This window comes from Melanerpes formicivorus, unplaced genomic scaffold (genome assembly GCF_026170545.1).
Source record: "Melanerpes formicivorus ecotype bairdi unplaced genomic scaffold, bMelFor1.0.p_v2 SCAF_24, whole genome shotgun sequence".
In the NCBI taxonomy this organism is placed as follows: Eukaryota; Metazoa; Chordata; class Aves; order Piciformes; family Picidae; genus Melanerpes; species Melanerpes formicivorus.
This window is the reverse complement of record NW_027142376.1, coordinates 5674525-5818703: the sequence shown is the minus strand read 5'-3', so window position 1 is coordinate 5818703 and position 144179 is coordinate 5674525. Positions and strand designations below refer to the sequence as shown.

Sequence of the window (144179 nt, the reverse complement as noted above, 5' to 3'; positions counted from 1 at the left end):
CAAGATCATCGAGTCCAACCTATCACCCAACACCATCTAATCAACTAAACCATGGCACCAAATGCCTCATCCAGTCTCTTCCTGAACACCTCACACTACAGCAGCTTGCTCACAGCCACAGCCAGCCTGGCCTTCAAAACCTCCAGGCATGAGGCTTCCACCACCTCCCTGGGCAACCTGTGCCAGTCTCTCACCACCCTCATGGGGAACAACTTCTTCCTAACATCCAAACTCAATCTACCCTTTTCTAGTTTTGTTCCATTCCCCCCAGTCCTATCACTCCCTGACACCCCCAAAAGTCCCTCCCCCCTTTCTTGTAGCCCCCTTCAGATCCTGGAAGGCCACAATTAGGTCTCCTTGGAGCCTTCTCTTCTCCAGACTGAACAGCCCCAACTCCCTCAGTCTGTCTCCAGAGCAGAGCAGCTCCAGCCCTCTGCTCATCCTTGTGGCCCTTCTCTGGACACCTTCCAGCACCTCCAGATCCTTCCTGTAATAGAGGCTCCAGAACTGGACACAGTGCTCCAGGTGGGGTTTCAGCAGCATGGAATAGAGGGGGAGAATCACCTCCCTTGACCTGCTGGCTATGTTTCTCTGGGCTGCATCAAGAGAAGCACAGCCAGCAGGTTGAGGGAAGTGATTCTTCTCCCCCACCTTTGGTCACAAAACATCAGTGTGTGTTGACTGTCATAGTTCTTTTCTTGTACTTACCTCATTTTTTCCCCCCCAGTGATGCTGACTTGTCCCAGACACCACTTTGCTCATAGTGCAAAGCACTTGAGAGGATTTTTCTAATAACTCAAACGGGAAGGGTTTACAGCACTGCTGTGTCTTGAAGTGTCTCTTGAAGTGAAGAGCCTGTTAGGTAATTCACTTTTTACTAGAGCACTTTTGATGCTTTAGCAAACAAAAAAAACCAACCCCAAACCCCCACCTCTCATGGTGTGGCTGTGTTTAGGTGAAGTGACATTCAGAGGATAAAGAGAAGTACCTGCTGGATGTATTTGTCACCTCTTTGTAGTCTTTATTAGACCAGGGCTGTGTGACCTGCCAGCTGGGCTGCTTAGGGACAACAGAAACCATCCTTTCAAAATTCCAAGGAAAATGGAAGTGGTAAGGAGAGGAGAGGAAATGAGATGAGAGAAAGAAGTGAAGGACTACCTAAGCTGAGTGGATGCTTTTGTCATGGTTCCCACACCCAGGGTGCTAAAGGTGTGTTGAGTGACCCAAACTCACAGGTTCAGGATGAGCTTGGAGGGGTTTGGTAGAGACTGCTTGCTCCTACATTAGCCCTGCCTGGCACTTTCCTCCTTTGTGGTCACACTGCTGTGATATCTTCTTATTTATTGGTGTGGTGGGTTGGAGATACCAGGCCAATGGTAGTCTATTTAGACCTTATCATTATTTTCCCTTTTACATCCAGTGGTGATTTATTTACATTCTACCACTTTCTGTTCAAGATCTATGGAAAATTTTCTAGGCACAGCCTGAAACTGCCACAATTAGAATCATAGAATCACCAAATTGTCAGGGTTGGAAAGGACCTCAAGGATCATCCAGTTCCAACCCCCCTGCCATGGGCAGGGACACCTCACACTACAGCAGGTTGCTCACAGCCACAGCCAGCCTGGCTGCAAAAACCTGCAGGCATGAGGCTTCCACCACCTCCCTGGGCAACCTGTGCCAGTCTCACCAACCTGTTCCAGAGTCTCACCACTGTGTTTAGTCTTAGTGTTAGTACTTAGTCTTTATTTATTAGCACTCAGTAGCTGGTGAGTTTGCTTGTCTGCCTGAGGGGGTGTCCCATGCCAGGCAGGGCATTACTGTCTTACACACACTTCAGTTTTCCCTCAGACCCATCCATCTCCTCAGGGCAGTAGAGAGAAAAGCCCTGGGCTTCCTTACCACATGGGTCTTGTGGTATGGCTGTTGGGAGCTACTTGTTGGATGGACACTCTCCTTTTTCACCTTAATAGAAGTGTGCATTTTCTTCTGCTTCTTCCTGAAGATTTCTCTGAACAGCCAACACCACCTGCAGGAATTATTTCCCACAGGACTGTCTCCCTTGCCAAGCCTGAGTTGTTTGATGTATTCCTGCGTCAGGCAACTGGAGAATACATAGAGAAACCCCACTGCACTCAGGAAGGACTTCTCTGGTTTAAGAAGTGAAGTTTATTTAATGTCTGTCTCAACCTGGTTTGTCCTGAGGTGTTCCTACACCACTGTCCCAGGATGACAGCTGCTTATCTGCAAGTAGCAGCTGATAACCAGACAAGGCCATGGGCTCCATGTCTGAGAGTGTTGTAAATGCAAGCTGGGGCTCGCTGTGATAGCTTTCTGTGGGCCTTTTGCTGGGGAGGACCCCCACAGGTGACTGATGCAGACGTTTAGAGCCCAAAGAGCACACAGCTAACTGTGGGACCTGGGCTGACACACTCAACTTAACCTGGGAGCAGGGCTGGCACACCTAACCAGCCATGGGAGTGCTGCTGACACCAGACCAATGTGCAACCATGGCAACTGAATGAGGAGCTGTGAGCATGGATGAGATTGGAAAAGGTATAAAATCTTGAAGGTAACAGGGAAGTTTGAAGCTTCCCCACTGATCAAGGCCTTCAGGACCAGTGAGACCATCTGGGTCCATGGTGGTAACTAGCTCTGCTTTTGCTGTCTCCTGCTCTTCTGTATTTCTAACTTTTCCCTCTGCCCATGGCAGTGAAATCACCTGCAAGTGCTTTTCCCAATCAGTTGTGTGGTTCCATTCAGAGGCTCCATAAAAGAACCATCTCTTGCATGACAGTGGATCGAGATCCCTGGCAAGCATGCCCTAGGGACACCAATAAATGCACAGCTCCAGCCCAAGCCTGGTGAGCTGTACACAAAAATTACTGATGAGCACCTGTTAAATGTTCAGGTTTCAGCTGGGGTTCAGCTGGGGTTCAGCTGGAGTCTCTAGCCTGGAGAAGAAGAGGCTCAGGGGAGACCTTATTGCTCTCTACAACTACCTGAAGGGAGGTTGTAGGCAGGTGGGGGTTGGTTTCTCCTCCAAGGCAACCAGCACCAGAACGAGAGGACACAGTCTCAAGCTGTGCAGTGGGAAGTTTAGACTTGATCTTAGAAGTTCTTCACAGACAGAGATTGCCCCTTGGAATGGGCTGTCCAGGGAGGTGGTGGAGTCACCATAACTGGAGATATTTAAGAAGAGCCTAGATGAAGTACTTAGTGCCATGGTGTGGTTGATTAGTTAGGGTTGAGCGATCAGTTTGACTTAACGATCTTGGAGGTCCCTTCCAAGCTGGTTGATTCAGTGAGAAACATGCAGTGAGCCTATGACACAGCTTTGCAGAGGTGAACTGATAGTGATGGAAGAGCAAAAATGAGGAGGTAGGTGCTGCCTAGCACAGTGCTATCAGATCTGCCTGGGCTTGCTGAAAGACAATGAAGCTGTGCACAGAGCATGGCCAAGCTGCTGTGCGCTGCTGCACTTTTGGGATAATGATACTTGGCTCCTACGAGGAGCAGAGCTGCTCTCCCTGCAGCTGAGGGGCCAGAGGAGTAGGCAAGTGCCTGCCGTGAGTGAGACCACCCTGCTCTCTTAAAGCCTCTGCAGCCCTGCACAATTCATCAGAACCCCCCAGCCTGTGACTCTTCCCTCCTCCACAAGAAGTTTAGAATGCAGCATTTTGCTCATTGCTCATTTCCCAGCTGAGGTTTATGTAATGAATACCCAGGGGTTTGCCCAGCTTATCCACACAGCTCTTGACACAGCCCTAGCTGCTCTGTTTTTCCGTTTCCCCTTCAAATACTTCATTTTTGTTAGCTTCTGAGGGAGAGAGCCCTGGCTGGGGAAGCCACGGGGTGGTGCTCTTGGCACAGAGATGTTGGCACTCTTGGCACAGAGATGTTGGCACTCAGGCTCTGCAGCGTTCTGCTCTGGGCATGGGAATTAGCTCCACATACAGGTTTGGGTTTGGCTGCAGCAGTAATTAGCAAATAACCTTTGACACAAAGGGTTGTTTCTCTCCTGGATGCACAAAAGTCCCCTGGCTTTCAAATGAGTCCAGTAAAAAAAATAGCACATTAATCGTGGACACCTTCTCACAGTGTCTCTGGAGTGGGGAAAAGAAAAGAAAAACAAACCCAACCCAAACACTCATTTTAAACTGGGGAATTTTCCTGGCATCCCTTGTCAGGGAGTGTGATCCAGAAGATGGCTCTGATGGTGTCTCTGCTTCTTCATGAGAGAGAGAGGACTGGGTGCCTGGGGGTGCTGGTATAGCTTTTGGGTCACGAGCCATCCCACTGCCCCTGCCATCCATGCCTGCACTGAGGCAGCACTGAGACACTGACCACAGGTCCCTGTCCCACTCTGATCACAGTCAGAGCACACCCGAAGCTAGTCTGAGCCTGAGGAAGAGAGGCCCATACATGGAATAGAATGGAATAGAATGGAATAAACCAGGTTGGAAAAGACCTCTGAGACATGGGCTTGGTGCAGGGGGGTGTGCTTTGCAAAGCCTGCTGAGTTAGCTTTTCATGATGTAAAAGCTTTCTGTTGAGGAAGGTTATGTTGACAATTAGAGCTGAGTTTGGGTGCAGAAGCCCTTTAAGCACTGCTCTGCAGACAGCTCACCTGTTGCGCTCAGAGCAGCCTGTTTACCAAGGGCTGTGTGTAGAGGTCCCTCATGGAAACCAGATCTGCAGACATACTTGCACCCTGTTACTGTGCAACACACCTGGCTCTGAAACCTACCAGATGGAGCTGAAGCTCCATAAGATGCAGGAAGACTTCTCACTTCAGAGAATAGAAGTTTTCCATACCTTGTCTTTGGCTTTTTCTGGTGTCTGTTGCTTGTCTTGGTTTCTTCCACCGGCTCTGCCTTGCTTATATTCTTATGTTCTTTCTTCTTTAAAAGCCAAAAGTTGTAAAACATGAACTTCTAGCTGTTTGTAAAGCAGTTGGAGAATGTATATGGGTATGATTTCAAGTGTGTTGAAATAACTGGAGATGTTTGTGATGGATGAAAGTTAATTTTCCTTCTTGGCTGACACTCCTCTGGGACTGTCCTACTGAATGGACAGGACAGGGAAGAGTCAGTCCTCTGAAGGTGTTTTCTTCTTTGAATATGTAACATTAGTCAGACCCTTCTGGGTCTTCCAGTGGTGCAGGGGGTCTGTGGATCCTGTCAGCTGTGGGACCTGGATATTTCTGCCCCCCCAGCATGATGCTGCTGGCTGAGAAGAAATCAGTGGGGAAGAGGAAATTGCTGTATTCACTGAAGGGTCTATTGGTATGGAAGCAGGAAAAGACAAAGGAAGGTACTAAGAAAATACCCTGGCAGAAAAAGACCTGGGGGTCTTTGTTGGTAGCTGGATGAATATGAAACAGCAGTGTTGTGGTGGGTTGAGAGAGAAGGCCCAGCTTTCTCTCCCCCACAAAGGGAAAAAACCCCACAGCTAACTGAGCCGGAGAAGCAGAAGGGATGCTATATTTTACAAGCAATGTGGAAAATGCAAGATATGCACACAATATACAGTATTTACAATACATATGCAGAAATATACTGCAAAGTAAAAGAACAAGAATACTGGAACGAAATTCCCTCCTCTGGACAGAGGAGGGTTCCCCCCCTGCATCCCCTTCTCTCCCCCTACCTCCCTTTTTTCCCAAAGAGGGTTAGAAAGAGAGAAAAAGGCAGTTATTAATAAAGCAGAATTCTAGTAGGCCTATTAGTAGGATTAGTTGCTTATCTGTTCAAGGTTGCTCTGGCAAGGAGCCCAGAAGCCTTCAAGCTGGAAGGGAGAAGGAAAGGAGTGAACTGAGGAAAAACTCCAGCTGCTCTAAACTTAAAACTGCATTCTACCAATGAAATTCGTTTAGAACATCGATGTTTTCATTGCCTTCACCAAAACATTCAGCCAGAGTGTCCCAGCACTGTCCCTTTCTTAAAGGCACAGCCTCAAAAGGTCACAGGTGTGCTCAAGTGACCAAGAAAGTCAACAGCATCCTGAGCTATATCAGCAACAGTATGGGCAGCAGGACAGGGGAAAGGATCATCCTCCTGTACTAAGCAGAGGTGAGGCTGCAGCTTGAGTACTGTGTTCAGTTTTGGGTGCTGTATTATGAGAGACATTGAGGTGCCTGGAGCATATCCAGAGAAGGGTAACAAGGCTGCTGAAGGGTCTGGAGAAGAAGACTGATGAGATATGGCTCAGGGAACTTGGGTTGTTTAGTCTGGAGAAAAGGAGGTTGAGTGAAGACCATCTCTCTACAACCACCTGAAAGGAGGCAGCAGTAAGGTGGGGGCCAGCCTATTGTCCCAGGTAACAAGTGACAGAACAAAAGGAAATGGCCTCAAGTTACATCAGGGGAGGTTTGGATTGGATCTTAGGAAAAGATCACTGAAAGAGTTGTTAAGTCCTGAAACAAGTTGCCCAGGGAAGTGGTGGAGTCCCCATGTCTGGAGGTAACTGAAGAAATGTAGGTGTGGTGCTGAGGGACATGGTTTGGTGGTGACCTGGGTTAACCGTTGCACCTGATGATCTTAAAACCCCCTCTTTCAACCCGAATGGTTCTCGCTAGCTGTGGTGGTGTGGTCGGCGTGGCTGCAGTACATCCTTCTTCCACAAGAGGGCTCTCTGTTGCTTGCCGAAGCTGCGGGGAGCTCAGTTTGCCGATCAAAAGGTCAGCCCATAGGGAGCTCCTCCGCAGGGTGTGCATTCAGGTGCTGAAAAGAATCATGATTGCACCGAGTCCCCAGCCTGGAAACTAAATGGCATGGTTTGAGCCTTTGGTAACTAGTTTGCCTTAAAAGAAGTTTCCTCTCTAGAGCATACTTTTAATGAGAAATATTCTGCTGCTGCTGCTCTGGAAAGAGTGACAGGTGCTGGTCACATGCATAGTTCAAGGGGAGAAAAACCAAAACACAGCCAAAATGTGATTTTCCTTTGCACACCTGGAGCAAAAAAAAACAGCAAAAAAAAGTGGCCAGAACTTTATGAAACCGCAAAGAAAACATCTAAGTTGGTGCTACAGGCAATTGCTACATGGTGTGGATGTTCAGGCCACAGGAATGGTGAGGGAGAATTTCCTACAGCTGCTGTGCAGATTTTATTCCCAAGTAGGTTACTGCAGCACCTGAAAGTTCATTAGTAGCTGCCAAACATCAGGCAGATCCCTGTGTCCAAGGGCTGATGAAGAAGGGGCAGGGTTTTGATTGTGTATAGGAAGCAGGAGCTTGTTGAGCATCTGTGTGCACACCTTATCTATGAGCAGGCAGATGATCTTCTCATTCTGTGGGCTGCTGGAAGGTGGACTTAATAGCTTGCTGTATAGCCGATGTGCAGCACTGAGTTGCTTGCAAAGAGTGCATTTTGGAGGGAAGCCTTCTGGAGAGGCACTTTCCTCATCCAAGACTGAGGAGCTCCTTAGCCTAAGAAAGAATCCTGGGAATAAACAAATTTTGCTGCGCTCCATCACCTGGAGCCTGGCTGCATCCTTGTGGGACACAGAGAAGCTTCAGAAAACAAACCAGAGGCTCCTCTGCTTCCTCAACCTCTCCCTGTGTTACAGGCACTGCTTGGAGTTAGATCTCTCCTGCAGTTTGTTTCCTACGTAGGGGAAAAAAAAAAACCCCAACAAATCTCATTGATTGCCATCATATTCCAAATCTTGGTTGATACACTGCCCCAATGTGTACAAACTTTTCTCTTCCTGGGCTATTTGTTTATTTATTAAAATAAATTCTCTGAACAAACAGCAAACAACAGAGGGTGTAAGAAACTTACTGAAGGGAAAAAAATCCTCTCAACACATAATTGTGAGGGTTGAGATCAGCCATACTTAACAACCCCACAAGAACAAAAGCTTCAGGAGTGGGTCCTTCAATCTGAATCTATCTGCGGCTGTTGTAGAGGGTGGGGGTTGGAAGTAAGCCTGCCAAGTAGCTTTGGGGAAAGGATCAGCTGACAGCACAAGGTTAGGTTAGGAAATGACTTATGACTGCCTTTGTTATCCAGGCATATTTGTGTTGGGGGCTGTGTCTGCCTTGCCTTGAATGGAGCCCAAGTGGCAACATGGTTCTGCTTGAAGCTAGAGAAAGCCCTTAGGTTTACAAAGGCTTTAGGTGTAGAGCTCTGAGTTATTTGGAAATGCACCTGAGTGTAGATAGTTGATCTGACTCCTCTCAGCTCCTTTAAAAAAATAATAAAACAAAACGGCCTTGAGAGGGAATCAAATATAACATTTTAAAGAAACAATCCTCTGGGTCCCTTCTGGTTTTGCTCTGTTTGATTTGCTGGATAAGCACAAGCTCTGCTGGGCTGATTCGTAAGATAAGGCTGTAATGTCTTATCCCCTCTATAAATTTGATTATCCTTTATGAGATGGAATGTCACAGCTGCCAAAATGTTAAACATAACACATTTTTAGAGGGCATCTTTTACCTCAAAGCACTGCACGAGACACTGAAGTGGTGCTCTAAGCTTCCAGCAGGTGGGGACCATTACTTGCGGGCGAGTTGTGTTTTCAGAGGCAGGTGAAAGGTTCGGGAGTTGCAAGCCTGATTGCCCTCATGTTCTGCCCTGAAGTCAGGGAAAGTTCTGGTGTGTCACAGAGGAAAAGTGCTTGACTTGCATGGTTTGAATCAGATCAGGATCAAAGCATGCTGTTCATTCATGATGGGTATCTAATGAGCTGGCAATAGGTGAACTGATGTTCAGCATCAGATTTAGCTAAACTGTGGGATGCTTATAAATGCCTAAATTCCCTCTCTTAACTAACTCTTCTAATGTGGGCAGAGGTTTACCTGCTGCTGTTACCACTTTTCTCCCCACTGCTTTCAATTTCCAAGCATCTTTCACATGTATTTCCAAGCTGATGCCTTCCCCCAAGCCTCTGGGGAACTCCCCACCTGTTTCTGTTTAATCCATCTGATTGTTATCTCAGGCAAAACTTGTCATTGTTAATTTCTTTCTGGCACAGTGAATTTTGGGACAGGCACCCTCTCAGCACAGGTGTCTCAGGTCTTTGTCTGCAAGCACTGTTGACTTGTGGATCCCTCTATCACTGTCCTGTGTTACCCAGGAGCAGGTACACCCCCCACCCCCCCTGTAATTTCTGCTTCTTCCTAGAGGTGGAAGTAGGATGTTGATGGAGTGTTTTAAAGGACTAAGTGGCTTAGACCCACTGAATTGTCACGTTGTGACACTGGTACTCAGGTTCCCAAGGTGCTATTGAAAAAGCAGCACCAACCCTTGGAGTAAAGTGCACCCTGAGTGTGTTGTAGGTTAGAACAGAGTGAAAAGTGCTGTGGCCTCTTCAGTGTACAAGCAGAGATATTACAGTCTCAGCTGTAGACCTTTGATTCTGCACATGGGATCCCAGAGCATCCTACAGCAGAGTTTAAAGAGCTGCACTCGCCTCAGAAGACAAACAACTCAGCATGGCTCAAGTGTTGTTTCTGCTGCTGGTGGTTTGGGGTTGGCTCTCCCTCTGCAGTGTCCTGTGGCTGGAGCTAAAGTAGATCTTGGAGGGAAGTTGCAGGGGGTGAAATACCTCCCTGGTCTCAACATTTATCATCCTACCTTGGACCCATGGACCCTTCTATGCTGGAAGGTCACAGTATCACAGTATCACCAAGGTTGGAAGAGACCTCAAAGATCATCAAGTCCAACCTGTCACCACAGACCTCATGACTAGACCACGGTGCCAAGTGCCACATCCAGTCCCCACTTGAACACCTCCAGGGATGGTGACTCCACCACCTCCCTGGGCAGCACATTCCAATGGCAAACGATTCTCTCAGTGAAGAACTTTCTCCTCATCTCGAGGCTAAACTTCCCCTGGTGCAGCTTGAGACTGTGTCCTCTTGTTCTGGAGCTGGTTGCTTGAGAGAAGAGACCAACTACCTCCTGGCTACAACCACCCTTCAGGTAGTTCTAGAAGCAATGAGGTCTCCCCTGAGCTTTATCTTCTACCAAGGCAAATACATAGCTCCATTTCCCCCTTAGGTAAAATAACAATTGAGATCCTAGTGACTGGCAAAGGAGCTGGTTTTTGCCAGCCCCAACAGCGCAGCGGTGCCAAGCCCTCCTCCATTTCTTCCCCTCAGGCCTTTTGCAAATATAGAGTTTAATATAATATTGGTACTTGCATACAAGTAACTCTCTTCTCTAGCAGCACCCCATGGGGAGTGCACATGCATGTGGAGAAGGAACACTGATCCACGTGAGAGACAGAACAATGCCAAAGAAAAAGCAGACAACCTGTTTTCTCTAGATTAGGTGAATGAGACCCTCTGTGTCCAGCCCAAACCTAAGCTGAGCTGCAGCATGTCTCTTGGCTGAGTGACTGAGCAGGTGAGGTGTTTGCCAGCCTTCTTGCTGCTAGGTTGCTTTGCAATCTCCAGCCTAAATGAACAGTAATTAAGGTCCTAATCTAAAAGTCAATGGAAATCAATGAACATTTTCTGTGAGTAACAGAGAGGTCCTTCCAGAAGTCTCTATCTGTGATGGTTTTTTTCACTCCTCAATAGCTCAGATGAAGTAGGGTGTGTGTTTCCATGTGCTGCTGCAGGATGGACACCTCATCTCCAGGATGCTTTGTATCTTCTCTGACCGCAACAGGGTGATCTCTGCCCATCCCTCTGCTTTCAGGACCTAAACTAATTTGCCTGATGACTTTGTCCCATGAATGCAGGCTGGGGAGTTTTGCAGAGCAGTGATGTCCCAGTTTGAGCTGGTTGCCCTTAAGAAAGCCATAAAGCTGCAGTCCTCCAGAAGGCACAGAGTGTCCAGGAGGTGGTTCTGGAATGTGTAATCTTTGTATTTCCTCCCATTGAATCCTGCATCTCTATAAAACTGGCTGCAAGGTGATTCTCTCTTTCTTCCCTTTCTCCTCCCTGGATGCAGTGAACTCCCTTATCTGTTGTGGGGGGAGGATGGGTCCAGTCTTATCTATGTCTTTCAAGGCCTGACTAAGTTTTACTGAGCACTCTTAGCCTGTTCAAGTCTAATGCCAGGGACCAAGGCGAAGCAGTTTCAGGCCTGGCCAGCCTGAATCCAGCCTAACAATGGGGGAGGGGGAAGAAAGAGCCTTGGGGCATATGTTAAACCTTCAGGTGGGGAGAAAAGGAGCAACTGGGGATTTGTGGCTTAGACTGGTTGGGGGAAGGTCTTTTTGGTGTGGTTTTTTTTCATGTATCCTGTCTATATATTGGATGTTAAGGATTCATGCAGTCTGTATTTTCATGTATATTGTTGAATACAATGTCTTCATTTCTCTCCAATGAGAGCCTCTTCATTTTGCTTCCTTTGGGATTAAAATCCTTTCTGCCTGCTCTTTAAACCAAGACAAGTGGGAAGATGCTTTCCTTGTGGCTGAAGTAAGGATGTGCCATTGGCCCTGACTCAGTACATCCTTCTGGGGCTTTCAGAGGATTTTAAGCTGACCTGACCATTTTGGCTGTGCTGTAGGGCAAAAAGTGGGTCTGAGAGCAGGCTGGAGCAGACGATTTGCTGGTTGTAGTTACTGTTCAAAGCTTACACTCTGTGAATAGAGAGTCAGATGAAAAGTTAGGTTGCTCTTATATTTGGTGAGCTTTAGACACTTTGACCAATTTTTCTTCTCATTGGGACTGTTTTGCCTGTGGGTGAAAGCAGTATGACCTCTTTTTCTCACCAGGGAAGACGTGAGAAGAACTCAAAGTCCTCAGTGAGGAGAGTGGTAGAGTCAGAGAATAAAGCCTTGGAATGGGACCAGCAGGAGCAGCAGAGCATCCCTGCCTTGGCACACTGCCCTAAATCAGCCCCGTGTCTGTCCCCTGGGAAGTTCAGCCGTCACTAAGGTGTCATGAGTGCTTCTTCCTACAGGGAGACCAATTTGCTACCCATTGAAACCATTAAGGATATCTGTGTTTGATGGGCAGCCTGTCTGTTCAAAGGAGTGCTTGCAGCACATACAATGGCTGAATGTTGGCTGTGCTGTAAAGGACAATTGATTACAATGTGTGGGGATGCTCCTTCATGATCACCCCTCCAGGGATACAGGCATTTTCAGTGTATCCTTTTCAAGGCAGTCAATACCCTATTAAGGTGATGACAAACCTTAGTGACTGTAATTTAACACCGAGTCTGCACTGAGGTTACTAATTTGCTTACCTAATGATCTAATCGATAGGCAGAAAAATGGAGCAAGGGCAAGCCTGTGTTTTCCTGCTTGCTGCTGGCAAGGAAAGCGGCAGTGTAGCTGAATGAAGTATGTGAACTGCCTGTGGTGTGACTTGGAAGTCATTAAAGATTAAAAAATATGCATCATGCCTCTCTTGGGAGAGCTGCCAAAGTGTTTTGGAGGGCAGAGTGACGTTTCTAATCAATCCATTGGCAAAACACGGGGTTGCATTTCTTATGTTCGTCAGACAGGTACAGATATATTTATGTGTTGGGGTTGGCTTTGGTTGGTTGGTTTGTTTTGTTGGTGCTGTGGTCTTTTCCTATCAGTTTTGTTTTCAGTGAGAGACCCGAAGGGAACTCTTAGATGGCTTTCTCAACGCTGAGGACCTTCCCTGTAGCAGCAAAACAAACACTCAGGGCTTTTATTACATTTCAGGGACGTTCCTGTTCATTTGGAAGCATTAACAGCATTGTTCACAAGGAGCTACTGAAAGACATAAAAAGCCTTTTAATCCTTTTCCCTGCTAAATGGGCAGGAGCAAGCGATGTTTCCTCCCTGTCCAAAGCAGCCTAGTCATAGCCATTACCATTTGAAAGGACCTTGCTCCCCTCAGTGGCAAGTGTTACTATTGCTATCGAGTTTTTCAGGCCCATCGTTTGTCACTCATTTTATCAAACCTTTCTTTCCAATCTCCACTCTCCTCTGGTGCCACACCTGTGCCCAGGGAAGCAGTTAAGCTTGGTCTACCTGCGACTCCTGCAATGCTGCACCACCATTGCTACACTCTCTGACCCCTGTAGAACAAAAGGCAGCCTTCTGTGTTTGCCTTTGAATGAAGTCAGCGAACAAGCTGCCAGCAAAAGCCCAGCTTTTGACACTCGAGTTCCTCTGAGCTCTTCATCCTGGGAGTTACAGCCGTGCAGTTAGCCAGAGCAGAACTGGATCTGGGCATATCGGTGCAGGCTCTCTGGGGCAGACTGTGACCAAGTTTCTCTGCCTGTTGTCTCAGTTCAAAGGAGAAATATGCTGGTGAAACACTGCTCTTGCCTGTCCTTTCCAGGGTCATCACAAGCCTTCAGGTAACGTTTTGGAGACGTGGGTTACAATTGCCTTCATCCAACTGGGGTTGAAAGTCTGCTGCAGCATCAGCTGTGCTGACACTCCAGTCTTCCTAAAGCCAACCGGTATCAACCAGCTGATCTTCCCGAGATGGTGACTACAGAGTGAGACTCTCTGGCTGAAAACTAGCAGCAGAGAAAGAGTCGTGTCACAAACTTGTGCAAATTAGCCAGAAGCAGCAGTATTGCTGCAGTGCCAGAGCTCCACAAAAGATGTGGTGGAAGTACTTTGTCCCTTGCAGGCAGACTCAGGGGACTTCACAATGAATGGAGCAAAATACTTGTCTGGGGGGCAAGCAGTCACCTGCAATCTTCTTTGCGTCTCTTCCTAATCTCCTTTGTGGTTGCCTGTTAGCTGTTGTGCTGGTCTTCACTCCTGTCAAGCTAAACTGGGTTGAGCCTGCAGCTATTTTTACAACACTCCCTTGAGGTACACAGTTGGAAGCTGCCTCTTTGCCTTGTGTTAATAGAAGTCAGGCTCAATTATATGCATGTGGGGGATGAGTTGTTTCCTCTCACTCATAATGAATCCTGACCTTTCCCAGGATCTGGCTTGTCTGTTTATTCAATAACACACTACCCATCACACTGAGGAGAGTAATGGAAAAAAATCCCTCAACCTGCCCAGGGGCAGCCACCTGCCTGGTGTTTAAGCAGCTCGGAGAAGAGCCCAGCCTCGTAGGGAGCACACCCAGGTGCCAGGGGGCTGTGGATGCTCACCAACAGGTGAAGTGGATTTCTGCATCGTGGTTCTGCAAGAGGAGACTTGTCATGGAAACACAGAACTAGTGCTCTAGGGTGGGATGTGACTGCATAAATCACCCTGGATCTTTTGAAAGTGTTACCCTCTAGCCTTTGGCCGTGGCAGCTCAAGCCCAGTTTTTCTCTTGCTGTTTCAGTCCCCATGCGTGTGTGCATGAAGATGAGGCAGCTGCCAGCTGCTGAATTACTGCAACAAAGGCAAGTTTTCTATAGCATTTTATATAACACTTGTTCCCTTTCATTTGATGAATGATTCATTAATGCCTCTGAGATAATTATTACGAGGGCTATAACCTTTTTCATTATTTGAAAGGAACACAAAACATTACAAAGAAAAAGCTCTGGAAGGACCTAATTCACACCCAGCAAAAGAGGTGCTGTCTCCAGCAAGTTTTCTAGGCATATGTTGAACAGCAAGATCATGTTTGCATCATGGGTTGCAGGGCAACAGAGTTTAAGAATTGTAGTCATGGAATCACAGAGTGTTTTGGATTGGGCAGAACCTTTCAAGGTCATCCAGTCCAACCCCACCCTGCAGTAAGAAGGGACATCTAAGGTTGCTCAGAGACCCAACCAGCAGGGCCTGGAATGTTTCTAAGGACGAGGCATGCACCATCCTTCTGGACAACCTGGGCCAGGGCTTCACCACCCTCATTGTAAAAAATGTCTTCCCTCTGCCTAGTCTAAATCACCTCTCCTTTGGTTTAAAGCCATCCCCCCCTTGTTGTGTTACAGGAGACCCTGCTAAATAGCCTGTCCCCATCTTTCTGAGGGAGGTTTGGGTGTTTTTTTTCATGTTACCAGTTTTGGTGTTTTTTTCTGCTTGTATACATCACACAAGCATGGATGTGAGCAAAATTAAGGAAATAGAAAACATGTCTTGGACCTAGAGAGTTTCTTCTCTCCACTGTTGACCAAGTGTGATTGAACCTGAGGAACTCAAAACTATTTTCTTGATGCTAGACTAAGCAATTTGTATCCTTCTTCTGTCTTTTCATGTGAGATAGATAGGAAGGAACAAAGGAATCTTTCAGTAGACTCCTCACATGCAGGTAAGGATTCATTCTGACCTGGTGTAATGCAAGGTGATTAACCCTATGTTGTAATCTGGTTCCAAAAATCTTTCCATGTGGCACAAGGATGGGGCTGAGAATTGGAATAGCCTAAGTTTGTTCTTAGCTCTTTCAGAAGTCAGGAAAGCTCATCTGATGTCTTCATGCCTCTGCAAAATGAGGAAAGATGCATTATTTAGGATGAATAAAAATAGTGCATTAATATCTGAAAAGCAGCTGCAGTTCTCTAGGCACAAAGTAGTGTAGGCAGTGTTAGCAGTGTAGAAAAGAGACAGTCTTACACTTCAGACATATCTTTCTTTTTCCCCCATCAACTGACATAGTTTGCTCTGAAATGTCAATGAAATGTGCAGCTTTGTCGTAGCTTTAAGCCTGAGTCACATTTTTAGCTGAGCTAAGTCACCCTTGCAGCTGCCTGTGCTCTCTGGAATGGAGCGGCCAGTGAGAGACAGTGATGTATGGTGTGGATTATTGTATGGCTGGTGGCCCTGGGGACAGGAAGCCTTGTTTCAGAATAGGTTTAAAGTTTTCTGGCTCACTATTTCTTATCTGGAAAAATACCTGGAAGTGACACTTTAGTGGCAGGACTCATACAGAGCAACCCCACATGCAGTCAAGCAAAAGCAGTTCTGCCTCCTGACATCAGCCCTGGTCACTTTTCACAGACTTTGCCAAAGACTGAAAGTTCCTGAAGAAAAGAAGGAAAGTACTAAGAGTCTAACTTCTCTCACTGGCTTGCTACAAGTGCTGAACACAGCTCTGTGCATTGCAGAAGGATGTCAGAGACTTTGCTGATCCTGCACTGACAAGTGTAATGTGTGTGTGTAGACACTCTGCCAACAGCTTGGTAAATCACGCACAGGAGCATCATCCAGGGGGCTGTGAGCTGGGTCAGTGCTACTGGAGGAAGCAGCCTGAAACAGCACACAGACAGTGCCCTGATTTACAAACCTTTCCTCTGTCTAGGTCAAGGACACCTCTACAAGGAGCTGGTTTCTCTTCTGATTACTATCTCTTGCCTGTAAAAGTGCCAGTCCTTAGCAGCTCCTATTGTTCAGCTCCTGGTCTTTGTTAGTGTCACGGTGATGCAGCAAACCTTTTCCCCGCAGGTTCATGCCCTGAGCAGACAGAATGCTCATGCTAGAGCTACGTCTGTGTGTGCTCACAGCATTGGCTGTGGCTCCTCAGGCAGACCTACCCAAAGCTAACAGGAGTCAGTGTGAAGTTGTCCTTCAATGAAGGGAAATACTACCTCTGTTTTCTCCATCTTGTTTTACACAAACCTGTGTGAAGTAGATGCCCAAATCTGCCAGGCTGTGGTTTTAAGGGCCCCTTCTAGGAGTGAGAAATCCAATGAAGGCACTAGGTTTACAGAAAATGGTCCTACTCAAAGTCACAAAGCCCTGCCTTAGCCCTATTACTTCCCAATTGGAAGCTGAGATTCACTTTGAACGACTTGGGTTTTGGTTTTGCTCCCTTTAATAGGTGAGCTCTGGCGCAGGAGCCATCCCCTCCAAGTCCACATTTTCTCCAAACCAAGGTCCACTGCAGGTTAGTTACATTTTCAGTCTTGGTCTCCCATTTTCACACTGCTGCTTGAGATGGTGCTGCTGCCCAGTGAGTCTGGAGTACAGGCTGCCTTTATAACCTCTGCTTTGTGGCAGGACATGGAGCTGAATAAAAATCCTGCTCCATAAGGGCCTTTAGGAATACCTGCACCTCCACATAGAGCTGCACTGAGGCTCTGGTGCAGGCTACATGTACTGCCTGCTGTTGCTGGACTAGATGCACAGAAAACCTGCACAGGCTTGGGTTAAAACGTCACTGGTTTGATTCTGGTGACACCAAGGGTATGTGGAGAGGTAAGACTGGGCTGAGGATACAATGATGCTTGGTGCTGAGTAGAAAATCAAGGAGCTATCAGACTCAGTCCTGTTTTTTTTCCACCTCCCCATCTCCTGGGGGCACTGATAGATTGAAGTGATTGTGCTCACTAGGTTTTTGGTCTGACCCACTGCCTTTCTTCTTTCAATAGCTTCAGCATAGTGGTTTGCAGTTCATGTTTGAAGAGTTTCCTAGAGTGGATAGTCTCTGGCTAACAAAGTATGTCTGTTGCTCAGCTGCATGGTGAGGTTAAGTCACCTCAAACACCCAGGGTGATTTTGTTTTTTCATCCCCAGGGATAAAAAGGCAGTGTCTTTAAAGAACATTCTGAGACAGATGTCTAAAACAGGTGACATGAACTGCTACCTGGAGCCAGCAATGGAGAATGACCATGCAGCTGCCTTCAAGTAAGTGCCTCAACTTTAGCTGTTGCAATAGCAGCTGTGCTCTTCCAGTGAGTGGTCCAAGATCTAAGCTATAGCAACACTTATACTAAGTAAAGAATATGCCACTCAGGTCATGGTTATCCTGGCTGCATCTGGGAAGTTTTTCTGGTCAGTTCTTGCATCGTGTCAAGTGCTGCTCTTGCCCCAAGGCTGAAATTTGCTGGACCAAATGAATGTGTCCTTGGGTGCATCCCTTCTGTAATGACATCAGTGAATGTTGGTGAGAGGTCGATGCTTATTTATTACACTTGGGGAAATTGCTTGGGCTAATTTATGTGGGGAGCATTGCTAGCTGGTTGAGCATGGCATTCCCATCAGGCTCAGGGCAGAGAGGGAGGATCAACAGACAGCTTCATCTGCCATGACAAAACTTCTCTCTGACATCTGGGCCATTACTGACAAGTTTTACTGCAACGTCCATCTCTTGGAGGGACATTGACAATTTGCTGCTTGAAACCCAAGTCACAGCAAAGCACTTAGCTGACAACAGAGACCTTGGCATCAGTAGCCAGTATTGATAATATACAGCACAAACACCACAGGAAGGGTAGGAACCATCACTCAGACATGCCTTGTTGGAGTAGATCAACAAATAATGCTTCTCTCCCCTGTGCTCCAGGGAAAGAACCTTTTTGCTCAGCATGTAGTAAAGGCAGAAGGTACCAACTTTGATTCTGTTTTTATTTAATCCTGACAAGCATGATTTATGAATTAAAACACTTGTTTCATTACTGAGAGAATCTATCTGCTCAGTGCCCTGACACAATGATTTCCTTCTCAGATTTTCTGCCCATGCATTTCCTAGCCCCATTTGTACACTACCTTGTCAGCCCCATAAATCACTACAGATAAGTAAATCCTTCTCTTAACCTTCTGGGGTGATAGCATTGCTAATATTTTCTGAGCATATTACTCTCAGCCTTTCTAGAAGAGAAGACTCATTGCCTTGTTGTGTGGCACACTAAATGCAGAAGCGTTGATGTTCCCAGTTTTGGTCAGACTGGTAGAGTTTTTAACCCTCCACACTGCTTGCACACGAAGTCTTTTGAGTGAGAAGTGCTCTGTCAAAGCTTTGAAGCTCATGTGTGCATCATCATATCTGAACACAGATATTGGACTTTGCACAAAGCCTCTCACAAAGCTGGGGAGGGGCTTGGAGCTGAGCCCTATGAGGAGACGCTGGAGGGATCTGGGGTTGCTTAGCCTGGAGAAGAGGAGGCTCAGGGGAGACCTTATTGCTGTCTACAACTACCTGAAGGGAGCTTGTAGCCAGGTGGGGGTTGGTCTCTTCTCCCAGGCAGCCAGCACCAGAACAAGAGGACACAGTCTCAAGCTGTGCCAGGGGAGGTTTAGGCTGGATGTTAGGAAGAAGTTCTTCATAGAAAGAGAGATTGGCCATTGGAATGTGCTGCCCAGGGAGTTGGTGGAGTCACCATCCCTGGAGGTGTTTAGGAAGAGACTTAATGGGGTGCTTGGTGCCATGGTTTAGCTGATTATTGATTAGGTTATCAGTAAGACTTAGATGGTGTTGGGTGGTAGGTTGGACTTGATGATCTCAAAGGTCTCTTCCAACCTGGTTAATTCTATTCTATTCTATTCTATTCTATTCTATTCTATTCTATTCTATTCTATTCTATTCTATTCTATTCTATTCTATTCTATTCTATTCTATGCCATTTAATGAGTTGTGAAAACCAAACCAAAACAAGAAGTCCACATTTGCACAGCCTCTGGAATCCTCTGCTGGCAAAGTGTTTTGCTTTGGCTTTATTGTGGTTCTTTTGGCATGTTGAAGAAGAGCTACACATCTGCAACGTGGTTCAGTTAGTTTGATTTGAAATAAGGAAGGTCATTTGATTTAAAACAAGAAAGTAGTTGATTTGATTTAAAATAAGAACGTGAAGTGTGGAGCTCAATGCAGATTTTTTATGGGGGGAAAAAAGTGGACTGTAGAAAAATTGCAGCAGAGATGAAAGTTTACTTTACAGGAAAAAAAATCATGGTTTCTCCAAGGACAAAAATGTGGTTAGGGGTTTCAGATATGTGGTGAGTTGGTTTTGGTTTTAGTTGGTAGGGGGTTTGTTTGTTTTGGTTTGGGTTTTTTTTTGGTGTTTGTTTGTTTGTTTTGAGGTTTGTGTGTTTGTTTTCCTTTTGAAGTGCTGGAATGTGCAAACAGCATCTTGACAGCAGGGTTCTGATTCCTTACCTCTCTCCGAGGAAGGAACAACTTTCCTCTTCTGCTTACTGAAGAGATGACTTGTTTTAATTTTATTTCCATGATCATTTAGCAAAGATGCAAGAGAAAAATCTTTTGTCCACCTTTCAGAGTGACATTTCAACTCCTCCATCTCCTTCAAAGTTTTCTGTCTCCTTTGATGCCTGTGAGTAGCCAGCCAGTCTGTGACATGAATTCACTCAGCCAGAAACACAGACATTCCTTTAAGCATTGGCAGAAACCCAGCCATGAGTGGATCCCTGACAGTAAGGTGAAGTAAACAGCATCTTGGGCTGTATCACCAAGAGTGTGCTCAGCAGGAGTAGGGATGTGATTGTACTTCTGTACTTGGCACTGGGGAGGCCACAGTTTGACTAGCTGTATTCAGTTTTCAGTGCTGTGTTACAGGAGACACATTGAGGTGCTGGACTCAGCCCAGAGAGTGGCAACAAAGCTGGTGAGGGGTCTGGAGAGCAAGTCTGATGAGGAATGGCTGAGGGAACTGGGATTGTTTAGGCTGGAGGAAAGGAAGCTGAGGGGAGACCTTACTGCTGCCTACAATTGCCTGAAAGAAGGCTGTAGTGAGGCTGGTGTTGGTTTCTTCTCCCAGATAACTAGTGACAGGATGAGAGGAAATGGGTTTAGGTCGTGCCAGGAGATGTTTAGATTCAATAGTAGGAAAAAAATTCTTCACTGAAAGCCTGGTGAGGCATTAGAACATGCTGCTCAAGGAAGTGGTGGGGTCAGCACTCCTGAAGCTGTTCAAAAAACGTGTAGATGTAGCACTTCAAGACATAGTTTAGTGGTCATGGGTTGACAGTTGGACTAAATGATCTTAAAGGTGTTTTCCAACCTCAAGGATTGTTTGGTTGTGTTTTTTTTAATAGCTTTCTAGGCTCAGCTAGGTCAAGTGTAGCCCACCCAGAGCTGTGGTGCTGCAGTGTTTTCCATTACAGCACTAAGTCCTTTCTAATGGAGTTTTTGAGGGCAGAATGGCTGCATAGCTAACTAGGGGCCAGATTCTGCTGTGCTCTGAAGGGAGTAAGGACATGTGCTGAGTGCTTTAATTAATTTCCCTGGCTTGCTCCAGTAACAAGGTACCACTCAGTGTGAGCAGAGGTCACCCATAACGAGAGCAGTGTCTATAATTAGCTGTCATCATTCTGAAGTGGCAAGCACTAGAAAAAGCTCTCCAGGTTGGATTTTTTTTTCTCCCCTCCATTTTCTCTCCTTACCCTCTCAGAATGAATAGGTCTTGCCTGAAATCTGTCAAAGGACTGTCAGGTTCACAAGGGAATGAAGCAGGTCTCTGGTTGTATTGGACTCCTGGAGCAGTGAAGCTCTCAAGCCAGTGCATTTTTGAAGGCTGTTACACACCATCTTGTCTCTTCTCTTTTGAGGCACCCCATCCATATTTAACATCCCCTGGAGCTTCATCTCTATCCAATTTCCTCTGCACATCTTGGCCTAAACAGTTGTCATGTAGTTGCTGCTCACAGGAGCTTTATTCTGTTTCCTGGATTTTCCAGTGCTTGGGTGTGGTAATTCTTACATCTAGGAGCTAAACTTTCACAGCTGTCATAGAATCATTTAGACTGGAAAAGACCTTGAAGGTCATTGAGTCCATAGAGGTCTCTGCTAGGTGGCATGATGGTCGATATACTCCTGCTCTATTAATCTAAACAGATAGTGTTGAGTGGTGAAGGTAAAATATGCAGTGCTCATATTTTAGAGAGAATTTGAAATGGAAGATGCCAGAAAAAAAAATATTAATTTCACCATTTGAACTATTAGACATTGGAATAAAATCCCAAGGGAGGGGGTAGATTCCCCCACATTAGACAGTTCAAAGGCCCAGCTTGACAGGGTGCTGGGCAATCTCATTTAAACTATATTCTTACCCTGGAAGGTTGGACTATTACAGCATTGTCAGGGTTGGAAGGGACCTCAAGGATCATCTACTTCTAACATCCCCCCTCCCCACCCCCCCCCACCCCTCTCTCCCCCTGTGCTGCTAGCCTCTGTTCACATCTTTCCTCTGGATGCAAGGAGGTTAAGGTCTGGTTTGCACTGTCAAAGAGTTGACTGAGAGGATTAGCCTGGCTGGAGAGTCTGGTACTGGTACTAAGACATAGAAAGCTAAAAATAACCACCACTTAGCTTCCAGTGGCATTTTCAGCTGGTGTATGGTTTTGACGGCAGGATCCTAGATGTCTATCAACAAGCAGAATAAACTGTTCTCCAGAAGCACCACACTCCACACCATCAGCACGGTCTGAATTGCAGCACTGGCAGCACTCTGGTTACTTGCTAGCATTACAATACTTGTGCTACAGCAGCCCTCATGCGTAATTACAAGCAGGAGAGTGTCTGCCACTGCACCTCTAGGCACACTGTGCTAATATCAGAGCCTGTTACTGAGGGCTAGAGAATATATGAGTCGTTTGGAGAGGATTTTGGAGTCCTCTGGAGTTTTGTATGAGCTGCAGAGGAATTTCTAATGAACTGTTTCCTGATGAGACTTGAAGGCTTCTGACCAACAGAACATGACACCCACGCTCTCCAGCAGCATTTCCAAACTCATCACTTCCCTTACTAAGTGGCTCACTTCCCTATTTAGGCAACAGGGAGCACTGCTGTGGGGATGTTTATGTTCTTTATTCCTCTTCTGTGGGAATCTTCTGGTGCTCATCTTGCTCCACTTCTTCACTATTTTTGATATGTGAATGGAGTGGTCCAGGAAAGCCCCAGACACAGATTTTAGGTCAGGCACGTGCTCTGACACTTTTGGACCCGTCAGCAGTGGTGTGAACTGCCTATACTTTGCCACAAATCCATCCTAATTCACCACTTGACTGACTTGAGTTTCTATTCTCCACCCTCTGCTGAAGTTATCAGTAAGACTTAGATGGTGTTGGGTGATAGGTTGGACTTGATCATCTTGAAAGTGTTTTCCAACCTGGTCTATTCTATTCTATTCTATTCTATTCTATTCTATTCTATTCTATTCTATTCTATTCTATTCTATTATATTCTTTGATACTGAATGGTTTTACTTTTATTCTCTAGCAAAGTCTACAGTTCTACAATGTTCCCTTTTGTTTTGTAATGTGAAAACCTGCTTGGGTGACTGGGCAGTGGCACCAGAACAGTACATGGCAACGTGCACAACATTGGTTGTTGCTCTAACAACATCTGAGCCTCTGTTTCAGCCTTCCAGCCTGTCTGCATGGTCTTACACAGCATTTCTACTTCCCTTATTCCTACAGAGTCTCAAAGTCAGATGTATTTCTCTTTTAGAAAGCAGCTGAAAGCCTGGGGAGACCAACCTGGGGTACAAACTGGGACACTGAACAGGGAACTTGGAGCCACCCAGAGAAACCATTAGGCCAATGTGTCCACAGCACATCCAAAGTTGAGCAGAGACGGTGGAGAAGGAATAATAAGAGATCAGGAAGTATTTTGCTTTTCTTTTGCCAGACCTAACCTGATGTCTTGGTACTTTCTGTTACCCAGTTCTGGGTTAAGACAAAAGAAGAAACAGTGATGTGAGTGCAGAGAAAACTTCAGGTTCCCTTCTGTTGCAGTGACAGAGGACTCAAGCTTGGTGAAGATGCCCTGGTTTCTACATAACATTTATTGTGTGCTCCACTAATAGAGCAAATATAGATGCATGAGCCTGGATAAAAGGTTCCTGTGAAGATTAGCTCAGGGTCATATCATTTTAATGTAAAGTATGGATTTACTGAACCTGGGGTGGAGCTCAGAGATTACCTCCATGCTGCTTCAGTGCCTTCTAAAGCCATTGCGTGGGGCTCTGGCTCCAAGCTGTAGCACCTCCAGGCTGTAATGCCTTTTCCCACCCCTGCTTGACTGAAGTTTGGCCTTGGCTTGAGCTAGGTGAGGTGCTGACGTGCATGCAGTTGCCTGTTGATGCTGATGACGTGAGTAGTTTATTCAGTAGACAGCATTCAGCGTGGTGCTGAGGTTTGGTCTGCTTCAGCGTCCCATCCATCAGCTGAGCACTGCATGAGCAACATCCTCACATTTGCTGAATTTAGTTATTGGGATTTATTTTAGACAAATGAATTTGTTTTGGAGGCTCAGAGAAAGTGTGGTTTTGCTCCTGCCAAGAACACAACCACTCCAGTGGTTTTTAGAATGGCAGAGGAGAGATTTAGGCTAGATGGGAAGAAACGTCTTCAAACTGAGGATGGTAAAATCACTTCTCAGAGGTAGCCCGGAGAAGTGGTGGATGCCTCATCCCTGGAAACATTGCAGGTCAGGTTGGACAGGACTTTGAGAAACTGGCCTGGTGGAAGATGTGCCTGCTCACTGGAGGGGTTTGGACTAGATGTTTTGGGTTGCCAAAATCCTCTGTGATTCAATGAGAAGAGGAACAGGGCATGAGAGCCTTTCCTTTTGCTTGGGAGGGAGCTGGTCTGGGTCCTCTGTCCTAGGATGAAGACACCCAGGTTACTCGGTGACTGCTTTGGACAAGGGATGTTCTTTTCTGTCTCTTTCTTTCTCCATGTTTTTGTTTGTTTGTTTGTTTTCTCAGTTAGAGATGAACAGCAGAACAGTGTGAGGCCCGTGGGAAGCAGAACTCTTTCACCAGTCTATGGACAAGACAGTACCTGCGCGCGAGTCTGCTGTGCCACCTTGGGAGCTGGCAGCTGTGCCAGCTGCTCAGCCAGCCTCTGAGAGCCTGTCTCCCTTGTCACACAGGTCCTCCTTGGTATCTGATGGCCTCACAGCTGTGCTGCACCAGTCACACTCTCACCGCTAGTCCCCCAGCAGATGTTCCCTTCCCATTTTGTTAGCTGGGGTTGGGAAAGGTCACTGGCACGGCAAAACAGGGAGGAAAAGTGTTCTCATCTCTGACAGCTGTCTGCTGCCCTTCTTCCTGTGCCAAGTCTGGACACTGAGGGCAGCAAGTAGAGCTGTGTCTGTGAGATAAGACAATGCACCTGCCTTTCTCTGCCTCGAGATGAGTGTTAGTTAGCCAAGGTCTATCAGGCACAAGCACTGTTGGTGCAGGCACTGGCAGTGCTGTGAGCAAGGAGGGTTTGTAGTTTTCCTTGCATCTACCAATGCAAACAGCCAAATCATTGCTCATTCTGCCTTTTCAGCATTTCCTTGCCCCTTTCTTACATATTTTGTAGGTACTCCGAGTGGCTAAACTTCTTTGGATATGTAGCCTGAGGGAATGGCATCACAGTATGGCTGCAAGTGCCTCCTATCTGAGGGTTTGCCTTCGTCAGTTTGATTGCTGATGAAGATGAGTCTGTGTGCTCACATTCCCAGAGCACCTGTCCCTCTCCCTGTAAACTCTTTGCCAACATCAGCCATGTCTGACAGAAGGGTATCTGTGCCAAAGATGGACATTTCTTACATGGTGTAAGAAAGTGAGTGTCTGGTGGCGGAGAGCAGCTCACCCACAGAGAAGAAAGAGAGACTGGAGAGCCTGCTCATGAGAATTGCTTTTAGAGAGGAATCATTCCCATGCAGGCAAGAAAGGGAATTTCCTGAAGACATGCTTATCTTCTTCTGCATTTATTTGTAATATTTCTAGCAGCAGTTATTTTTGTCTTGGTGTTGCAGAGTGGCAAAGGTGGAAGCAAACCCTAAAAGCAAAGTGAGCATGGGCTACAGCAACGCAGTCCTTGCACAGCTCCCAGCAAAGGTGAGTTTTCTCTCATGGAGCGTTCAGGTTGTGTTTGTGTCTCTTGTCTGAACACAGGAATGCCCTGCAAAGGAGCCCATGGACTAGGGTGTCTGTATCACTGGGATCAGCCTGAATTCAGAAGCTTGCTGGTATCACCCTTTTGCCTCTGTTATCTTCCCATTCACCAACCAGCTAATTTTACTTTGTCTGTAAGACATAAGGTGATTTATTGCACTGGCGATTAGCTTCTCTTTGACTTTTCACATCACCAGAGATTGCTGCCATCACCTTTGGATTATACAGAAGAACCAGGGAGTGTAGGAGGCTCCTGATGACTGGTGCTGCAGAGCAGTCATGCATGAAATAAGAGATTAATGTGGGTTCCCATAATCTGGATCAGCACACAGGAATGTAAAGCTGGCTTTCTCTCTGAGTGCTTTGCACATTATGAGCTGTCATTAGTTTCTCCATCTGCCTGAGCTTCTCTCATGGGACCTGCAGCTTCCCAGCCTTCCTCCCTGCTGTTCTCCTGCTCTCTGGCCAAACGCTGTTTCTCAGGCTGTGCTGTGAAAGATCATGGCTACCATGAGTGACAAGCACTGAATCCCAGCACCCAGGGTATGAAGAGCAGGGCAGGAGATTGTGCTTCCTTCCTGACACTGGTGGCAGTGTGCTGTGCCTGAAATGCCATGTTTTCTTCATTGCCTCACTGGGGCTGCATCAGTAGTCTCTCTGGGAAGGCTGATGTGGCTCCAGGGATATCTGGGGACCAGGACCTACTGGGAAAGTGAGAGCAATGAGGAAATGAACTACAATGCCAGCAGTGCTCTGTAGCAGCTTAAATTCAGCAGATTTTCCTTTTCACAGAGTCACAAAATGGAAGGGATTGGGAGGGACCTCTGGAGATCATCTAGTGCAATCCCCCTCCTAAGCAGGTTCACTTGGAGCAGGTTGCACAGGATTGTGTCCAGACAGGTTTTGAATCTCTCCAGAGAAGGAGATCCCACAACCTGTTCTGGGCAGCTTGGTACAGGGCTCTGTCACCCCCAAAGTAAAGAAGTTTTTCCTTCTGCTGTCACCAGCTGCAGACACAATGCCTGATGGTAAAATGAAGGGAGAAACTATCATTGCTGATTTTACTGTTTCCCAGCTCAACAAAACACCATTTTCTAGAGGAAGAATATGTAAGTCCTAGAATTTTCCACCAGATGTTCTTCCATCAGCTCCTTAATGCAGGTGAATGTGTGCCACAGTAAATTGCCCAGACTTTTTGCAATTTGTCTTTGTAAGAGGATCTGTAGTCTTTCTACATGTTGCCTTCAGCTGCAAAACCCTCTTAAATCTCTGTCAAATAAGTTATAATGAAGAGAATAAATTTTTATGCAGCATGGACCTTCTAACTGCAGCACACAGCAATATTTTACCCTCCAATGTTCTTGCAGTACATTGAGCTGTCAATCACCAAATGACCTGAAGAGAACTGAGTAGACAAAGAAGCTGAAGAAAAATCTGGTGCTTGAGTGAAAATAGCTACATTTCACCCAAAGGGCTCTAATGGAGCTTCATATCCTCATACAGACTGCTGCAGGATGTGCTTGGTGACAAACTACACAAGCAGTTCATTTGTTTCATTTGGATCTGGTAAAAGTGATATTTATTCACAAGATGCAGCCCTGCATTGAAAAATTCACAGGCAATGGGATCTCTCTTTCAAGCTGTGCCAATGTGTCTGTATCCATATCTATCACAGAGCCTTAGTGTCCCCTTAGCCACCCTGGCTACCATGGTACTGCCTGGCTAGCAGCCTTTGCACTGGCATTGTCTTTAGCTGAAGATGCTGGAGGTGGAAGAGACCTCAAAAGGGGTGGGCAGAAGGGGAACAGCCATGAGGATCTTCATTGGTGTTACTTAGTAGGTGGCTACTGAAGACTGCAAGCTGTCCAAATCACCTGAGGGTTGCTAAGTGTTGGTGGGCACTGGGACTTTGTCAGAACCATGAACCAGCCAGTAGCTTACAGTCAGATGATGAGAGCTGGCAGGGATATGCCTCTCTCTGACAGAGGACAGTTTTGCAGAGCAGTTGTAAGTGGGCTTTATTTCCAAGCACCAAACTAAAGACATCTCTGAGCTGTCCAAGATGGTCTTCTGCAGCACTGATTTTGACCAGTGGCAGAGGCAAGCACTGAAACATCACTAAGTAACTTGCTGGTCTTGGTTCAAGTAACAGTCAAGGTGTCCTACTGCTGTCATGAAGGGTCATCCCACAACCTTCACATTCTTTTGGGAGCTATATTGAAGCAGCCACATTTCTGTGAAACCAGAGAGCACTCCAGATCCCAGTTTGTGGTAGAGACAAAATTTCCTGAGCATTTGCAGGAGGAAAAGGACCTCTGCACCCCACACACAGGTCCTGTGTTGAAACAAATCACCCTCTGTCATCTAAATAAAGCCTGATGCCCTCTTGATGGGCTCTAGAGACAACCTGCAAGCCATATTGCAGATCTGGTCAATAAAAAGGAAGATTGGTAGCCTCAGACTCCAGCTCTGTCAGTAAGGCACTCCAGTGTGACTTCATCTTTGTCTTCTTGAGGTGTCATGTAAAATGTTTCTTACGTGTGTGCAATATTTAATAGCTGACTCACTCTTTGTACATCTATCAGTAACCCTTTGGAATCCCCCAGATGGAAATGTGTGTTGTTGCTAGGAGTATATTTTTGTATTGCAGGACCCCTCTGAAGGCCCAGGGCTGTGGAAAATCTGATTTCTGTGTTAAAGGAAGAAATCATGGGAGGCAGTGATGTCAAAGTGCTCACATGATTACATGTGCATGGAAACAAGGAAGGAAAATATTAGTTCACATTTTGAGTGGTGTAGACCAGCCTTCCTGTGGTTTCCTCCTCTCCTGTCATGTACCTGACTCATCTGTAAATACAGAGTTAATTGTGGTCTTTATATGGACAAGCCTCAGATCAATCTCTCTGTTCCAGACCCATCTGCTTGTGTCCAAATGAAATCTCAGCCTGGCTGTCTGGCATTTCCTCTTGATGTGTCATCCTCAGCTCCAGTTCAAGAGACATAAAACTCAGCTGTTCATCCTTCATCACAACTCTTAACTGTTAATCAACAATCCCTTCCTCTTTTGGGCTGTTTGGTAAGCTGCTTATTTCTTATGTTTTTTCCCCCCAATGCTTTGAGACTTCTGCTTGTCCTTTACTTCTTCACATTTAAAAGATGTTTCTTAAGCATCTAGAAAAGTGATCTCTGATCTTGTGTTAAATGCCCCAGTAAAGCTTTCTTCTGCTGGGACACCAAAAATCCCTCAAAACCCCCCCAACAACCCACAAGCAAACAAACAAACAACAAAAAACCCCACCCCAAGCACCTTCTGAATACCTAAAATATCAAACTCGTGCTTGCTTTCCCAAGCTGAGCTTTATCAGAGTCTTCAGGTTGTTGTTTTTTATTCCCTTGAAGTTCTATTGTATGACAATTTGAAGAAGCAGCTTGTAAAAAACAGTGTGAATGGGAAGGAGTAACAGCCCCATGACTCTCACTCTAAACTCACCTGCTGTTTAGACTAACAATAGGTTGCATTCTTCTCCCAAAGGACTCCCTTGGCAAGAGCCTAATAGCAAGAGAAACAAAATCAGAGTGGGTGAAACACCACTTCCCAGGTGCAATCAGATCCCTGCAGATGGCTGTGATTCAGCATCCCTCTTGGGCTAGATGAAGGAGCTGTACCTTGCCTTAGGTCCATGTCATGTGCCTCTGTATTTGTGTGGGTTTTTTCCCTTGTAAGGGGCTGTGTGGCTACAGCTCCCATTTGCAGAGATCAGTGCTTTCTAATTCATTAATTTGCTTGTTGCTGTTACCATGGTGCTTTATTTGGCAGGCAGGGAGCACTCTTAAACAAGTATGCTGAAGCCAGGCTGGAATTAATGTCTGCTTTCAATCCAGCTCTTTTTCCTTGTCCCTCCAGTGGGGAGGTGTGAAAGGAGTCATCCAGGAGTATTTCTTCCGTGTGATGGGAAATAGCTGAGCCTGGAAAAGGGGCACATACTTGTACACCTGCTCTCATCAAGACATCCTGTGCCCCACCCCACAGCCAGCTTCTCCTGGGACAAGGGGGAGAATCATCCTTCCCACACAGAGACAGTCCTGATGACCTGTGGTGATGGAGAGGGAAGCACAGCACAGGTGATTAGGAAAAGCCATGTCCATGAGGCATGGCAGAAAGATGTGAGGCTGACTGTGAAGTGGAGAGGTGGCTCTGGGAGTGCTGACCCAGGTTGGGAAGCAGCTGTTAAGCTCCTGCTACCAGAATGTGTTTATGCCACTTTCAGGTCTGGGGTGATTCCCCATGAATCTGTGGAAAGATAATTAGACACCATGGAGAGAAATATGTTTCCAGTCTCGATGTCAGAACATTTGAGCTTTCCAAAGGTTGTTTTGCTGTAGTTTGTACTGAAATCCTTTATTATTCCAGACTCATAGAATCCCACACAATTTTCTTATATTCCCTTATATCTAGAGGACACAGTCTCAGGCTGCAGCAGGGGAGGTTTAGGTTGGATGTTAGGAAGAAGTTCTACACAGAGAGAGTGATTGCCCATTGGAATGGGCTGCCCAAGGAGGTGGTAGAGTCGCCATCATTGGAGGTGTTCAGGAGGAGACTTGATGGGGTGCTTGGTGCCATGGTTTAGTTGTTTAGGTGGGTTGGATTGGTTGATGGTTTGGATGCAATGGTCTTGAAGGTCTCTTCCAACCTGGCTTAGTCTATGTATTGGCTTGATGGCTTCCTGTATTTCCTTCCTTCCATTCTCCTAAGACCTTCCATGTGGCTTTCTTAAGTGTGGGATTGCCTCCCACTCTTTTCTGCCTCTCTCTTTGTGAGACAGTGAAACAATGATTAAGCTACACCTCAAAGTATTGACTTGGTTAATAAATACATTATTAGCCGTTATTAAATACACAGAACATGTTGCTAAGTCAGCTACACATCTTGTAGCACAACTCTTAATTATGTAAATAATCACCCCCCAAACAGTCCCATTGGGTTCCACGGGGACAGGGGAGAATTCCTAATGAGGCATTTCAAATTGTCCCAATGCACAACATAATGAGCCTGTGTTACAGTAATCATGCCTACCAAGGTAAAAATGGGAAAGGTAGATGGTAGAGGAAAGAAAAGTGCTAAATATTTGTTCCATTAACAGTTTGAACCAGTGAAGGCAGGAAGAGACAACACTGCCTTTTCCTCAGGGGATCAGCTTCAGTTTTTCTCGGTCATTAATTCAAATAGCAGTGGTCTCTCTGCTTCTATTATGGACAATTCCACGTGAATACTTCCTGCAGAGGCTCCTGTTTTCATTTTAGTTCCTGTGACTGTGTCCAGTTCTGGGCCCCTCAATTTCAGAAGGACATTGAGACTCTTGAACATGTCCAGAGAAGGACAAGGAGGCTGGGGAGGGGTTTGGAGCACAGGAGTGGCTGAGGGAGCTGAGGGAGCTGGGGTTGCTCACCCTGGAGAAGAGGAGGCTCAGGGGAGACCTTATTGCTGTCTACAACTACCTGAAGGGAGGTTGTAGCCAGGTGGGGGTTGGTCTCTTCTTCCAGGCACCCAGCACCAGAACAAGAAGACACAGTCTCAAGCTGTGCCAGGGGAAGTCTAGGCTGGATGTGAGGAAGCAATTCTTCCCAGGGAGAGAGATTGGCCATTGGAATGTGCTGCCCAGGCAGGTGGTGGAGTCACCATCACTGGAGGTGTTCAGGCGGGGATTGGATGTGGCAATTGAAGCTATGGTTTAGTTAGCCATGAGGTGTTGGGTGATAAGTTGGACTTGATGATCTTTGAGGTGTTTTCCAGCCTTGTTGGATCTGATCTTGATGATCAGATCTCTGTTCCAGTTCCACACATTTATTGCTATTAAAAATCCCCAAACAAAGGGTGTAGGTAACCAAAGCCTCCCATGAAGAAGCTGGCAGTGTAGCTCTTTCTCTTGCAAATCTGGTTTTGTTGACATTCTTCAGCTCCCTTTGTGGGCAAAATTCTTTTGGGAGCTGAAGACAGACCAGAGAATGACAACTCTGAGCAGAGTGCTCACTTTCACATCTCATTGCAATAAGGATTGTGAAGTTGTGTGATCCTCAGGTAATTGGCTGGGTTCAGCATCCTCACTCTGTGAGTAATGTAGTCTGTCATCTAGCCAAGAGAATTAGCTCTGTGTGCAGGGAACAAATACAAAACTTTGCAATGCAAGCTCTGAGGAGAGTGCAGGAGCAGTGTGAAAAGGAGCAGTGGGGAGATATTGTTTCACTGAACTGTGCTCCCTCAAACAGCATGGGATAAATTGACTGATGGTGAGAAATACAACACTTGAAATGGGGCAGCTCCACAGCACCCAGAGCTTAGGTGAGGCAGAACAAGTGTCTTGCCCTGTTGTCTTTCACATCTTTGTGACCACTCTGATGCTTGCTTCTCCTTTCAGATGAAGTTCTGGTATCCCTTTTGAAGAAGGTCTCCTCTAACCCTGTGGTTATAAAGGGGCTGCATACCCTTGTGCTGCAAACTCTCTTCTCTGCCCACTATTCCTGAAGGTCAGCTCTTCTCTTCCAGCAAACTGAAGTGGCTGCATTGTGGTAGGAAGTAACTCACAGCCCCATGCACAGCAAGTTTCCTTCTCCCATTTAGCTTACTCCATAAGCTCAAGGCCCAGCAAGTGCAAGACAGATGTACGGCATCATGCAGTGCTTCAAAGCCAACAGCTCCCATGCTTGGGAAGAGGCAGTGCCAAAGCTTTACCTTGGATTTTTTTCCTGATGAATATGAAATTGAGAGGGAGGATAGTGAATAGGATAGTTAACAGGTATTAGGATAACTACATTAATAATTAGAATTATTATCAGAAGCCCCATGCCAAAGAACTGAATTTGCACTATACCGAAGATTGCTTTTTAAACAAATTGGGTTTGAATAACAATGATTTAAAATACATCATAAAGCAAAACCTGTGACTCTGATCATTGCATGAAGAACTTGGAGGCGTTGGACTCTGCTGTCTCCCGAAGATTCAGCTATCGATGACTTATTGCAGGGAAGTAAGGCTTTCTAGTTGGTTGGTTGCTTGTTAGCCCTTGCTCTGTAAGCCAGATTTTCTTCTCTTTTGTGGAGGTGGAGGTCAGCTGCAGTGGGAAAGGCTCTGTTTCATTCAGAAGCAGGCAGTAAAATAACTGTATTAAATACACTTGATAGTAAATGAAAGCTTCTGCCATGGCCAGTCTGTTTGCATTAGCTTGCACCCTCCTCTCTATGGCGATATCTTCCCTTAACCACACATAGATTGTAAATATCTAACATATTCTGCTCTGATTTGTGTTTTCAGTGGCCTCATTTGTCTCCAGAAGCACTTTGTGGGAAACAAGGGTGCCATTTGATTTTTGCCTGAGCGATCAAATGTTAAATTACCAAATGTTCGTGCCAGGGAGGCAATCAGGCAGCCCTCATCTGGTCCTTCCCTCAGATCTTGCATTTCAAGAGTAATTTTAGAGCAAATATTTGCTTGTCCTTCATCATTTTAAAGCACACATACTTTCTCTGAAGGAAAAAAAGGCTGCTAATGTTGTGCCCTCCAGCAAGGAATGAAATGTGGCTCCTTGTGAGGCCCCAGGAAACAAGAAACTTGGAAACTTGAAGGTCAGGTAGTGGGTTTGAAGTTTTTTCAATGTCTTGGTCATCTGAGACATCCCTTTATCTCCCTTGCTTTTTTAATTTCCTCTGGTCTCTCTCTCTCTCTTTCTTTTATGTAAAAGTGAAGGAAAGGGTCACAAAGGGCCCCAGCTCAGGTTTGCCATGAGGCAGGTTGGATTAACAGCAGAAATGAAAGAGCTCTGTGCTTTGTTCACGCTCCTTGCAAACAGCTGAAAATTAAATCTCTCATATTCTTGGTGTTCAATAGCCAGACCTGAAATGATAGATTTCCATCCTGCCTGCTTTGTTTACTGGTTGCCCAGGCCACAATGTGTGGAGGTCATGTTGCAAACAGACTTTTCCCTGGAACAGATGCGTATCACACAGTCACCACTTCTGTACCTCAGAGAGATAAGGAAGCAACATTTCAGCTGAAGGATGTCCTCTGTTTCATGTAACTCTACCCTGCAGAGAGCTTCTTCTCTGCATTTTAATTGGCTGCAAGTCTGATTATTATTACTGAAGGCTGCCAAGACAGTTAAGTGTTCATGGATGTGCACCTGCTCATCAGAAGGAAAGAAGAAGCCTGCTCAGCTCCCATTTTTGTCAGGCTTTTGTTATGGCTCACAGTGACAGGGGTGTGACTGGGCTTTTTGGATGAATAAAGTGAGAAGAAGTTAGCTACAGGTCACTGGGGATGGGAAACTGTGCTGCTGAGAAGTCTGAGAACATAATCAGGAGAATGTTAAGGTTTGATGAGAGATGCAAATAATGAGATCGTATAATCAATAGAATAATTTGGGTTGGAAGACAACTTTAAAGGTCTATAGTTCAAGCCCTAAGCAGTGAGCAGGGACATCTTTTACTAGATCAGGTTATTCAGAGTCATGGTTTGCAATGTTCATTCTGCCTTCCTTGCAGGAGTGAGGAACACAGTGCTGTGCTGTGGCTCCTTGCTGCTCGTGTCATGGTTTGTAGCAGTTATGCCTGCAGGCCACTGAGGTAATGTTTTTGCCCCATGTGCATGAATGAAGATGAAAGAAAGGCAACTGAACTCTCAATTTTCTTGATATTTAGAGATCTCTCCATGGCTATAGACATCAGTGTATGTATTGCAAGCTGGGTTGCTGTGATAAGGGAGATACAAGATATGATAAGCATGGTAACTCACAATTGCCTTTTCCCAGCAGTGTTTCAAAGATTGCTGTCACTGAAAGGAAACATCATTTCAAAGGATATCATTTGGATAACTGTCTAGCCATGATGTCAGAAATGGGTGGATGTTTCAAGGGAGCCAATACAATTCAAAGGAGAGGCATTGAAATAGGATTTTAACTATGTGGGACCTGCTTCCCCACTCCCATATGTTTAGCAGATCAATATTAGCTCCTCCACAGTCAATAGAGCTCACTGATGTAAAACTGCTGTGTGCATGTTCTTAATGATTCATAGTTTTGAAGCCCAGCCAGTTCTATAATTCAGCCCTCGCAAAGGCAAACAACCTCCTGCCAATCTGCCCTCCCTTCGCTCATCCTGTTATTTGTTAGGTGCCTGCAGCCCATTAGCTGGCTTGCCATGGTATTAATATCTGGTATAATTATTCATAGCCAGATCTGCTGATAAGAAATCGAAGGCTCTGGTAAACAACTGCCTGCTTTTTTTCCGTGACATCAACGACAAAGTCAGGCAGGGTACTGGGAAAAGCATAACTCCCAGGATCCTGTCAAAAGATTACATGGTTATGTGGAGCAGGGTGGAAAGCTGCTTCCCAAGCACTGGGTGGGAATGCTCTGTCATTTCCAGCAGGCACACCCCAGCATGTCTGCTGCTCACAGCAGGGACATGCCAACACACGTGGCACATCACTGCATGCCAGGGCTGGCCACCTTTCAGAAACAAATGGGACTTCAAAATTATTCTTTTCCAATCCTCCCCCCCAGGTGGCAAACCTGACTCTGGAAGAATGAGAGCTAGAGCTCTTTGTGCCTTAAACTAAAGGACTGAGCCAGCTCTGCTAGCACAGATCAGCTTTCCTGTGTGGTCATTGATAACTGGGGCTGCAAAATGCAGCTGCAGAGTTAATAGACTGGTGCTGTCCAGATGTTGGTCTCACTGTGACCGTTTGAGGCTGTGCCTTTAAGAAAGGGACACTGTGGCTGAATGTTTTGTAAACAAAAGACAGGTCTAAACTAATTTCAATTTCATTGGTAGTTTGGTAGAGTGCAACTTTAAGTTTTGAGTACGACTGAGACTTTCCTCAGTTTGCTCTTCCCTCCCTTTCCAGCTTGTCTGTTTCTAGGCTCTCTGCCAGACTGACCTTGGACTGATAAGTGTGAGGCCTACAAACCTATTAAAACTTTGCTTTTAATTAACTGCTTTTAATTAACAACTGCTCCTTTCTTCTCTTTCTAACCCTCTCTGGGAAAAAAGGGGAGAGAAGGGGGTACAAGGGGGGGAACCCTCCTCCAGAAGGGGGGGGGGGGGGGGGGGGAAATTTCATCCCTGTATTACTTTGCTGTATATTTCTGTGTATATATTGTAAATACTGTAAATTGTATATATATATACCCTGCATTCCCTCAAACTGCTTGTAAATACAGCATTCCTTTGCTCCTCCAGCTGTGGCTAGCTCTGGTCATTTTTTTTTCCTTCTCTTTGTGGGGGGGAGAAGGCTGGGCCTTCCTCTCAAACCCACGACACTCACTCATGCCTGAGTTGTCCAGGGCACACGGAGTAGCAGTGACAGAAACATGAACATGCACTTGACCCATGGTGGCTGCTGTTCCCCTTGCCTCTTGGTGCTACAGGTCCACATCTGCCCGGCCAGCAGCTGGCTCTCTGAATGGTGTCTGCACCTCCACTTGTGGTCACAGGGCTGGCCACCAAGGGAACTTGCCTAAGCCTTCCATCTTTTCCTCTGTAAACCCAGTGCCTCAGGGTAGAGGAGAACACAAGTAGCTGTTGGATTAGGTTTTGGTGCTTCACTTCCACCTTACTTTTGCAAGTGCTTGCTGCCACTCACCACCCAGGTGGGGGAGCTTTGGGGTAGTTCTTTGAGGGTTAACTGTGACCCAGCAATTTCCCCTGGAGTAGACATAACTAAGAGGAGGTCGTATCAATGCTTATGAATATCTAAAGGGTGAGTGTCAAGAGAATGGGGCTAGACCCTTTTCAGGGGTGCCCAGATACAGGACAAGGGTTAATGGGCAGAAAATAGAACACTGTTGGAAGTTCTGCCTGAAATAAGGAAAAACTTACTTCATGTGAGCGTGACAGAGCACTGGAACAGGCTGCCCAGAGAGGCTCTGGAGTCTCCTGCTCTGGAGAGATTCAAAACCTGCCTGGATATATTCCTGTGCAAGCTGCTCTGAGTCAACTTGGTTTGGCAGGGTGTTCAACTAGATGAGCTTTTGAGGTCCCTTCCAACCCCACCATTCTGTGAGCCTGTGCTATTTCAGCACTGGCTGAGCAGACATCTGTCTGCACACAGGACTGCTTCTCAGTGCTGTTAGCAGGTGGCACAGGTGCAATCCCCAGAGGCAGGATATGTGGCTTGTTCATTTTACATTCTTGTGTTTCCTCTGGCCTCACTTGGGTTGCTTTGTGTGGTGTCAAAACCTTCCTCCCCTTCAGGGTGGGTGGCTGACTGATAAGTGGTTTTGATATTGAGAGTAACAGTGATTAGATAATAGCAAACTCTGATGAATGCTCCAAACACTTGGGCAATGCTTCTTGAAGCCTTGAAAGGCTTAAAATCATTTCCATTCCTTGGTCCTGGCTGGCACAATCACTCCTTTTTGTTTCTTTGAGGCGTGCTCAAGAACTTAATGCAGGATACTTACAACGAAAGGCCTCTCAAAGTTTTCAGTGATTCTTCCCCATTTAATATTCTAGGTCAATCCAAAGGCTTTCCAACAAGGGCTCAGGCAGGTTAAGTTCAGATGTGGCCCTTACACCATCTCCTATGTTTCTTGGGTTATTCCTGGTCTTGCAGGCTTCTTGCTATCTTGAGGCGAGAAGCTTCGGTGCAGGAGGAAGATTATATTCTAAGTCACCTCTTTCTTAGACTGAGACTTTACCATGCTGCTGCTATCTTGCCCAGCTGGTCATTTGCTCCTGCTCCTCAAAATGTGGCCTTTATTTCTGGTCTGAATTTAATTCATTCATCTTTGAGTCCATGGTGCTTTTTTATGTCACTTGTGGATGAAGGAACTTGTCATTGGCCGTGGACTTGCTCTCTGAAGGTAATAACACCAGATGAGCAAATGACTCAGAAACATCTTTTTTGATGACCTTCTAAAGAGCAGCCTAGCTGCAAGGAATTCTTTATTTTTGATGTCTTTTCCAGCATCAGGTTTTTCAGCACTTGCTCTGCAGCTGGTGTTCCTCTTCTCTGTGTTGCCTGCAAAGGTAACTCTAGCTGCCTTGCAGCAGGCCATGCATTTTTGTTTCTGCTGTACCACAGAACCTTTTCTTTCTTGCTTGCTTTGAGTCTCTACAGCACCCTGCTGAAGCTTCTTTTGTGCTGGGTTGGAAACCCCTAGAGATGATGTCCTTTTCAGTGAGTTGCAGGATGTGACTGTCCTGCTCTGAAAGTTTGTGGTTTCTTTGTCTTAGAGAACAAATGTCCCTGTTCTTTGGTCTGGGAGAGATGCATCTGCAGATGCCAGCACACAGCAGTGCTTGAATGGATTGGTTTGTCCATGACCAAGACTTTTACCTTCTGCCATGAGCTTCCAAAGAGATTGGAACTGTATTTGTCAAGTGCTGAACTGGAACTTCAGCATCAACATTGTTAGTTCTTAATACAGCTTCAGTATAAACTGAACATACTCTGCAGACTCCTTTCTCCCAGTCCTGACAGTCCTAACTCTTTCCCTGCTGTCTTTAGCATAAAATCCAAGTTTTAATATGTAGGACATGAACCAGGAAAATGAAAGGCACCAAGAAAATCTCTAGATGATATATTTATTTATTTTTCTGCATGGCAATTTGTTTCATACCAATTTCTGTTGGTTTCTCCTTTTCTTACCTGTTTGTTTTTTTCAGGCCAGCAATGGCACCCTTTGTTGGAAAGCCAGGGAGTTCAAATTGTTGCACTAGAGCTCCTTCATAGACAGAGACAGGGATTTGATGGTGTCTTTGGGCATCTTTTTTGTCCAGGATCTGTCACCTCACATGGAATTGACTTGGAAAGTCTCTCTCTGACTGACAATAGAGGAGTCACCATCCCTGGAGGTGTTCAAGAGGGGATTGGACATGGCACTTGGTGCCATGGTTTAGTCATGAGGTCTGTGGTGACAGGTTGGACTTGATGATCTTTGAGGTCTCTTCCAGCCTTGGTGATACTGTGATTCTGTGATCACCCTCACCTGGGCTGTAACATCTCCTTGAGTAAGTATTTCTGGACATCACTGGATCCAGCATGGTTTTTCTGTGGGAAATATGTATGCAAGCATCCAACTTAAATATTTTAATTATTAATGGCTGTGTTTCACTCTTGAAATTGAAGATTTTTTTCCCACTTGTCTCTGTCCCTTCCTTCTCTCCCTCTTCCAGCACATATTTGTTGAAAAAAACCCATAAATCATTCCTAATCCCTGTTGTTTAACCTGCTTCTTAATTTTTAACACTAAAACACAGGCAGTGAGAGGTTGGATCATGTTCTCCATGGAAGTCCTTGAACTGACTTCAAGGGGAGCAGGACTGGGACCTGTTTAGCCTGACCTCCATCTCCATTTCTGCCCATACAAACCCCCTCCAGCACCACTGGGGCTCAACTCACTGGGGATAAAGGGCACCACCTCAAAGCAAGAATGGAGCATGGATACTTCATTTAGTCCTCAGAAAAATAGAGGCCATTGTTAGTGTTCAGAGGATCAGAGGCTGTCAGGGGTGCTTTTGCTCCCAGTTATTGCAGGGTGATCAGTGACCAAGTGCTCTCTGCTCTTGCACACAGACAGACACAATCTTTTCAGCTGGCTTTCCTGTGGTGCTGATTTAGCAGGAGTGGGAGGGTGTGTGGCTGACCAAGCACAAGATGTCTTTCCTGGCCATGTACATCTCAACATTTCAATGAACTGTTCCAGCAGCTTACCTCTCACTGTGGAAGGCAAGGCAAAACAGAAGGGCAGGTGGCATGGCCCAGCACAGGGCAGGTAAGGCCAAGCAATGCATGACTTGCATGGATTTAGCTCTCAGTGTTGTGGCAATTTGGGGGTGGAAGTTTATTTGCTCTTACAGTAACAGGGATTTTTTGTTGGTTGTTTGCTTTTGCTGGAAGGATGCTTATGGTCTGGAAAAGCCATTATGAAGTGATTGTCTTCTTTTAATTTAATTCAAAACCATCTCTCCTTTTATAACATCAGCTGCTGCATCTTACTGCTGAGACAGTAATTTTTTGATAATTAACTTACATATGTGTGTTTATCTACAGAGCCAGGACAGCAGCAAGAGATTAGAGAGGACTGTTCCTTCTCTTTGCTCTCTGATATGAGAGGACTGGAACATCTACATGTGAGGAAAGGCTGGGAGAGCTGGATGATCTCCTTAGCTTGGAGAAGAGGAGAGCAGGGAGGGGAATCTCATTAATGCTTATCAATATCTTAAGGGCAAGTGTCAGGACTCTTCTTGGTGGTATCCAGAGTCAGGAAAAGGGACAATGGACACAAACTGGAACACAGGAGGTTCCACATAAAACTAAGGAAAAAATACTTTCCTTTGAGGGTGGCAGAGCACTGGAACAGTCTGCCCAGAGAGGTTGTGGAGTCTCCTCCACTGGAGGCATTCAAGACCCACCTGGACATATTCCTGGGTGATTTACTCTAGGTGATGCTGCTCTAGCAGGGGGGTTTGGATTGGACAATCTTCAGAGGTCTCTCCCAGCCCCTACCATTTTGTGATTCTGTGATCTCTGCATCCTCTCTTTGTTTTCCTTCCAGTTGTCCAAAATGCCATTTCTTCTGTTGCCAAAGGAAGCAGCAGAGGTGCCAACATGCTCTGCTCATCTCATGCACCAAGGTCTGCAAGTGCTTTGTAGGTAAGGAGGAGTGTGAATAGTTGAAGGAATGTGCAGTCTTCTCCTCAAATCAAAGCAAGGTTTGCAAAGAGATTTATCAGTTGTAAGCAGCACTGGAAATCATACAGCACCAAAAAGCACACCATATGCGGAACATGAAATCCAAAGGAAGAAGTGCAAGATAAGTTCTCAAGTTAGAGTCTTCAGGGAAATCAAAGAAGTAAACCAAATGAGCAGGAGTGCAGTACTTATACCACAAATGTCTCTGATGAAGGAACAAAGCCAGGGTGTGGCTTTCCTCCCAAAGTAAGGTGTCTGTGCTTGGACCCAGGGCAGAGCTGCAGAAACCACCCTGCAGGGCTGCTGCTTAGGAATGGGTCACTGTGCTGAGTCTTCTCTCCCAGCAGAGCTGCTGCTTGTGTCTGTCCTTGCAGGCTGAAGTTGGGCAGAGCTGGTTGGTGGCCTGGGGGTCTTTATCAGAGGGTGAAAAGCAAGGAGCCACTGGAAAATACTCAACTCTCTGACCCTCAGGTACCAGCATAGCAGGACCTGGTAGCAGAATGTCTCATGTTTTATTTCTTTTAATTCTAAGAAGTCTAAGACTTCTTCTAAATCTTAAGTCAGACTTCCTTTAGGATGCTAGGAAGACAAAGCATGTCCACAGCCAACAGCCAGGGGCTGGATGACAAACAAAACCTTATTCTGAGCCATTCCATAGGCTCAAGCCCTATCTGTCTATCCTATAATTTTTTCCTGCAGCTTTGCCCTTTTAGTCTCAGGTTTCAGAGGCTTGGCTTCCTCTGCTTTGTGATGTACCCTCAGTCATGCCTCACTTCTGAGCAGTACTAATGCATGCAAAGAGAGCTGGACCAGCCAGGACAGCTGAAGAAAACATCATGTCTGGAAAGCTGATTCTGCCTCGTGGCAGCAGAGCTAGTTTCAAGTTGCCAATATGAACAAAATGGTTACCTGAACTTGCTTGTTTGTTTAATGTTGCTTTGTTTGGTTGGTTTGGTTCTTGGTGGGGTTTTTTTGTTTGTTTCTTTGGTTGGTTTGGGTTGGTTTTTGTTGAGGTTTATTCTCAGTTTTGGGGGGATATATTTTGAGTCCATCTGATCACAACAGCCTTGGTACCTTAAAAGACAGCAGAGCAACTCTTCCTGTGAAGCCAGCAGGGCTGTAATGAGTACAGTGTCCCCTAAATGACCGCCCAGTGTGTGCACTTTAATCACAGCTGCTTTGGATGTTATTAGTCTTTGAAGGCTTAGGCTGAGCCAAGCCAGGCAGAAATGCTGCTAATCTTGCATTGCAAAAGGGACTGAGATCTTATTATGAACTTCTCCAATTTCCTCCAGACTGATGCTTTAGATCAGCCTGGCTTTGCATGCTCCAGTGAGCAGTCACACAGGATATTTGGGTAAAAAAATTCTTATTGCACCCAATATTGTACTTTGGTTAGAAGGCATCAGAGAGTTATTAAAATTGGCCTTTTATTCCTCAAGAATGAAAAGAGTCTGAACTGCATGCTGCACATGTGAGGCACAGGGATGAGTTGCCAGCTCCAGGAGGTGAATACCTCTCTGTTTTGCTACCTATTGCAATGTGAAGGGTACCCTGTTGAAACTTTGTTTTTTTTTTAACCCCAAAAATTAAGCTGCAAGGGAAAAGTGATGCCTGAGAGGCTGATAATTTATCTGGAAGTCACCACCCTGGGCCAAAGAGTCCATTCCAGAGGAAGCAGATTAAGCAGGAGGTGTTTTGGTGACACCAAACAAAGCTGGAAGTTTGCAGCAAATCTGGGGGAGGTGAGTGGTCAGCAGGAGCTGCTCAGAAAGTCTTTCAGCACAGAGTAGGACTTGTGTGAGGAGGGAGGATGGTGGAACTGCTGGTGGCTGTGTCAAAAGCACAGGATGCATAAACCCAGCAAAGGACTTAATGAGAGCTTATGGAACTGAGTAGCTGCATCGTTGGGGGAGATGTAGCTGTGGTGTCCCTGGAGCATACCTGGGAGAGAAAGCTTTGTCAGAGATGCACAAGGCAATCCCCCTCTGAAGTGTTCTTCTGGAACCTCAGAGCTGGCTGTTTGGCCCCCACTGCTTTGGCTGTGTAGTACTGACATGGTTAACATAATTAGGAGGAGAGGTGGAGCCAGAGGTTTCCAGCTGAATAATTTAAAACTATAAATAAACTGGCACTGTCTCTATAAACCTTCTGCTTCATTGATTTCCTTCTTTTTCTTTCCACATTATAACTAATGAACTGCTTTTTGTCTTGGTCCCTCCATTTTTCTTAATGCCAGCCCAAATATGTTGCCTCTCACCTGTTCCTTGCTTGTGACTGAAGAGCCTATCCCCAACTTAACTGCCACGCTTAAATGATCTTTTCCAGTCCTCACTAGCCCCAAAGGTAACTCTTACCTGCCATCTTGGTAGGTGATTAATGACTTTCCATTCCTGCAACAAATGCAAAAGGCAAAAGAGAAGTAAGACAACCCAGAAAAGATTCTCTTTCTAACCTATCTTTCACCTCAATCATTTCAGGTAGGGAAACCAGAATGATAAGAAATGTTTCAGTCTTCTTCAAGCACCATCAGCTCTTTTGGTGCCCTGTGCTAATTGCATGAAAAACAGTTAAATGAGTGAACACAACTGGAAAAGAAAAAGCCCTTTTCTCTGGTCAGCTTGGGCTGGTGGCAAAAGTAGATTTCTTCAGTGCCTGCTGACACAGTTAGAATAGAATAGAACTAACCAGGTAGGAAAAGACCTTTGAGGTCATGGAGTCCAACCTATCACCCAACACCATCTAATCAACTAAACCGTGACACCAAGCACCCCATTAAGTCTCTTCCTAAACACCTCCAGTGATGGTGACTCCACCACCTGCCTGGGCAGCACATTCCAATGGCAAATCTCTCTTTCTGGGAAGAATTACTTCCTAACATCCAGCCTGAAATTCCCCTGGCACAGCTTGAGACTGTGTCTTCTTGTCCTGTTGTCTGGGAGAAGAGACCAACCCCCACCTGGCTACAACCTCCCTTCAGGGAGTTGTAGAGAGCAAGAAGGTCTCCCCTGAGCCTCCTCTTCTCCAGGCTAAGCAACCCCAGCTCCCTCAGCCTCTCCTCACAGGGCTGTGCTCCAGACCCCTCCCCAGCTTTGTTGCCCTTCTCTGGACACATTCCAGCAAGTCAACATCTCTCTTGAATTGAGGAGCCTAGAACTGGACACAGGACTCACGGTGTGGCCTAACCAGCGCTGAGCACAGGGCAGAATGACTTCCCTGCTCCTGCTGGCCACACTAATTTTTTGTGCACTCCAAGCAAGCCCAAGAGCAAGCAGCACTTTCTGTGGGTGTCTTTTCAGACCTCTCCATTTGTGCACTTGGAGTTAATCTAAGTCAGTCCACAGGGATTTACAGAGCAGCTGCTGCCAGTTGTTGGTGTTGTGGTAGCATTTTGGGTTCAAAATTCTCAGTGTACTTTACAGTCTCGATTCATTTACCTTGTCCCATGCTTAATGGATTTTTATCACCCTTAACCTCTTGTTCTCAGCCCTCAGTAGCACAGATGGACAGGGATCCAGTCAACCACATGGCTCTCAGGTGGGTTTATGCCGTTGTACTCAGGCTTTATGTACTCTGGCTTTAGATCTCTCCTCCTCCCTCCATCTTCCCTTGGGCAAAACCAAGCTCCCAAACACCTCTTGCCTACTTGAGTAGTGATCTGTCATCCTTATTGCAACTGCCTGGTGGTTTTTTGAGTACCCACTACGGTGGGAGCTGCCTCTACTCCTCAGCACCCCCTGAGTCTGATCAGGTGAATGTCAGCGGGGGTCTTCTTCCTACAGTGACCTCAAACCCGTGGTTAGCCATCTGATGTCCCAGCCTTCAGGAGAGCACAGTCACATTTGCTCTGTGCACAGCTGATAATCCCCTTTCAGGAAAAAGGGACTTGTGGTGCTGTATGGTCTTGGAGCCAGAATGTCAGGAAGCAAGGGTGACATGTTTACTTTGTTTAAGAGTGATCTGTGGTCCTGTTCTCCACTCCTGCTTGGACTGGCACTGTTTAAAGGCAGCTTCAAGTGTGCCTTTCTTCTCACCTAGGATATTTTGGATGCATTCAAAGCAGTTCATTTTCTATTAGGCTGTATCTGGTGTGCAGAGGAGGGTTTCATGTGAGATGGATAGCAGATGTTGCTAGGAAAGCACTGAACCCTGAAAGCAACACCTGCCTTCTCCTTCTCAGGCTCTCAGATGATAATTACATTGCCTGCTCTATATCTCATTAGCACTGACAGTTCTGCCTTCCCTTGCTCCCAAGACAGTGGCAGAAAGGCATTTCCATGAAGCAGTCATTGAATCTTCATCTTTCATGGAGAGATTTGGAGGCTCCAATATTGCAATAGATGCTGCTCCATCTGCTTGTCAGGTCTTGCCTTGGTTAGTCTGGGACCAAAGCTACAGTGATGGACAGGACAAAGGGCAATGGGTGGAAGCTGAGGCATAGAAAGTTCTGTGGAAACATGAAGAAAAAGATTTTCCCTGTGAGGAAGACAGAGCCCTGGAGGAGGCTGCCCGGGGAGTTGTGGAGTCTCCCTCTCTAGGGATGATATTCAAAACTCTCACAGATGCATTGCTGTGTGATCTGCTCTAGGTGATCCTGCTCTGGCAGAGGGGGTTGGACTGGATGAGCTTTTGAGGTCCCTTCCAGCCCCATACATTCTGTGATTCTGTGCTGACAGCAAGCATTTAGCAGAGCAGATGCACTGGATGGGCCTGAAAGGTTTTTTCTGGCAGGACAGAGTGGGACTCAGTGAGTGTGGAGTGGGGATGGCTGATATGAAAGGTTATACAGCCTTCTCAGCCAGAGCAGGATCCTGAGCAGCAGCTTCCAGGGAGGCAGGACCAATGACTGCTTTCTGCAGTGCGCTTTGCAACACCCCAGGGCTGTGCAGGAAGGCCAGACTCCAGCATTTGGGGGCCTGCTGCCACATTGGCTGCTTCATTTAGCTTCTGCTTGCTTAGGATAGTTTTGGTGATGTTCTCCTGCCAGACACAAGGGCAGGCAGTGGTCAGCCATCAACAAAACTGGCATGATCCCTGGGAGGCAGAGCAGCTGGAAAGAGGGTCTGTTGGCATGGCTTGGGCACAGCAGGAACAGCCCAGAGGTTCTCTGCCCTGTGCTTGTGCCCACGCACCTGCAGTGCTACCCTTGGGCAAGAGCTGCTGCCAGAGCCACTTGGACCATCCCTGCCAGCCAGAGGGGGCTATGTGGATAAGGTAAGATGTGTGGAAGGGTTTACTTCTGGACTGCTACTGCACTGTTTCTGCTAAACACTGGCTTTTAACCACAGGAACCTCTCCTATTTTCCTGTTTGTGATGCAAAGCTAGAACAGATCTTTTGGTTCTGTAGTGTCAGCCTGTGGCCCTAGCAGCACAACAATTAGCTGGTAATTTATTTCATTGTAATGAGGGTAAATTCATGTGCCTTTCCCATGGGGTGTGTGTGGAAAGGACCAGGACTTTAAGCAGCCAGGACAGGTTTTTAAGGGCATGAGCTCCAGCAAGTCAAAGTGCAAGTTTCTGCATCTGGGTCAGGCCAGTCCCAGCCACAATCACAGGCTGGGTGCAGAGTGGGTTGAGAGCAGCTATGAAGAAGGAGCCTTGGGTGCATTGGTTGATGAGAAGCTCACCATGAGCTGGCAGTGCCCTCATGCTGCCCAGAAGGCAAATCCTGTGCTGGGCTGCATCAGGAATATGGCCAGCAGAGCAAGAGAGGGGATTCTGCCCCTTGGATCTGCTCTGGTGAGACCTCACCTGGAATACTGCACTGAGTTCTGGTGTCCCCAGCATAAGAAGGACACAGAGCTGTTGGAGTGAGTCCAGAGGAGACCACAAAGATGATCCAAGGGCTGGAGCAGCTCTGCTGAGAGGACAGGCTGAGGGAGCTGGGGGTGTCCCGCCTAGAGAAGACTCCAGGGGCACCTCATAGCTGCCTTCCAATAGCCAAAGGGATCCTACAGGAAGGCTGCAGAGGCACTTTTCATCAGGGTGTCTAGAGACAGGCCAAGGGGGAATGGTTTGAAGCTGAGGCAGAGCAGGGTAGACTGGAGCTGAGGAAGAAGTTCTGCAGTACAAGGGTGGTGAGACTGGCACAGGCTGCCCAGGGAGATTACGGCTGCCTTCTCCCTGGGGGTTTTTGATCTTAAGCTGGATGAGACCTTGAGCAGCTGAGTCTGGTTGAGAAGTGTCCCTGCCCATGGCAAGAAGGTTGGTGTAGATGGTTTCTGATGTCCCTTCCAACCTGAGCCATTCTGTGATTTTGTGTGCCCATGCCATTGGGTTGCTGGTGCTGAATGCAAGGTCTGCATGTATAAGGTTATGTGTTGCCTGCATGCACATAAATTAAACAGGAAAATAATTTAAGCCTATTTGATTGGAAAAGTGACCTTAATTTTGGCAGGTGTTGTACTGAGCTCCTTGAGGCACTCAGGAGCTGGACAGACACACTGACTTGAAGCAGACCAGCTCTAGTTTGTCTGGGTCTCTTCGGTGGAGCCCCTGCCAAGTGTTCATTCCCTGGGCACATAACAATTTCCTGTAGAAAGAATGGTTGCAAAAATAGCTCTCATGTATCTCTTGGAGTCAGATGCTCTTTTTAGCCATGGAAATCTTAACATTGTGATGACATAAGTTCCCACTGGGGAAAAATATTTATTCTCCTTGCTTTACACAGTGTGTGTGTGTGTGTGTGTGTGTGTGTGTGTGCAAGCTGGATGAGAACCTGGGATACATTTGTTTTTTCTTTTAAATGAAATGTCTCAGATATGAACTTAAACACTTGTGTTGATCTGACCCTATGCAGAGTAGAGCAAAGTACAGAAGTATGCATGGGAATATCCTTCACCCTCCTCTCTCTCCTTGTGTTTTAAACAGAACCTGACAGGTTTGCTGCTTGTTCACTTTCTGTCATGCTGATTATTTTCATTGCTGTACAAGCTCAGTGTTATCACCAGTGAATACAAGCATTAATTGATGTCTACCAATACCTGAGGGCTGGGGGTCAAGGGGGAGGGGACAGGCTCTGCTCAGTTGCACCCTGGGATAGGACAAGGGGCAATGGATAGAAACACGAGGAGGAACTTCTTCACTGTGAGAGTCCCAGAGCCATGGAGCAGGCTGTCCAGAGAGGTTGTGGAGTCTCCTTCTCTGGGGACATTCCAGCCCTGTCTGGATGTGTTCCTGTGTGAGCTGTGCTGGATTCCATGGTCCTGCTCTGGCAGGGGGGTTGGCCTGGATGACCTATGGAGGTTCCTTCCAACCCAAACCACTCTATGATTCTGAGGTCTACAGCTGACCCAGGTGTCCCATGCTTCTTTGGGTGTTGATGGGTAGGAACAGGCAGTTCTGAGCCATATCCTCCCTCCTGCAAAAGCAGAAGTCTTTATTCAGTCAAACAAACTACTGTGCTGGAGTGAACATTCCTCTCTTTTCTGGGGAAGGGGAAGGGGAAGAGCAGATTGATTTACTGGCTTATGTAGACACTTAACGATCAGACAAATTACATCATGGAGTTTTAGGAGAACAGTAACATTGATTAATCTTGTCTGAGATAATGGCTGAACTACAGTCCCTGTGGCATTCAAGGATTCATTTTACCAGGGCTTTAAAAGGGACAATACTGCTGTGGCTTGCTGCATTCAGTCAATGTCCTTCAGGGGAAGGAATCTGTCATTTGTGTGCTCATAGAAATCAGACTTGTTTAAAATAAATGAGATGGGTTCATGTTCCAAGGACATCTGCCTAGTGCCATTTTAGACAACCTATGGTCTCTCTGTGCTGCACATCTCCAGTGTCACTGCCTGCTGGCTCTGCACATACTCGTCCAATGGCACTGGGTACTGTCCTCCAACAATTGAATCTCAATAAAGAATTACAAATAGGCCTGCAAACAATGCTGAAGATGCACAATCTTTCTAGGAGTGTCTCAGTTCCCCTGGGCCAATGAGTCCACAGCTCTGCACTGCAGCATCTGCCTTTGCAGGAAGCCAGAACTGCCAGGGAGATGGTCATAAACAGAGTGTGGTAGTTGTGGATGGGAGGATGCAGGCAGCTCATCCTCAGCTCAGGTTGACTGACTGTTCCTAGCACATAGGAGAATGTTCTGTAGCCAATTTTGTGCTGTGGTGAGATGCTGAACAGCTTAAAACAAAATTCTGATCTGCCTGAAACAAACGTTCAGGGTGGCCCCATCATGGAATTTTGCTTAGAGTCTGCCCCTCCTGTGTGGTACATTTTAAATGGACATGCTCAGGAGTAGCTGTTGTGATGGGTTTAGGGAATGTTCCTGAAGGTGGAAAGCCAAACAGCATACAGTTTTATGCAAAGAAAGCAAGAAACATACACTCCCCTTCTCCTTCCAACCATCACATAGTCTTTATTGAGCAGGATATTAAATTGAAAGTGAACAGCATTTATCTCCTAAAATTCAATTTTTCTGAGCACATGCCAGATAAAGGCCCTTCCATCTTCCATCTGACTTCTAACTGCTTGCTAATGCAGCATCTACTGCAAGCCGTGTATGGTAGGAAAAAAAATCATGATAGGATACTTGCCTGGCTTCAGAGTAAGGCATCCAAAATAAATTTGAGGAAAATGACCTTAATTCAGCAAAGTGCTTCAGCTTTAAGCATGCAAACAGCCACTGAATCACATGCTTAAAGTAAGACTCATGTATGTGCTTCTTGCTAAATTAGGCATAAATTATATCTACATATCAAATGGCAGTAAAAGCCCAGTAAAAAGACAAAAATAACCCATCCCCCCCAAAACCCCCCCAGCACAAAGAAAGAGAAGATAACCATGAAGGCTTTGGTTCAGAAGCGATACTGTCTCAGGTGTAATGCAGTCCACAGGTGTCTTTTGTTTGCATTCAGTCACTTTATTATTTATTGCTCGGTATCAAAAGGAATCAAACTGACATTGATTAAAGGCCATTGTGAGTTTGCAGGTAATATTCAAACCACTCTTTGAATAAAGTGATGCACGTTGTTGGGACAAATTGAAATCATTGAAGACTGAAAGAGGAGGGAGTCACAGTATGAAGGACGCACTCATGTAAACAACAGCACAGGGGGAGAGGTTAGTGCAGGCTGCCTTTGTCCTCTTGGCGGGCCCATGTCAAAAGTAGCAAACATTTGAACCCTAACAAACACCTTTGTGTTTTGCCTTTGAGCAAGGGGTGAATGCATGAGCAAAACCATCTTAGAAAGCAGAGTGGATAAATGGGTCTGTACTGCTGTTGCTCTTCATCTTTAAGGCTTAGCAGAGTCCTCTGTCCTTGCGCTGAATTTATTGGGTGCTCAGGAAAATCAGCTGGACAAATAGTAATTGTTTGAACTGAAACAAAAAAAAACCCAACAAACCAACCAAACAACAACCACCATTTATAAATTGCTGATATTCCCCCCAGAAGATATGAAATCAGATACTTGTGATCAGCCAGGCCATGACTAATTGGTATAAATCACTTCCTATGTTAGGAAGGACCAGGCTTCAGCAGTTGTTGTCACATCTGCACCTTCCTCTTCTGCAAATAAGTGATAAGTAAGAGCTGCAAAAGGTCTCTGAGGCTGAAGCCTCACCGACTCTGTGAGCTCCTGGTCATGTGCACTGAGTTCCAGGAGGCTTCAGTTAAGAGCAGCTACTCAAACAGGGCAACCCAGCCATTGAAACCCAGGCTGTAGAACACATTGATACATAGGAACAGGGCCAGGGGAGGCCACAGCAATGACGGGAGGACCACAAAGATGATCCATGGGCTGGAACACCTCTACTATGAGCCCAGGCTCATAGAGTTTGGGTTGTTCAGTTTGGAGAACAGAAGTCTTATGGGAGACCTTCTGGTGGCTTTTCAGGACTTAAAGGGGCCAAGAAGAAAGCTGGAGACAGACTTTTGAGCAGGGCTTGTTGTGACAGGACAAGGGGTGATGGTTTGGAACTGATAGAGGGAGATTAAGTCTGGAGAGAAAAAAGGAATTTGTTAAGGTGAGGGTGGTGAGACCTGTCCCAGGTTGCTCAGGGAAGTGGTAGATGCCCCATCCCTGGTCAGGCTGTCTGGGGCTCTGATATGCCTGCTCTAGTTGCAGATGTCCGTTGTGACTGCAGGTGGGTTGGATTAGATGACCTTGAATGGTCTCTTTCAACTCAATCCAGTCTGTGAGTCTGTGAGATCCAAAGGGCCTCAGTGCATGGAAGCAGGACTGGCAGTTTGATCTTAGGGGCAATGTCCACCTTGCACATCAGTCTGCCAACTGTTCCAGCCTGGCAGCATGTGAATTTCTTCTTGCAGTATCAGAAGGTAGGACATCAGTTTGGGGTTAATCAAAGTAAAAACTGACATTCAGACTGAAGCTGGTCAAATAAGGCATGAATTCAGCAGGGAGCCTTAGGACTTAATCTCTATGTCATAATACATGCTAAGCTCTTTAAGTGTATTTAGTGCAATTACACACAATTAAACACTTGGAAATTAGGTTCCCTGTCTTTAAACATCATAAGGCCTCTGCTCTGCAACAAGATGGGCACTGGCTGGCTTGCATAATTTGGCCAAGACCCACAGGTCCCACAGCCTACTCTCCAGGTACCAAAAGGTTCATACAACCAGAGTATGTTTGAAGACAGAGGCTTATGTGAGCAAACCAGAGCTGCCTGCACAGTCTCGCTAGGATAGAGAAGATGTGTGGGATGCTGATGGTGGCTTATGGCAAGGAGGAGTTCCTGTCAGTGCACTTAGTGCCGAATCTGCAAACCTTGTGTTTAGCAAACGAAGAAGACACCTTTGGTGAGTGAGCACAAGAGAAAGAGCAGTGCCCTCCTGCCACCAGTTGTGGATTTTGATGATTACAGACTCCACTCCTGTGCGCAGCCTGCCCTCTCCTAGCATTGTCAGTCTTCTGGGGGTCAGTCAGTTGGTTTATTTCTTTATAAATAGGATTAATATATAAAATCTTTTAAGTGCAACAAACAAGGAGAAATATAAAACGTTTCAAGCCTGTGGCTCTCTCCCAGCATTTCACCACCAGAGAAAAGTGCAGGAAACAGAGAGGCAGAACAAGAGGACACAGTCTCAAGCTGCACCAGGGGAGGTTTAGGCTGGATATTAGGAATAAATTCTTCCCAGAAAGAGAGATTGGCCATTGGAATGTGCTGCCCAGGGAGGTGGTGGAGTCACCATCCCTGGAAGTGTTTAAAAAGAGCCTGGATGAGGCACTTGGTGCCATGGTTTAGTTGATTAGATGGTGTTGGGTGACAGGTTGGACTGGATGATCTCTAAGGTCTTTTCCAGCCTGGTCAATTCTGTATTCTATTGTGTGTCCCAAGCAGGCTTGCAAACGGTGGGAGCAGCTGTATGGGTGAGCTATGAGAGCAGCATCACACCCAGTGCAGGCTGAGAGCTTTTGTTGGTGTACAGAGAAAACAAAAGGATACAGGAGTTCGTTACTCTTTCCTATGGGAAGATTGCAGAGAAAGAGAAAGCTGCCAGCTTCCAGGGCACAGTGCATTTCTTGAACTGACATTCACAGGGTGTCTCCAAACTGCTGGGGTATGAGACTAAACACCAGAATTGAACAACGCTTAAACCGATCGGCTGGGACCGGGGACAAAACTGGGGAACCACAGCCACACTCTACTACAAGCATTGGACTGTAGTACAGGACAGTTTGAACGGTATTCTTCCCCCCCTCCCCTCCCTAAATACATACTCCAGACAAGAGAGCAGTCCCACAGGTTTCTAAGACACGAGGACAGGACACGAGTTTAGTCCTTCAGAAGCAGCTGTCTGTCTCCATCAGGGTTGTCGCAGCCATCTTGCACCAGAAATCAGCCCAGAGGTTTGCTTTGTTTTCCTTACCTTATTCCTGTTAGTACCCAAGGACCTCTCATTTCCCTACTGCTTTCTGACTGTAGCTTCCTTCCAGCACTCCACTTTTTTGATTTTCTTAGTGTTGTTGCTGTGGCAATCTCAGGAGCTTCCCCCCCCTTCCCCCCTCCCCCCCTTCTTGTAGTTGCAGTTTTCTCACTCTTCCCCTGAACATCCTCAAGACAGCCCATCTGGGTTGACACAGTGAGAGATGAGGCAGACAGGCATTGCCAACAAAGGGCTCCTACTGCAGCAAGGGAGCTCTTGAAGTCAGATGTTTTCCAAGACGTCTACAGGGACAAAGCCTTTCTTCTTCCCGCTGTATACTTTGATAAAGCCGTCGTGTTCCTTCTCAGAAGTCACACAGATCTGAATGCAAAGCAAGTATGAGAGTCAGAAACACTTTGCCACGATCCAGACTGTTTATCAGGGGGGTGAGGCATCCTGCAAGCTACTTCTGTAAGCAGAACAATGCCTTTTAGACTCTCACTGCTTTGATAAGAAACTCAAACTCATGTATTTAGAGTTACCTTTCCCTTGCCTCCCTGCACTGCCACAGACAGAGCTATGTGAGAGACAGTAAGGTCCTCAAGAACTTTGTACTGAACTCAGGCTAGGACTTGACCCTACTGTAATGGTTGTGGTTTAGATGGCTGTGTGTGAGAGCAATGGGTATCTCAGACCATGAGCAAGTTGGCTGCCTCAACAGATGGGGGTGAAAAGTGGTCATGGTGCTGAGGTGTGCTAACTACCTTCAGGGAGGCTGTAGCCAGGTGGGGGTTGGTCTCCTCTCCCAGGCAACTAGCACCAGAACAAGAGGACACAGTCTCAAGCTGCGGCAGGGGAGGTTTAGGCAGATATTAGGAAGAAGTTCTTCCAGAAAGAGAGATTGGCCATGGGAATGTGCTGCCCAGGGAGGTGGTGGAGTCACCATCACTGGAGGTGTTTAAGAAGAGATAAGGCACTTGGTGCCATGGTTTAGTTGATGTGATAGTGTTGGATGATAGGTTGGACTTGATGATCTCAAAGGTCTTTTCCAACCTGCTTAATTCTATTCTATTATACTCTCAGCAGCTGACATGAAAGCAAGCTTATTACAGAATAACAGCTTGGTAGGGGTGGGAAGTGACCTCTGGAGCTCATCCAGTCCAATCTCCCTGCTCAAGCAGCTTCACCAAGCTCAGGTTGCACAGGGACATCTCCAAGGCTGGAGGTGAGGAGAAAGTTCTTCACAGAGAGAGTTCTTAGCCATTGGAATGTGCTGCCCAGGGAGGTGGTGGAGTCACCCTCTCTGAAGGTGTTCAACAGGGGACTGGAAGTGGCACTTGGTGCCATGGTTTAGCAGTCATGAGGTCTCGGGTGTCTGGCTGGACTTTATGATCTTTGAGGTCTCTTCCAACCTTATTGATTCTATGATTCTAAGCAAAGTCTGAATCACTCCACAGCCTCTCTAGGTCCAAAATTCTCATTTGCAAGTTTAAGGAGCTCAGATACCTCTCAGATCAAGAGTGGGTTGTGTTCTTTACTCAGACCTTGCACCTACCTGTGTCTGGTTTGAATACCAAAGTATGTGTCCTGAATCCAGCTCTGCCAGTGTCTGTGTGTAACACCTACTCCAGCTCAAGTCATCTATGGTGAAGCCATATGTTCTGTACAATAACTCAAATACTACATTGAGGTAAAGGTTTGAAGACCTTTGTGACCTCAGGTATTGTCACTTAGGGACCCTTCCAGAGACACTTCTGATAATGGCCAAACACTTTGCAAGTCCACTGGCACTGATGCTTCAGACCGGGCACTTGACCACAGGGCCACACAAAGGTAAATGCCTGTTTTTAAATATTTGTGTCAAGGAACTATATCTTTCCTACTACTCAAACAAGGTAAAAAAAATAGCCAGAAATTGATTTTATGATCATGAATTCCTGGCACAGCAGCTGCTCCCACTGCAGTCCCATCACCTTGTGAGGTGGAGCAGTGTAAAGCATGTAAAGACCCCAAAACAATCAGAAGGGACTCCAGAAGGGACTCCCAGCAGGTCTGCACTGCTCAGTAGCTGTGCTGCATTTCCTGCTGAAACTTTGGTGCTGTGCAAAACACACTGCAAGAACAGAGTGTTTTCCCCTGGTGTCCTGTCCTGACAGCAGAATGGTTTGTGGACAAAAGCGAACCACTGAGATTCCTGAGCACTGGCTTGCTTTAGCTTTGGAGTGAAAAAGGATGGCAGATTTGGTCTTTTTTGTTTTTTCAGAGGGGCTTCTTGGTTCTGCTGCTGGTTTGATGTCTGGTCCTTGGTATCAGAGGGAGTGCTCTGCTACAGCAGTAACCTTAGATCTTCACTGGGCATGAGGAGTACAAAGCCTTCCTGTAAGAATTCCTCTCCAGCTACTAAGCCATTGACTGAATTCTCCCAAATTCCAGCTGAAATTCTCTCTCAGTAACCCACTAAGCCCTGCATGTGCCAGTTCCCAGAAGGCAGAGGTTTTTTCCCCCACCTCTTCCTGGAGAAGGGGATGTACAGGGGCAGAATGAGCTTGTCCACACTATGCCACACTTTCCTAATCCTGTGTGACTCAGGAGCTCTCCTGGGGCTGCAGTAGCTGCTGAAGCTTTGCAAAGCCCTGGAGCTGCTCCCAGTTCTGTGGCATGAGAAGAGGGAACACCACCACCTCTGGCCACTTTTGCCCTCATCCCCTTTTGTGAGTGCTGCCAAGGATTTCACCTACAAGCACTGTGATTTGTCTTATGACTCTTAGATAGGTGTAAATCAGGAGTAACCCCCAGGTAAGCATCCAGGGTTTCAGACTCCACCTGATCAGCTGAAGCCTACTGTGGTTATAGATGGCAAACATGATGGTTGTGAAGATGTAAGGTGCCACAGCTCCCATCAGTTGATCACAGTTTTCTGTATCAAGTTGGAAACTGCTTAAAATGGCAGCTTGGGCTGGCATGTTGTGGGGGGGAAGTCTGCTGGCCCAACAAGCCACCAAGCAGCCACTCTGCAATGACTCACAGATGGAGACAAGCAGTTGTGGGTTGGGTATTGGTTTGTTTCACTGCATCCTGCCTTAAGAGATCAGTGTTGCAGTAAGCCACTATTATCTGAACTTGTCAACACCTGCCCTGAGGATTTTTTTACCTGTCAGTCTGCCCCAAGCAGTGAGGGAGATGAGCAATTAGGAAATGATCCTTTAAGCTCCACAGCCATGAATACTCCCCTGTTCTTCTAAGCCCTGTGCTTTGAATTTGGGCACAGGTGGCAAATTGTCTTTCTCCAGGAGTAATTTTGAACTTGCCCCAATCTTCTGCAGCTGGCTTCTGCTTATCTTCTCTCTCCCATCTATTTAACCAAACTGTCAGCCACAGACTGCTTTTGACAAAGTAGGAATTTGGTCACGAGGACAGTACAGCTTCAAGAGCTGTCCTGGAGCCTGCATACAGTGCCAGGCCAAGAGGTCTGAAACCCCAAGGCTTCTGTTTGTCTCTCAGAATGACTGCACAGGGACACTGTGAGTTTCTAAATCTGCTGCTGCCTGTATGCTGAAGTTCTTGCCTGGGTGAGTTTTGTGGATGTCAGTGGTAAGTAGTTCAGCTTTCACAGTGCAGAGGGTGATGGCAGGGTTTATAATCAGCTTTTGGACCAAGGGCACCAGCTTGTTTCACTCACAGCACTTAGGGTGTTAGAGATGACCTGCGCCACTGAATGGGGAAACCCACCCCTGTTCAGCAAGGCTGACAGCAGGGAAAGTCAGAGACAGCTGGAAAAGTCCTTTTCTCCTTAAGCCTATGTGTGAGGGGCAGTAGCTGGCTCTGAAGAGCACGTGAGAACAGCAACATCACTTTCTGCTCTGGCCTTGTGTTTTAAGTGATTCAGTCCAAATGCGTAGGTCCCTGTGATGCAACTCATTTTCCAAGGCAGCTGAGTCATGCTTACAGAAGCTCATCTCCTTTTAGTGTCCCAGAATGAAAAATGTGGGAATACAAAATACTAATTTGTAAGCAGTGAGGTAAAAAAGCCAGGTAGCAACAAATCATTCAGACTAACCGTAAGAAGATCCAAGACAGGTGAATCCTCTGGGGCTGGAAACCTGGGCTGCAATCTTGCCTTGTCGACTCAAGTCTCATGATATGTTTAAGCCCATCCCCAAGGCTCTCCTGCAGCGGCTGGATCATATCTACACTTAGCTTTGCTTAAGTCACAGAATCATAGAGCATTAGGGGTTGGAAGGGGCCTCCAAAGCTCATCCAGTCCAACCCCCCCTGCCAGAGCAGGATCACCCAGAGTGGGTCATGCAGCAACACCTCCAGGTATGTTTTGAGGGTCTCCAGTAAAGACTCTGCAACCTCTCTGGGCAGCCTGTTCCAGGGCTCTGGCACCTTCACAGTGAAAAAGTTTTTCCTTATGTTCATGTGGCACCTTCTCTGCTCCAGCTTGCACCCACTGCCCCTTGTGATCACTGAGCAGAGCCTGGCTGCATCCTCCTGACACTGCCCTGTACATCTTTGTCAATAGGAATGAGGTCACCCCTCAAGCTCCTCTGCTACAAGCTACAGAGCCTCAGCCCCCTGAGCCTGTCTTCATAAGGGAGATGTTCCACTGCCTTCAGCATCTTTGTGGCTCTGTGCCGGACTCTTTCAAGCAGTTCCCTGAGGTCTTTCTTGAACTGAGGGGATCAGAACTGGACAAATTGTTCTAGGTGTGGCCTCACCAGGGCAGAGAGAGAACCTTTCTTGACCAGCTCTTTTAGAAATGTGAATGACTGGGTGTTGGGCTAGAAGGGAAGTTTGTCCCCTGGGCTGTGGTGCCAAGGGGACAGGAAGACTGACAGCCCTGGTTCAGAGGTTGTGCCCATCACAACAGCAGCAGCCTATTTGCATTCACTGCAGTGGCTGGCTGGGAGATGTTTTTGGCTTGCATTAGTGACTTCTACAAACCCTATCCATCACAATGTGGATCTGTCGCTACCTGAACTCAGTCCACATCTGGATGAGACACAGAGCTTTTGATTTGCCAGCCTGGTTACAAATGTCACAATTTGAGGTAATTTCTGTTGCACAAGATGACCTGGGCAAATGCAAATCCATGCTGTCATTTAGTCACAAAAAGCTTCATTCTAAAGCAATTTGTATTAGTGTGGCTGTAGGACATCAGGGAGGCAGGCAGGGAGGCATGTGAGTAGGTTTGCCTAAAATAACTTATTTCCTTGATTTAGGTAGGATGATACAGGAGGAGCAAAGCCAGACATTCAAACAACAGATTGTTCTGACCTCTTTACAAATAAGGATGATCAAAAGTACTGGTGGCATTTTAAGCCACATTAGCATGCTTTGCTAATGTTGGTGGTACATTACACACAGTGACTTTGGTGAAAAGATGTCACATCAAACCCTCTAGCCAGGCAAAGCAGCAGTTGCACCATGTGCAGTAGTGAATCTGGGTATGCTAGAACAGAACCTGTGGGCTGGAGAAAACTCCAGCAAGTGCTGGTACAATCAGAGATAGAAATTATGCAGCCAGTATTGTCTGTGAGACAACTTAAAGAGTGGAAACCCACAGACATAGGCTGGGGTTTATTGCCCTGTTAATACTTTGGCTTTATTGACATTAGGGCTTACGCCTGCCTCCTTCCCAGGGACTCCTGATGGAGCCCTGTGATACCCAGCATTCTCTGAAGTTGTTTCAGGACCCACAAATCCGTCAGTGAAGCCTGGAAAGGTTTTTCCGTGGGCATATCAACCTTGACTTTGTGGTCAGAAAGGCTCTGGACTCTTGTTAGACCCCACAGGATCTGATCCAGTGGATTAACAGCATGGACTGGAACAACTGGCCATACTACAGTCACAATACTTTATTAGACAAGCTAATGACTTTTTTCTGGCTGAAGTGACACTTGACAGGAACTGGTGGTAATGAATAATTTCCTTTTCTAACCTGGAAAAAGCCAGTACTTTGCACATAGAACATACACTGCACTCCCAGCACTCTGGACACTGTGCCCAGAGAGAGACAGCTAAAATAGACAGTGACAACCCAAAGAAATCCCCAAACAGCACAAGAAACCCTAGCAAGCAAACAAACAAAAGAATTCTGCCAAAGTTCTCCCTAAATGAGGTGGAAGCACACTGGGCCTCACAAGATGCAGTGAGAAGAATCTAACTTTCTATTTCATTCAGCTGCCAGAGCGCTCAAGCTGCACCTCACCCTTGGTCAGCCATCCTCCTATTTAGGTGAGCTTATGCCATTAGCCTGACTCTCCCTTAAGGGCAGGCTTTGAGCCATTTTCTTCTCTCACTTTACCCCAGCAAGCCTCTCTGGCAGCATCACAAGGCCTCACACTTCAAGGTACTGACTGACTGGTTAAAATTGTGTTACAAATCATGTCTAAAATCAGACCAAAGGCAAACCTCATAGTGCTGGATGTAGCTTTGGCCTAGTGAACCCACCTGAAGGACACAAAGTAGAAGGAACTGCTGCAAGTATGCCAGGTTGAATGGACCCTGAGTGTCTGCACTGTACAGGCTGTACTTTATCACACAGCAGCACTTCTAGTTTAGAATAAATGACAGCTTCTGGGGAGGGTGTGTGAATGGTGACACCAGCAATTAATCACAGAATGCTTTGGGTTGGAAGGGATTTTTAAAGGTCATCCAGTCCAACCCCCCTGCAGTGAGCAGGGACATCTTCAACTAGATAGGTTGCTCAGAGCCCCATCCAATCTGACCTTGAATGTTACCAGGGACGGGGCTTCTGCCACCTCTCTGGGAAATCTGTGCCAGTGTTTCAACACCCTCAGTGCAAAAAATTTCTTCCTAGTATCTGTTCTGAATCTCCCCTCTTTTAGGTTTTTAGCTTAAACCCATCACCCCTCATGCTATTTACAAACAGTGAACAAGAATTAAACGTAAGCTTTACAGGTTTGCTTGGTGCTCTGTTAATGTGTTTAGATCTTCAGGTGTGGGGAAGGAGCCGTTGTCTGCTATTAGATTAGCTCCAACAGTGACCATTTTTTGTGCACACAAGGTCTGCCTCTAAGACTCTGTGCTCTTCAGGCTGCCCCTCTGACGTCAGCAGTAGAGTGCATCCCTCTGAACATCTGTAGCATTTTGGCTGCTTAGCAGGGAGGAAGGGTTTGCACAAAGCCAACACTTTTCTAAACTGGTTACTGGACACTATTATCATCCAAACAATAAATCTGGTAGTGAAACTGCAGTGAGCAGCAGTTGGTGAGGGAGTTCGTAGGGTGTTAGGTAGTGATAGGACTAAGGGGAATGGATCCAAGGAAGGTAGATTTAGATTACATGTTAGGAAGCAAAACTAGAAATGGGTAGATTCAGATTGGATGAAGAAGTTGTTCCCCATGAGGGTGGTGAGACACTGGCACAGGTTGCCCAGGAAGGTGGTGGAAGCCTCATGCCTGGAGGTTTTGAAGGCCAGGCTGGATGTGGCTATGAGCAACCTGCTGTAGTGTGAGGTGTCCCTGCCCATGGCAGGGGTGTTGGAACTGCATGATCCCTGAGGTCCCTTCCAACCCTAACAGTTCTGTGATTCTATATTCCAAAGAAGCTCTGCATATTGGTTCTATACTTTTCTCCCAAATAAAATAAGGGAGACCATTTCAGGTTTAAGGGAGCCCTGAGGAGTGCATGAAGGATCCCTTTTATTTTAATGGGGCTTACTTGTAGCATCAAATACTCTACTCATCAGTTTTAGTACTGAAGTCAACAGAAATAATTAATGATGGGACTCTTGAGGTCCCTTCCAACCCTGACAGTTCTGTAATTCTGTGACCTGCCTGTGCTCATCTTGTACAACTTCTCCTGCAGTGGTTGGTCAGACTGATGGCTGCTCAAGTCTGGTAGGGATCCAGCACAAGGAGACTTACCTGGTTCTCTTTCAGAGTTATCTGTCCCTGCTCCTTGCAGCCAATGAAAGTCCTGACACACCTGTAAATCTTCTCATCATGCTGCACCCTTTGAACAAAGTTAGCAGGAAAAAATCCAGTTCTGTCATCAATTCTGCCCTGTAGAGAAAGCACATTGAGAGAAGACTGTCAGTATCAGTAGCTTCAATGCAACTTTGGTATAGAAAATAGCATGTTTTTCCCATTGCAAAGAGAACAGGTATAAAACAATAAGCACACACCTTCCACCAGTCTTCATTGGAGTCTTCCAGAAGAGTGATCATATCTCCTGGCCTGTAATTAGAGGATGAACACTAGTTAAGAGAGTCTTCATTCACAGATTCAGATTGCTTTGGGTTGGAAGCAGCCTTCAAAGGTCATCTTGTCCAACCCCCCTGCAGTCAGCAGGGACACCTTCTAACTATATCAGGCTGCCCAGGACCATATCAAGTCCGATCCTGAATGTCTCCAGGGCCAGGGGCCCAACCACATCCCTGGGTAACCTGTTCCAGTATTTTATCACTCTCACTGTGCAGAACTTCCTCCTCATGTCCAACTTATATCTCCTCTGCTCCAGTTTCCAACCACTGCCCTTGTCCTGTCACTTAAAGCCCTTCTAAACAGTCCTTCACCAGCCTTCCTGGAGGTCTCCTTCAGATATTGAAATGCAGCTACAAGGTCTCCTGAATTAATTGGGGCTGAACAGCCCCAATACTTTCAATAACACTGTTATGTCATGTCAGCTTCCACAATTTAGAATAGAATAGAATTAACCAGATTGGAAAAGATCTCTGAGATCATCAAATCCAACCTATCATCCAACACCATCTGATCAAGTAAACCATGGCACCAAGTGCCTCAGCCAGTCTCTTCCTAAACACATCCAGTGATGGTGACTCCACCACCTCCCTGGGCAGCACATTCCAATGGCCAATCTCTCTTTCTGGGAAGAACTTCTTCCTAACCTCCAGCCTAAACCTCCCCTGGTACAGCTTGAGACTGTGTCCTCTTGTTCTGGTGCTGGCTGCCTGGGAGAAGAGACTGGAAGGTGTTCCTTGGAGTATTCCGTGTAGGTAGACTCGATGAGGCACAAAGGCATCCTTCAGTCATACGTGGTAATGTTTCTGTATGTTGGGGCTAGACAACACCTGGGAGCTGGAGTTTTTGCTTCCTGTTTAGTAAGAAACTGTTTCAAACACAGGCTCTATTTGTTATGGGCATTATCTTGCTACTTGAAGACATTTCACGTTGTTGGGACACACCACTTTATCATCTGTGCTTTCAAGCTGTGATTGCAGAAGGGAGGCAGCAGGAAAAGAGTTCTATTTAACTGACAAAGGCAATTAGTCAGCAGGGATACAATTCTGCCCAAGAATGCCTTTTGGATCTGAATGGGACATATTTACCTTTACAATGCATGGTGCAGGGTTGTAATTGCTAAGTATCAGCATCCAGCTGATGACTTCCACAGCTGAACTAGGAAAATAATTTGGCTGGAAATGTTAATAGTAAAATGTACTGAGCTGATTTTGTGCAGGTACTCAAACAGCTATTTGACCTCCTTCCCCCCACTGGTGTCACTTTGTCAACATTATTATGCAATTATAATAGCTCTGCCTTGTAGAAAGCAAGTGGCAGCCCATTTCCAAGTGGATTAACCTCAGCAAGCTCTGTCTGCTTGGCAACAGCATTGCTTTGATCTTAGTAAAATTAATGGCTGACCTCTAATTATTCAGTTTTCCTTGCATTCTCTCTTAGGCTCGCAGTATTGTTGAGGCATCAGCAGGAGAGCTTGCAAATGCACCTGCAGCATTCAGATGGATAATGGCTGCAATTTTTAAGGGCCTCTTTCAGAGCACACATAAAAGATGTGGACCTCTGCAGGATCTGGTTGCAGGTACAGATTTGGTTCACTTTCCAAATGGTTATCGTTGCTGCTGACAAGTGGAGAAATAGGCACTGGCTCTTCTAACACTGCATAACCTGAAGCAGAGTTTTCCAGCTTTCACTATCAGTGGGGCAACAGGGTAGGATTTTCCTCAAGCCCCATCAGGGAGCTCTTCTGATGTGTTTTGAATAATTAAATGCTGGTGAGGTAAGAAAGAAGCTAGAGAAAAACCACTTGGTAACCCAGTGGTAAAAGATTTGTTTCGTGGGAAAGGACATCTGAATCCCTTATTCCAGTTACCATATAACACTTGAAGAGGTTTTGAGGGAGACCACCTTGCCACTTCAAAGTGAACAGGCTGCAACACCACTGGAGCCCTTAGAATCACAGAAAGGTCCTTTCCAACCCAAGCCAGTCTGGGATTCTATGAAACCTCTTCTAGAGAGTAGTCATCCTTTTTTTCCCCACATTGTCCATGGGTCCTTTCCTCCCCAGCATGCTGACTGGCTTTTCAGAACAATGTTCCCCTCTTCCAAGCCCCAAGAAGCGATGAGGTGGGAATACCTTTCTGATGCTCAAGCTTCTCAGCTCCAGGGCTGGATATTTGCCACCTCAGGGGTGCTGCAGAACCTCAAATTAGGCCATACAAGGAAAAGAGGCTCAGGACAGCAGAGATTGCTGTGATTTTATTGCTCTGGGAGACTAGGAAGGATTTAGATCTCCAAATACCCCTCAGTCTGGTTGTTAGAAAACTAACTTAGAAAATGCAAACTTCTCTGGCTGTCAGAGAAAGATGGCAACTGAGCCCAAGGTCTCTGCATGCCAGTGGTCTGAGCACTGAGTTTTTTAGATGGCAGACCTGCAGATTTTGCTTTCTGATATTTTTTAGCGCAAGGCTAACAGAGATGTCTCTAATCTCTACAATGGATTCAAAGTTGAAGCCCCAGCTGGATCTAGGTTACTTTTGCTGCCTAGAGGGGGCAATCTGTTTGCTGTATACCAGTGGTTGAAATCAGGCTCAAAATTTCAAAGTATCACAGTATAACTAAGGTTGGAAGAGACCTCATGGATCATCGAGTCCAGCCTATCAACACAGACCCCATGACTAGACCATGGCACCAAGTGCCACGTCCAATCCCCTCTTGAACACCTCCAGGGACGGCGACTCCACCACCTCCCTGGGCAGCACATTCCAATGACGAATGACTCGCTCGGTGAAGAACTTTCTCCTCACCTCGAGTCTAAACCTCCCCTGGTGCAGCTTGAGACTGTGTCCTCTTGTTCTGGTGCTGGTTGCCTGGGAGAAGAGACCAACCCCTTCCTGGCTACAACCACCTTTCAGGTAGTTGTAGAGGGCAATGAGGTCACCCCTGAGCCTCCTCTTCTCCAGGCTAAACAATCCCAGCTCCCTCAGCCTCTCCTCATAGGGCTTATGCTCAAGGCCTCTCCCCAGCCTTGTTGCCCTTCTCTGGACACGCTCAAGTGTCTCGATGTCCTTCTTAAACTGAGGAGCCCAGAACTGGACACAGGACTCAAGGTGTGGCCTAACCAATGCAGAGTACAGGGGCACAATGTCTTCCCTGCTCCTGCTGGCCACACTATTCCTAATGCAGGCCAGGATACCATTGGCCATCTTGGCCACCTGGGCACACTGCTGGCTCATATTCAGGCGGCTGTCAATCAGCACCCCCAGGTCCCTCTCTGTTTGGCAGCTCTCCAGCCACTCCGACCCCAGCCTGTAGCTCTGCATGGGGTTGTCGTAGCCAAAGTCCAGCACTCGGCACTTGGACTTGTTAAATGACATCCCATTGGACTTTGCCCACCTGTCCAGTCTGTTGAGGTCGATCTGCAGAGCCCTTCAACCCTCTAACTGACTAACATCTGCTCCTAACTTGGTGTCATCTGCAAACTTGCTGATGACTGACTCGACCCCCTCATGCAGATCATCAATGAAGATGTTGAAGAGCACAGGGCCCAGCACTGATCCCTGGGGGACGCCACTGGTGACTGGCCACCAGCTGGATGTGGCACCATTCACCATTTCAGAAGGTGGAAAGACAGATGTTCATCACAGAACATTAGGGGTTGGGAGAGCCTTGAAAGATCATCCAGTCCAACGTCCCTGACAGGGCAGGACCACCCAGAGCAGCTCACAAGAATGTGTCCAGGTGGGTTTTGAATATCTTCAGAGAAGGAGATACCTCAGCCTCTCTGGGCAGCCCTGAGGGGGTCAGACAGCCACTGATGATCATTGGAAGTCCCTTCCAATTGTTCCATTCCATTCCATTCCATTCCATTCCATTCCATTCCATTCCATTCCATTCCATTCCATTCCATTCCATTCCATTCCATTCCATTCCACTAATTTCTATTTCTATTCCTATTGTACTCTAAACACATTTTGAAACCTTTTAGTGTTGAGTTCTTGTCAAAACCAAAAGATGCTCGGCAGCTTTTTGTCTATGAGAGCATCTTTGTGTCTACAAATGGATAGCCCTATGAAAAATATTTAGTAGAAAGGTCAGAATGAACCCTCCCTGTCTCCCTTGAAGTGATATACAGCCATCTGGCTCTCAGTTCTCATGGGTCATATTAGCTAGCAAATATTTGGAACCTTACCTCATCTCCAAGTCTTCGTTCTCCTGTGGTACAAATTTGTACAAGGCAACATAGGTGTTCATTTGCAACGTGCTTTTATAAAATGGTCCCTGTAAGGGGAAAAAAGAGAGAGAGAGGAGTTTTAAATATCTGCCCTGTACAGCACTTTGCTTCACTTTGCTTGATACTAAGAAGCCAGGGCCTGATCTTCCTAGAAATAGACTGGAATCATCTCATTGCTTTCACACCTTGGAGGATTATGGCCCAGCTACATTGCAAGCCACTAAAGCAGTAACTGTATTCATTTAGGAAGAATATTTCTGAACCTCAGTATCAAAGGACACAATCTGCCCTAGCTGGTCTTTTGAGTGAGATCTTCAAAATGAGTCTGCCTTTTGCTCTCTGTTAGTGAATCATAGACTTGTCAGGGTTGGAAAGGACCTCAAGAATCAGCCAGTTCCAACCCCCCTGCCATGGCCAGGGATACCTCACACTACAGCAGGTTGCCCAGAGCCACATCCAGCCTGGCCTTCAAAACCTCCAGGGATGAGGCTTCCACCACCTCCCTGGGCAACCTGTGCCAGTCTCTCACCACCCGCATGGGGAAGAACTCCTTCCCAACATCCAATCTCAATCTATCCATTTCTAGTTTTTTTTCCATTCCCCCAGTCCTATCACTCCCTGACACCCTGAAAGGTCCCTCCCCAGCTTTCTTCTCTGGAGAACCCAGAAGTGCATTGCTGCCATTATATGTCTGTCATACAGTTCTTGTTATGGATGGAGACAGAGTTGAAAAGTCCGCAGGTGCATAAAAAGGGTGGGGAAATGACCTTCTTAAGGAGAAAGCTGTTTGTGCTGGATTTTTCACAGAGAAAACTTTCTGTCCTCACTTTCTCCACTGGCAATTTGGAGGGGGAGAAAAAAAAGAATGACAAAAAAAAAAGGCAGCTGTGGTGGGTTGAAGTTTTCCCCCAGCACTGACTAAATTTTAAAGGCATAGCCTAAAACCACCACAATAGCAAACCCAGCCCCAAATAATTTTCTAAATGATACCTGTGATTTTTATGCCACTGTAGAATAGAATAGAATAGAATTGAATTAACCAGGTTGGAAAAGATCTTTGAGATCATCAAGTCCAACCTATCATCCAACACCATCTAATCAGCTAAACCATGGCACCAAGTGCCTCATCCAGGCCCTTCCTAAACACCTCCAGGGATGGTGACTCCACCACCTCCCTGGGCAGCACATTCCAATGGCCAATCTCTCTTTCTGGGAAGAACTTCTTCCTAACATCCAGCCTAAACCTCCCCTGTAGTTCTATCTTAACGACATGGCCTCCAGACTGGAGCTTTTGTGTTTACAATATCAGTAAACACAAGAAGGAAAAATGAACCCTAATGGGTAAACCAAGGAACAATCCAGCCCTGTATACTGCTTCCAGCTGTGGTCAGTGTCCCATAAATGGTGTCAGGACGCGATGGTCAGATATGGGTGCTTCTCCAGAACTACTCAAGGTCCCCAGCTATCCATTAAAGCAGACTTTTATGTGACTTCCCCTTCCCACTGCATTCCACGAGGATGTGCGCCCGTACCGGGGAATGGAGGCTTTTTGGTTCTTCTCCAAAGTGTTCGGTGCCGTTTTCAGAGTATGTAAACACTGAAAGAAAGCAAATACGTGACGCTGCAGGACGGCTTTGAGACTCTTCACCCCACCTTAACCTGTTCCCTTGCTCCCCCGGATCATTTCTGCTCTCCTTTGACCCCCTGCCCATTCCCCAAAACAGCACACAGATCACTGGCACAGGGCACCAAGCAAGCCTGGTCCTGGTGAATTCCTCGTTGTAACAAATAAATCATGTTGATCAGATGAGTACACACAAGCACAGCACTGGGAAGAGAAACCAGGTCCCCTAACTGCCTTCTTCTGGTCCAGCAGCCTCCCCCTCACACTGACTGCTGTAGGTTCCTGTCTAGCACGAGCAGTGTTTCTGTTTGCAAGCACCTGCAAAACCTGATGACCACATGTAAGTAATACTGTGTAAAGCCCCCTTCTTGCCCTCTAAATATTTGATAGCCTCCTTCTTTGTTCTCTCCCCCTCCAGCAGTCCTTATCTGAGGGACACTGCCTCTTTCTGATCTTCTAGGAGGTACTGGAATTGCTTTCACATTGGGATGGGTTATCTGAGACACAGGCCTGTACGTGTGCAACGCTGCTTTAAGTTACTAAACCAGAAACTCACAGAGTAAGACAGCAGTCACAGCACCCAGCATGCCTGATGCCTCATCAGTTACCCTCTGCTGTAATGGCTTCAGGAGCAGATTGATGCTTGTTTGACACATATTACAGTCCAGAAGTCCAATGTGTGAATGTGAAGGCAGCATGTAACTTGATACCTGCAGCATCTAACCTGAAAATGCCTCAAGTTGTGACCAAGTGGTCTGACCTCGGGGGGCTCACTGTGCTCCTCACCAAGTCCTGTGGCAGGGGGACTCTCACCCTTCAAATGGTCACTAGTAGTAGAAGGAAAAACTTAAAATAAAATCAAATTCTGGTACCTTGTAGTACAGGATTATATGGATATCTGACATCTGCACAGAGGGGTCTAAAATGCTGCTGTTATACAACCTGGCAGTGTTTAGGTCCTATTCAAATTGCTATGCTTTGGTTTTGTATCCAAAGGAAAAGGACTTAGGGGGGTCAAGTGGAAAAAGTCCTGGTGAGCTATGAGTTGGGCAACCAGGAGCATTTGGGGCTTGCAGAAAGTCATTCACCAGATGAAGTGGAAGTATTTCAGCATCACATTTTGACTAATTTCTGCTTGGAGAGAAAAAACAAAGCTGAGTTACTAATGTGCAGTCTCCTGAGCTGGGGAGCTGATCCAGCAGGTGAAGAGGGAGCTGGACTGCACCCTCAGTGGTCTGAGAAGTGCTCAAGAAGCCTGAGGTTGGAGGGAGGATATCCCATACTTGACTTGAGGGGTACGTCCTGGAATCCCTGTTGATAACAGGCTCATACACACCACTTAAAGTTTACTTTGGCTTGTGTTACAGATGGCAACTCACAGAACTGAAGGAGTACAACCAGCCTGAAGAGGCTGAAGGGCTGGGGATTAGGAATGCCACCTTACAGCTGGGAACTAGGAAGCCTTACTTCATAGTGGGCATTCCACAGCCTGACCAAAGAAGCTTCCCTTGCGACTGTTCTCACAGGAGGGATGGCCACACACGTGCTGGGTCCTTCTGCAGGCTGTCTTTTCTGCTGCTTCCCTTCCAGCAAAGAGTCTTCCCCCCACCCCCCAATATTTCACTAAAATCTTATTTGCAGAAGACTTTATTTTTTTTTCTTTTTTTTTATTGGAAAAAGAAGAAAATGAACTGGAATGGATCTGATTCATCAAGGCAGTGCTAAAGAGGCAGTGGACAAGTAAGGCAAGAGGAGCGGTGAATCATCCTGTAACAACATTTTGCATTTACTATATTAGATTTTTAATCTCTCTTTAGCTCATGGACTCTGGATGTTACTAGGAGCTCGATTCTCAAGGCCATGGAGGTAAGCAGCTCATGTCTCCACACAACAGAAATTAATTTATTTTCCTATTTGTTTGCCCTAGGAGCAGCAGACAAATAAAAAGGCAAGAGGAAGGAATTTCTTACAGTCCAAAAAGGTTTGGGTTTGGTTTTTTTTCCCCACCATTTCCATAGCTTGTGCAAACAGTGAGGGCAGTTTATTAAAAACCTACCAAGGGGAAATTTTTTGGAGTGACTGATGCATAATTTATACCCTGAGCCTCTGAAGGATGGCTTGTAAAAAGCCAGTGCTGATCAAAGGAATTGCTAATGTGCCGGGGAAGTTATTTGGAGGCTCAACACACGCTGAGTTTTTCAACTAATCTCCCTGCGTAATTTCCTTGAACGCCTTCCAGGGCACTCAGTGAATGCAGATCCCAGAGGGGGAAAAAAAACAACAACAATATTTCTTTGGGTTTCAGAAATGAAACTACTGATCAACAATGAAGTAAAAAGTCATCTGAAAACTCAAGCAGGGCCAAAGAAATCTCAGGTGGGCAGGAGAAAACAACGTGAAGCAGACTGAATGCTTTTGCCTTAATCGGATCAGGTCAATCTGCACTTGCAAGGCAGAAGAACCTGAAAAATGGTCAGGAGAAAGCAGATAACATAGATGAGATGTTCCCAAAACGAGGGCGAGAAAGTGACTGAACAGAGTGAGAAGTGATAGGGCCAGGAAGGGTGGAAAGGAATGAGGAGGTAGCACAAAATGGAAATAGACCTGAAGCTGGCATTTCACCTACGGGAACTGATGGCAGAATCTAGGGAGCACTGGGGGTGCTGTGAAGAAGATTTACTCACTGTGAGTTACCTTTTTTTAGTATATATCTCATGTGAGATTCAGCAAAGCAGCCTTTCAGTGCTGCTACAATAATTGCCCTGATGAAACCTGAGGTTTTGCTTAGTGCTCCAGAACCCTTTGCATTTAATGCTTTCCTCACCATGATGGAAATCAAGAACAGGGTCACAAACATCATCCCCCAGTGGCTGAGATTTTTTTCTAAGCTCTTGATTGGGATGATGGTCTCAAAATCCCATCATACTAATGCTGCAAAAACATTTCTCTTCTATTGCAAAGCAGACAGCAAAATTGGGTTGTTCACATTACTGGGCACATGCTATAGCTGTACTGAGAAGCTGCAATTATAATCAGGATTTATTGTGCTGGATGCTTTACAGATACATGGATGCTATCTGATAAACTTCCTGCCCTAAAGAAGTTTTGGTATGCAGAGGCATGTAGACAAATCAGACATATGGAAAAGCAAGAACAATTTTTGTTCCACTTTGCCACAGTGGAAATGAAGCACATGAAGTGATTAATCTAAAGTCATGCTCATGGAGCATAGGAGACAGGGAACGGACCTGGACCTCCTCCAGTGTCAGGTCCCAGCAACCTGAGAAAGCTTTGGTGGCTTGGGTTACATCAAAATGGCAAAAAGCATTCCTTGAGGTTTTGCACAATCTACACCCCCACACACACCCTCTGCTCTGAAAATCAGAGCACTGCTAAAACCTGGACAGGCCATAAACACATGTGAAATGGGCTGGACACAGGCCTATACCTCTGGAGATGCTCTCCTGGCCTGGCAGCACTCACCGCTGTTGCTGCGCTTCCTGCTTATGTCAAGGGTGCCTGCCGAGCTACCACCTTCCTCAGGGACTTCTGCCAGGTCAGCTGTCTGCAAAGGAGATGGGACAAGCCAGAAAAGGTGAGCAGTGAAGTGAAATAAGACCACAAAAGAGTCTTCAGGAATGCAATACTTGGGTGCTATCAGAGCTGGGCAAATCAGCCTCATGGGATTGCTCATAACACTGTCTCTGGTGATGCAGAGCAAGTATCTGCTTCACAGGGAGCAGGAAAAGCCCAGAAAGAACTTCAGACCAAGTTCACAGCCTGCAGAACAAAAGATGTGTATGAAGTGAAGTCAAAGTGAAGGAGGAAAGGGTTACGTTAAACAATGTGGTTCCTGTGTAAAACAAGGGGCTTGGGGGAATCTGTAGATCCTGCAGGTGTATGAAGTAGGTATCTCCCAAGCACATTGGACAATAATTGTAAGAATTAATTTATTAACCCTGACCACATTGTTCAGCAGAATCCCTGTGATGTAAGGGTGATTTCAACTCTGTTAGCATGCTGTGAAAGAAGGAGCTGGAATATGACAGGAGCTGATTAAGCCAGTCATCAAATCTCGGCTCTCACTTTCCTATTAAAGAGTCTTCTGACTGGTATGGTTAGGAAAAAAATCACACAAATGTTGTTGGTAGAGTCACTACAATTCCTTATTTGTACCACATTAATGTCAGTCATGATTAGGGACCCATTGTTCCAGGGTGTTGGAAACCGTGGGATGACAATCTCAAGCCTCAGTAGTGTGCTCTGCATAAGGCACCAGATTCTTTGCTTGGGTAGTCAGCTTCTCCGTGCAGAGCCTGACAGGAGCCAGGAGCTGCTCCAAACAACTCTACACATATCTGACCTTACCGAACTTCACTTTCTGAACTCTCCACACCTGCCTTCTTTTGGGTGATAACCACAAAGATTCCAAATACTGAGCCAGGTGCTCTCTCTAATCTGAAAACCTGCCCCTAGGCTTTATTTATTTGTTGTTAACAGGAGTTTGAGACACATGGAAGGGTTTAACTTCCATGACACTTTGCAATCCTACTCTACACACAGCTCTGCCCATTGTTTTGCAGACCTTTGCCTGCACTGCAGCAAGAAAGGCTCAGTGGGGAACATTCACTGCTTTTGTTCAGGGAGTACAAAATCTGAATTGCCTTACAGATTTGTTTTTTCTTTTACTAGTATTGACAGCAAAGCTTTTCTTAGAAAGTACTTGGACAATTTTATTTCCTGTGTCTAGTACTTTTCTAGCTACTTCTCCATCTAAAGGTACTAATGAGCAAAGAGATTTATGCCACAGGTATCTTGTGGCTACCTTTCTTTTCCCCCCCACCTTGATGGTTTAAGAGTCTTCTACTTTACTGCTTTGTTATGTCTTAAGACTCAGCCTTTTGCAGCAGGTCTTGCATAGTAACAGCAATGCTAGTGGGGAGTTGGTGTAGAGCCTATCTAGGGGGTTTAGGCTTGCTGGGTGGAGAAAGAAAATATTATCTTTGTGGAAATATTAAGTTCTAGCTATTTTTCAGCTCACTGGTATGATGTATTCCTCAGTCTTCACAGACTAGCTTCATAATTGCTGATTAGCTTCATATTTGATTGGGTACACTATGAGATGTGCAGTGACTGTTTCTTCAGCACATATCTCACCCAAAACCTCACTCCTGAAGTGTTCTCAGTTACCTTTGATGATTTGTTGGTCCAGATCTATATGACAAAGGGTGTAATGGAAATGACTAAGCTGCTTTTTAGAGAAGCTGATCCACAACAAAAAAAAAACCCTAGCAAGAGCTGGAATCACATTTACATCACCTCAAGTGACTTCCTCTACCAATGTGGGTTGCAGAAGCAGAGTTTTGAAGGAAGCAGTAGGCTTCTGCAGCATATGGCCACTTTCTTTTATGGGAAATACAGAATTTGGGCTGCAAAGTCACAGAGGGTTCATCTACACTGCTCAGTCCTGTTAAAAATATCTTGGCTAATTTGGATCAGGATGGCTATCCCTGCTCTGTGCAGAGCCATGGCAGCCTGCACACCACCTGCAAGGTGAAGTAGGATCCCAGTTGTCCCTTGTGCCCTTGATTTGGTGAAATGACAGAGCCTTGAAGCACACCCCACCACCTAGGGCTGGGGGAAAGCACAGCCACAAGCTCCTATGGTGCTCATAGCTGCACGGCTACTTCTGCTTTGAGAGGATGCACAGACGTGAGGACCACTGGTGAAGGATCTTAGTCCTTCTGCCTTATTAACTGCACACATACTACCAGCTGACCTGCTCTGGTGCATTTTCACCTGGGCTTTAGGGTCTCTGCGTCCTATCTCTGCCCTGGTCATTGGTCAGTGCCTGCTCCTGGGTCACACATCACAGTAGTAAAGCTTTGTGGCCTCATAATTTGGATCAGGGTTGTGCCTGCCCCTGATTTTAGTCTTTTTCTCAATCCGTAGGCTTGAACTGGCAGAAGTTATCACAGAAACATCAAAGAGAACCCAGAGGATGTGGTTTCTCGTGTCTATTTATCCAGTTCTTTAATGTTTCCTATTTTCTGTACCCTGATACATGCTGTATTCTCTCTCAGCCTCAATACCCTGAAGAAATACCTATAATGAACTTGTGCTCCTCATTCTACACCCACACCCCACCTAGTTATGATTGGCTCCTGAGGGCAAACTGACACAGCATTTGTGATTTCTAGGCTTGAGTTGTCATTCATAATTCAACAGAATGCTTTATTGATTTAGAAAGCAATAATTACATTTGTAGAGCTTCTGTTTCCATGTAAATTAAATAATTGGGGGGGGGGGGGGGGGAAGAAAAGAAAAGAGCAGAGCTGTAATCACAACACGACAGGTGGCAAAGTAATTTTGAGTTTTAAAAGAGAATGGAAATTACCAAATTCCTTCTAAGGCACAAACAAGGGTGAATAGAGGACATGTCCTTTAATAACTCCCTTGGAGCTTTCACTTAGTTCTTGTTTAAAATTATCTCTCTTTTTTTTTTTTCTCCTTTCCCCCGATGTGGCACAAATGGACATCTGTTTAGAGGCCACCTATACCACCAGAGGTTACAGATGAGTGAAAGTGCATTTCAGTGCCAGGGAAATGTTGTGCCAAGCATAAGTAGGTAAATTAAACATGGAAGTGTTCACCCTGAAACCTGGAGAAAATGTCTCTCTGTGCCTGTGCATTTTTATCCTGAGGTGAGTGCAAGAGAGTGCCAGATAACGTGGGCCTGATTTTTAGACAGGACAGGCAGCTTAGCCTCTAAGTGTAGCAGGCAGTGATTTCTCTTTTCTTTTGGCATGGGATGGGGGTGTGTGTGTGTGGAGTGGAGAGGGTCTGTTGGCGACAAAAGACAGCCTCAAGCACAGGCTTAAGTGCCTGTTTATGAGAGTTGAACAGGTACGAAGCTTTCCTTCAGCACCATGACAGAGCTCCTGATTTCATGGGTCCCAATGCTGCTGAAACAACCTTTCTGTAGGAAGAAACTGACAATTTTTTACTGTTGAACTAGGGATGGATTTAATAAAGGCATGGCTAAGGTAAATACCGTTTCCCTTGTCTTCTCTCTCCAGCCTTCCTGTCATGATCATGAAGAAAGTGACTTCTATGATAAAAGATGATGAATGCAAACATGAATGTGAGAATCTGGTGTCTGGGATCAGGAACCTGAGCACACCTGCCTGCGCTTGGGTTTTAGAGATGGGAGCCCAAATCTGTGAGGCCTCCTTCCTGAGTCTACACTGCAGGGGTAGAGCTGCCAGTCCACTGCCTTCTTGCAGTAGCAGTGGCTTCATTTTAGCTGGGCTTGTACAGTGGAGCTTGCACTTCTAAATCTAGGCTCTCAGGACTCCAACCTATTGCTCTGGCATGAAGGGTAAATACCCACCACCACCACCAGGCAGGATGCATCTGCTCCAGTGTGACAGCTAAATGTCTTCATTCCACTTTGACTTGTACATGCACATCAAAAGAAAGTAATTTCCTTTTCCAGTCTGATAAAAGGAGATTATTAGCTTAATTTGTGTTTTTTCTCTTTCCCTCAAGAGTCATCTAAAAGCTGATTACAGCCTGGCTTTGAAAAGGTAACATTTTTTTTGGGCTTATTTTGGAAGCTGTGAGTGAGGCTGTAATGTTTTTTTGACAGCTTGAAATACAAGTTTGGTGAATCCTGATGCTAACTCTCATGGATGAACAGCTGTTACTACTCCAGAAAGAAAACAGAAGGAAGATGTGGGGTACTTACAGAGTTTCTGTTGGGAGAGTCAGACCCACTTCCAGAGCTGCTCTTTTTGGTTTTCTGGGCTAAGGAAGTCCCAAAGCGGAGAGTTTCATACACAGGGTCAACCTTATTTCCACAGGCTGCAACAGAAGGAGCAAAGCATGCATTAATCCCTGGAAGTAATTTCTAGTCACATTCCTGCTCCACCTGGAGGAACACCTGCCTCTTCTTGTACTTTGACACAAGCTGAGAGACTATCCTGATAAAAACACCTGTGGTGAACTTAGTGGAACTGGCTTTTGCTAGCCATGATCTGCTGCCTCTCTGCTCCTATGAAGATCATCCTCCCCTCCTACAGGCTGTGTCCCTGCCACTGCCCTGCTTCTCTTCACCTGCCATCCCTCTTCCCCAGTCACCACTGATGCTGCCTACACTGAAACAAGGAAGACAAAGCACCAAGAGCCTTTAATCCATATTTTCTGCTTCTTTTTGACACTGATCTTTTAGAAGGCTCTCAGCAGTAGACGCTTGAAGGTAAAACCCTGCAATGCATCTGAGCATCCTTTTGGCATAGGTGAGCCCTCACCTTTATCCATCTACCTTCACCTTACCCATCTACCTTCACCATGCTCCCACCTCGCTGGTGGGGATAAAGGAGATTGCCCAGACCTTTCCTGAAAGGTACTGACATCCTTGCTGTGTAGCCATATGGGGTCTGGAGGCAGGTACCTGCTGTTGGGAGCATGCTCCAGGTTGCCTAGCTCAGGGCAGGGGGAGCCAAAAAGGCCATTACCCCTGCTGGCACATGTCCATTCAAATTCTCACTCCCCCTCTCCCTCACAGTGGGCTCCAGAAGTTATCTCCCATGGCAACAAAACAGACGCCTTCAGCTGGCAAGAGCAAATGCAGTTCAAATCCTCTTCTGCACTCTGCACTATCAGACCTCAGCCTCCCTTGCAGCACAAGGCAGTAGACACATAGAATACAGCAGATTTCATCCCACTGTGTAGTAGGAGGGAAAGTTAGGCCAAAGCACTGAGACTTTGCATTTTGATATGAGTAAAGCACACCTCATTTGGTAGCCAGTTAGTTCAAGATGCTTCCATAACTGCTGGCAAAAACGGTAGGTGCATCTTTAGAAAGAGAAACATAGATGAACTCCATGCCATTCACTTGTCCTGGCTGCTTTTAAGCTGCCAAAACCAACAAAGTATGTGTCCTCAGAAAAATCATTGTAAACTGACTGCTTACTTTTAACTGTTAACTGCTGGGCTTCCCTGGTCAGAGCACTGATGGAGACAACTCTTCCAGAACCAACTCACGTTCTCTACTTTAAAATGTTTCTTTTCAGATTTTTGGTATTACAGTGAGCAAAATCTGGTCTTTTATACACTCAGACAACACACACAGACATGGTTAATAAGGAAAAAAAATATGAGAGAAGTAAGAATTATGGATTAAACAGGACAGGAATCTATCAATGTCCCTCTAAAACCATACTAGTGAATTGAATGCCTCCTGTTTTGATCTCCCTGCCTTTCCTCTGGTTCTTCCCAGCTTAGACCTTCACCTCAATATTCCAGGGTTTGTTCCCTTCACAGAATCACAGAATCAACCATGTTGGAAAAGACCTCCGAGATCATTAAGTCCAATCTATCACCCAACACCATCTAATCAACTAAATCATGGCACCAAGTGCCACATCCGATCTCTTCTTAAACACCTCCAGGGATGGTGACTCCACCACCTCCCTGGGCAGCACATTCCAATGGCCAATCTCTCTTGCTGGGAAGAATTTCTTCCTCACATCCAGCGTAAACCTCCCCTGGCACAGCTTGAGACTGTGTCCTCTTGTTCTGGTGCTGGTTGCCTGGGAGAAGAGACCAACCCCCACCTGTCTACAGCCTCCCTTCAGGTAGTTGTAGAGAGCAATAAGGTCTGCCCTGAGCCTCCTCTTCTCCAGGCTAAGCAACCCCACCTCCCTCAGCCTCTCCTCCTAGGGTTTGTGCTGCAGACCCCTCCCCAGCCTTGCTACCCTTCTCTGGACTTGCCTTCCAAGTTCCAACCCTTAATCTCAGCTAGTTCTTACTATAAACAAACTGTACATATGGGGTTTGGAGCGAAACACACAATAAACACACCCTCTCCTCTTCCAGCTTTGTATCTTTGAAGTGGTCCTTTCCTGAGATGGCAGAAGGACATTCAGTCACCGAAAGGAGATGGAAGGCTGCTGAGGGCAAACACCATGGCTGGAAGTCTGCCGCTGCTGTTGCAGAGCACTGGCCAAAGGGAGACTGAATGGAAAAGCAATCAAAACCTACCAATAGGCATCACTTCTTTGATGCAGCCAAACTGTTCATGAATGAGCAGTGGTGAGCTGTAGTACCGCCGAAATCCCTTTGGCTGGAGGGAGAGAAAGCAAGGACAAGTGAAGAGCACTGCTGCCACCATTGGTGTAGCAGAAACAAAGTCAACTCTGCAGCTAATGGCATGTGGCAGATTTAGGCTGATGCCTAGGAAATTTTCCACAGATCTTGAGTAGAAAGTGGCAGAATGTAAATAAATGACCATTGGATGTAAAAGGGAAAATAATGATAAGATCTAAGTCACAGAATCACAGAATTGTCAGGCTTGGAAGGGACCTCAAGGATCAGCCAGGTCCAACCCCCCTACCATGGGCAGGGACACCTCACACTACAGCAGCTTGCTCACAGCCACATCCAGCCTGGCCTTCAAAACCTCCTGGCATGAGGCTTTCACCACCTCCCTGGGCAACCTGTGCCAGTCTCTCACCACCCTCATGGGGAACTTCTTCCTAACATCCAATCTGAATCTACCCATTTCTAGTTTTGTTCCATTCCCCCCAGTCCTATCACGCCCTGACACCATAAAGAGTTCTTCCCCAGCTTTCTTGTAGCCCCCTTCAGATACTGCAAGGCCACCATAAGGTCTCCTTGGAGCCTTTTCCTCTCCAGACTGCACAACCCCAGCTCCCTCAGTCTGTCCTCATAGCAGAGCAGCTCCAGCCCTCTGCTCATCCTCATGGCCCTTCTTTGGACATCTTCCAGCACCCCCAAATACTTCTTGTACTAGGGGTCCAGAACTGGACACAGAGCTCCAGATGGTAGTGACCCCATTGGTCTGATAAATAACATAAAGCTAGTTGTATAAACTATTTCTGTCTCTTTCTCAGCTTCTTCACTTTAGATAGCAGCTTTTGCTTGGCTGTTGCTGACCTTGGCTGCATTCTTCTTGTGGCTAAGAGCTATCACAGTATCACTAAGGTTGGAAGAGACCTCGAGGATCATCGAGTCCAGCCTATCAACACAGACCCCATGACTAGACCATGGCACCAAGTGCCACGTCCAATCTCCTCTTGAACGCCTCCAGGGATGGTGACTCCACCACCTCCCTGGGCAGCACATTCCAGCGATGAACGACTCTCTCAGTAAAGAACTTTCTCCTCACCTCTAGCCTAAACGTCCCCTGGCGCAGCTTGAGACTGTGTCCCCTTGTTCTGGTGCTGGTCGCCTGGGAGAAGAGACCAACCCCTTCCTGGCTACAACCACCTTTCAGGTAGTTGTAGAGGGCAATGAGGTCACCCCTGAGCCTCCTCTTCTCCAGGCTAAACAATCCCAGCTCCCTCAGCCTCTCCTCGTAGGGCTTATGCTCAAGGCCTCTCCCCAGCCTTGTTGCCCTTCTCGTTCAAGTGTCTCAATGTCCTTCTTAAACTGAGGGGCCCAGAACTGGACACAGTACTCAAGGTGTGGCCTAACCAGTGCAGAGTACAGGGCCACAATGACTTCCCTGCTCCTGCTGGCCACACCATTCCTAATAGAGGCCAGGATGCCATTGGCCTTCTTGGCCACCTGGGCACACTGCTGGCTCATGTTTAGGCAGCTGTCAATCAGCACCCCCAGGTCCCTCTCTGTTTGGGAGCTCTCCAGCCACTCTGACCCCAGCCTGTAGCTCTGCATGGGATTGCCATGGCCAAAGTGCAGCACTCGGCACTTGGACTTGTTGAATGCCATCCCATTGGACTCTGCCCATCTGTCCAGTTGGTCGAGGTCCCTCTGCAGAGCCCTTCTACCCTCTAACTGACCAATATCTGCTCCTCCGCTTTTCTCTTTTCCCTTGTACAGGAGGGAAGGGGGTGGAGAGGGGGAAGTTTTTGGTAAACCCCTGGTTTTGTCCAGGGGGATCCTTGTTTATAAATGTAGATACCTGTAAATGTTGTATATTTAGTACATATTTATTGCATTTCATGTTTCTAGATTTTAGTTTGCTTGCAAATACAGCTTCCTTTGCTTCCAGCTGGGCTGGACTGGCAATCTTATTTTGCGGGTGATTCTTGAAATGAGTTGGGGGATGATTTCAACCCCCCACATGGCACAACAGCGTGGCACAGCTGCAAATTTGCCTCCCATTGTAGAGTCACTGTAGCGTTTAGGGAGCTTGGGATTGATTTTTTCTCCTGGAAAAAAAAATAATCCAGTTTCTCACATTTCTGTGGAAAGAGGAAGAGATTTTCAGCTCCCCTTTTGCTTTGGTCTCATACAAAAGCAGCACTAATGAATTGCAGTAGAAGTGCTGAATCATTGGAGGTGCTGGGAAGTTTCCCTCTCCCTTTGCTCTGATGTAACAGGAATTTGCACTGTTTTGCATTTGCTAAATATGTGGCTACCCTCCCTCACCCTAACACCAAAGCCATGTGCTCCCATGTGGGCTAAATATATGGCTACCCTTCCTCACCCTAACACCAAAGCCATGTGCTCCCATGTGGGCTAAATATATGGCTACCCTTCCTCACCCTAACACCAAAGCCATGTGTTCCCATGTAGGCACCTGTGAAACCCAAGGAACTTAAGAGTCTTTCTGCAGGTTTTTCTAAGGTTTGTTGCTGACTGACTGCATCTTCCCCTGCTTTTTCTGGGGTTTTATTTTTTTAGGTCTTGTCTTGCAAGGTCAAACAGCTCCCCCAGTCATCACCAGAAGTCCTCTCAATGTTCATTTGTAAAGAAACAAATGTTAACAACTCAAGCTATACCATTAAAGAATATCACAGTATGGCCAATAACAGTGCCCTGTGGCACGCTAGAAATCATTCTGAGAAGGTTCCCAGGATCCCAGGATGTTAGGGGTTGGAACGGTTTAATTTACATTCAGGTTTTTGAGTAGTAGCAATTACCCAAGCTGATAATAGGACACTACCTGGCTTTGTTTTTCCCACCTCAGTAAGGAGACCTGGTGTCAGTTGTGCTCATGCACCAGCTAAATGCCAGTCAGGGCATCAGGCCCACTAAGTAGGTGCCCGCAGCACAAGCTGGTGTCTCCCACTGCACTTGCTGCCCTGCCCTGCTCACTTACCAGCTTGCCCATGCAGCGCTGCTGTCCAATGCTGTCTGCACACTTGTGGTGGATGCTCATCTTGCAAGCCTTGCAGCGCAGTCCATGCTTAGCAGTTGTCCCTGGAAGTGCAGGGAAAGGATCTAATAAGTCAGAGTCAACAGTTTCCACACGTGTAACAAATGACCTGAACAAGCAGTTGCAGCATTCTCCAGCTTCCCTGGGTTTTTAAAATATATACACATTTTCTTTGAAATGTCTCCATTTGAAGCCTTTCTCTCCCAGATTCTCTCCTAGGCTGTTGCTGCCTGTAGATACATATTGGATTATGTTCTGTTGTATGATACCCTTATCAGTGAGGTCTCTGCCTCAAAACCATCAGCATTGCTATTTTGAAAGGGCTTGGCCTGAGAGCCATGCATGGCTGAGGGAGCTACTGAAAGACCACCCAGGCTCTGAGGCTTCCCTGGGAAGCCAGACCACCAATGGAGAACAAGGTTTTTGGGGATGAGAGGTAGCTTCAGAAGTGTGTGATAAGCCAGTTCCCTCCCCATTGCCTTCCTAGGAGCCAAGGGACTGCTGCTGTCACTTGCACAAAGGGTGCAGGAATGGCTCTTGGCACATCCCTGTGTGTGGCAGCGAGCAGTCCATGGGCCTGACCTTGACCTCCTTCACTGTGAGTGGAAAAGTTCAGTGCCACAGGTAGGGAATCACAGAATTAACTAGGTTGGAAAAGACTTTTGAGATCATCAAGTCCAACCTATCACCCAACATGAACCTTCAGGAGAAGTTTTGCCTTGCAGAAGCAGAATTCCACTTGGACAACAGCAGTTTTGCAATGACAAAGCCAGGTCTGTTTGCTTCCAGGCAAAAAACCCATTTATTCATACACTCATACGACTTCCTAAGATACAGAGAAGCTGTTCAGCTACAGCAGCTCTTTTATCCCCACATGACTGTATAAAGAGAATGAGTAAACAACGTGTCAGCTCATTAGCATCTACTGTGTGAGTGAGTAAGGAACAAGGTAGTAATAAAAAGAAAACCCACCCCAAAAAGCTCTTGACATTTTAACCATCCCTTATTAGTCAGACATGATAGAAAAATTAGTCAGAAGAGGTTCTGCATCTGAAAGTACTCATGTAGCTCCTGGTTATTTGTGCAGTCACTGCCATGGATGTGCTGCTGGCTTCATTCAGGGACACGATGTGCCTCAAAGAAACACTGTAGGGCAGGGCTCAGCCAGTCAGCAACAAAACCTGAGCCCTGCAGGACAGCTTTCAGGGCAAGAGCTCCCTGAAGTGGCCACTTTCAAGTCTGTTGTGGGTTTAAGACTGGATGTCTTAACCATGGAGTTGAAAGTTGCCCAAGTACCAGAGAAGTACAAGGAGGTGGACACAGGAAAGCATAATCTTTGTTATTTCATTCCCATCATCCTGCACCCCCTATGTACAGAGACATTACATTGAGACCTAGGTTTTGGTCTAGCTGGGGAGAAGGTTTTGGCCTAGTGAGGTTTGGGGAAAATGGCTCAGGTGGAGAACTAAGCTGAACATGAATTTGTGTATTTTGTATTTCTGTCTATATTTGTGAACAGTATTTCCATTTAAATTTCCAATTCTGTGAGAACATTTTCTCTCCTTTGTTGGTGGAGGGGTAAAATAGCTTTCTGTCCACTCAAACCAAGACAGTCAGAAGCAGGCAGGAGGAGCTAGAGATGGTTGCAGGGGGCCAGGCTCAGATGTTTCACTTGTGTGCTTCTTGCAGAAGGAACTGACATCCTCCCTTCCTCCCTGCTGAGACTGCTGGAGAGATGAAGAGTGAATAGGGTTAAGCATAGGAGGCACCCTGGGGACTCCCATGGAGTGGGGTCACAACCTGCCCCCTGCTTGTTGCCTACCTGGCTCTGGTCAGTTGAACCCACACAGGGCACCTTGCTGCTCAGGTAAATGCAGGCATCTTGCCTCATTCCTCCATTCTTTTCCCTAGCAAACAGAGGATTTACTAAAAGAACACATCCCTCATTTTTTTGTTGTGTTTTTGTTTGTTTTCACTTTTTCTCTTCAGTGTGGCTGCACTCTGATCACTGTGCTGTGAGGAACTTTGCAGGTCTGGTTTCCTCCCACTAGCACGTGCTCAAACCAGTATTGATTTCTGTGCTGTTATTAACTGATTGTGAAGCTATGAATCACCCTTCCTGGTGACCAGCCACTGACACAGTGAGGAAACATAGCATTTCCTCCACATTTTCTTTCATTATATTTATAGAGTGGAAGGAAAAATAAAAGGGACAATGACATCACACTTTGCCTATACAACAGGGATTTGGCGTCAGTGCTTACACTGTCTCTAATTCTACTTCCATGCTGGTCTGCACTGGCATAACTTTTGCCTGCTGTGCCAAGTTATTCCTGGGATTCAGCTGAAAAGGCAGTAAGCCTCTCCCAGCTTTCCTTCCACCCATTTCAGTGTTCACATTATGAGGCAGACCTTGATCCTTATGTTTTGTAACCACATGATCACAAGAGCCACACATTTGTCGAGGGAACTGCTCGTCAAAATGCTGTCAAAATGAATGCAAGGTACCTGTGCTACCTTCAACAGTCAAACCCCAGCTCCTTCAGAGCAGAAACTATCTGTCACAGAATCACAAAGACTCACAGGAAGTTAGGGGTTGGAAGGGACCTCGAAAGCTCATCCTGTCCAACTCCCCCTGCCAGAGAAGGATCACCTAGAGCAGGTCATACAGGAATGCATCCAGGCAGAAGACAAGAGGAGACCTCATAACCTCTCTGGGCAGCCTGCTCCAGGGCTCTGTCACCCTCACAAGGAGAAAGTTTTTCCTTATGTTCCCATGGAACCTCCTCTGCTCCAGCTTACACCCATTGCCCCTTGTCCTGTCACTGGAATCACTGAGCAGAATCATAGAATCATAGACTCATAGAATCAATAAGGTTGGAAAAGACTTCAGAGATCATGAAGTCCAACCTATCACCCAACACCTCACAACTAACTAAGCCATGGTTTCAAGTGCCACATCCAATCCCCACTGGAGCACCTCCAGGGACGGTGAGCCTGGCTCTATCCTCCTGACACTGCCCTGCACATCAACATGAATGAGGGCACCCCTTGGGCTCTTCTGCTCCAGGCTAAAGAGACTCAGCTCATGTCAAAATGAGTAAGACAATACATGATTAAAAAACAGCTCTATATTTCTGTTGCTGAAGGTCATTTGTTACCTGTTAGTAGGTAAGCAGTGGCCTCAGAGAGAGGAAAAGTATCTCAGTCTAACACTTGAGTTTACAAGAAGTCTTTTTAAATCAAAATTAAATTCCCTTTAACTACCTAAAGCTTCAATCTTTAAGTCATTGTCACTTCTAACTACTTGGTTTACTGTGGGATTAGGCAGCTTGGAAATAATTTGCATGTAACTCCCCGCCTCCCACTGTGGAATAACTAAAGGGCTTAAAGAAGCAGCATTTATTCTGTATTTGCACTTAACTGCCGTATCTCAAGCTCTGAAGATGGCATTTCTACAAGGCAGATTTTCTTTTTCTTCCCCAGGATAATTATTTCTTCTTCAGTTTCTGATCTCCATCACACCAAATCAATCCTCCTCAGAGACTCGTGGCTAAACTATCTCAAAGCTGCACACCAGAGATTAGGCAACTCTGCATTTGCAATGAATCTGATCCAAAAGCTCCTGAGATTCCTGCGGCTGTGCCTCAGCTCACATTATGGAGAAGAACAGATACATATACAATACAGGTGTAAGTGAGAGCAAGGTTTTACCCATTGCTTCAGGCTTTGGCCTTCCATGTAAGTAAACTTGCTGATCTTGCAGTTGCCCCAGTGGGGCTAGTTTGGGAAGGTACTCTAGTAGTTTGAAAAGGGGGGAAAGGCAGGCAGAACATGGATCTTGCAAGCAAGTTATGTAAAGCTGAGTAAGTACAGCAACAGTCCTACAGTCATGCTGGGGTAAGAGGTACTTCATTATGCCTGAAGGAGTGGCACAGGGTATAACAAGGTGCTCAGATGTTATCTGCCAATACATTTTCCCAGAGAGCCCAGGAAATCTAGGAATTTGGTCTGAACATAGATGAAAGGGTACAAAAGAGGTGGTGTTAATGACTAAAGTAAACACTGATGACAATGGCAAGGACACTAACACCTCCACCACAACGGGGCAGGCAAGCTGAGGGGAATTTGTATCCTTTGACTTATCTCCCATAGGCTACCAGGGCTTGTTTGGAGTGGAAAGCCTCTCTGTGCTGTGCTGTGCTTATTCCCACGGGGTTAATCTTTCTGTAGACTGAAGCATGGGGCAAGGGAAGAGCAAGGAGAAAGTTCACCTTTGAAATGGCCACAACAGCATCTGGATGTGTTCCTGCAGAAGTAATGTAGTCTGGGATACTGACTCTCCTCAGGGACGTCTGCTGAACATATTCTGATGACCTGCAAGCCTGACCATTACCCTCTTGTTTGCTTCCTGTCCCCCTAAATAGCTCACAGCCTGATTGCAGCCTACCATCTATTCCCTCTAGCAGAAATTCCCTTATGCTAACCTTAAAGTGCAGCTGGAAGCCACTGGTATAAAGTAGTCACTGAAATGTCTTAGCACACCAGGAATAATGTCCACTTATGGTGGATCAGAAAGAGTGGAACTAAAAGCTCAGCAATTCATCTAGCCTTGGAGTACCCTAACCATTTTTTCTCTGGTTTTAATTCAAAGGGGGAGTAGACCAACAGCTTGATGAACTCTTTGTTATTACCTTCACAAAACAATCACCCCTCTCACTCCCATCTCCAAAGATGCTTACTAAAATTAACCAAATTGCCACATGCTGAGCATGCCAAAACAAAGGTTCTGCTCAGCCAGTGTTTTATTGCAGTCTAGGGACGTGATTGGCACTATTTCCACTCTGGGAACACTATCCACTGAACAGGGTGGGCAGTGTGGAAAGAAGGGGCAGCTCTTCTCAGTACTTTTTAGCTTTCACTGGTTAATGTGTGCCCTCCTGCATCATTCGGGGCATAAGACCTGGGGCAGTTCAGTCTGGAGAAGAGAAGACTGAGAAGGGATATTGTTAATGTTTACAAATACCAGAAGGGTGGGAGCCAAGAAGGTGCTAGTGTCTTTTGAGTAGTGTCCTGCGACAGGATGAGAAGTGGCAGATGCAAACTGGTAAACAGGAGGCTCCATCTCAACGTGAAGAAAAACTTCTTTGCTCTTAAGGGGGACAGAACCCTGGAGCAGGCTGACTGGAGAGGTTGTGGAGCCTCCTTCTCCTGAAACTTTAAAGACCCACCTGGATGCATTCCTGTGTGATCTGCCCTAGGTGATCCTGCTTTGGCAAGGGGGTTGGTGGTGGTCTTCCTTCCAACCTTTACCATTCTGTGATTCTGTGATCTCTTGAGTACCATATTACATTAATTCCAAATTCCAGGCAATGAAAAGCTTTCCTGCAGGCTCAATGTCTATGTCTCTTTATGCCTTGCAATATAAGCATGTTTGTCAAAACTTGGGATAGGATGGCTCCCACTTTAGGGAATAATGGGTACAGCTGTCAGAGGTGTCACTGCTAGGGCACTATTTGGCCTAGATGCTGGTGTCCAAGCTGTAAAAACTGCAAGCTGCTAAACCTGCAGGTTTAGAATGGAAAGTACCAGACATGTTTAGCTTGTAGTGCCCATAAACATGACTGTCAATGGAGTCATGAAATTCATAGAGGAAAAAAACAATCTACTCACACATACATTTGCATATATGTCCTCCATGCCCTGTGCATTCATCTAGCTATAAATCATCTCAGTCTGTTCTTTCTTTTGCAAATGAAAAAGTCAAACCTGGCAGAAAAAGCAGGGCTTCACTGGAAGCAAATAAGGAAACTTCATGTCAGGGTATCTGAGCAGCTCTTAAATAAACTTCCAAATGAGGGAGGCTCTACCACAGCCATTTTCCTTTAGATACCAGCTAATGTACCCAGACACCTGGCCCTGGAAGGACAGATTGCTTTGAAAAGCAGGTCATGTTTAATAACACCTCGCTAGAAATACTCCCTGACTGGGTCAGCTCCCATTTGAATATCTAAACGGGTGGCTAGGGTTTCCAGAACAGCCCCAGAAAATTGAATCTTAAACTGTTCTGATAAGCTGACCTTAAATATTAACCAAAGGACACGCTGCATGACTTCTGTAAATCTAAGCCTTTTTCCAGAGGAAGCCTAAATGGAAACACAGCACCTCAACATATAGTGAACAGGAAGATTTGTGGGCAGAAAGAGACAGAGGCAGAATTTGTTTCCAAGTCTTCATGTTTGGCTCTCCTATAAAAGTAATTCAGCAACTACTCTGCATTTCAGGAGAGTGACATTTAGCTTCAGGAATGCAAATGAGGATTTTGTTTGTCTAACACATGCAAAGGGAACCTTTATGATCCTCTTGGCCCCTGCGCTGTTGGCTGATGCTTTCCTGCCTGTTGTTTCAAGGCTCGACACAAGATTAATAGCTGGAGAGGGAAAATGAGCCCCACAGCCTGGAGAAATCTGAAATAAACCTGCAGATGTTGGTAACAACACGACTTTATGCTGACTGCATAAAGATAACTATATTAGGCACTCATGCTGAAGTGAAAGGAAAGAAACCCCACACAACAAACAACAAAGGACAGAATAAAAACAGTCAGGTGACAGAAGGCTGTCATCTCCAGCTGCTCCAGCTACGACCCAACCACTATTTTCTATCCTTGTAGCTGAGAGGAACATGCCAGTCAGAAATTGTTTTGATTTAAAACTTTCATAAACAAACACATTTGAAATTACAGATTTCCCACAGAGCTCCAAATTCTGCTGTGGGAGGCTGATAAAAATAATGAGGGTCTTGCCCCTTCCTCCCCAGGAGCATTTGTGATTGTCACCAGAGTGCTGTCTCCATGCCAAAATTCATGGGAAAAGGAGAATTTTAAGCAAGCTGGGCCAGCATTGCAGCAGTGAAGGCTTTATGATGTCACCTTAGAAGGAGAAAGGAAAGTCCCTGAAATGGCACTGGGGCCCTTGCAGTCATCTCTAGGCCTTTTTGCATCCTCCTCTCCTGCCCTCTCCTTCATATCAACTAATTATTTTTGTGTAAAAGCTCTGATGCTCAAAGAGAGACTTTGTAAAGATTCCACCATGGCTATGTTCTGCCCTTACAGCTGGCTGCTGCTGGACAAGTGCTTGGCCTCTCCCTTCCTCTACTCTGGGGTAGAGCAGAGAATAGCATTTTCTCTGCAGGACACCCACAGCTTTAAAGGTAAAAATCTGGAGGCTAAATCTCACAATTCATTTGGTTTGTAAGGATGAACTGGAATCCTTTAGCTTGCTCTTCAGCCTCCTCAGTTGCCTGGGAAATTCACCCTTTCTCTGTCCTAGCACCCTTCTTCTGCCTCTTCTTAACTGACGCTGGGGCTCCATTGGCTGACATTGTGGAGAGGTCAGTGGCTCAGATCATCTGCTGGCATCAGGAGAGCTACAGAACAAAGCCTGAACCCAGATTTCCCCAGCTGACCTCTGGAAGTCACTGCCATCTGATGCCTGACTGATAATGCAACTTGGTGGGCACACAGCTGCCAGGTGTGTGGACTGATATACAAACATCCACCTCACTAAATTCCTGTTACCATTATCACTCCTACTATTAGCCACCTTCCTATTGCACTTGCCACTGATAAAGAAAGGACTGAATGGGTTGTTTAAAAAAGAAACTAAAATAAAAGAAGAGGACATCATAATTTTGTGGACTGCTGTGTACTGTTCCTGAGTGACCCACAGACAAATCTATTATGGCAGCTTTTTGCATTGCCATTTTGATGATTTAAGAGGATCCATTTTCCTTTTTTATTTTTTTTAAGGAGATGAAATTGAACTCTCTGGCTGTCATCCTGTTTTGACCTGACTAGATAGCTGACATGCAGTTGCACACTGGGTACAGGCACTCAGTGCATGAATAATAGACATATGGGAGGAAAATGTTCAAAACACACAGAGAAAAATATGCAAAAAAATCTTATTTAGGCTTGTGTGTGAACAGCAGCAGCACAGGGTTGACATCAAAAGTTTTAATCTTTAGTAAGTTGAGTATTTGTTGTGGGTGGGGTTTGTTTGCTTGTTTGGGTTGGATTTTGGTTTACTGGGGGGGGGTGTCTGGGTGGTTGGTTGGTGTTTTTTACATTTAAATCTGCCAGCTCAAAATGTGCTATGCTGTGGGTAGGGTAAAACAGTAGCTCCCTGGGATGGGGCTACACTGTACAGGGATGTCCAACAACACATGGGAGATGCAGAAGGAATCCTTCCATCTGGGACCAAGCTGCCAGGTCTGGACCTGACCCCATTGCCCTGAGTCCATCTTGTGCCAGTCTGAGCCAAATGGGGTGTGGAGAGAGGCTGGGACATCTGTATTTATGTTCTGTTGAATAGGACCAGCCACGGTACCTGCCCTGACAAATGATTGACTTTTAGATTACATGTCACTGAGAGGTGTGGGTCTGTTTGAGTGTCTAGCCTACACAATTTCCCCCACAACAATATCCAATGTTTAAATAGCAAGAAAATTTGCCTTATGTGTAGGCAGGCTACAAAACAGTGCATAAAATTAGAAGTGACTTCCTAGTGACACAGCTTTCTTTAGAAAACAGCATGCTGAGAAGAAACTCAAGCAGTAACAGGCAGGGTTTTGTACAAGGCTCTAACAGAGATGAAAAATGTCCCCACTGAAATAAAGTCCTTTCTAACTTCATGGTTTTAAATCATACATATCAGCAAGGGGAAATGCCTTCATCCTTCTTGCAAATCAACTCTGTAACTCCTTGACAAAGGACTTCCAGTGTTGCCAGACTTATTATTCTGTGGTTCAGGAACAATGAGAATTACTTAAAATGCAAATAGGCCTTTCCTGTCTTTTGGTGAAAAAGTGATTCTCATTCTTGATGCCTGTTGATCACAAGAGGATGAAACTCACTGCTGTGAGGCCACAAGAGGTTTGTTGCAATGCACTTTTCACATATTCAACAGCTTTGCTATAAATGTCTGTCCCTGAAAGGAAACATCCACCTACATATGTCTTAAAATATCACCTCGGGACTTTTTATCAGCTAAATGTTAATTAAGATGCTGGAATGCTGTGATAAATAAACCAACAGGTATCATCAAAGGAAAAGCTCCCAGCTCTCTAAAACCCAAACACAATATATCATATCTAAGGTTCTTTACTCCAAACAGACTGATGCTGGTATCTCAATACCTTCTTTTCTCACTCCTGAGACTGTGCTTGGAGGTCTTTGTACCAAGCTGCTCTGCTGAGAAGGAAAATAGCTCAAAGGAGAATTGTCTAAGGAATGTGATGCTGAACCGCTTCAGAGATGATGATGGTACCAGATCTGAACACAGAAGAGCAAGGGAACATGAAGAAACGAAACCTGGAGTGGTGTGGTGGGTTGAAATTACCTCCCAACTGACAAGTGGTGTGCTAAGGAGGGACAAACAGAGATGAGTGGCTGATCTTTGCTTCAGTGAACAGAGTGTGCTCAGTAACTCTCCTTGAGACAAAGATGATGAAAGTCAGATCTCAACTAAGATCTCCATGTAGGCAGACTCAGGCTGTTTGCACCTTACATGTGCTCTCATGTGCTGAAATGAAAAGTCCTGCCTCCTCTTCTGTGTTTTGAAACACTTTGAAAAAAGCAGTTGAATTTTGTAGGGCCACTTATGTGTAAGAAAATCTTCATCTTTTGGAGGCCTTGTACCATTGTAGAGGAGTTGGGAAAAAGACAACAAGCATCTGAACAAGAGCTATGCTGTGAAATGATGAGCAATGCTCTCGTCTTGCTGAAAGCGTAGGAAGAGTTCTAGATTAAAAAAAACAACAAAGCACTTTTTGCCCTCATCAAAGCATTTTAATATCCTCTCTGCTCATGGATTTTCTAACGTTGCCTGTTGCTTACAGAGCTCTATCATCAATGGGTATGCAATGAGAGGCTGCTGTGCGCAGAAGATTAGGACAATCAATTAGGACTATAAAAGGTTTAGTTAGAGAAGCCCTCTGATATGTAAATAGCCATTTGCTCTCTGGCCTTCTACCATTTCAAACTTACTGAGGCTTTTGGCTCTTTCCTCCTGTAGCAGAAACACTCCCACATCAGCACAAGCTCTCCTTGCTCCCGGGTTTTGTCAGCACAGATTGACAGGCAGAGCCTGCAGCAGAAAGCCTCACACACAAATTGCTGACGTATGACTTACCATGGCCACAATCCCTCTCCCTCCCTCTCTCAGAGTAGATAGTGATGCAGCTGGAAGGAGGAGCAACAGAAGATAATTACAGGTGCCGTCACTTAAAATCCAGTTCATGGTCAAGATCTGGCCACATGCAGGCTTCTGCTTCAGTACTGTTTCTTCTCTTGGATCACATGTAGTGATCCTTGGCCAGTTGTGCTTGAGATGGGTTACTGCAAGCAGCATCTCAGCAGGAACACACATAGCTTTCTGCCCAGCCTTCTCAGACCACCAGAGAGGGAGCGAGGGGGAGAAAGAGTAAGTAGGGTAAAAGCTGTGATGTCACTGATTCTTCAATAAAACCAGTGTCCAGATCCTCTCCACATTAGCATTTATACTGTATCACCCTTGACAAGAGCTCACTACCACTTTGCTTTCTTTGGTTAAGAAACAGCCTAAAAAATTTCCAGATGGTTCATTTTGAAAGACATCTGTAAGAGATGCACCCAACCCCCGGCTTGCTACAAGCTCCCCTCAGGTAAATGTAGAAAGCAATGAGATCTCCCCTGAACCTCCTCTTCTCCAGCCTGAACAAGACCAGCTCCCTCACCACCTCCTCACTGGACTTGTGATGAAGATTTCTCACCAGCCTTATTGCCTTTCTCTGGACACCCTCCAGCACCTCAAAGTCTTTGTAGTGAGGAGCCCAAAACTGAACAGATTGCTTGAGGTGAGGCCTCAGCAGTACCCAGTACAGGGGTAAGACCTTTTCCCTGGTCCTGCTGGCCATGCTACTTCTGATACAGGCCAAGATAGTGTTGGTGTTCTTGGCCACCTGAGCACACTGCTGGATCATCTTCCATCAGCTGTCAACAAGTACCCCTAGCAAAGCAACATTCAAGCCACTCTTCCCCAAGCCCTTCTCCACGTGATCTGCAAGAGCCACTGGTCTCTGAGACATCCTTCTACATTAAATACAGCAACAAGCAAGTGTGAGCAGGCATTTCACTCTGCATGCTGGCAAAAGGATTTGTGCCAGCTGCCTCATTTTATGGCTTCTGCAGCTCCAAATAAGGTGAAGCTCCTATCAATCTCCCTTCTAGGTGGTGTTTGTGCTGGCTATGTGGCAATGCCATTACCCACCTAACAGTGATATCCTGGCAAAGACTCTAAACATAGAAGAACAATGCTTATCCTAAAAGGTCAGCTTCAAGAAGGTGCATGTAATCTGAAAATACTCAGTGCCTTGTGTGATCACAGGAGAAGTACACAGCAGGACATAAACCCCCCAGATCTTGTATCCTACTTCATCCCTAGGCCTCTACGTAGCCTGAAGCTTACCATTCTGTGCATCACCAAGGGCTGATCTCAGGAGCAATTGGCCACTACTGAGCAGCTTTTCAATGCAGTTTTTGGTTAAAAATCATCTTGGCCAACGGGATATTAAAACACTGATTAGAGATGTGCTACAAAATGTTATTGTTTTCCATCTAATTAGGCAGCAAATGTTGGTCAACATCTTTAAAGTCTCTTTTCACAGGGGATTAACTGCAGTTTCATATTAATAGCTATTTCTCTCAAATTACAGTCAGCTTGAAAATTATCTGGTAACAAATGTGCAACATGTTTGATGCTGTTCAAGGACAAATTAGAATTTAAAATATATTTCCACCCTCTTTTCTCAGCTAAGCAGCTCCTGATTATCCAATTTACTGATAACATTCTTGCCTCATCTCAGAGGAGGAAGCCCTCCCAGAGGATAAACAGACTAAATATTTGCCTTTCAGTATTTGCTTTAAAGTATGTTTAACTCTTTATTAACCAAAGAAAAACATTAATTGAATGCAGGGGTCATGTGTGACCCTCTGTAGCTGCAAGTGGGGCTGTATGAGTTGGATCCTTCCCGTGATGCTCATTAAGAATGGGAGTTGTAGTGATGAGACATCTACGCTGCAGACAGTGTGTTTAGACATTGTTCCATCTGTTCATCCCCACTATCTGTAGTTTAACAGACAAGCTATCCACTTTCTGGAATCTGGAGTCCAGGTGGCATGATTTACACCTGAGTAGTTGATAACTAACAGTTAACTACATACTGCACAGTTTGATGAATGTGGTACTTAACGTCACACTGCCAGAAGGCTTCTTACAGCCCTTCTTACAGGGCTCCTGCCCAAAGTGGGAAGCTCTGTGCTTATGGGGAATTATTAACTCAAGATAGAAATTGTAAGAGATGCCAGGTTCAATTTCAAGATAACAGGTATATTAAAATTCTTACTTTGCATCATGTTTTGCAGCTATATGTTAAAGAATGCCATGGGTCTGTGTACCTCAAAATACCTCTCGCTCACACCGATTCTCACAAGTGCAAGGTGATTTAGGTTCTCAGAGCCATTCAGCACTGACTGGAGTGAGAACCCAGGTCTCTCAAATCATAGGATCATAGAATGCTTTGGGTTGGAAGGAGTCCTTAAAGATCAGGTAGTCCAACCCCCTCTAGTCAGCAGGGACATCTTCAACTAGATGAAGCTGCTCAGAGCCCTGTCCAACCTAGCCTTAAATGTTTCCAGGTGTGGGGCTTCTACTACATCTCTGAGCAACCTGTGCCAGCATTTCACCACCCTCACTGTAAAATATGTCTACCCCACCTGGAGTGCTGTGTCCAGTTCTAGAGCCACTACTACAAGAAGGATATGGATGTGCTGGATGGGAATACATTAATTGTATGTAGTATGCCTGGAATGTGTAGAAAACAGCATTTTTTTCCCCCACATGAGTCAGCACAGGACATGAACTGCAAATGACTAAAATGTTGAGAAGTCTACAGATGGAGTTTGTGTTTTGTTTTGTTTTATAAACATACAATGTTTTTTTAGGAGTATTAGCCTCATGTTTTCTACAGGAGTAAATTGCCATAGAGGTGACTGATGACACACCAAAGACTGAAAAAGAGCAAGAACTTGTTTCTGATGCAATATTAATTTGATTGGGCATTACCAAAGCTTACCACATTTTTGCTAAACACAGCAAACACAGAGGTGTTCTGACTTGATTTTCTTTTCAGAGTGAGGGACAAGAAATAAACCAGGGTCTTTTAAAATAATGATCTAGTGAACTAGATGATCCTTGAGGTCCCTTCCAACCCTAACAATTCTATGATGCATTCCACAAGACACTTTGATTTTCAACATTTTCACTTGCCAGGGTTAGGTATTAGTAACAACTACTACTAGTAAGGACAGCAAACAAATGGGTTTGTAAGAGCCAAACTGCAACAAGATACCCATGAGTGGATGTGTTTAGCAAAGTATGTAGCCAGCACGGAGCTGAAACCTCAGTCCTGAACTTGGAGCTCTCAGTGGCATAACAATAAGCAGCAGAAAACATAATAGAGGTTGGCTCTGAAATTACATTAATTATTTCTGTTGACTTCAGTACTAAAACTGATGAGTAGAGTATTTGATGCTACAAGCAAGCCCCATTAAAATAAAAGGGATCCTCCATGCACTCCTCAGGGCTCCCTTAAATCCGAAATGGTCTCCCTTATTTTATTTGGGAGAAAAGTATAGAACCAATATGCAGAGCTTCTTTGGAATACAGAATCACAGAACTGTTAGGGATGGAAGGGACCTCAAGGATCATCCAACCCCCCTGCCATGGGCAGGGACACCTCACACTACAGCAGCTTGCTCACAGCCACATCCAGCCTGGCTGCAAAAACCTCCAGGGATGAGGCTTCCACCACCTCCCTGGGCAACCTGTGCCAGTGTCTCACCAACCTCATGGGGAACAACTTCTTCCTAACATCCAATCTGGATCTACCCATTTCTAGTTTTGCTCCATTTCCCCCAGTCCTATCACTTCCTGACACCCCAAAAAGTCTCTCAGCAGCTTTCTTGCAGCCCTCTTCAGATCCTGGAAGGCCACAATTAGGTCTCTTTGGAGCCTTCTCCTCTCCAGACTGCACAACCCCAACTCCCTCAGTCTGTCCTCATAGCAGAGCAGCTCCAGCCCTCTGCTCATCTTCGTGGCCCTTCTCTGGACACCTTCCAGCACCTCCAGATCCCTCTTGTATTAGGGGCTCCAGAACTGGACATAGTGGTCCAGGTGGGGTCTCACCAGAGCAGAGGGGGAGAATCATCTACCTCAACCCGCTGGCCACACTTCTCCTGATGCAGCCCAGGATCTGGTTGGCTTTCTGGGCTGCAAGTGCACACTGGCACATGAAAAGCATTTGAATGAGTAAGTTTGCATTATGCTGATCCTTGTAAACATCTTTCTCTGAATGCTGAAACCAATTACATGTATTTGGCCTTTCTCTGACAACTGTAGTGCTTTCAAATGAACAAACAGGCACATGTGCAGCATCCCAATGCAACATTTGGCTCGTAGAGCCTAGCAATCAAGGGGAGATGATGCATGTGCTTTTTGTAGGAAGATAATGGTTCATGTTCCTTTGCTTTAAATTTGCTGAGAAAATTTGCTGTCTCTACTCTTGAGTGTCCTTCTCTCTCTGAAGCTGCAAATTCTGCCATACTCGCGAGGCTGAAGTGCGTGCAGCGCTCTCATGCCATGCACAGTCCATCACGCTGCCCTGTACCAAACACAGCTGCTTGCTTCATAGATCAGAGAGCCATTTAAGGTGAACCTGGAACCATTCTTGGTGGCAAAATTGAAACCATCTAAAGTCAAGCTGAGATTTTCCTGGACTCTTTCCCCTTGTCTTCAAAATATGTATCTGCCTGCCTTTATTCTCATCAATAAGGAATTTAAAGCCATAGACTCATTACTCTTAAATGTCACTGACTGAAGAACACAAATAGAACAAATAGGGTCCATGTTGCAAGTGTAAATTCAGAGCCCTTGCACAGAAGGGATTTTTTTTTTCAGTCTGCCTTTGGGAGCAGGCCTGACACTGTTTCCTGAGAAGCTGTCTGTTTTGCTTCCCCATTCCCATAAGCAACAGATGCCCAACTTACATGGATTAACTGAGCTGCAAAGAGCAATACCCAGCTCTCCCATGCTGCTCAGAACACAGCACAGCAAACCCAGCTATGACTGCAGTAAGGATCAAAGAGAGATAACTAGAGGAATAGAGTAGGTATCTGTCAGAATCAGGGTATCTGGATGCTACAACTTTGTAAGGCAGAATTATTGACAGCTTCTTCTGCCATACCTCCAAGCAAAGATGAGCTGGAAGAGATCAGAGCAATTCACCTGGTTCAGCCAGATGAAATGGATCACATTAGCTTCTTCAATAGTTAGCAAAGGCTTCTCTCTTTAATGAAGTGGCTAACGTACAGAATAGAAAAGGGAAACACTTATAGGATAGAGAAGAGCAGGAAATGTTCAGAAGGCAGCTGGGGTTAAAGCTGATGTGTTGAAGCTTCCAGGTATGCTTCAGGACTCTCCTATCCCAGGCAGGGCACGGATTGCTTGGTGGGTGTTGCTGCAAAGCTTGCTGTCAGCGATGATCCATCTTGAGCAGCAGTGTTTTGAGTGCTGCTGAGTCATGCAGATTAGTGAGGGTACTAATCTCCATACAACTTCATGAGAAGATGCCAGAAATGTGGAGGACTTATACTTGCAGTACATATTTGTGAAGCTGAGCTTTAACAAAGTGTCCGTGCACATTACAGAAGGAGACAAGTTCTGGGCCTGCTTCCATACAGAAAGTTGTTTCAACTAACTGCCTGTATCCTGGATTGCTTTTCAGTTCCTGGGCTAGGAACTTGCCTGGTATTGATGCTTTACTCCTGCTCCTTTTGACTTGCTCTACCACTTAAAGAAGAAAAATAAACTTAATTAAAAAAATGCAAAATAACACCAAAAATATGGAGTGAAAAATGTGGAGGGTTGTGGCACAGAGCAGGTGAAATGAGGCATGATGTGTTTACTTCTTTAATTTATGGACTTGTATCAGATCTAATGTTCTACAGACAGCTGCCCTTTCCAATGAACACTTGTTCCCCACCCAAGCTGAGGACAGTGAGCAACTTCCTGTGGGAAAGGAGGTACCAAGCTGTGAAAACAGCTGAGTGATCCTAGCAACATCTTTCAACAAGTTCCCACACTCTTATCTGAAAGGTAGAGACTTCCATGCCAAAGGACATGAGTTTCTTACAGCAAGCTAGAGAAACTACAGCCCATAGCTTGTACTCAAAGACCTAGAGCACTCCTACATGAAGCTAAGCCAGTGTTTTACTGCTTGTCCTTTCTATAAACCTAGAAACATTGACACCCACTTTTATACTCCTACACTGCCACCAAAGTCATTCCTGATCTCCTGTGCAGGCACAACTAGATGGTAAGTAGCAGGATGACCAACTCATCTACATAAGCTGGCCACAGTAACGTGTATTTCCAGGACCAGACTTCTGAGCAGCAGTTCCTGCAGCTTCCCACAGGGCTGACCATGCATACTCTACATCTCCAGCTACACACCACCACTGCTTCCCTGATCTAGGCACAGCCCCAGTGATAATCTGGAGCATGAAGGTTGCTTTTTTTAGGCCTTCACACTCCACTGAAAATTAATTTACAAGCAAGACTCAGTGTGAAGTTCTTTGCATACTGAAGATAATAAAGGGCCATGAGGATGATCAGAAGGCTGGAGCTCCTCTCCTGTGAGGACAGACAAAGAGTTGGGGCTGCTCAGTCTGGAGAAGAGAAGGCTCCCAGGAGACCTTATCTGACCCCTTCCAGTATCTGAAGGGGGCTACAAGAAAGCTGGGGTGGGACATTTTTAGGGTGTCAGGTGGCAATAGAACTGGAGGGAATGGATGCAAGCTAGAGGAGGGAAGATTGAGATTGGATGTTAGGAAGAAGTTGTTCCCCATGAGGGTGGTGAGACACTGGCACAGGCTGCCCAGGGAGGTGGTGGAAGCCTCATGCCTGCAGGTTTTGAAGGCCAGGCTGGATGTGGCTGTGAGCAAGCTGCTGTAGTGTGAGGTGTCCCTGCCCATGGCAGGCGGGCTGGAACTAGATGATCCCTGGGGTTCCTTCCACCCCTGACAATTCTATGATCCTATGCAATAATAAATTATTAGCTCTGTCATTTCTCTCTCTGTCAGCCAGTCCCCAGCAGCATCTCACACATCCATGGACAGTCTTGGAGAGAAGTCAAGGTGATCTTCCAAATACATCAATCTGTGCTAGGTTTTGTGAGTAGCAGGCATCAGGTGGAAGAATCCAAGGGAAGTTTGAGATGTGAATTCAGCTGTTATTTGTTCTATTGACCTGGTCTCCCTAAACATGTGTCCTAGGCAGCCACCATGCAAACAAAAGCAGCTCAGAGCCAGCAGTTGCTACACCTTTCCCAACTGTCACTTAGGAGAGATGTGAGGGAGCTGAAGGAAGTAGGCATGGTTGCCACAGTGAATGGGAGCTAGGGGCAAAAGTGCCCTGCAGGGCAGACACAAGGAGCCAGAGTCAGAATTCCTGCTGTGGGGAAAAAAAGGATAGCAGACACCAATTTGAAAGAAGGATTTCTGCTGTTTCTGGTGTAACAGACAACAGGATTTGTGCTTGGTGCTCAGTGTAACCTCAACAAGAGGGGAGTCTGACTCTGGCTGAAACCCCCACCTGTAATTTGTGCTAGCAGAATGTGTCTGCGAGGCAAGAGACCTGTCAGCACACATACAACTCGTAGTAGCCTGTGTTTGCCCTGTCTGGACACAAGTCCAGATCCTTTTTGCGTGAATACTCTCAAGCAGACATCTTGGCTCACAAGTTATGGAGAAGTCATCCTGCAAATCGCCATGCAGGCAGCCTCACAGGTTAGAAAGGAAACAGAACACTTTCTTACCCACGATCATGTGGTTGCAGACATCACAGAAGGTGGGCTTCTTGAAGATGTGCTCCTGGAAAATGTGAGTCTTGCTGTTCTCCGAGAGCTGCGGGGCTCTGGTAGGGGAGGAGGCCTGGCTCTCCGAGCTGGGGAGCTGCCCAGTGCTGGTGCTCACCTCGGGCATCAAGTCCACTTGCAGTTTCACATCGCTGTTAGTCCTCTGGAAGAAGTTGTCTGCGCTTTTACTCCTCAAGCTTTTAGTCTTGAAGGAGAGGGATCGTTTCAGCTTCTGCAGCTGCAACAGACAAGCCAGTCAAAATGATTGCCTTTTCCTTAACACCAAAGCCAGACTTCTGGGCTTGGGCTGTGCTGCTGGCAGAGGAACCCAGGAGCCACTGGCACATCTTGAATGCCTGGAGTGCATTCAGAGGAGTGTGTCCAGCAGATCCAGGGAGGTTCTCCAGCCCCTCTACTCTGCCCTGCTGGGACCTCACCTGGAATACTGCATCCAGTTCTGGGCTCCCCAGTTCAAGAAGGACAGGGATCTGCTAGAGAGAGTCCAACAGAGGGCTATCAGGATGCTGAAGGGACTGCAGCACTGCCCTATGAGGAGAGGCTGAGAGCCCTGGGACTTTCCAGTGTGGAGAGGAGAAGACTGAAAGGGGATTTAATAAATGTTTATAAATATCTATCTGAGGGCTAGGGGTCAAGAGGGAGGGGAAAGGCTTTGTTCAGTTGCACCCTGTGATAGGACAAGGGGTAATGGAGGAACTTCACTGTGAGGGTCACAGAGCTGCCCAGAGAGGTTGTGGAGTCTCCTTCTCTGGAGACTTTCCAGCCTTGTCTGGATGTGTTTCTGTGTGCCCTGTTTTATGGTCCTGCTCTGTCAGGGGAGTTGGGCTGGATGATCTCCTGACGTCCCTTCCAACCTCTAACATCCTGTGATCCTGTGACTTTAAAATGTAACCCTCAAGTTCAGAGCAAAGAGAACACATCCCAACCAGGAAAAGGACTCTACAGGTGCTTTCTGACAGACAATAAACTTGATATTCCCAACAAAAACTTCTAATGGTATTTTCCTTCAAGTACAAAGCAAAGTGGTACTGCAGAGAGTTGTACACATTGGAGAACATACCCTTGGTATTCAGGCATAAGAGAACTTTGAGCATTATTCATCCTTGCATGGTTCTTAAGCAGCCTGTGAAGCCATTTCAGGAACAGCAGTTAAATGGCAGTACCAGAGGAGTGAATGCTGCATATATATTGGATACACTTTAATTCCTGGAATTTGGTATAAACAGAAATCATGTGGAGTTTTGGCTGAGAAATTCTTGTTTTCTTTTATGTTTTTGAAGGAATGCAGGCTAGGCAGCAGAAAGAGTATATTAATTAGCCAATTAATCATTAATACACTAATAGGAGCACTCACTGATATCTGTCCTTGTATATCGTATTGTGCATATTGTGTCTATTAAGAAGCAGAGTAAGGCATTATTAACTTAAATTTATTAACTCAAACTCCTCACCTGTAAACCATTTTGTACCTTATCAGAGTTCCTCTCATCCTTCCCCTCCTCCCAATTTCATATAAAGCTAAGGAGGTCACTAGATGAGGTACAGAAACTGTCTGGATACCAGTTACACAAACATACAGGTTTGTAGACTCCAGTGGCACACAAGTGGAGCCTGGGTGAGAGGCAAGCCAGCTCTGTATCCACTTTATGTTTGCTGTCCCTGAAGTGTCACAGCTCTGTATCACCTTTCACTCAGCGTCACTCCAACCATTACAAAATCCATCCAATCACTGCTGCAATTCTCTGGATGAATGTGATGCAACAACTGAAATTTTCCATGCTGCTCAGCCTGTCTGAGCAAGGCTGGTTTATATCTGAAGCTGTTTACATTAGAAGCAATCTAATGATTTGGAATCATAATTCAGGCTATTATAAAGCAAAGGAGCTCACATACTTTCCCAAAAAAGCATGGCACTGCTCTGTCACACTGACTTAGTGACCTCAAATCACTTACCCTCCCTGGATTCTATTCCTGATCCATCCATATTTTTTCATGGCATGGCCAAAAGCCTGCTGCTGGTGAGGTGCTTCAAGGCATCCCGAGGTAAGTCCCTCTTCAACCTTCAAACACGTGGAGTTTGTTCTTGGAGAAAGGACACACTACAGCTGCCTTCCCCATGCTTCAGAGTCAACTCCCTGAGTCCAATAAACAGCCCAAGAGGCGCCAGCGCCTCCAGCTAACAGTGGTTGGGTCTGCTAAGTGGAAACAAACTGCATTCTCCTCCCCAAGCTGCTTCTCCATGGTGACTTTGGGCATGGGGGGTGGTTCAGAGTCACAGGCTCATCCTACCACTCTCAACCTTAACGCTCTCTGGCTTCTCCAGAAGAAGAAATACTTCCAGGTGAAGGAAATACTCACCTGTTTGCAAGAAACAATCAGTCTGTGGGTGGGTGTATAAATAAGAGCAATTAAGTCATTAAATGTCAATTAGTAGGTAAGAGCAGTCTCTGGTTTCTGAAGCTCTTTCAGCTGAAGCCTAAATCCTGAACTAGCTGAGCCCAAAGCACTGTACAACTACACCAAAATGTGAGATCTTCCCTTTGCTGTTTGGATGTTAAGTCAGTGGCTTGTGAAATCACTGAGGTTACTCAGTACTGAGATTACTTCATCTCCCCAGTGGCTGGCAAGAACTCAACAATAATTCACCCCCGTGCTCCTGAAATGCTTTTCACTCAAGTCAGACCTAATTAGTGTAGCTGAATTACAACAGCACAAGGTGACTGCAATGGCTTTCCTTATTGATTTGTCATCCATTTCTACAGTAACACATGAAGTTAATTCTATTCCAAAACACTGCCTCTGCCACAGAGAGAAGACCAAGCTGTGCAATACAGTACTTGTTTTGCCATCAAACAACCTTCCTGCTAGTTAGGACAATGTATGTAGTATATTTTAAGGAGCTCTGAACTTAACTATCCTCATCTCATTCCCTATGCACAGCCATTTGCCAGTCAGGAGATCTACCAACAACCTTTCCTCCCTCAGGCAGAAAACCCAACAATTTTCCCAAGAAGGGTAATGCAGCATTCAGGCTCTTCATATCTAAAGGTACCACAGACACCAAGGTGGGCATGCAGGTGTGCACAGTCCATGCTTCTCCAAGGACAATGTCCAGAGCAAGACATAGAGTCACTGTCATGCGCAGGGATACAAAGGCATCCAGCTAGACCTGGCTGCTCAAGCTCTCATCCAAACTGGCCTCCCTGGGCAACCTGTTCCAGAGTGTGGTGGGGTGGAAGGGTAAGGCCAAGAAGCCTCCTCCCTTCCCCCTTGTAAGGTAAAAGGGAAAAAAAAAATTGAAGGGAAAGGAAAAAAAAACTCACAAGCTGAATTAGCAAAGCAGTGGAGCTTTATATTTACAAAGCAATGTAGGGTACGCAGGGGAATATTTACAAATTTACAGTATCTACAATATATACAAAGATATACAACAGAGTAACGCAGAAATGAGAGTGACCCCCCTCAAGGCAGAGGGGGTTCCCCACCTCCGCTCTCCCCTCTCTCCCCCCCTTTCCCCAGAATGGGATAGAAAGAGAAAGAAAAGAGAGGAATAAAAGTTAGAAGCAGTTTGTGTTAATTGGAAAGGAGTTAATACAGGCCTGGTGTCTGGTTTTCAAGGCCGAGGCCTTGGCAGAAAGCCCAGCACAAAACAGAGCTGCTGCACGAAGAAGAGGCGGAAGCAAGACTGACAGAAAAGTCCTGGAAATGTCCAGTTCACTCCCAGTTCCAAAGGTGCTGCCTCCCACTCTACCAATGAAATAGTTTAGATTATTCTTTCCGTTTACCAACTTCCATCCACCATATTCCCTTTCTTAAGGGCACAGCCTCAAACGGTCACACAGAGTCTCACCATCCTCCTACTGCAGAACTTCTCAAGATCCAGTCTGAACCTATTCTGCCTCAGCTTCAAACCATTCCCCCGTGTCCTGCTGCTAGATACCTTTGTGAGAACCCAGCACACGGCTGAAGAGAGGAGCAGCTTGAGGAGCGCAGCTCTGGGAGTTTGCTTTTGGCTTTGCTTCCCTTGCTTTTCAGGCGGTAAGGGGCTGGTGGCTCGGGACCTCCTGAAGAGGGGAGGAGGGGCAGCGGGCTCGGGTTGCCTACCTGCCGGAGGGCAGTGACGTAGCTGGGGGAGGGATTGCTGCGGTAACCGCGCGCAAACCAAACAGACCCCAGCGCGTGGCTGAAGAGAGCAGGCAGCTCGAGGAGCTCAGCTCAGCCTGCTCACTGACAGGGGAGAAACACCCAGCGGGTGGAGACGGTGGTTACTGCAAGATGGTTACTACTAGAGCAAAGGCTAACAGAAGAACAGTAGGCACCCAGAGAGCACTCACAAGCATGCAGATGTTCAGGTAGGTGGCTGCAGTGAGTGCTGGAACCTGGCACTTGATATGGAGGATGGAAGGAACAACTCCTGTGTGAGGTGTGAGCAGGTCAGTGATCTGATGAGCATGGTGGCTGAGCTAAAAGAAGAGGCGGAAAGGCTAAGAGCTATAAGAGATGGCGAGCAGAAAATTGACTATTCCCATAATCTAACCTCTTCTAAACCAGAACAGGGGGTAACTCTTAGTGGAACAGGGAGTTTGATACCTTCCCAGCAGCAAGCCTCTCAACCTCCCTGCAGTAACCCACATGAGCAGGGCCAGTGGGAGCAGGTCTCTGCCCGACGGAAGAAATGCACACAAAGGAAGTTTGCTCCTGTGAGCAGCACGCTGCCTCCAGTGCAGTTACAGAACAGGTATGAGGCTCTGCAGGAGGAACAGGTCATTGGTAAGGTCGAGGACTCAAGAAGGTCAGAAGCTGCACCAATGACAGGTTGCCTCAGGCCAGCCATCAAAACTTACCCAGAAAAGAAACCTCGCAGGGTCATCGTCATAGGAGACTCCCTACTGAGGGGAACAGAGGGCCCAATATGCAGACCAGACCCATTTCATACAGAGGTCAGCTGCCTCCCTGGTGCCCAAGTAAAAGACATTGTAGATAAAATTCCCAACCTCGTGAGTCCTTCAGACTACTACCCACTGCTGGTCTTTCAGGTGGGTAGTGACGAGGCAACAATGAGAGGCTCACAATCAATTAAAAAAGTTTTCAGAACCTTAGGGCAACTGCTAAAGGGATCAGGGGCTCAAGTCGTGTTCTCTGCCATCCCTCTAACGTCAGCAATGGATGAGGACACACTGAGGAAGGGCCAACAGGTCAATTCATGGCTCAGGGGCTGGTGCCATCGACAGGGCTTTGGGTTCCACAATCATGGATTGGTTTTCAAGGGACCAGAGCTGAAAACAACTTATGGGACACACTTGTCCCAGAGGGGGAAAAGAATCCTGGGGCAGGAATTGGCAGGGCTCATTGATAGGGCTTTAAACTAGATTTGAAGGGGGAAGGGGTTAATAGTCTCCTGCTGGCTGGTGACAAACAGAAGGGCAGCTCACCAGCAGCAGAGAGATGGAGAGCTGGTAAGGGCTCTCAACTCGCTGCCCTGAGACAAGCCACGAATGATCCACCAGGACATTCTGTGGAAACCGAGGGGATTTGGCACAAGAGGAGGACAGGGCCAGCCCAGCTGAAGTGCTTCTATGCGAATGCGCGCAGCTTGGGCAACAAACAGGATGAGTTAAGGGCCACTGTTCTGCTGGGATGCCACGACATAGTGGCTGTTACTGAAACTTGGTGGGATGATTCCCATGACTGGAATGTAGGGATAGATGGGTATAAACTTTTTAGGAAGGATAGGCAGGGAAGGAGAGGAGGAGGTGTTGCCCTCTATGTCAATAACCAGTTGGAATCAGTGGAGCTCCACCTGGGGAGGGATGATGAGCTGGTTGAGAGTGTATGGGTCAAAATTAAAGGCAAGACAAGGGAAGGAGATATTACTGTGGGGGTCTCCTACAGGCCACCTGACCAGCAGATCCAAGCAGATGAGGCCCTCCACAGGCAAATAGAAGTGGCTTCCAGGTCACAAGCCCTGGTCCTCATGGGTGATTTCAACCACCTGGACATCTGCTGGAGGGACAACACAGCAAGGCACCAGCAATCCAGGATGTTCCTGGACTGCATAGAAGACAACTTCCTCCTCCAAATGGTAGAGGAACCAACAAGAAAAGGTGCTATGCTGGACCTTGTTCTCACCAACAGGGAAGGGCTGGTAAGCAATGTGAGGCTCAGAGACAGCCTGGCTGCAGTGACCATGAAGCAGTTGAATTTAATATCCTCAGGGCAATCAGGAGGAAGTATTCCAAGCTCACGACCCTAGACTTTAGGTGTGCAGACTTTGATCGCTTCAGGGATCTGCTAGCCAAAGTGCCGTGGGACAAAGCCCTGGAGGGAAGAGGGACCCAGGACAGCTGGTCAGTATTCAAGGACCACCTCCTCTGTGTCCAAGAGCTATGTATACCAACAAAGAGAAAAGCAGGTAAGAATGCTAGGAGGCCTGCCTGGATGGGCAAGGAGCTACTGGACACACTATTACTTAAAAGGAAACTCTACAGGAAGTGGAGGGAAGGACAGGTAGAACAGGGGGAATACAAGGAAGCTGCCCGAGCAGCAAGAGTCCTGGTTAGGAAAGCCAAAGCAGAGTTCGAATTGAATCTAGCCAGGGAGGTTAAAGGGAACACTAAGAACTTCTACAGGTATATTAATGGGAAGAAGAAGACTAGGGAAGGTGTGGGCCCCCTCAGAAAGGAAACTGGTGACATGGTCACAAGTGATGAGGAAAAGGCTGAGGTACTCAATAACTTCTTTACCTCAGTCTTCACTGCAAGGGCCTCTAGCCACACTCCTGATGTTATGGAAGTCAAAGCCAGGAACTGGGAGGAAGAACTGCCCATTGTAAGTGCAGATCAGGTTCGTGATCATCTGAAGAACCTGAAAGTGTTCAAGTCCATGGGACCCGACGGGTTACACCCACGGGTACTGAGAGAACTGGCAGATGAGGTTGCTAAACCCCTCTCTGTTATATTTCAAAAGTCCTGGCAGTCTGGTGAAGTCCCCACAGACTGGAAAAGGGGAAACATTGCCCCCATCTTCAAAAAGGGTAAGAAGGAGGAACCAGGGAACTCCAGGCCAGTCAGTCTCACCTCTGTGCCTGGAAAGACCATGGAGCAGATCCTCCTGGAGGCACTATTGGCTCAGAAGAATAGTGAAGAGGTGATTGGGAACAGTCAGCATGGCTTTGCAGAGGGCAAATCCTGCCTGACCAACCTGGTGGCCTTCTATGAGCAGGTGACAAAATTAATAGATGAGAGGCGAGCAACTGATGTCATTTACCTGGACCTGAGCAAAGCCTTCGACACTGTCCCACACCACATCCTGGTCTCCAAACTGGTGACACATGGGTTTGATGAGTGGACCACCAGATGGATAAGAAACTGGCTTGATGGCTGCACCCAAAGAGTGGCTGTCAATGGCTCCATGTCCCAGTGGAGGCCAGGGACAAGCAGAGTCCCTCAGGGATCAGTCCTGCGACCTGTCTTGCGCAACATCTTTGTGGGTGCCATGGACAGTGGCATTGAGTGCACCCTCAGCAAGTTTGCTGATGACACCAAGCTGTGTGGGGCAGCAGACACGCTGGAGGGAAGGGAGGCCATCCAGAGGGACCTGGACAGGCTGGAGAGGTGGGCACAAGCCAACCTCATGAGGTTCAACAAGACCAAGTGCAGGGTCCTGCATCTGGGTCGAGGCAACCCCAGGCACAAATCCAGGTTAGGCAGTGACTGGCTGGAAAGCAGCCCTGAGGAGAGAGACTTGGGGGTGCTGGTGGAGGAGAAGCTCAACATGAGCTCTCTGTGCACTTGCAGCCCACAAAGCCAATCAGATCCTGGGCTGCATCAAGAGAAGTGTGGCCAGCAGGGCAAGGGAGGTGATTCTCCCCCTCTACTCAGCTCTGGTGAGACCCCACCTGGAGTACTGTGTCCAGTTCTGGAGCCCCTATTACAAGAGGGATATGGAGGTGCTGGAACGTGTCCAGAGAAGGGCCACAAGGATGATCAGAGGGCTGGAGCACCTCTCCTATGAGGACAGACTGAAGGAGTTGGGGCTGTTCAGTCTGGAGAAGAGAAGGCTCCGAGGTGACCTAATTGTGGCCTTCCAGTATCTGCAGGGGGCCTACAGGAAGGCTGGGGAGGGGCTTCTCAGGATCTCAGGTAGTGATAGGACTAGGGGGAATGGAATGAAGCTGGAGGTGGGGAGATTCAGGCTGGATGTGAGGAGGAAGTTCTTCCCCATGAGAGTGGTGAAGCCCTGGAATGGGTTGTCCAGGGAGGTGGTTGGGGCCCCGTCCCTGGAGGTGTTTAAGCCCAGGCTGGATGAGGCTCTGGCCAGCCTGATCTAGTGTGGGGTGTCCCTGCCCATGGCAGGGGGGTTGGAACTAGATGATCCTTGTGGTCCCTTCCAACCCTGACTAACACTATGATACTATGATTTATGAAAAGTCCCTCTGCAGCCTGCCTGTACGCTCCCTTCAGCTATTGGAAAGCAGCTCTAAGGTGCCCCAGAGTCTTCTCTTCTCTAAACTGAGCAACACAAGCTCCTTCAGCCTGTCCTCATAGCAGATGTCCTTTCCAGCCTGAGGCATTCTATGAACTATCCATTCAGAGATTTGGCAGGCTGTTCCCTCTGCTATTCCCTGAGCGCTGCCCCTTGTTAATGCAGTTACACAGCTTCCAGACAAGGTGGGCATTCTTCTTGGTAACCTGATGCAGATCTCATATCCATTTGCATTCAGGCTGGAAGACAACTACCTGTTTGGCTTTGCATTGCACACCCAAAACACCAATGAAAGGCTGCAGCTATTCTATCCCAAACAGGTTGGAAGTGACTGTGCAAAACTGCGGAACAGAGGCAGTGCTTAGCACTGTGCACAGCTCATTATGCTCTTTGCTCAGTACAGCTGAGAAGTGTTTTACACCCTTCTTGCATAAGTGAGATTATACAGGGCAGCAGAAGATTGGCAGCAGGTTTTAAAACGGGATCCAAATTTCCTTTCTCATACTATGCCCATGAAAGAATTTGAAGTAGGGCACTGGTATAGGATTGTTTACTCAGGAAAAGTTGGCCCAGGCAAGGGCAAGGGCCTGATGTTGTACAGGTAATGTAAACTGTAAAAGCATAAAAGCTTAAGTGATTATTATGCTGCAGGCAAGTGAGCATCACTTCCCTTACTTTTAAATAACACCAGCTCCTCATCTTGAACTTTGCTGTGGCCTAGGTTTGTTCCTTTGCTGGAAGGTTTCAGACACAATTAAATAGAGGCATAAAGTGTATGCACTTGTGGTGTCACTGGCTCCTATCAGAGCTGCTATAGCATTCACCTGAGGCAGGAATCAGCTCTTTCAGTAGAGAGGCAAGCATGCAGATTTTACTGTCTGTAATGTGTTTCTGCAAAGTGAATGAGTCCAAACCCAAACCCTAGGAAGAAACACTACCAAACTTTGGAAAACCTCTGATTAGGGTCCTCCTGCAGTCAACACTTCCATACTTCAGTAGAAAATTGAGTCTTTGGACTGAAAACAAAACAAAACCAAAACCCAAACATAGAAAGGCCTTAAGAAACATATTTGAGATGAACTTCCTAACCATTTCACATTTTCTTCCCTGCAAGGAAGGCTACAACTTAGCTTTCATTTAAATATACTGAAAATAAAATCCCCACAAGCACAACAGTTTGTTTTCTAGACTGGCCATAGCATCACAAGACTTCCCAACACTGGCACTTCAGAAACGTGCACTCTTGATATCAAATCCACTGTTTCCTATGGTTAGAAGTTAGATTTGGGGGGAAAAAAAGTTTGTCTTCAGCAAAAAGCATTTTATCAATCATACAGGCTGCCGGTGACTGCACATACTGACCCTGCAGGCAAGGCAGAGATAAGGGCAATAGCTCAATGAGCTCAGAGCTTGGTTAACTTTCTTCTTCCAGTATCTTCCAGCACAATCTCCATATTCCTCCAAAACACTGAACGTTCAGGCTTCAAGGGATCAGGAAGCTCTGACTAACCACGGTTTATCAGCACCTCCTCAGCTCCTAAGCCCCCTGTGCTGCAACTCATTAGCTGCTACAACCAGAAAAGAGGAGGCAGCAAAAGGCAGCTATTGAAATTCACTCCTAGTGTTAATGAGGTACCACTGCATTTGATGTGAGTGGGAATTGCACCTGCCCTCATGGAAACTTTATTTGACAAGCATTGTAAGCACACTATTCTTCTCTACAATCTGGGTTTAAGAACTTCCCACAGACGTCAGGAAGATATCATCGCTTTGAGCTGTTTTATAATCCCCAGCTCTGCAGCACTGGCCACCTTGCAAAGAGTCACTTATTTGGGCTCCTAACTGCTGCCTGATAACTAGAAACTCTTTCCCCCTTGCCTCTCCATCTCAGCTACATTAGCAGTCAGCATGGCTCAGGAGGAGCTGAAATGAAACAGGGTCTTTTGAGGACTCAGCTTACACACTGAGAATATTTCAAGGCACAGGGTACTGGGAATCAGCCCAGCCTGTTACTCCTGGCATAAATTAGGTGCACATCTGGAACACAAGCAAATGCTCAAACCATTTATCCTATGCTCTGTGCACCTCAACATGGACCAGAGTGGGGAGTGCAGCAAAAAACTAGGAGATCTGTTTTGAAGCCACACTCCCAAACCAGGCTAAAATGTTAAGTTAGGTGTCCTGTATGCCATCACTATTTCTCTGGCACAACTATTTCATCACACCTTCTCACCATCCAAACCTCAGGGAAAGCCTCATTCCCTCTACATCCTACACATAAATGCTGCAATCCCCTTTCTGAAGCTCTCTCCTTAGCAATCTCACATTGCTTACTAGGAGGAAAAACTGTGTGTTAGGTTCCGTCAGTTTGCTTGGCCCATTAGCTTCGGCTTTCAGAGCAACCCCCCATGCAGCCTGCCCACATCAACTTATTAACCAAACCCAGAATCATAGAATCATTTAGGTTGGAAAAGAACTTTAAGATTCTTAAGTCCAACTGTTAACCCAGCACAGCCTAGTTCACCACTAAACCACATTGCCAAGCACCACATCTACTACATGCTTGGGCTGGTTCCAGTCTCAGGCACAGCCAACCACCCTTGCCTGCAGCAGAGGCTCCTGAACAGCATGGGGCTAACACAGAGGGAATTCTTATACATTTCCACTCAACTCACTTCCAGGTGAATAGAACAAATAAATCAGGCTGTACTTCACTGACAGACCATATAACCAAGCCCACATTTTCAGATATCAGCTGTCTGCTCTATTGCTACTTGCTAGCAACAAAAATCTAAAGTAAAAAGACTATCAGAAAGAAAATACATGGCTTGCTCTTCTCTATCCCTTTCTTTACACTAGTGTTAAGAGAGTATTAGATGGATTACCAATAATACAGGGTATTAAAGGAGTTGGAATGGGCCATTGAGACAGCTTGGTTCCTGCAGTTCTTCCCAAACGTAGCTGTTTAGCTAAAAGTGCTCAGCTGATTTCACTCTGCTGTGAGATAAACATTCACCTTCTGCAGGGAACCCTTTCTTGTTCCTTTCAGCTTCTGAGAGCAAGTTTGTAAATTAATTGACTCTCACATTGTCAACAAAAGACACAAATGCATTGGGCCCAGATAACGTTGCATAGATCCACCAGAGAGTGTCAGGTACAGGGGATATAACCAAAAGGTACTTTCAAAAAGGTACCAAAAGCCTTCCAAACAAAGGACACTACAAAAGTCTTGATGGATAGCATCTATTCTAGTAAGTGCAGTTCATTTTCTGGGTCAGAGAACATTCAGTTTGTACCAGCAACCCTCAGAACACACTTCAGATGCTAAGGAGATTTGTTAAGGACTGGTGTGAGGTGGCCTGGTGTCACTGCTGGGCTTCAGCTAGCCATGCTGATGAAGAGCGAGCAAGAAAGCAGCTCCTTTGGGGAGCATGCAGGCTCATGGTTTTCTCCTTAGAGCTGTGCCATACAAAAGTAAGTGATTTTTGAGCAAAACCAAGTGTGTTGTTGGGTTTTGTTTGCTTGCTTATTTGTTTTGTGTGGGGTTTGCTGTTTGTTTTGTTTGGGTTTGTTTGTTTTCCTGGATTTGATTTGTAAATGCACTGTCTCGGCAGTTTAATGAGCAAAAATAAGATTATGAAATGCCCAAAGCCAGTATGCAATTTCATAAATGTGTATCTGTGTTTGCCTGCTGATGAGAGAAGTATCATGTCTTATAGCATTAATGAGATAAAAGGATCTTTCAGGCTCTTAAGGGATTGGTGTTCTTGATTGGCAAAGCATCTGTGATAAAATGTGTGAGCAAAGCTGATTCCTTCCCTGCCTCCTTCTTTCTACATAATAAATAGTACAAATGCTCTACTAGTACAAATTGAATTAGCTAAACTGACTTCAACTGTAGCTGATTTATACAGCCTGAGAATCTGTCCCTATCATGCACTTGTCTCTGCCCTAGACAGCTTTCTTAGAAGCTGTATGCTCTTAACCCATTAGAGACCAAGAGAGAGTGTTCCTTATTGCAGACTCTGCTACGTATGGTATTTGTGTACCTGCCCAAACAGGCTGCAGAGCTGGCACTGAAACAAATATGTTTGTGATTGTTGTGGAAAAAAATTAATAAAATAATCCAACTGCTTGAATACTGCATTGGCCAAGTCAAAGGGGAGACTTGCCCCAAAACACCTGACAGGAACATTGTGAGGGAGTTACTGGGTACCTCCAGCTCTTCTCCTTTGCTCTCTTGCCGCACTGATTGTCACCCGCAGATTGTCTTCCCTGCCCTACTCTAACTCACTCACTGATCCTCAGACCAATGTAGGATGTCAAGCTTTTATGGCAGGGATTTTTCAGTGCTTTTCTTTCACACAGGGAGTCCTATCTGTGACGAGACGCTGTGATTGGCATGCCAGTGTGTAACAGCAAAAATCCCTGGCAGAGCCTCAGGGTTTGAAAGTATGACACCTGAAGGGATGCTCAGTTGTCACAGCTCCCACAAATGTCACTGTGAATTAGACATTCTCAGCCCTCTGCTGATGTACCACATCCTTGGCAGCTGTGCATTTGCATCTCCAATTGGCAGATCTCTAAATTATCAAGAAGTGCAGTCTGCATGTGTAGCCAAACAGTCTGCTTGCTTAGGAGGCCGCTCCATTCTGTGCCATTCTACCTGGTTTGGTTTAAACCAAGCTGGGGGGAAAAAAAAATAATCATCTACTTCTCAACAATTGCTCCTGCAGTTGGTTTGAAATGATCCCATAGTTTTGAGTCTGCATTCTTCTGATATTGCAAGGAACCAGGATTAGTAAATACGTGAGACAAACATTAAATCAAGTGTGGAAAGTTTAAGGACTGAAAACATGAGAAAGTCTCTCTTGAGCTCCAAATTCCTCTATATATCTTCAAAATTCAGCTCAAGATGAGACAGGACAATGTAATGCAATCCAGGGAGCAGCAGACTTGAGGAAACACAATTTATTAGCTGTAACAATTGCCATCAAGTCTCAGGGAAATCCTTTTTCAACTCCATTATTTTCTGAATTCTATGCTTAGGCTTGAGGCATAAAAAGAGAAACCCCTGTGGCAGATACTCTACAGTTGTGACTTACACTGGGCTTGCTCTGCCTTCCCTGCCAAACACATTTTCCTACTAACTTCAAAAGACTCATAGTCATTTAAACAGTTTCAAACACTGTGCAACAAGGAGGAAATGTATGCAAATAGAAATAGAATGATACTTGTATACGTGCCAAATTCACAACATTTTGAGGCTTTTATATAAAAACCTAAGTGTAATCCCTCCCCCTACACACAGAATCACAAAATTTTAGGGGTTGGAAGGGACCTCCAGAGGTCACCCAGTCCAACCCCCCTGCCAGAGCAGCATCACCCAGGGGAGTCTGCACAGGAATGCATCCAGGTGGGTTTGGAAAGCCTCCAGAGAAGGAGACTCCACAACCTCTCTGGGCAGCCTGCTCCAGGGCTCTGTCACCCTCACTGTAAAGAAGTTTCTCCTCATGTTGAGCTGAAACCTTCTATATTCAAGTTTGCATCCATTGCTCCTTGTCCTATTACTGTGCACCACCCAAAGGACCTTGCCCCCCTCCACTTGCCCCCCACCCCTCAGATATTGATAGATGTTGATCAGATCCCTCTCAGCCTTCTCTTCTCCAGGGGACCACTAGATGGATAAAGAACTGGGTTGATGGCCGCACCCAAAGAGTGGCTGTCAATGGGTCCATGTCCCAGTGGAGGCCAGGGACAAGCAGAGTCCCTCAGGGATCAGTCCTGGGACCTATCTTGTTCAACATCTTTGTGGGTGCCATGGATGGTGGCATTGAGTGCACCCTCAGCAAGTTTGCTGATGACACCAAGCTGTGTGGTGCAGCAGACAGGCTGGAGGGAAGGGAGGCCATCCAGAGGGACCTGGACAGGCTGGAGAGGTGGGCACAAGCCAACCTCATGAGGTTCAACAAGACCAAGGGCAGGGTCCTGCATCTGGGTTGAGGCAACCCCAGGCACAAATCCAGGTTGGGCAGTGACTGGCTGGAAAGCAGCCCTGAGGAGAGAGACTTGGGGGTGCAGGTGGAGGAGAAGCTCAACAGGAGCTCTCAGTGTGCACTTGCAGCCCGAAAAGCCAATCAGATCCTGGGCTGCATCAGGAGAAGTGTGGCCAGCAGGGCAAGGGAGGTGATCCTCCCCCTCTACTCAGCTCTGGTGAGACCCCACCTGGAGTACTGCCTCCAGTTCTGGAGCCCCTATTACAAGAGGGATATGGACATGCTGGACCGTGTCCAGAGAAGGGCCACGAGGATGATCAGAGGGCTGGAGCACCTCTCCTATGAGGACAGACTGAAGGAGTTGGGGCTGTTCAGTCTGGAGATGAGAAGGCTCCGAGGTGACCTCATTGTGGCCTTCCAGTATCTGAAGGGGGCCTACAGGAAGGCTGGGGAGGGACTTCTCAGGATCTCAGGTAGTGATAGGACTAGGGGGAATGGAATGAAGCTGGAGGTGGGGAGATTCAGGCTAGATGTGAGGAGGAAGTTCTTCCCCATGAGAGTGGTGAAGCCCTGGAATGGGTTGATCAGGGAGGTGGTTGAGGCCCCGTCCCTGGAGGTGTTTAAGCCCAGGCTGGATGAGGCTCTGGCCAGCCTGATGTAGTGTGGGGTGTCCCTGCCCATGGCAGGGGGGTTGGAACTAGATGATCCTTGTGGTCCCTTCCAACCCTGAGCAATACTATGATACTAGAATAAACAGCCCCAGGGCTCTCAGTCTCTCTTCACAGGGGTACAATCAAGACATCAAACACACTTATTTAGGTAGCCAAAACTCTTACTTTTTATACCTAACAACATTTTTACTGTAGTGTTTTTGAGCAGCCCTCTTTTGGTCCATTACTCTGTCTTAATCAAGCTATATGGGAAAGAACACTCTAGAAAGAGAAGAGTGCTCATTAGATCTCTTGGGAGAAGAAGTGTACTTTCTATCAGTATTTCTTCAAACTTCTTAACAGGTTTGGTTTAGTTAGGGGGAAATTATTGCAATATCCTTCAGCCATGGTATGTGTCCAGCCTGCTTCTAGCAGAGGGGAATGACAGTAAATCTTTCTCAAACCTGCAGCATTTCAAACTAACAACTCAGAAAATCTTCCACAGGGAAGCTTCACTACAGCTTTCTGAAGTTTATCACCTGATTGGTGAAAATCAGATCAGTGGCCCCCAAGGCAGAACTGCTGGGTCCATTGTGTAGAGCTCAATGGCTGTCAGTCCTTCCTCCTTTGCTAACATGTGCATAAATCCAAACGTGTTACAAATCAAACTAAACAACTCTTCAGCCAGGACTAAAGCCTGTTCCTCGTTTTATATTGGGGTTGGGAAATGTTTGTGGGTTTTCCCCCCCTTTGATCTCATCTCCTGCCTAACCTGGCAAAAGAACAGCTGTCCCTTTCAGGAGCAGAGGGAGAGACTACAAATCCTGCATTTATATCCAGGATTATACTCTCCTTGCTGCTAAACAGCTGTTCCAACATGGGTGGCAGCAGCTGCAGGAAATCTTTGATAGCTCAGGTTATGAAACATGGCTGCTGGAAGAACCAGCTGCAAACCTCAGTGTGGCTCCTGCCTCTCTTTCATGATCTACTCTAGGTCCTGCTCTGGCAGGGGAGTTGGACTGGAAGATCTCCAGAGGTCCCTTCCAACCCCTAACATCCTCTGATCCTGTGATCTGACAACAGAATTCTCACCTGTCTTTCCTCCTGAAACCAACAGGAAAGCTCATGGAGAAAGCAAGAGATGGTTTGGAATTGTGTTTCCATTTTCTGTCAAGTTCTCCTGTACTTTCAATTTCAAGACTGATACACATTTTACATCATCTTGTTTGGTACTTTGGGTTTCACCTCAGGCATCTGGTTGCTAAGCAGCCACTCATCTCCATACTCTGCCCCCATTAGGATGAGCTACACCTGGGGTTCTCTTGCCTCTTGACATAGAATGAATTTGGAGTGTTCTCTCTGACATCCCTTCTGGGAATCCCACATTTTGCCGGCCTGTTCGGACATCTCTTTTCCATTTCAGCTCCTAAGTGGAACAGTGATTTCCCTTTGGTAACTTCCCAATTTAGTCATTTACTAATCTTTGCTGCAGTGGAAGTGGCACAATGAAATCTGGAGATTAAAAGGCTGGATTTCAGAGTAATGTAAATCCAGGCAGCTCTGCTGAGGTGAAGGAACCTGCACTGGTGTCTGCCTGCTGGGACTCTTCAAGAAGAATAATAACAGGGCTGGAATTTTACTTCTTTTCCTTCTCATGAGTAATCTGTAGTGAATGTGATTGAGAATGTAAGATTGACAATGTAACATTAATCATCTTTGATTGTACCATGTGTTTGTCCATCATTATTTTCTAGCGCTTATATTAGGAGACATTAAAGCTCAATACAGCTTGGACCTTTAAAAAATACCCCACACTGGTCTGCCAAAAAGTGCTGGTCTGGTCTACCTATAGCAATTCTTCTTACTAATTCATTTTACCCATTTGTTTCCCCTCTTGTTTTCTGTTTCCCCCTCTTTTGTTTTCTGTTTCCCCCTCCTTTGTTTTCTGTTTTGTTTTGCTTTTAGCAGAGCTGGTTTATAATATTTTAAATGGTAGCATGTCTCTGGGAGTAAACATGGAAATTCATCTGGCATGGAGGCTGATGCTAAACGAGGGCAAATTACATCAACACCACAACCCACAAACTGTTTCATCACCTTTGTACCATCTTAAACCAAAAAGACAGATCTGCTAGGAGCTGTTATAGTTAATATTCTGTCAGCGTAGCCAGTTCTACTTCAGGGCTCCAAACTTAGGCTGTTAAAATTGCTCTGCAACGAAAACATGTAAGTGCTCAGCTCTAAAACAAAGTTACTGTCACTGGGCCAGATCCTAGGGTCGTTGCTTAGTGCCAGCTCCTTGGCTGGGCTGCTGGGCTTTTTTGTTTTGAAATGAAACTTCACTTGACTGTTTCACACTGTGCACTAAAAACAAAGGTTTGCTGCATGCTGCATAAAAAAACCCACCTGGCCACGTCTGGCACCCTGTGGTCCAGCTGATTTTCTTCAACCCTCCTCAATTCTCCCCTCTTTTCTTTTTAAACATCTCTGTCCATCCCTGCTTGCCCACAACAACATATAGATAGATCCAGCATCTTTCCTAGATGCTTGCTCTACATTCAAACTTTGTGTGAATTAATTTTGCCCAAACCTTTCCCTTAGCTACTGTGCTTGAACTCTGAGCTGATGCTACCTCATTTCCCAATCCAAGAACCAGAAACACAAGGCCAGATTTTGGGTGCTATGGGACCTATTGGTTTAAGACAAGCCCCGAGACACAGATGTTTGGGCTTATTTGACCACCTAAGTTTCTGCACTCTCTTCTTCTCTCCCTGCTCACAGAGACTCAGGTCCAAAATTCCCAACTTTCTCCTCTGTTTCCATTCCAAACTCTTCTTGTTTGTTTGAAGGCCTCAAGACGTTGACAAAGTAAATAGGTGTATTTGGAGATGTTAATTGGCAAGAGCTGTTGTGTATGAGATTTATCATATATGTTTGACTCCCTTTGCCTCAGGCTAATCCATTTCTTTTGTGGGTTTTTTCCCCTAAACCTCCAAGCTGCTGAACATCATCAGCCAGCTATTGTTTCAAGATCAACTCTGCAGAACAAAGAGAGAGAGGAGGAGAAGGCTGTATTGTGGCAAATATTTTTCCAGTATCTGAAGGGGGCTACAAGAAAGCTGGTAGAGACTTGTTAGGGTGTCAGGGAGTGATAGGACTGGGGATGATGGAGCAAAACTAGAAATGGGTAGATTCAGATTGGATGTTAGGAAGAAGTTGTTCCCCATGAGGGTGGTGAGAGACTGGCACAGGTTGCCCAGGGAGGTGGTGGAAGCCTCATCCCTGGAGGTTTTGAAGGCCAGGCTGAAGTGGCTGTGAGCAACCTGCTGTAGTGTGAGGTGTCCCTGCTGATGGCAGGGGGGTTGGAACTGGATGATCCTTGAGGTCCCTTGAACCCTGACAATTCTATGATTCTATAAGCACATTTTATTTTTATCTTCACCAGCTGCACCACTTTCCTCCTCAAATTGCCTCTATCAAGGTTTCAACATTAAAATGACTGCCTGCACTGCAAAAATGTGTTTTCATACCAAGATAGCTAGCTTCCTGCAAAAAAAGAGCTACGCAGAGACTACCACGAACACAAAGGTAGAGAATTTAAGAGAATGACTCTCTCTGAAGAACTACACATTTTTTTCTGAATGTTTAAAAATATTTTTTTAAGTTCCTCAGAATCATCTAAACTATGGCTAATGAAAGCCTGAACACAGATAATAACAACAATATTAATAATATTAACATAAATATTATTAATAACAACAGCAGCAACAACAACAATAATACTACTACTAACTAAAAAAACAAACCAACAGAAACTTCCTCATTTTGGTCTTGAGAGAGAGAAAAGAGCTGATAGAAGATACCAACAGATTTAACTTTTTCTGCTTGTTTGACAGGAATGTGAAGGATTTTGAAGCAGCAAGACTGTGAATTCTTGTCTCACACAAACAGAGAGTTAAACAGGAACAGTGTATTGCATGGGGCTGCATGAGGGATTCAGGCAGACAGGAATAGAATAGAATAGAATAGAATTAACCAGGTTGGAAAAGACCTTCGAGATCATTGAGTCCAACCTATCACTCAACACCATCTAATCAACTAAACCATGGCACCAAGTGCCTCATCCAGTCTCTTCTTAAACACCTCCAGTGATGGTGACTCTACCACCTCCCTGGAGAGGAGGGGAAGAGCAGAAAGAAGAGGAAAAAGTCAAGTTAGGACAGAGAGAGAGCTGTAAAGAATAAGAATCATATGTATGAGGGTGAATTCTCATGAAGGACCTCTCTTTGTCTGCCCTGTTCTGCCAAAAGAGTAGGCATGATCCTTACTATTGGTGGAGCAGCTCTGAGTAAGGAGTGTGACATCTTACAGCAGAAATGAGAGCTACTGACCACTGCTGAACTGGAGAGCAAGCACAGTGCTGGCTTCTGAGATTCATATTCATTTTCTCCTGTCAGTTGCTGTCTGAGGCTTTTTAATATGCAGTAGTGGCTCCAAGTGTGACTGTACTGGAAGGTTGATAACTCATGGAAAGAAGGTATTTTTTTCTTCCCCCCCCCGGAACTCCACAGCTGGTAGTAAAGACCAAATGACATTACCTCTAGTGCCACTTCAGGAATATTGTATTTGCTATAGCATGCTCCCTGCAGCCCCAGGGCTGTTTAAAAAAGGGCTGACTTTTTTTTTGACCAGACTTAATGGCTTCTTCTTGTGGCTGAATTCTCCTTAAAGGCAGATCACCCTGTAAGATTGTTGTTTAAAGGCTTGGCTGTCATTTTTTGAACCTTTGTGAAATTCTCTTAAGCTGATCTACATTCTGGCAGGATTCAAGTAGGTCTACTACAGCTGCTGGCATTCATTCTAGCTTTGATAATCTCCAAGGAATCATTTGCCCAGAGCATTTTTCTTGGGTACTAGGCAGGGACTGCTAAAAAGGCCAGGGCTATTGAAGCAAAGAGCTGCAGCCCAGGGAAGTCTGTAGGAGCCTAAGCTGCTGCAGAGGCAGGAGCTCAATGGCCCTCCACTGGCAGTGCAGTTAAAAAGGTATCTGATTAGCACTGTCTTCAACTACCTAGCCAGAAAGAAGGAGACTCAGACAACAGGGGAACATTTCTGCATAAGAAAAGTTTTCTATCACCTCTTTGCCTGGGTTTTACATTTCTGTATATCTTGCTTCATGCACAGGTAAAGAAAACAAGATAGAAATAGGCATCCATGTGCAAGGAACAGATCACATAATACCAGACAATGTAGGAAGCTAACATCATAGAATGGTCTGCGTTGGAAGGGACCTCCAAAGCTCATCCAGTTCAACCCCATCTGCAGTCATCCTCAACTGGATCAGGTTGCCCAGAGCTCTGCCCAGCCTCACCTTGAATATCTCCAGGGATGGGGCCTCAACGACCTCCTGGGGCAACCTGTTCCACTGTTCCACCACCCTCATGGGAAAGAACTTGGTTCCTAAAATCCAATCTAAATCTCTAGTTTGAAGCCATTGCCCCTCATCCTGTCACTACAGGCCTTTGCCAATAGTCTCTCTCCATCCTTCTTGTAGCCCCCTTCAGGTACCGGAAGGCTGCTATTAGGTGTCCCTGGAGTCTTCTCTTCTCCAGGCTGAACACCCACAGCTCCCTCAGCCTGTCCTCATAGCAGAGCTGCTCCAAGCCCCTGATCATTTTTGTGGCCCTCCTCTGGACCTTCTCCATCAGGTCCATGTCCTTCCTGTGTTGAGGGCTCCAGAGCTGGCTGCAGCACTCCAGGTGAGGTCTCACCAGAGCAAAGTAAAGTTCAGTTTAAGGCATTTCTTTGTGGATATAGTAAGCATGGCTTGGGGATGGGTAGAAAGGGAAGTGCAAGCTGAAGAGTTGGGGGAGTTTTTGTGAGCGTGCTTTGCAGCAGGAGTGCTAGCATCCACACAGGGTTTATAAAAGCTCCCTGCCCCTACCAGAAGAGCCACCATCCATTTCATAACAAGAATCTTTAAACATGACTAAGCTTGGAAACCTTTATTTTTATTTTTCCTGTAAAGACAAAAGGTTCATTGTACCAGAAAGCCTGGTCCTGGATTAAAGCATTTGGGTGAGAAGAGGAATAGAGAGGGGGGAATAAAGAGAAACCTTGAAAGGTGGAGAGTGAGTGGGTGCACAAACAAACAAAAGTGAACTGCTCATCTGGATCTTTAAGGGCCAGGAGAATGAAGTCCATTTGTCAGTACAACTAAGTACAGGAGAGAGACCTAACTGCTGTGAACCTGCCAAAGGCTCCTGTGTGCCCATACGTCACGGAGCTGGCACACCGTTTGTCTTGTGGCTGCATTTTAATAGCAGCACTTTGCACTTTGAAGCCTGGATAGGCTCACATTTTTCTCTCTTTTTGTCATAGGTGCAGAACTTTCCATTACAGGGCTGGCTGCAAAACAGCACTTCCACTTGGCAAAAATTTTCCAAGTTTGAATGATTTTGTTCCACGTTGACAGAAAACAAACCAAAACACAACTGCAGCCTTTCCAAATGTCTGTGACAGAGCTGTGGGCAGAAGTGGGGACAGTCAGACAGACTAACGTGCCATGGGAACAGACAACTGACCAGATTTTGTAGGCAAAGGTCAAGCCCTCAATCTGACAAATTCACAGATTCACAGCACTGTTCACCCTACTTAAACTGAAGCTTTTAACTCGGCTGTAGCTGCCCCCTATGGTCGATGGAAAAAGCTTTCCCTTCAGAGAGGCTAATTTAGAGCATGTAAGGCAGGCTTTTCCTCTAACTCACCTTTGATAAGACAATTCTGGTCTGTGCTCCATTTATAACACAGGGAGACTGAACTACTAACTTCACTGCCTGACCTGCTCTCTAATTACAGGTAAGAGTGTACAGTTTAACCTAGGGTACCTTTTTCCCCCCTGCTCCTTTCACTAAAAATTTCATTTGCAGCCAGGGAAAAGCTTCCAGATAGAAGTTCACATAATCAAGAAAACTCAAACCCAGAAGTTTTGACATTAAAAAAACCAACCAAAACCCCACAAACAAACAAAGCACTTGACCCCAGAGAGGTTGTGGAGTCTTCTTCTCTGGAAACTTTCAAGCCCCATCTGGATATGTTCCTGTGTGACCTGTGCTGAATTCTGTGGTCCTGCTCTGGCAGGGGGGTTGGACTTGATGATTTTTAGAGGTCCCTTCCAACCCCTAACATCCTCTGACCCTGTGATCCTGTAACAAGTACACATTTCATTACCAGACATGTCTAGCAAACCATTACAAGTCACCTCGTGTCTATTTGTAACTTCTTTCTTAATTAGATAGTTTGAATTCAAAGAGGATGTGTGAACAGAAGTGAGGAAAGAGCTGCACACACTTAATATAAATGAGAACACCAAGAAGTACAACAAAAGTTGTGACTGATGGATCCTTGAGTTGGTTGATGCTGTTTGATAACAGTAAGTACACTTTTTAAAATGCACATGGATGTGAATGTCTTCAAAACTGGAGCCTCCATTTAACCTCCTGGGAGACAGGGGCATTCTGTCAACTTTACTGTGTTGCTTTGTGTGGTGGGTTAAGACCCTTTTCTGAAAACAAAAAACCAAAGCAGGGTGGAGGGCTTGCGGGTACTTTACCCTCCCTGCAGGGCGTTTCCCCCTGGGAAGCTGAGTCTGTTCCACTCCCCCCTCCTGCCCAGCTAGGGTATAAATAGCAGGACATTGCAGTTGTTGGCTCTCCTTTTGCCTCCTGCCTTTGCTGGATGAGAGCTACTGCAGCTGCCCTCCTACTCCTTTGCCACAGGGTCGGACCTGATCCTTCTCCCTGCTGCCTCCACGCCTCCTCAGAGAAAGACTGGTTTTGTATTATTCTTTTCTGTCCCCCTCCCATCCATCCTTGTTCCTTGCCCTTGTGAACCTTTCCTGTTATTGTTATATGTATATTGTTTCAAGAAAATTCTTCACCTCTCTACTTCCAAGCCGACTCCAGATTATTGTTTAGTGGATTTGCTCCTTACCCCCCTTTTTTTTTTTCTTTCCCTCTCTGGAGGGAGGAGGCAGGGAGTGGGGGAGAGATTCTCAGCCTATTCCCCCATCTGGGCTTTTAACTCCCACTTAAGGCTCAAACCACTACACTTTGTTTGCCTAATACATTTTTGTTGAGTTGTGAGGGCTGAGATGCCCAGCCCAAGGCCACTTCTCACCCTGTGTATACATGAAGGCAAGTGAGGCCAGGTCAAAGTTTTGAGCTTCTCAGCTCAATTCCAAGCCTTTTTGTTTGTTTGCTTTGAGAAGCACTTCCACAGCATTTAAGTTGGCAGGGGAAATGCTGGCAAATTCCTGTGTGACCTGCCCTAGGTGATCCTGCTTTGGCAGGGGGGTTGGACTCGATCTCTGAAGGTCCCTTCCAACCCCTAAGAGCTCAGAGAAGAGTGACTGCCCACTGGAATGTGCTGCCCAGGGAGGTGGTGGAGTCATAATCACTGGACGTGTTTAAGAAGAGCCTGGATGAGGCACTTGGTGCCATGGTTTAGTTGATTAGATGGTGTTGGGTGATAGGTTGGACTTGATCTCAAAGGTGTCTTTCAACCTGGTTAATTCTATTCTATTCTAAACAGCCTCTGATTCTATGAAATCAGTGACAAACGTGGTGTTTGAGGAGGTGACTTGTATGCATCATGCCAGATATCTGACTCCTGGCCACCTAAAGCTGATGCCACCCTTCCCTATCCATGAGCAAGCTGTGCAGAAACCAGATAAAGTTCAATAAAGGGATAATGAAGATGCACTTCTGTTTCTAAGATCACATTCAACAGTATTTGCTGTAACAACCTGCAGGCTCTCTCTCTTACATGAGCTGTGCTTCCATAGCAAACATTTCTTTCCCTTAGTCTGATGAATGAGCTAAGAAAACAAAAAAAATACCTAAATGGTTATTTAAATAGCATGGTGAATACCATTTTCTAGTATTTTGCCTCTTTCTGAATTAAACCTAATTATCAGTTACTATAGGTCAGCTTCATTTTGCCTTTCCATTCAGAACACTAGGCTGCTGAAATGATCTGTATTAATAATGTAGTGCATGGGTGGCATTTTAATCAAACTTTGAAATGGCACTCAGAAATGGAGCACATTGTGTCTACAGGAAAGCAAAGCACTCAAATCATTGCTGCTGCTCGCCCCTGAAGGACTCTGTCTGCAATTCCACATGGAACTTGCAGCCTCCTGTGGCTGGGAAACACCTTTCCCTCACAATTATTCATAGAATCACAGAACTGTTAGGGTTGGAAGGGACCTCAAGGATCATCCAGATCCAACCCCCCTGTCACGGGCAGGGACATCTCACACTACAGCAGGTTGCTCACAGCCACCTCCAGCCTGGCCTTCAAAACCTCCAGGCATGAGGCTTCCACCACCTCCCTGGGCAACCTGTGCCAGTCTCTCACCACCCTCATGGTGAAGAACTTCTTCCTGACATCCAATCTGAATCTACCCATTTCTAGTTTTGTTCCATTCCCCCCAGTCCTATCACTCCATGACAGCCTAAAAAGTTCTTCCCCAGCTTTCTTGTAGCCCTCTTCAGATACTGGAAGGCCACAATTAGGTTTCCTCAGAGCCTTCTCCTCTCCACACTGAACAACCCCAACTCTCTCAGTCTGTCCTCATAGGAGAGCTGCTCCAGCCCTCTGATCATCCTCATGGCCCTTCTCTGGACACCTTCCAGCACCTCCATATTCCTCTTGTACTAAGGGCTGCAGAACTGGACACAGTACTCCAGTGGGGTCTCACCAGAATGGAGTAGAGCTATGGCATTTTTAAGTTTCACCACTGCAGCCTCTAAAACAACACTTCCATTTGACAGTGATCAAACTGCTCTCATCAGGTAAAAACAGGGTCCTGGCCTGTCCAAAGGAAAAATTCTGTGAACACAGAGCACATTGATGCAAGACTACTGTTACAGTTTGAAGGGGGAACTTGAGCCTAGATCCTGACTGCAAAGACTGAAAGTAAAGTAAATGACCATTGGATGCACAAGGAAAGTAATGCTAAGGTCTATAGAATTCATTGGATTGGTAATGGGATGTAGAGCAGAGGCAGAAACAGCTCTTGCTCTCTCTTCTTCTGTTGCATCTGCTTTCAACTTCTCTCTCCCTCCTGTGGCCTTGCCAGGGGATCCCTGTTTTGACTACTGTGTGAGGTGATGCAAAGGAAGGAGGGAGGAGGTGAATGGGTCCCCTGAATCCACCCAGGGGGGGTCTGAGGAGTTTCTGTGTTGTTTATAAGCTGTAAATAACTCTCTATTGTACATATCTTGTATATTTTGCACATATTCCCTGCATTTCATATTTCCAGATTTCAGGTTTGCTTGTAACTAGAGCTTCATTTGCTTCCATCCCCAACTGAGCTGGTCTGGCAATTTTATTTTGGGGCTAGCTTTCTCCAAATTATTTGGGGGTGGGGAAGTAATTTAAACCCATCACAATAAACAAAACCAAATAGGAAGATGCACAAGCCATTTGTCACACTGACCTGCTGCTGTCAAGGACAGAAGTCACCCACATTTCATTGGAAATATATTTTGCAGGGTTCCTGAGTTGAATTCCCTGACATGGAGCTTATCTTGTATCAATTGATCTACTGGATTAAAGCAGGTTCCTCAAGCAGAGGCATATGTCAAAGGAAAACAAGGTCAGGTTGTTTCAGCCCTTGACACATGGGTTTCTTGTTTTCACAGCTGGTTCTCTTTGCTGATGAACATGCAAATTTTGCATCTGCTTCAGGTGGAGCATAGACCTTCACTTGCCCGGAAAAGACGGCGCTCCTTTAACACTGAATGAGCATTTTTGCCTGTGCAACTGGAAGCTTAACTTAACTGGGTTATTCTTAACTGGGTTAAGAATATTTCATCCATGTGCTCACACCTGGAAGATTCTTCTACCTGGCAAACATGAGCGCAAATTTATCAAACATACAATCTTCTACCTAGCCAGGGCACGGAGCAACGGCTCAGGTAGGCAACAGGAACAGGCATACAACACTCATACAGGAAATTCTGATTTCACCAGGTGACTGAGAAGTATTTCCAGCTAAATTAAATTAAAGGAAAAATGAACCACTAAGCCAAGGGGATAGTTTCTGATATGCTACATTCCCTTGAAATTCCCAGCCTTCAGCACTCTCAGGTCTCTTTAGAGCATGTCACACATTGGAGTGAGACACAAAAGGACACAAGCTAGGGTCCAGGTGAAGGTATGAAGGTCTTAGCAATGGTCTGGAAAGCAGCATAGCTCTGTGCACAGGCTACTGCACCTGCTAAGGAATGCTGACCCTCTGCAAATGCTGAGGGCTGATGAACACAGATTGCCATGGATTTGTGGAACAGCCTTGGCCTTTGCTAGGTTTGAGGTAGGAGGCTAGAGACATGCTTCATTGACAAACATCACTGATCAGAAATGGCCAAATACTTGGCCATGTGTAAGAGCCACAGAATTTCTTCAAAGCAAACCTGGAGTTTGAAAAGAAAAGAGATAAAAAATATTCTATGAATGTCTGCTCCAGGCAAGCTGCATGAAACCAGTTACCTCAAACAGGAAATTTGGAATAAGCAAAAAGTCCAAAAAAAGAATAGTGAGAAGGGGAATAAGAGGAAGAAAAGGGAGGGCAAAAACCCAGCAGTAGTGTACAAAGAGAGCTGGAGATTTAAAGCACAGTTCCTTAGGTCTAAGCATGTCAAGGAAAGCTGAGCAAGTCCTTGCAAAAGGTATTTAAGGAAATGTCAATGGATTAATTCAGGTCAGGAACAGAAAAGGAAGAAACAGGCTGTAGTACAGTAAGGATGTGATAAAAGGTTGGCTAAGAACTTCAACAAACACTTCATCTTACTTTTTTTTCCCCCTCTTTTTTTTCCAGAACAGTGATCCTCAGGCAAAATAATAGGAATAATAGGAAGGAGGTGGCAGAAATGGACAGTGGGACATGAAACCAGCAGTTCAATTTGTCTGCTCAGGTGGAAGTGAGAACAGAAACTGGTTCATCTCCATCACAGAATTTGACTTTGGAAGTGTAGGAACAAGTTTCCTCAGGAAGCTTTACCAAACCAGAAATTACACAAAGTGAAAAAGTAGAACAGAAATCTGTTTTAAGAAGCATGAAAAGCAACTCCAGGAAATACAGGTTTGTAGAGCTGACCTCAGTAGTACTTGGATAAAAACAAATGAAGAAATAAGAAGTAGATCCTTCTGGACCAGTTGTGAGATAAAACAATTGTCTCAACAGGGAAAATGTGTTGGGTCAAAGACAGAGTCTATTTGGGTTTCATTAAAATTATTGAACAGGTTATCAAAAGGGAATTTATTAGTCAAGACTGAAGAGAAGGGAAGCAGTGAAGAAATTCTAAGGAAAGCTCACTAGGAGATGGTTACTGCTGAAAGGAGAAGATTGAAATAAGGGTGTTGGAGTTCTTCAAATAATAATGCTGGCCTAATCTTGGAGAGAATCTTGCTCTCCACACTTTTATTACTGAGTTTGATGAGGCGTGTCATAAGGCCATTTGCTTCTGGCATGAGGTTGGAGGCACTGCCAAAACTGAGGATGCCTGGGGCTTGAGGGATGGAGTCACGGAAATGTAATGGACTTCAGCTGTGGAACAGCAAGCTTGTGCACCGGAGACCGGATTCCAACCACTCTAGTTGAGGATAGACAAATGTATCCTGGAGCTGCTGAAAAATAGAAGGTCAGCCTCTGGTTGTCCAAAGAACGACTTTGGGAAAGTTAGTGACGCATTATTGATACTCTACAAGGTGTCATGCAGAACAGCAAGCACAAGTTCAGTCACTCTTGCTCAAGAAGGAATTTTCAGAACACAGGTACCTGGAACTGCCGCTAGATTGGATGAACAATGCAATGTTTATGTCAGCCTGGCTTGTTTAGTATAGAAAATCAAAGGCTAGGAAGAGGCATGAAAGTCTGTTCCTGCATGTTGGAAACCTGCACCAAGAATGGAAAAGAGATGTGTAGGCTAAAGCAACATTATCCAAAATTACAATGTCACACAAGCTGGCCAGAAATGGGCTGGAAGTAAAGGGAGCGAGGAGCGGAGGGCACTCCTTCGCCACAGGAGAATATAGGTGTTGAGAGAGCCTTTTAAAAGTAGTGGCAAAACCTATGGGATCAATGGGATTACCTTATGAAATAGAATACAGCCTAAGAGACTGAGAAGGCAGGGTGGACTGTCTTCCAGCTTTGAAAAGAACTCTGTTGTGCTTTTCAGTAAATCCCTTTTTAGCCACAGCAGATTTCCATTGTAGGATATTTAGTTGCTGCAAGGTAAGAGACATTCTTCTTTATTTTGGCAATGCTGAAAGCATGTTTAGAAAAGAATGAACTGACAACATTTCTGTTTTCCCTCAGATACCCCAAGGTGTCTGGGAACTGATCTGACATGTGTTTATCAAAGAGAAGACCAATACCAGAGCGTTTCCTTCTTTCCTTGAAAGAAGGCAAAATGAACCTAAAGACAAGAACAAGTCTGCTCGAGCAATTATAGATAAAGTATTACCTTCCTGCTCTTAATGAAATCTTCCTGTATGTAATTTGTCCTCACACTTCATCAAAAGACATAAAACCACTTAGCTCATTTCTTCCCCTTACTCACCATTTTATACAGAGGCATGGATGTAGGAGCCAGAGGAACCCTTTTTGTCCTCTCCCTTCCCAGGACTTTTTAAGCTGCTTGGTATTCCCTTGAAGACTACAGCAGTAGTTTACATTCTGGGTATTTATCACTGGTGCAGAGAGTGAAACACTAACTGTACACCATACTCCCTGCCCTTTTAAAATATTAATTGATGAGTAACCATCTATGGAGCCTCATAAAGTATTAACTCTTTAAGCAGGGAAGATCTCTGTCTAACAGAGGAGCACAAATCCTACCTGATTTAAATCCCACACAATCCCATTAAAAATCCAAGGAGTTTTAAGCTGTTTCTGTTAGCTCACAATCTAATATGAACAGCTGGATTTGACATCTCCGATATGCAATACTGCTCTATTGGACCAACAGGGCAGAGGAAAGTAAGTTCAATCTTCTTGACCAGAGCAGGGATATCATAGAATCAATAAGGTTGGAAAAGACCTCAGAGATCATCAAGTCCAACCTAAAATAATATAAACTAAGCTTGCATCTTGCACTTCAATGTTTCATCCTTCCCTTGATTTGTGGCTTCTCAGAAACTTTTCATCTACTACACAGCAAGTCTGTTAGCATTTGGACAATTGCACCACACCTCCTGAACTGCCATGCCTGAATTTAAAGATAATGCTCTGCATTTCCTTGAACAGCACATAGAAGGCTCCTTTATGATGCAAAATACATAGTCCAGGTGCCTCATTTATTTGGAGGCCTAGTGTGATTGGTTTGTTGGTTTTGCTTTCCCCCACATCTCAGCTATTCAACTCACCTAACTGACCTGAGTGCAAGTGATTTATTAAGCCCATGGATCTATGGTGCAGAGGGAAAAAGCATAGATGGAAATTGGCAAAGCTGTGACACCAATATTTGGTCTTTGTAGATATCCACTGATATTTGTACATGAAACTTTTACATGTCAGATTGCCTGCAATGGCAGGGGCAGGAATTGATAACCCTTCAGGGGTGTATGAGGGAGACTGAAAGTTGTTTAACAGACTTGAGCATTAATAACTTGAAGATCAGCAGAGCGGACTGATCCTGTTGGTACCAGCTCAAACATTAGAGATCACTGAATCACAGAATTGTCAGGGTTGGGAGGGACCTCAAAGATCATCTAGTTCCAACCCCCTTCCCATGGTCACTAGATCAGTTTGCTGATAGCCACATCCAGCCTGGCCTTCAAAACCTCCAGGGATGAGGCTTCCACTACCTCCCTGAGCAACCTGTGCCAATCTCTCACCACCCCCATGGGGAAGAACTTCTTCCTAACATCCAATCTGAATCTACTCACTCCTAGTTTTGCTCCACCCCCCCAGTCCTATCACTCCCTGACACCCTCAAAAGTCCCTCCCCAGCTTTCTTGTAGCCCCCTTCAGATACTGCAAAGCCACAAGAAGGTCTCCTTGGAGCCTTCTCTTCTCCAGACTGACCAACCCCTACTTTCTCAGTCTGTCTCCACAGGAGAGGAGCTCCAGCCTTCTGATCATCCTTGTGGCCTTTCTCTGGCACCAGATCTTTCTTGTAATAGAGGCTCCAGAACTGGATACAGTGCTCCAGGTGGAGTCCCGTGAGAGCAGTGTAGAGGGGCAGAATCACCTCTCTTGACCTGCTGGCCACACTTCTCTTGGTGCAGCCCAGCATATGGTTGGCTCAAACCACATCTAGGACTTAAAATGGTAAAAGAATTTTCTAAGGAATACACTGTTGCCTATGAATAGTCCCAGCCATTATTCACAACACAGTGAGTATCACCTGTCTTACACTTCAAGGAGTCAGAAATGGGCTCTCTCCTCTTCCTAGAGAAATGTCACTTCCATACAAGAAGGACAAAACTAACAGAGTTATGTGCCAACTCTGCCAAACATAAAGAAATGCTGCCAGGTGTAGGAACATCTCTTTACACACACATTCCTTTAAATTCTATTTTTCTTTGCTAAATCCCAAGGTGTCTTCACATAAAAGACATCAGAAATGTGATCTCTGATTGCTAGCACTACATTTCTGCTTTTATGGCTAAGGTAGTGATTGTACAAGTGTGCAGTGTGTCCTTGATGGTTACCACCAGGAGGAAATTTTCCCTTAGGATTCACTAGTTAATGACTTCCTTCCCTGCCGAGTTTCATCATCATCATCATCATCATCATCATCATCATCATAATAATAATAAACCAGGTTGGAAGAGACCTTCAAGATCATCGTGTCCAACCCATCAACCAATCCAACCCACCTAAACAACTAAACCATGGCACCAAGCACCCCATCAAGTCTCCTCCTGAACACCTCCAATGATGGTGAGTTGTAAATCTACAGAAGGCTTTGTCAGCTTGGTAATTTGGAAACCAGATATGAGGGACCCGAACAGGTGGGAGCCATAACTGCAACCATAGCAGTGCGATCAGATCAGCAACTACAGATCTAGATATGGTACCCTCAGAAAATTACCCTAACAAACTTGAGGTATCCACTCAAGGCATACTTAGGTGTGAAGAAAATGTTTTCAAGAGCCAATAAATTAATTTAATAAATTAATTATTAGGTTTGTAACATGCTTAGCTATTCAAGAGATGATTTTCAGCCGAGCAGTGGTATCTATAGTGCTACAGGATGGCTCAGCTGCAGCGTGCTTCAGACACCTATTTGAAGTTACAGTATTGAGCACTGGAGGTGCTATGTGTAAAGGGGGACATAAAAACCAAAGGACATTATAGAGCAATATACCATTAAGGTAAGTGCAGGTAGAACACATAAATGGGCTTGCTCTTAGGGCCCACGAAATGTGGTGGACTGAGAGTGTATTTGCATTTCCTCATTCTGGGAGGTGTACTGAAGTCCAGGCGTTAGTGGTGCTCATGGGAAGTAGGACATGTATGGGAACATCTGAGACAGCTGGGGATGTTCAGTCTGGAAAAGAGGAGGCTGAGGGGAGACCTCATTGCACTCTACAACTACCTGAAAGGAGGTTGGAGTGAGGAGGAGGCAGCCTCTGCTCCTTGGTGGCAAGCAACAGGACCAAAGGAAATGGTTTCAAGTTGCACCAGGGGAGGTTCAGGCTGGGTGCTAGGAAATATTCCCTCACAGAAAGGGTTCTCAAAGATTGGAATGGTCTGCCCAGGGCAGTGCTGGAGTCACCCTCCCTGGGGGTGTTCAAGTGGCTTGTTGACCTGGTGCATAGGGACACGGTTTGATGTTGACACTTCAGTGCTGGATTGAGGGTTGGACTGGATAAGCTTTGAGGTCTTTCCCAAGCAGACACATTCTGTGATTCAGTGAGTTTAGCCTTTCAGCAGCTGTGGGTGCTCACCAGCACACATGCACTGGAAAGGGTGGTGGGAGGCTTCAGCATTTACTAAACTGAGCTGACCCCCTGTGACAGGGGTGTATGACTAACTTGAGAGTCATTCTTCCAAATTTCACCCAGTAGCCTGAAGTTCTTCCTCTCAAGCACATTCTAGTCAGGAATTGCAGTATCTCCTCTGTGCCATCTTCCAAGTACAGCCTGGGGTGCGCTGGGTAAGTCTTTTTCTGGGCTTTAGTAGCAGAAGGAACCACGTGCCACGGTTGTCTGCGATTACACAGGACTGGCAGCAAGCTTGTTGCATCATTAGTTCTACATCAGTTTTACAAAATGGTTTTTCTGTTGAAATGTTTTCAAGTGTACTTTGAAGGTGGCTATTATCCACGTTGTTTCTGTTCCTATATTTGGAGTCCTAATAATGTTTAGCCACAGAAACAAGCCACTGTGGGGTAATTAGACACTGCACAAACTGTTCTGCAGTAACTGCAGCAAACATGAACTTGTTAACCTATGCAACACAGAGTACTTGAAGCAAGCTTAGCCCTCTGTGAATGACAGGATAGCTCCCTCAACAGGGAACACTGTGGGATAAAAGCTTGCTCACAGTCCCTCGGCAGGCACTGACTTATGCCTTTGTCAAAGTCCTTGGCTTTTGAAACACATTGGTTCTGCTGGAAACTAAAACCAAGCACAAACAGCATCTTTATGAAATCAGCCTGCTGTTTACTAGGACTGAAAAAAGCAAGCTTATCTCACTACCTCTGTGATCACAATGTTCTCTTGACTCCATCTACTGAAACAACAGCACAGTGTGCTTCCTGCTAGTGTTTGCAGTTCCACACTAAGTGTGCAGATGATGTGTTCACTACAAATACCTGTATGCAAGTCATGACAGCAGCTGCACAGTCACAGCTTTTGCCTCTTCCAGTGCATGGCTTCAAATTCTCCCAAGACTGCCATGACTGATGATAGCCACATTTGATTATAAACCAGTTTGTAGCCTCTCTGCTCCCTGGTCACACGTGCCTAATTGCTACTGTCATCCTGGCAGGCACATGGATGGACAAACAGTGAGCAGGAGCCCTACAGGCAGCACTTTCTCTCTGTGCAGTGTTTGTGCCGGTCAGTTCATCTTGGGCACAGTGTTTTGTGAGCCACTGGGAAAGTCCCTCATGTACCGTCACAACCAAGTGCCTGCCCATGTGAGTGGCACCTCAAGCTTCGTAATCACTGGCCCAGCACTGAGTGAGGACCACGACTGGGAGTACAGGGAGTATGCAATCCACCAGGGCCTGTGCACAGCCCAACACAGATGGGGAGCTATTGCTGGCAGGGCAGTGAAGGCTGCAGGTGCCTTTGGGACCTCACTGGAGAGAGGTTGAGTTTCCCATTAGACAAATAACAATCCAGCAATTCAAGAAAAGTGGTCTTGGGGGGGATATAGGTACTGATCAACCAGATCCCTTTAGAGTCTGGGGTTAAACCACTAACCTGCTTACTTTTGTTTCCCATTAACCAGGAAGACTGCAGCAATGTCCCAGTAGTACTGAATGTGTACAGTGACTAGTTCTGGGAGAGCTTTTCTCTTTTGAAGAGCCTGTTTTACACAGGTAACACCTCAGCTCTCCTTCTTGGGAGTGTAGCATCTAATTAAAAAAAAATCAAATAAAAAAATCCCAAGGCCAGGTCAGAGCTCTATCCACACAGACAGATCATTTTGACTCACTCCAGAAACCCAGCTAGAACTGTGCAAGAACCTAGCAGTCTTCCCACATCAGACCCATACAGCCACTGCCTGTAAACTCAGGCCAGCACAAACCTTCCCTTGTCAAGGAGCTGTTTTGCTCATGCATTGCCTCCTAATGCTCTAGCCAGCTGTAAGCTCCTAATGACACAAACCTCCCTGTTCTTACATGTCTACTCAGCACATGGCATCACCATGAGGTTCACAGGAAGTTCTGTCAGGTGCTATCATGGTATCAATTATAAGTAAGTAATAGAGGATCAGTGGAACCAGAATACCCAGGTAAGCTACAAAGAACATTCATTATGTAAGGTTACTGCATTTCTCCTTTTACCTCTCTAACTTCCAAGTAGGATACCAGCAGGCAGAAAAACTTTTCCTAAGCAAGTCCATTAATAATTCAGAGGCCATGCCATTTCAGCTGGATGTTGGTTTCCAGGAATGTAAACTTAGACATGTTTTAAAAATAATAAACAAATAAAAGGCTGTGAAAATAAAAATCCTTTTATGGCTGGTGTACATAAGGATTACTGTGCCCAAACTGTCACATCCTGTTCCAACTACTGGCTCCTTACACAGTGAAAGTTCACTGATGTGTCTGACAGAGAAGGTGAGGCAGGTAAAACACCACAAGCCCCCAGGCAAAATTCTCTTCTCTGAAAATGTGAGAAAAATCAATCTTTCCAACCACGAACAAAACCCTTTAAATGATCTGATGCTCGGTGTGAAAACAGCTAAGCACATCTATTGGCATCGATCCCCTCTCTGAGCCCTACCACTCTCCCAGACCCCTACCATAACGAGGGGAAAACAGAAGCAGAAATCCCCAACCCCAACCATCTCCAAATCAGGTATTCTCCCAATCCGGAGCCTGAACTGCCCAGGTGACAGGGAGAATTCAGAAGGAGCGTCAGGGCAGACACCGCAATCAGAGGTGGCTCATAGCACTCTGCTGCTGAGCCTGGCACAGGGTTCCAAATAAAAATCAAAGCGAACACATCTCTCCTGAAAACAAGAAAGGAGTGAAAAATAAATACATTTAAAAAAGAAAATCATTCTCTAAGTACCTTTGATTCCTGGCTTGTAGTTGATGCTGGGGACGGGGGCTGCTCCACTTCATTCTCTTTCTCCACACTATCCACGCTGACTTCAGTCGTGCTGCTCGGAGGAATCATCTTACCTCCCAAACGCTGCTACTATCAGGAAGACAGCTACAGAGCTTTCCTGCTTCTTTTCATTTAATGCCCTCTTTCTTCTCTGCTCTTCTAGAGCAAATGAACTCCGTCCGCTCGGTTTCACTACATTTGTAAGGCTAGAATTCTCTGGATTTTCCTTCCCCCCCACTTCCTTCTCTTTCCTCCCTCCCTCCCCTCCCCTATGCAATTCAGCTGCGAGGCGAGTAAGTTATCGATGGCTCCGCAGCCCAGTTGCGTGTCTGCTTCTGCTTTGTGCCCGACCCTCCTTCCCCCCGCGCAGAGCGCGGGGACCTGGAGCAGAGTCGTGACCGCCAGCCCCGCGCTCGGAGGGGAGCGAGTGGAAGCAGAAAGCCCGAGCCAGGCAGCCGCACACGGGGCACTGGAGGGAGGAGTTGTATTTCTAACGCTGTGAATAGCCCTGGAGAAGCATGTGCTGTCATAGTAGTGAAAGAAAGCAACGTGTGCGTGCACATGCACGCAGAGACAGAGTGTGCCTGAGCTTTGGAAGCGTTTTTACCTTTGATCAGGCTGGAGAAGACAGAGTTTGAAGGGCAGATTTATATTCTTGCATGTCTTTTCCTGAAGAAGGGCTATAGAAACAGGGCAGAAAAATGAGGCTTCCCCTTTACCTTGTCCCAGAGAAGATGATTTAAAATGATAGCTCCCCAGTGTTTCTACAGCTCTTACCTTGCCTTACATCCCAAACTTGATAGCAGGTAACAGGACAGCGTCCAGGGAGAGTCACCTGTGGATCCACGTGTTCTTTGCTCCCCTCCTGGTTAGGGAAGCCCAGCCCTGGGCCATGCATACGCAAGTAAGGTCAGCCGCAGCTCCCACTGCCGTGCACATCCTATACGTGTAGGTTGTCATAGCGATAACACTCTGCCGGGCAGCGACGGAGCAGAGGCAGCCATCGGGAAAGGCCTGCTGGCTTCCCCCAGTGCTGTCATCCCCGAGGATGAGGAACCTGAAGTAAACCTTGGGGCTGTAGTAGTACTGGCAGAAGGTCAGCATGACTTTGCTGGCTGGCTCAGATTGCTTTATGTTGCTTGAGGTTTTGCCTCTGATTTAAATCTGCTGCAAAGGTGCTTGTCAGCTCTCTTCCCTGCTGCTGCATCAACGTCTACGTTGTGAAAGGCTGAATGGATGCACTCCACACCTGACACATGCTTTGCAGTGCAGGAGCTGCTCCACATGGCTGGTGGAGATGCTTCCTTAATTTAAAGGAAACAGAATACAAGGAACTCAAACATGTTTCCAATAAGCAATACTGACATCTGGAAAGTAAGCTGAAAACAAAACAAAACAAAACAAAACAATCATTTAGTGGATCTATACTACAGGTACAGGTGTTTGGAGGTGATATGCTGAGGTCTGAGTCAGAGAGGACCTTGGAGCTCTGGGAGAGGGCTTCCCTTCCAGCCCCTTCCCTTAGAAACACAGTCGCTACCTGGAGCTGCCTGGCAGGCTCCCTCCACCTGAAATAATCCACTTGTGAAATTGAAGGGAAGTTTTCAAGATACTTGAGGTTATATGGAAGAAAGCCAGAGCAAAAATTGCTCTGTAGCATCTGTGGTCTTAATAACTATGCACAAGCTAGGGGAAAAAAATAAAAATAAAGAAAAATAATCTTTTCTTTGAATCCCCAATGAATTGCAGTTAGGTGGAGGGGAAAGGCTTTCTTTGTTTGAAAGAGAGCACCTAAGTAAGATGCTGAAATCTGGAGCAGGCAATGAGTGTACAATGCTATTTGTGCAGCTGCTTCAGAGCAAAAGTGCATCTTCATCTGCCAGTAGAACCCATTGCTTGGCCTGTTGTCCCTAACACCATCACAGAGATCAGTCGAGACCACTGCTTGCTGTTGAGGCAGTGTCAGTGACAACTGAGACTGAAGCAAGGAAACACAGAGCTCAGAAGAGCAGATTCAGCAGGTTAGTTAAAAAAAGAAATATTTCCAAGGGTTTGGTTTCTAAACTGCAGCAGTGTCTTAGACTGCTCTGTTCAGCGCTGGAGGGATTCTCTAGGTGCAAAGCTTGTTTCTTCCACTCAGCAAGTGAGATTTGGGCTTTGCAGTAAAATCAGCTTCTTAGCAATGAGCAGAGACTGGGCAGAGCCACAGTTTGGGAAAATTAGGGCAGCTGTGGGCAATGGAGACCTTAGCAGAGCAGCGTGGATGGAATTATCCAGCTCTGTCAATGCCATCCTTCTTTGATGCTCCAGCCTAGCTCAGCCAAGTCAGGACAAGGGCGTGGGGTCTGCCCCCTGCAAGGTCAGTTCTGTGTGCTCAGCCCTGTGACAGGTGAGCCACTAGTTATTGTCTGGCTCCCCATCAGTGCTGTGATCCAGGTGCTCAAAACCATCCTCTTCTGCTGAACTTGTAAGGTCACCTTTGGAACAGATCTCAAATGGCTGGTAAGCAGTTAATGCTCTAAGTGTGGTAAAATCCTCCACACATGCTGTGTGAGAAGCCTGCAACGTCATGCCTGTGTCAGTGACTTATCATACCACTCTCTATTCTCTTTTCTTGTTGTTGTTGTTGTTGTTTTACCAAATCAGTACTGACACCTGCTGCACTCCCTCTCTTCTCTCAATTACTCACTTGTCAACCACGACTAATCCGTCAGTTTCTTGACAATTAGCCTGGGAAAGATGAGTCAAACCGAAAATCTTACCCAAAAAAGCAAAAATAAGACAAAAAGGAAAAGAAGCTGGATTTCTTTTACTTCCTTCCACAGGAACTGTATACTGGGGGTGGGGGGGTGGGGGGGAATCAAACACTTGGTATCACCAAAGAGCATGATCAAATTAGATGAATCTACATCTCTCTTGCTTCACTCCAGTGAGATTGGACTCGTGGTTGTTGCCAATCAGTCTTTAAGTGAAGGTACTCAGCAGAAATGTGAGCACTGCAGCGCAGCGCTAAAGCAAGAGGAAATGGAACAGCTTCACTAGTGAAGAGATGAGTGTAAATTTCTGGAAAGGCAATTTGGATGAATAAAACATGAGAGCCAGCCCTCAGCTGAAGTTTTTGCACTGCGTAAAGGCGCCCGAACGCCTCCCGGAATCGCTGCCAAGATGGGTGGTCCGAGTGCGACCGTATGGGTGCTGTGCTTCTGGCTGCACACACGGTGGTGACAGGGTGTGATGATACTGAGCGCTTCTCTGTGCTGGGCCTCCAGCAGTTCTCCTGAGGCTCTGGCTGCAGCTGGTGTGATAAGAGCAACCCAGTGTCTCCCTACACCAGGAGTGTATACACACTGCTGTGTTGTTGAGTCCTACCTGCTGAAGTGCTCCACAGTGGCAAGATGAAGCTGGTGAAGGAGTTTTGGTCCATGCTCTGTTCTTCACCTTCTTTTTCTGGTACAGACATTCCTCTGAAATATTTGAGTGCAAAAAAGGTACATGAATAGAGCTTGATTTCACCCAAAGGAAAGTATGAAATCAAAAGATGTTGTTCCTAGTCAGACCTCCATGCATGTGCTAGACTAAAAATAAGCATTAAAATGGAGAAAGGGAGCTATAGATGTCATTATCGGCTGCCTGGTGAATGCACCATCCCATACTGCTGAGCAAAGGAGGTACAAGAGAGCGTAGCACACTGCTGATAAATGGCACAGATTTTAACCACTAATACCTTTCCAGAAAGGCACAGAGCAGTGAGAAAGCAGGCTGGTTGCCACCAAAGCAGGGCTCTTGAGGGAAAAAGGAATTAAGGCTGCTGAGAGTCCAGTTTCCAAGTGGATGCAGACTGAATGTGACAAGAAAGTATAAGACATAGACAAAAAGGTTCTGGCATTTGCAGTGAAACCTGATTAACCTTCTCCTCAAGCCCCTCAGTCCAATTTGTGAGTATTTCAGGTAAGAAATAGTCTCTTCATTTCTTGGTCAAGTCTGTTTTGTCTGTATGGAAACTGGCAACAGGATAACCCTCTAGTGCCATCATGATGGCACTCTTGGCATGGTTCATCTGGCCCGATGTGCTGGTGGCTGTCTTCACTAGGCTCTCCTCTCAAATATCTGTTACCACCCACAGTTGGCTACTAGACTGCAAACACCAGACACATGCTCCTCAGAATCACTGAAACATTCAGGTTGGAACAGACCCTCAGGATCACCAAGTCCAACCCAGAACCCTACTCTACAAGGATCACCCCTAAACCATATCCCCAGGCACCACATCCAAACCACCTTTAAACACATCCAGGCTTGATGACTCCACCGCCTCCCTCATTCCACTGAGCTGACCACTCTCTCTTACTCCAGTGGAGTATCTGCCTGTGTTTCCAAGTAGTAGCCATGTAGGCACTTCTCAGTAGCAGAGGAGATGATACTAAACTGCTGTCAGGTGGCTGGGTGGTTTGGTTATAGTCACACCCCCCTTGCTGGCTTTCAGTCCAGTCTTGGCAGTTCATTGAGCAGCTAATGAAGGAACTCCATCCTCAACCCCCCCTTCCATGTTCTGCGTGTCAAGACCATGTAAGGGCTACAATCATCAGCTCCTCAAACTGGAAGCACAAGCTGGGCAATGCTCTGAAAGCACTCCCAGGACTAATAGGATACTGGTGGTTTGCATTTTGAGTAAAAAAGGTCTAAAAGCACTTGTGGAGCTGAAAGCATCAACCTCCCACTGCTCCAGGGAGTGGCTATACTGTGGCGAATGAGTAATGGTGGAGGAAGCCAAACCAACAGACTTGGGCTTGTATTTAAGCAGGGAGAGAAGTGGAACCTCTGCCTGATTCTTCATTTCAAAACCCTCTTGCTCTCCCTCTGCAGCAGTGCCATGGGGAGTGATGCAGAGATCACGCTGCCTTTTGGGACGACTTCAATCTGTGTTTCAGAGAGCTTACTGTGAGACCAAAACACTGCTACCCAGAGCAGGGTAGAGCAGGAGGAAGAAGAGTGCTGCATCCTCTGGTGACAGCAAAAAACATTTGAGGAGGGGAAAAGAGGATGTAATTATAAAAGATGGAATTTCTCCAAGATACAACATGTAATATGTTCAGACTTACAAAAAGCATTGCAATACCTTTAAATAACCAGCGACAGTCCCGACCTGATTTTACATCTCTGCTGGCAGTATGATTCCTCCTCACTTTTTATAGGAATGGGATATAAAAAGCAGCCTGTGGAATCAGCAGCACCATTTCCTGCAATGCACAGATGCTCCTAGAAACTCCGGCCATTTGATAACCATTTACTGACCCTGTCTGATGTGACCATAGCATGAAAGCCCCACACTAGCTCAACGGGTTGCAGCAGGGGTGAGGTGGCTGTGCACTAAATCCTTTCAGGGTATCCATCCTCCAAATATTTAAAGAGATAATGAATATATGACAATTAATATAATCTCTTCTACCTTTTTTTTTGCTTTAACCTCAATTCTGTTCCCTTGGGTAGTCATTAAGATTCTTCCTGATGGCTCTTGGACTCAGAAAGGTCTCTTGTAATCAAACTAAACCAGTCAGCTCTACCTGCCTCTTTTCTCAGCCTCTTCTAGGATGGAACAGGAGGAATCATAGAATGGTCTGGGTAGGAGGGGACCTCCAAAGGTCATCTAGTGCAACCCCCTGCAGTAAGCAGGGATATACTCCATTAGATCAGGTTGCCGAGAGCCCAGTTGAGTCGAGTCTGACCTTGAATATCTCCCATAGGGTCACTACATTGGGTCTTGGGTTTGTTTTTTGGTTGGTTTTTGTATATTTGTTTGGTTGTGGTGGTGGTGGTGGTGTTTTTTGTGGGGGGGGGTGGGTGGGTTTGTTGGTTTGGGGTTTTTTTGTTTGTTGGGTTTTTGTTTGTTTGTTTTCTTTCCTGAAGGGCTTTTGATACAAGGAAGCTTTCAGTCACCTTTTTCCTTCCCAGAACTTCCTTGACCTGAATTTCCTCCGAATTCATTAGTCCAGTTGTTAGCCTTTCCACCCATGAGATGAGTATTACAGGTCTCAGGGCTTTGCTGGATTTGCCTCAGGTTACTGTTGTCTCCCTTCACTCTGCTGTTGAATACAGCCATCATAAGCTGTTTCCTGACTAACGTCACTGAAAATGCACTGAGAGCAACATTTTGCTCAGACTGTAAATAGAATCCAAAATAAGATCTGGCAAGCATGCCCAGCATAGCTGGTGCTGAACACCAGGCTATGTATATGCATTTTTTCTTATGGCTGTACCCCAAGGCTGAGCATGCACAGTATTTCCTGTATCAGGTAGTCACAGCCTGCCTGCCAATGTAATATTGAGGCACAAACATGAATGCTGAATGCAGAATGAACCTCATTGTCCACTGCAAACCTGCAGCAGTTCTGCCATCATCTTTTGCTTTGGAAGGCAAAGGGATTTCTCAGTGTACCACAGAATCACAGAAACATTCAGGTTGGAACAGACCCTCAGCCTCACTAAGGCTCACCCCTAAACCATATTCCCAAGCACCACATCCAAACAACCTCTAAACACATCCAGGCTTGGGGACTCAACCACCTCCCTGGGAAGCTCATTCCAATGCCCCAAATGAGCTTTGTCACGGAAATGAGGCTTCTGTACAAGGTGTGGTAGGACTTAGTTGGGCACAGCACATCTTCTGAAGTCCTTTGGACACTACAAGATGAAAACTTTTGTGGAAACATCAGAAATTATCATTATCAAGATTAACATTCCCCTCTATCGGATTAGTGCATGTGTCAACTGGAATAGAAGTGTGTATGATGAGGGTTGCCCACAGTTATGTAACAGATAATAATCCATTACAGCTCTCAAAAAAGAACAAAGGAAATAAATGCTCAGCCTGCTACAAATCTGATGGGAAAGTGAACACAGCTCAAACGCATTTATTGTTTTCTTCATTAAACCTTGACAAGATGCAAAATGTGAAAGATGCTGATTGTAACTGGGTTGTTATCTCTCTGCATAGTTACCAGTTCAAATTGAAACAGAGCTCAAATTTTGAATTGAATTAAAAAAAATTAAAAATTAAGTAAATCTTAAAACTGCTGCCAAAACTTCTCTATAATGATTGATATTATTTTAATAATAAAACAATCTTAGAGTCTATTAGTGGAGCACAGGTTGCCCAGGGAGGTGGTTGGAGCCACATCCCTGGAGATATTCAAGATGAGGGTGAACAGGGCTCTGGGCAGCCTGATTCAGTTGAGGATGTCCCTGCTGACTTCAGAGGGGGTTGGACTGGGTGAGCTTTGGAGGCCCCTTCCAACCCAGCCCATTCTACACTTCAACCTCATGAAGTTCAATAAGAGCAAGTGCAGGGTCCTGCATCTGGGTCGAGGCAATCCCAGGCACAAATACAGGCTGGGCAGTGACTGGCTGGAAAGTAGCCCTGAGGAGAGAGACTTGGGGGTGCTGGTGGACAAAAAGCTCACCATGAGCTCTCAATGTGCACTTGCAGCCCGCAAAGCCAATCAGATCCTGGGCTGCATCAGGAGAAGTGTGGCCAGCAGGGCAAGGGAGGTGATCCTCCCCCTCTACTCAGCCCTGGTGAGACCCCCCTGGAGTACTGTGTCCAGTTCTGGAGCCCCTATTACAAGAGGGATGTGGAGGTGCTGGAAGGTGTCCAGAGAAGGGCCACAAGGATGATCAGAGGGCTGGAGCTGCTCTGCTATGAGGACAGACTGAAGGAGTTGGGGCTGTTCAGTCTGGAGAAGAGAAGGCTCCGAGGTGACCTAATTGTGGCCTTCCAGTATCTGAAGGGGGCTACAGGAAGGCTGGGGAAGGACTTCTCAGGATCTCAGGTAGTGATAGGACTAGGGGGAATGGAATGAAGCTGGAGGTGGGGAGATTCAGGCTGGATGTGAGGAGGAAGTTCTTCCCCGTGAGAGTGGTGAGACCCTGGAATGTGTTGTCCAGGGAGGTGGTCGAGGCCCCGTCCCTGGGGGTGTTTAAGAGCAGGCTGGATGAGGCTCTGGCCAGCCTGATCTAGTGTGGGGTGTCCCTGCCCATGGCAGGGGGGTTGGAACTAGATGATCCTTGTGGTCCCTTCCAGCCCTGAATGAAACTATGAAACTATGAAACTATGATTCAGTGCAAAATTACAGCATAAAGATAATTTTGTCTTGGTAAAGACTATTACTATCCAATGAGTCTATCAAATACAATCAACATCTATTTAAAAGGATTCAGGTCAATTTATATTGGGGGGGGTGGGTGTGGGTGTGTGTGTCAGATCTCACTATTAAGTCTACCAACAGTGATAAAAATCACTGAACACTGTAGCTGAGAACCTTCCCAACCAGATTTTTTTCATAGACATAACATCTCTGGTTGAAGTGCTCCAATGCAAGTGATTGTTGTATTTTGTATCTTAAAGCAATAGAAAATGATATGATCATGTCCATTTGAAATCTCAAGAGGGAACATTCTGGAGCCACTGCTTCTTTTGATGAGAACACATTGCTGCCTCTTCTTCTTCAGAAGGGTCAAGTGCAGCTGCAAGGGCAAGTGATTTCACTAACCAGGCAGTCAAGATTTTTAGAAGAACAAAAGAAAATAAATAATAAATAAAAGTAAATAAAAGTAAATAAAAGTTAAAAAAGACAGGAAAATTGTCCAAATTGGGAATGCTTTCATCTTCCACTTCTTCTATTCTTCCTTTGATTAAAAGGGAGGAGGGGGGAATCACTAAAGGCTTTCTTCTGTTTGTTAGTCATTCCACTTGCAATAATACCGCTCTGTAATTGTCACTGTGATGCTTTGAAGTGTCTCAAGTGTTCAGGCAGAAAGAGATTGCACATTGGACCCAGTAAGAGCCAGACCACTCCTGCTGTTTCCATGGAATGGGTGATCTCAGATTCAGACATCTAATAGCTGAGCTCTGTGGTTGCAGGCTTTGAGCACCAGGGTACAGGAGTATGTTGTAGATTTATCCATGTGATTGGTCAGATTGACCTTGATTAAATAATTGAGACACTTAAAATCCCATGGGCAGCTAATCATAGCGATATCTCTGTCTGATTTGAAAAACCTGGTTTCATTTTGCAGTCCATAATGCTTGTGCATCTTGTTAGTCTCTTTTACTGAACCACAAAGAACAGACTACTGCATGATGAACAACAGCATGGCTGAGCTCTGGAAGAAAAGCAAGTTAGTATAAGTTCCTAGGGAAGGCTAAAAGTTAAGATGCTTTAATTTATAGAACCATAGAATTGTTTTGGCTGGAAGAGAGCTCTGAGAACATCAAGTCCAACCACCAACCCTACACCACCAAGGCCATTAAACCACATCCCAAAGTGCCCTGTCTACACAGTTTCTGAACAGCTTCCTGGACAGCCTGTTCCAATGCCTGACCACTCTCTCACAGGGGAGAATGTTATTTCTTTTTAATACCCAATCTAAACCTCCCCTGGCACACTGGGAGGCCAAAAGCAGAGCTAACAGAAGAGAACACAGGTGGCTGGATGTATGGAAATCCAGCAGGCTGGAAATTAAATAAAGCAACATTCGGTGGCAGAAGGGGTAGACATCATCTCATACCACCAGGGACAGCTTTGAACTGGGACATTCTTCCGGGAAGCCACATGTAAGGAAATATGGCAGAATTGGTAGTCTCCATGATTACAACATTCAAGAGATGCAGAGAGTAGGAAAACATCACTTCAGTCAGAGAAAAAAGGACCATTTGATTCACAATATGGAGAAAAAAAAAGTAGCAGGAATGGATCTGGAATCCAGCAGATGACATTGTCTGTCCCAGGGGATGTAGCCAACCCTCACATGTCAACACCTGCAAACACAGAAAGACAGTATCTAAATTGTGACCCCTTCAGGCTATCTATTATCCTGTTACTCCTGAGTTTGTAGACCACCTAGCAGCTAATTTTGCTTTCTGTCTGGCCTTAAATCTTACAATCATATAAATAATTATTCTGAATCATTTTTAGCAGGGTCTGTTGTGACAGGACAACAGAATAAAACTAGAAATGGGTAGATTCAGATTGGATGTTAGGAAGAAGTTGCTCCCCATGAGGGTGGTGAGAGACCAGGGGGTTGGAACTGGATGAGCCTTGAGGTCCCTTCCAGCCCTGACAATTCTGTGATTCCATGAAAATGTTGTTAAACATTTTAAGCAGGGTAGATTTAGCCTAGGTTGAAGGAAGATATTTTTTACAGTGAGGGTGGTGAAACACTGGCCCAATTTGCCAGAGAGGTCATAGAAGCCTCATCCCTGGAAACATTCCAGGTCAAGTTGAATGAGGCTCTGAGCAACCTGATCTAGTTGCAGATGTCAGGTCATCTTGAGTGCAATCACACAGCACTTACAGGATGGCCAAGGGATCAGGCCCAGCCAGCATGGATTTAGGAAGGGCAGGTCCTGCCTGACCAACCTGATCTCCTTCTATGATCAGGTGACTGCCTGGTGGATGTGGGGAGGCCTGTGGATGTAGTCTACCTGGACCTCAGCAAGGCCTTTGACACCGTTCCCCACAGCAAACTCCTGGCCAAGCTGACAGCCCATGGCTTGGACAGGAGAACACTGCGATGGGTTAGGAACTGGCTGGAGGGCCGAGCCCAGAGAGTGGTGGTGAATGGTGCCACATCCAGCTGGCAGCCAGTCGCTAGTGGTGTGCCCCAGGGATCAGTGCTGGGCCCCAGTCTCTTTAACATCTTTATTGATGATCTGGATGAGGGCATTGAGTCCATCATCAGTAAATTTGCTGACAACACCAAGCTGGGGGCAGGACTTGATCTGCTGGAGGGTAGAGAGGCTCTGCAGAGGGACCTCGACAGGCTGGACAGATGGGCAGAGTCCAAGGGCATGAGACTGAACACATCCAAGTGCCGGGTTCTGCACATTGGCCACAACAACCCCATGCAGTGCTACAGGCTGGGGTCAGAGTGGCTGGAGAGCAGCCAGGTAGAGAGGGACCTGGGGGTACTGGTCAATGGTAGGCTGAACATGAGCCTGCAGTGTGCCCAGGCGGCCAGGAGGGCCAATGGCATCCTGGCCTGCATCAGGAACAGTGTGGCCAGCAGGAGCAGGGAGGTCATTCTGCCCCTGTACACTGCACTGGTTAGGCCACACCTCGAGTACTGTGTCCAGTTCTGGGCTCCTCAGTTTAGGAAGGAGGTTGACTTGCTGGAAGGAGTTCAGAGAAGGGCAACGAAGTTGGTGAGGGGCTTGGAACACAGCCCTATGAGGAGAGGCTGAGGGAGCTGGGGTTGCTTAGCCTGGAGAGGAGGAGACTCAGGGGTGACCTTATTGCTGTCTACAACTACCTGAAGGGAGGTTGTAGACAGGCGGAGGTTGGTCTCTTCTCCCAGGCAGCCAGCACCAGAACAAGAGGACACAGTCTCAGGCTGTGCCAGGGGAGGTTTAGGCTGGATGTTAGGAAGAAGTTCTATACAGAGAGAGCGATTGCCCATTGGGATGGGCTGGCTGGGGAGGTGGTGGAGTCACCATCATTGGAGGTGTTCAGGAGGAGACTTGATGGGGTGCTTGGTGCCATGGGTTAGCTGTTTGGGTGGGTTGGATTGGTTGATGGGTTGGACACGATGATCTTGAAGGTCTCTTCCAACCTGGTCTATTCTATTCTATTCTATTCAATTCTGTTCTGTTCTGTTCTGTTCTGTTCTATGTCCCTGCTCACTGCATGGGGGTTGGACTAGATGACCTTTACAGGTCCCTTCCTACCCAAACCCTTTTATGACTCTAAACATTGTATCTGTCTCTACTCCATCCTAGTGGCAATGTAAATCTAAACTGTGCAATATTTGGCTGGGTTCAAAGATTTCCTCAGCAAAAATTTTCTTTTACTTCCTCCTCTGTTGCTGCCACCACTTTGTTACGAGAAACGCAGTTCTGCACTGATTGGTAGAAGCTGGAGGAAGAAGAATAGAAACCTTTTTTAAAATTACAAGAACCACCCTCCCACTGGCATTTTTAAGACTGAAAGCTGAAAAAAAAAAAAGACATGGAAGTAAAAAAAAGTAGAAGCTA

The 144179-nt window shown here is 46.1% G+C and overlaps 1 protein-coding gene across 1 annotated transcript; it reads right to left on the bottom strand.

Annotated features, from left to right (window-relative positions):
• Window positions 1-52108: 52108 nt before the first annotated feature.
• On the bottom strand, window positions 52109-132394 carry STAC (SH3 and cysteine rich domain). Its single transcript, XM_068152720.1, has 11 exons — window positions 132113-132394; window positions 97156-97432; window positions 79126-79226; window positions 76080-76161; window positions 73783-73898; window positions 69516-69597; window positions 65941-66005; window positions 64367-64455; window positions 60102-60153; window positions 59842-59979; window positions 52109-52327 (listed from the first exon to the last, which is right to left on the bottom strand). Exons 1-11 carry the CDS (start codon window positions 132218-132220, stop codon window positions 52229-52231), a joined length of 1209 nt encoding a protein of 402 aa, XP_068008821.1. The 5' UTR covers window positions 132221-132394; the 3' UTR covers window positions 52109-52228.
• Window positions 132395-144179: the final 11785 nt, after the last annotated feature.

What these genes read in the sequence shown, in the direction of transcription:
- STAC (XM_068152720.1), bottom strand. Translation starts at nt 132,220, where the DNA reads ATGATTCCTCCGAGCAGCACGACTGAAGTCAGCGTGGATAGTGTGGAG. An exon ending in AGCGCTGCATGGGCAAGCTG is followed by an intron (nt 76,162 to 79,125) that starts GTAAGTGAGCAG and finishes CTCTCCCTCCAG; the next exon opens with CCAAAGGGATTTCGGCGGTA. An exon ending in CCAATGAAGACTGGTGGAAG is followed by an intron (nt 59,980 to 60,101) that starts GTGTGTGCTTAT and finishes CTTTCTCTACAG; the next exon opens with GGCAGAATTGATGACAGAAC.